Here is a 144,179-nt window from a genome sequence, read left to right on the forward strand (position 1 = left end):
TCTGTACGTAGCTTATGCCTCCTCACAGATCTATCCTTAAAACACGAATTGCTTAACCCAGAGGGTGACTTAAAGCACAACCCCGAGGCGCAGGGCTGTAGGAAGGACAACTCAGGAGCAGTTTCTTCCTCTCCGCACAGCAGCACGCACCAACCTGGCGCAGCCCAACGAGCTCCCGCCCCAGGAGCGGGACGGACATCCCCACCATGACAGGACGCGGTGCCGGCTGTCCGCCCGCGCTCCCCACACAGGTACCGCCGCCCCGAGGCGCCAGGCCCCGCTCCCGCAGCTCATCGCGCGCGCGAGAACAACCCGAATGGCCAGGCGCCTCCCGTCAGGCGGCCACCGAGGCGGGAACGGGAACGCGAGCAGACAGAAGGGCCCGCTGACCAATAACGAGTCGCGCGGCTGGGCGGCGGAGCCAATTGCAAGGGGCGGCGGGCGGCGGCGGGAGGGACATCCGGTTCGGGGCGGGGCCGCGCGTCGCGCTGCGGGGGGGCCCAGCCAGCTGGGCGAGCCGAGGGGAGCGGGAGCAGCAGCGGCGCAGATCGGTCCCCGCGGCCGCCATGCCCGGCATCGACAAGCTGCCCATCGAGGAGACGCTGGAAGACAGCCCTCAGGTAAGCGAGGCGGGGAGCAGCTCGATGAGGGGAGGGCAGATCGGGCTTGACAGCGCCAGGCCTAGCGCGGCTCCCCTCAACGTCTCGGCAGCTGGCGCACAGCGAGAGGCCCGGCCCGGCGCTCCGTCCGCCCGTGCGGCGCGGCTCGGAGCGCTGTGGGCTGTCAGTCCCGGCGCGGTGGCGGCCGCCGTGCGCGGCACATCGCCGTCTGCGGGCTGAGCGTGGGCGCGGAGCGGCGTCAGCTTCGGGCGGGGCGGAGCGGAGCGTCCCCTCGTGCCGCCGCTCCCGGGGCCGCGTCCGTGCGTACCTGGGAGCGCTCGTAGCGACAGAGCCCGACCTCGCTTCTCGAGCGGCTTTTAAGTCATCTTCGTCTTGCGCGAAATATGCCAACGTTTTAACGTGGCCTTTCTTGCCGCTGTGAGAAGTGGAAGATGCGCGGTGCCGAGATGGCTGCAGTTGCTCCGGTATCTTCGCCTCCATTCCTCCTTCTCTGTCAGAGATGCCGTGCTACTACACGGCCGTTTATTTCGCGCTGCTATCAAGCACAGCATGCTTCATTCCGCAGTACAGGTCTCCCTTGCTGCCCGCAACAACGGCGGTTACTTTGTACCGCCGCTTTTCTTTGGCATGGAAAAGTTTACGGTGTGAATATCTGTATAAATTATTCACTCTTTTGAATTAGATCCTCGTTTTGTTGCATTGTTTATGCAGATGAGCACGAGTTCCAGCGCTGTAACTGCTGTAATAGCAATGCTGCAATAGCATATTCATTGATAGTTTTGATTCCTCAGCCATAGAAACTTCCAATTGCTAAACAGAGAATTTTAATCCCTATAATGGCAGTGACAACGACTGTGACAAATCTAGATCAAGTGGAGGGACAGCTTGGAAAAGAAGGCTGTGTAGGAGGTGTGTCATTTCTTTCCAAAAGACAGTGTCCCATATAGCTCTGGTACCAGGTGTCAGACAAGATCTGGTTTGTTGCAGGTCTGTGGCCTGGAGACCAGACCTGATGTACTCTCACAGAGGAAAAAAATATGCAAGTCTCACAGTAATAGTAGTTTAACATAACTGTCCATTGAAGATCTGTTCTCAGACAGGTTAAAAGGTTACGTTCTGGAACATAATTGTCAATTCTAGAATCTTCTGTTTGGTGCTGTTTGTGATAAATGCAGACTAGCAAAACCTCACTCAGCCCTATCCTTGTCTGTTGATGTACTTAAACTATTACCTTTTCTACTAGAGCTATAAAATTCTTCTATCTTCCAGCCAACTTAAGATTTCAGTAATCACCTTAGAGGAATGCAACTATAGTTCCATAGTCTTCTACTACATCAGTTCATTTCTTGTATTTTGAAATCAATGCATTGAAAATGACAACATCTTGAAGAAAAAGGAAACTCCTCTTCCTTTAGAAGTTGTCACATCTGGGTGTTTGTGCTGTTCTGTTGTCATGTTAAAAAAGAGCACTGATCTGGACAGTTTCTCAGGGCTGAGCTGTGCACTGCAATTCGGTACCATTAGACGTGTTTGAGATGCTAACTCATATAAACTTCAGATCAAACTTACTCTGTATCTGAGGGAAGATCTCTGACATGGTGAATAAACCATTGATTTCCTTTTGGTGCAGGATGAAAATCAAACCACTCTCTTTTTAGACATAAACCAAATGACATTTTATGTTGTCTTCGATAAGCAAAGCAGCACAGTTCAGATAGTGCATATGTTGTACACATATTCAGTGTGCATATATATGTGTTCAGAGAGCTTCTGCTCTCTTATTTGCAGCCCCAAACTATTGCACCACAAAAAAATCCACAGGACTCAATAGTACAGACTCCATCTCATGTCTCTTATGATACAACACGTCTGAAGACACGAATTATTTATCAGCTAACTGACTTCCAAACAGGTGGTTTCCTTGTGCGTTTTTTTACTGGTAGCTTCTAGTACAGCTGCTGATATACATGGGATGAAAGCATCGTAGGGAGCACACAGAGCTCCTCAGTTTTTCACTAGAAATGTGAGCAAACAGTTCCTCCAGTTTTTATTAATCAGCATCTGTCATAACTTCTCAATTTCAGAGTTTTCTTTCCATCAGTATTATAGCATTGTCAGTTTGAAGTCAATAACTGATATTCTAACCATAAAACCCATAGAAATGCTTTTATTCTGCAGCGTTCTCTATTATAGAATATTAGAGAGCAAATACAACCCAGGAATCAAACAGGATAACACTTTCAAATTGCAGGGTCAGGTTGGTTAATGCTCGGTTTAAAGGTCATAAGGATATAATTCAGTGTTTATGGTACTATGTAATTTTTTCTTCTGCATTCTTTCATGTCTGGAAGACTCACAGCTATTAGGGTGACACACCATGTTGCTACACCTGGTAACCATCTGAGCTCTTCACCTCTTTCCTCCTCCACCCACCCCCAACACTTTTTCCAGTTGTTTTATAAACAAGAACCATCATTAAGGTGATTTGCTGTGTTGGTAAAGCAGTTTGTTTCTTTCCCTTAAGGTATCCTGTAGGAGTTATATGGTATGATCACATCTGTGGGACAACCACTCATCAATTTGAGTTAAATAAGAGGCTTTCATGATCAAGTGATCAAACAACACACTTGATAAATGTTAATACAAGGGGAGATGGGCTACATTCTAAGGCACATTTCAAGTTTTTATTACCATGTTTTGCATGCAGTGCAATCCAGTGCTTTCCACTGATCTCCTGTATTGCTCTCTCATTTTCTTCCCAAGCCCCCTAAGTTTCATCCATTTCGAATCAGGGAACCTACAGTTACTCAGCCTGAAGAAGAGAATTAACAAGTTCCAGTGTTTGAAACCAGCAATTTGTGAGGGATTAAAAAAATCTGTTATGTAGTCCCAATTCTCTTCATTTTCTGTCTGAACATTAATTTTTAGTATGAACCTAAAAACGAAAGCACAGTCTTCTTGCCAAGAAGTTAAAAGTTTATTTTGTGGATTTTGCAAGTGATTGGCCTCACATCCAAGCATCACAGCCAATATTTTAGTGCAGTGCTGCACAGCTGTTTCTTAGGAAGCATGGACGTAGCTCGGGCAGTTACCATTACATTCTCTGCTCTTCTCCCTTTTGCCAAGCTATCTGCTAATACTGATTCCAAATGCAAAGATGCAAGAGCACTGAGTAAGCATCTTAATTAACCTTAAGGACAAATTATCCCTAAGCAACCTGATTGCCTTCTTGTCTAGCCAGGCATTTCATCAAGAGCAGGGAATGTCATTCGTGCCAATTTACCCCAGGATTCTGATCTGTCCACAGCAACTTCCTTCCAGCCAAAGTAGGGAAGTACAGACTGCAACTGGGTGGAAAAAATAGTGCAATAGTTAGACCTAGATGGTAGTGATCAGTGTTTTGAAGACAATATGTGGGCAGCAATAGAGTGACCACTTGTGGTCTCACTTATGCAGGAGGTGCATTTGTGGGTGGCACCAGCTAAGGGCAGGCTGATGGCAGCAGACAAAAAGCCAGATCTTCTCACTGTGAAGTGACGGGGGGAAGAAGTTTACATATCAAGAAAATGTAGAGTCTGTCAGTTATTTGTCATTTGATTTGGTTACTTTCAGTTCCTCAGCTTTTTGAACACAGAATTGGCTGCTATTGCAGATGAGTTACATATCCCAGCACAGCCAGCAGCTACTCGTGCAGAAGAGAGAGTGCTACAAAGACACAGCTGTTCTTTCTGCAGAAGAAATGTGTACCTGGCACACTGCTTATTTCCAGTCAGTTTTCCTTGGGGATGTACCATAATGATATACCAGCAGTAGCTCACAATTCCAGTGCTTATAATTAATACCTATCCTCATCTCTTGGTCCTGTCTGACAACGTATTCCTTTAACCTGGAGAAGTGCCAGCAAGACTGAGCTTGGATGTCATTTTAAAATACAATTTTTTGTCGTTTTTTCTAATAATTTTCTCTAATTTTCTCTGATATGCAGCACATGCATTCCTGGAGACAGCAGTGGATGCTGTGAGAGAGGCTTCATAAACTTTTCAGAAAGGAATCTGCAGCACTGATGCTTAACATAGAAATTCTGTTGCATTTAAATACTTCTTTGCTAACTTGGCATGTTGTTTGTCTGATTGATTCTTACAGACCCGTTCCTTGCTGGGAGTATTTGAAGAAGATGCTGCTGCAATTTCCAACTACGTCAATCAGTTATTTCAAGCAATGCATAGAGTATATGATGCACAGGTACTGTCACTGAATTCCTGAATGCATTATAAAGCTTTTGAACCACATTTTGTGTATCTTGCTTTTTTGGAAAATTTATAAGCAAAGTATATATGTTTCTAAACTCTGTGAAAGTGTTTCATGTTTATAAAATAAGCATTAAATTATTGTTTTTCCATGTGCTAAGGAATGGTGAGATCTGAAGTCTGATTGTCACACAAGATTTCTTTTGCAACAGAATTTCTTATGACAAGTAAAAAGACTTTCTTATCTTCTTGTCATTTTGTTGCATTCCCCAGATATTTCTAAACTGCTTGCTATGAAGGTCTCACTATGCATAGTAGCATGGACCAAGTGGGAGATAATTTTTTATCCACAATACATTCATACTGTTTCACTCATCTGTCAGTAACTCTACTTGCATGCCAAGGCAGAAATTATTTTGTGTTTTTTTCTGAACACTTAAGTTTCTGGCTGTATTTTTACCTACTGTATACCTGTACTGTTGGACATCTTTACTGATTTGTTAGTCTTGCTTTTCTTGTTACCATCAGTCTTCCTTTACTATTGCCTTTCTATTTTAATTTTTGCATTTTCTCTCATGTGTGTACAAGTCAGAGCTGTTGGTAGCCAGGTAGTCCTGAAGCCCATTGTAATCTTTCCTTGCCTTTGCAAACATCAAGTTCTTAGGAGAACAAATTTGAAATAAATTAAAGCAAATATGTATTGTATACCATCAAAAATACAGACATCATTGTGCACAGTATAAGCTGTAAACTTGTATTTGTAAATACTGATTATGTGCAGCTCTTACCATTGCTATAGAAGAGAAAGGGGAAAATTCTTAGATTTTCTGAAAGTCTGTAATCAGGCTTCCTGCATATAAGTTCCATGTCTGCAATATGTATTAAAAAAAAAATCACATATTTTAAAAGGAAAATAATAGCTTAAAAAGTAACAAAATTCTTTCTTTTTTCTAAATTAGAATGAATTAAGTGCAGCAACTCATCTGACTTCAAAGCTTCTCAAGGAATATGAGAAACAGGTACAGTATAAATCACTGTTGGCTTGTGTGGTCAGGACTGTATTTTTGTAGTCTTTTATCTCCCAGAGCACAATACAGAATGTATTCCGGTTTGATTCAGATAAAGCAAACTCTTAAGGTTGGTGGCTTAAATCATTGCCAAAAGAATCAGCCTATCTTCATATCAGTTCTTTCAATAAAAACACAGGTGCTTTCCATTCTGTATGGAAAAAATGGTGCACAAAGAGTTTGCTGAAGAGAAATGTATCCTGTTGTAACTGTCTTCCAGAATTCAGTTCTTCTTACTCTGATGAATGTTAATAAGTTCTGGTGACTTTATTTCTGGTGTTGTTTTAGAATATTTCAGTTGGAAAAGACCTACAAAGACGAACCAGAAGTTAAAGCATATTAATGAGGGCATTATCCAAATGCTTTTTGAATGCTGACAGGCTTAGGGAATCAATCAGCCACCTCACTGGGAGCCCTGTTCCCATTCCTAATGACTCATGGCAAACAGATTTTAGCTGATATCTAATTTGAAGGCCCCCTGATGCAGCCTTGTGCCATTCTCATGCATCCTGTCATCTGATTAAGAGAAGGGGCAGAGAAGAGAGAGAGGTGTGGGGGGTGGGGGGAGTGGAGAATATATTACTGTTTTCCAAAAGCTTTTTTTTAATCTGAGACAATTAAAAGAAAAGGGGGATTCACAAAGTAGTCCCACAATGTCTGAACTGCATCATTTTAAAAATAAATACCTTGTACATTCTTAGACATGAATATTATAGTTGTGTGAGTGGCAGAAAACATGACAACCAGCATACCTCCTTTTGTTTTGTTTTGTTGTGTTTGTTTTGCAGCATTTTCCATTAGGGGGAGATGATGAAGTTATGAATTCTACTTTACAGCAATTTGCAAAAGTGATTGATGAGGCAAGCACTTGCATTTATTTCATTTACTTTACTACTTTTTGTCATGCATTCACTTTGACTTGTTATACTGTAGTCTTCAGATTGGAGGTTCAGAAATTTCATTTGATGATGTGGAACTGCTGTTGCAGTATAAGCTTAGGGTTACATAAACTACAGGTAAAGAATCCATTCAGCAAAGTGAGTTTGCTGAGGATCAAGGTAGTTTAACTACAAAACCAAAAGCATCACAGAATGTTAAGTGACCAGAATTCTAAAAAACACCTCTGTCTCATCAAGGTATTTACATCCCCTGGTTTCAGACACCTGACTGATAAAGGAGCCTTTTGCTGTCCATATGAAAGACAGGCTGAGTGACTGACTCTTCTGAAAAAATATTTTAGCATCATTAAGAATCAGGACTTTTCCTCTGATCCCTCTCCTCTGTTTAAACAGTACTTTTTGATAGAAAGAACATTTTGTTTGGATCATCTTCTGTAACCTGAGAAAGACAGACTGTGATGCAGCTGGAGTGAAGCTATAGAAATAAATTGACTGGTCAGCAGAAGGTGTGAGGACATCTTTTGACATGATTCAGCAATGTGGAGTACAGACGGAGGGAATAAGGGAAAATACTATGCCGTGAAAGTCTGCTATGTAAAGATGATGGTGAAACAAGGAACCTTAGAAGGAAGTAGCTACAGAAGTGAATTTGAAAAATTACGTTCAAGTTGTACATCAAATTTCAGTGAAACCTCTCTTGCTTCCTTACTTTCCTTAGTCTCAGCACCATTTTCCTAAAAATGTCCTTTTTTCTCTTATTTTACAGCTCAGTTCTTGCCATGCAGTACTTTCAACTCAACTTGCAGATGCAATGATGTTTCCTATTACTCAGTTTAAAGAAAGAGATCTAAAAGGTAGGGTGTCAAACAAATGCTGCTTTTTCCCATGGCATCAATAACAAAAGTCACGGTATTTTATCTCTGTAGCTCTTATTGTACACGACAGGATCTTCCACTTATTTTTCAGCTCTCAAGTGTATGCATCTCCTAACACTTTTAATAGGAGTTGTTTCTACTCAGAAGAGCATTAGAGTTGAAGAACTAAATGCTACTGCATTACAACAAAAATGCTACTTATATTATAGAATCAGCTATTCAAGTTGAAAGTTTTGGAGTTGCTACAAACCTTTTCAGATAATTTGTATGTTCAGGAAATAGTTGTGTATATACAAACATCACAACATAAACATACTGACTGAATCAAATTCAAAAGATGAAGCACCAAAACAGTAGTATTTCCTTTATTACTGTAACACTAATAATGCAATAGAAAGCACAGCAATAGCAGCAGGGTAGCAAAGTCCTAGGCTACAGCGAGTGAGGATAAGCCTAAATGCAGAAGCCATAGAAACAAAGGAAAATATTCTGCTTACCCTTGGAAGGCCTCAGGTACACAGGTATCTCCAACAAGGTGCCCTTGCCTCCCCTGCCAGTCTTTAAATGAGGTCTGGGAAGGGGTGGATCTCCACTTCACCCCTTCTGCTCACTCAATTGCACTGCCTGCACCTGAGCTCCCCTGGGTTGGCCCTGCCTTCCCACCAGGTGCTCAATCACTGTTTCAAACCTGCTAAGGTTTAAGGTGGTTCTTTTACCCTACTGGTAATAATTTCTAAGCGTAAGCAAAAGATGTAAAACTTTTAATTTTTGTTAATAGATCTGGCTTAATTTGCCTGGTCTAAAATAGTAGAACTAAGTATGATAGACTTTACTCAGTGTGCTAAATTGCAGAGGCTGGTATGGTAACTGGGTTTCAAATAAACCAAAGTTAAAAACAAAGCAACTTGGATCCACAACGGTGAATTTTTCAAGGCTAATGTTACTGCTTAGAGCCTGGGAAGGTCTCCTATCAGTATTTTCTGAAGAGGTAATAATAGCAAATGAAATTTTCTTACTGGCATTTTTTTTAAACACCAGCTAACATATCGTTAAATTATACAGTATTTCGTTATGTACTTCACAGATACTTTCTTTAAAGCTTTTGCATACTTTTTTTCTTTGTCTTTGCTCTACAGTAAACTTGATCATAGCTTTTTGCTAGTTTATGTTGTGAAGTGACACAGAAATGCAGTCAAGATTAGAGCAAGCTTTCCTGTGTGTTGTACTGTTTTCTGTTTCCTGACTGAGACTGGAAAACATGACTAATTTTAGGTAGGAGAAATTGCACATATAGCAGTAATCACAGTGCTGTGGGGTTTTCTGTTTCCTGATACTTCCCCTTCTTCTGTGCTCTCACTTCCCCAGCTAGGACCAAAGCCCTGAGCAGAACAATAGGTGCTGCTTTTGGACTGATTATCTTTTTCAAAGTCTTTGGAAATTTCTCCTTAACTTACTACACTACAGTATTATTTTTGTAAATGGTACTAAGATCCAAAGTAGGAGCAGACTTCGCCAGCTGCAGATGCCTGTACTGATGATTTATTGTGGTATGAGGTATGAACTGCACCTGTGCAGCAGAGTAATGTGGCGTGAGAAGCCGTTGTGTATCTGTATCTGTATGTATGCTAATAACTTCACTGTGATGTGTTGTTTTGTAGAGATACTAACTCTGAAAGAAGTTTTCCAAATTGCAAGCAATGGTAAGTGTACAGCAGTCAATGTTGCAGATATTGCAATTCAATGGCATTATTGTAGAATAGTTACTCAGAAAATTAGTGAAGATGGTTGGGAGGCCCGAAGTAATTACAGTGTTATTTGTTTTCAGTGATATTTAGGCAGCCAGCTATCATTGAACACCTTGTAAATTTCTGCTTTGTGGACCAAAGCATTAAGGCAAATAGACATTAGTCTTCCTCACAATACTTTACATGTGTATATAGTTATAAAATAATTTAGGATTATGCTTCTGAAATTAACGTGAAGAGTATGGTGTTAGCTTACTTTTTAAACTCAGGACTTAAAATGGACTGAAAAATACAAATCTCATTTCCCTAATACTTGTCTGATAGTCTTCTTCCTAATTGTCAGTAGTTGCTTTTGCTCTGCTACGTCCTTTTCTTCATGTAGATGGCTTCGTTGCTTCAGAAGTGCAAAAGATGAGTTAGAGGTTTTCATGGACAGTTGACACTGTTTTGAGTCAGGTTCTGAGACTGAGAGAAATTGGTAAGAATTTACCTTCAGCCCAAGTGTTGGCAGCCATGTAGTAATTATGAAGAAGCAAGAGGAATTATTAAAGGCTTTATTATGGCAGAACTTTGTATTTGAATTGCTATACAGGACATGGGGATATGAAAGTTTTTATGCTCTGTTTCATAAGTGATCAACTTATCAAAATGATCCCTTATTCTCTCTTCACTGCTTAGACCATGATGCTGCCATTATCCGATACAGCCGGTTGTCAAAAAGAAGGGAAAATGAAAAGGTTTGTAAAACAAAATGCTGATAAGAAAACTTCTAGAGAAGTTAAGAATTAATTTTTGTCTAGTGTATGTATTTGTGATGAAAGATAATGTACAGCAGCTGGCACTTGGGTAGTTGACGTTTTAGCATTGCAGACAGTTTGTTTCAGAACACAAAAACAAGCTTTTTTGAATACACTGAAAAAGTTAGAAGGTGGAGGTTGTGGTGCTGTAGTCCAGTTGTTTTGTAACGAACTGACTACTGTATGTGCTGCTGTATGTACTTTTCATGCATCCTTCTTCTGTGAATTACAGAAAGGGAATTGTAGTGCACAAGAGTTAATGCTGAGCTTAGAACATTACTGTATTGTTTTTTCTTTTTTTTCTTGCTGTTTATAAAGCTGTTGAGAAGGCATGTGATAAATACCAAGACTGAAACATTCTTTTTTCCCTCTCTCCTTGTCTGTATCTCTTCAGATCAAGGCTGAAGTTACAGAAGATGTGTATACTTCCAGGAAAAAACAGCATCAGACTATGATGCATTATTTCTGTGCATTAAATACTCTTCAGTACAAGAAGAAAATTGCCGTGTTAGAACCCTTGCTAGGATACATGCAAGCTCAGGTAATTTCACATTCTGTAAGCTGTAGGTCTGAAAGAAGATGTAAGAGTAGTTCATGAGAGTTGATCTACTGAAATTCACTGCAAGACCTCTTTTTAGAATCCAGGGAAGCAAACCCCGTCTCCATCCCTGTAGCTGTCATACTTGTTGCCAAGTGCCCTAGCACTATTCATTTTCTGTTCAAAGTTCTGTAGGACGTTTTTGGATCTCATGATGACATGCTCCCATTGAAGTATCTTTTGGGGAAATCTGGGCGCCAAATGGAAAGATTTAATTGTAATCCAAATTCTAGATGGCTAAATTTGACATCTCAGTTGCTGGTGCTGTTCTCTGTTAGCTTGTTGTTTTGTTTTGTTTTTTTCTCCACTGGCTCACAGTCAGAAATATCTGATTAAAACTTTCATGCATGCAGGTCTGCATAAAAGTGCACCTTTTTAGAAATTAACATGGAGGCAGATAAACTCTTCCTGTGGCAGCTATTCTGAGATAGTTATCAAAATCACATCTCTTCTGTTTCTAATCAAGGGTGTGAAAGAATTGGAATGCTCAAGATCATTCTGATTTGAGTTTTTTAATATAATGGGTTTATTTTAGGACAGGTGCTATAGAGAAAGCTTTTTGGAAACATTCTAGCATCTGGCTAGAGCGTAGGAATTAATTCTATACAATGTTTAAAACTTTCCCATGTCCAAGAACTCCTGCTTCCCTTGGAGAATTTGGAGCTTGTATAAAATAACTAAGCTTTCAGTGTTTTCTTTTCTTTTACAAGGTAGGTATTGCAACCTGTTGCTCAGGTGCAGCTTTTTACTGAATCTGAGAACAGAATGGTAGGACTGCCCCCTGTGGCTTCTTGTTCTGAAGTTTCATATGGCTAAATTGAACTTACATGGCAGTTTTCCTGAACCAATACAGAGTGAAATGTTTTAAGATTGTATTGTCTGCCCCCCCGGCATGATCCACAGTTAGAGGACTCACCCAGACAAGTTTCTACAGTCACATATTTCATTTCACTTGCTCTGTTCACATCCTCTCAGTGAAATTAAATTCCTTTGCAATGTCAACATCTACCTTCACTTGGAGACAAAAACTTGCATTCTGCTCCTTCTGCTGAGACTGCTGGGGATAAGGAAGAAAACCAGATTTCTTTCTGAGGCTTTAACCTCCTATCATTTATTTATTGATTGGTTTGTTTAGTTTCATTCATGATGAAATTCTCCCTTTTCCTCCTGTTTTAAGATAAGTTTTTTTAAAATGGGTTCAGAAAATCTCACTGAGCAGCTGGAAGAATTTCTCACCAACATTGGCACAAGCGTACAAAAGTAAGTTGTTCTTGTTAAATTTTGCACTTTTTTGCACAATTATTTTTCTGTTTCCACTTAGCAATATATTGTCTTTGTTAGTAACACATAACTTACCTTAGTGTTCGCAGGGAAATGGAGTGTGAAATAGAGAACATGCAGCAAACTATAGAAGACTTGGAAGTAGCCAGTGATCCACTTTATTTGCCTGATCCTGATCCTGCGAAATTTCCTGTCCATAGAAATCTGACACGGAAAGCTGGCTATCTCAATGCAAGGAAGTAAGACTAACTGGTTACTTAGATCTTAAAAAATGTTTAGCTTTGGGAAAGCTTGGAGCATATGCTGTGTTGTTTTGGAATAAGTGATGCTGATCTTAAGTATGTAGGTGAGCGTACAAAGTCACATCAGAGCTATTCTGTTTCTTTTGTTGGATTCCTTTATTTATGAGAGTGTAATTTCACTGGATTGTAATTGTAAATCAACAAGACTGCAGTGGGAAGTATTTCTGTATAAATATCCAATAAAGCTCCAGGATTAAAGAGATTAAACGCAACAAGCTTGAGTTGCACAGGGCAAACCACTACTGCCTAAAAACACCTTGAACATCCTTCCGTTTCATGAGGCAGTCTTTCCTCCATGGAGGGAGCTCTTATGCTATTAAAGTCATTTGTAGTGGTTGAAAATAATTTGTAACAGTAAGATTTTTTTCAGTAGTCTGCATAATAACCTCCAAACAGGCAGGTTGGTTTTTTTTAAAGTTAAATTAATTTTACATTATATTATACTCACTGAATGAGACCTGAATTCCTGCCGTAGAGCACAAGTGCAGCAATTAATATGGAAGAGAGTATCTGACCAACAAGGGAGGCTAAACCACAAGCATTACTGACTTTTGGTTCCTTTGTTGTTCTTCTGGAAGAAAAGGGGGAAAAGGAACTCAAACGTGCTCTAAGCAGTACTTTGATAATCTCACTGAATGATAGAAAATACTTGGAAAATTGAAGTATTTTACGTACCTTAGCTAATGCTTACCTCAAGTTTTCCAGTGAAAGTAGAGTTTGGAGATGGTATAAAATACTTTGATAACATGTATCAGCTGAAGATGCACATTTCATAAAGCAGTGCTATAAAAACTGACAATCAAATTCAAAGAACTGATGTCTTTTTAATCTCAATACAGTCTCATTAAATCTAAGAAAGCGAATATTTTTGTAAACTTTGCCCAGCAGTGCATTTGAAATAAGTATGCAACAGATACACACTAATTTAGCTGTAGAGCTAACCTAAAACATTAAATGAGGATGTTTTTAAGTGCCCATGTGGCTTGCTCGTGTAATTTTTTTTTATTATTCTAATTATAGAGCTCAGCTAAACTCCTAACCTACTAAGCAGGAATCCCTTCTCATGTTCTAGTAAAACAGGGCTGGTATCTTCCAGTTGGGAGAGACAGTTCTACTTCACTCAAGGTGGAAACCTGATGAGCCAGGCAAGAGGAGATGTGGCTGGGGGACTTGTCATGGACATAGACAATTGTTCAGTGATGGCTGTGGACTGCGAAGACAGACGGTACTGTTTTCAAATAACATCTTTTGATGGTAAAAAGTAAGTATTCTTACATTAGTTTTATCTGTAAGAGAAAGTACTTGCTACTTAAGAAAAGAAAAATGCTCTGACTCCAGACAGATTGTAGCTTGATGGGTTTGGAGTGTTTAGAACCTCAGTCTGGGATGTCTGCTATCTTTATTGTGATGCTGCTTTTGTTCCCTAGCAGCTTCTGCTGATGTAGCTGAGTGGAACTTCAGAATAAAATTGCAGTATTCATTCATTTCACAGTGGTGTCACACCTGTAGCTTTCAAGTAGAAATTCAAACTGAAGATAATTTGTGGGGAAAAGAGAAGGCTTAAAATTTGACCAGCTTTTTCTGGGCAGCTCCACAGCAGTTTTTATTTCATCTGAAACAAGTACTTTGAGAGAGTGAAATGTTATCATATGAGATTATTTGTAGTGCTGTATTAAACTCTTGATGCTAACTTCTTGTTGATTTGGGGATTTTTAAAAGTAGTTTTGGTCGTTTTATGAAATTAGTTTTGTAAATTCTAATATTTGGGAAATAATAAATAAGGCAAGTTTAATAGAATGCTTTGGATGCTTGTTAGAGAAAATCTGTCTTGGAAATTCCTGTTCTCTTTATCATGTGGATAGTTCCTGTGAAGTATTTTGAAGATTAGTAGATCAAACCTCGAGGTTCAGAGTGTCTGTCATTTTAATGAAGATGGCACTACGTGGATTCACCACTCTGCTTAACTCTTACATTAAGCCTGTATCCAACTTATAAGTGTTTATGCTGTAAAACAATGGCTTGAATGTATTTAAATGCTAATTCATTTCAAAATGACTTTTCAGTGAACTGTATGGTTAGAAATAGAACAAGACACCTGTATCTAGCATAGGTACAATACATTCCTATGCTGTCATCACTTGTTTAATTCTTAAATTCTCAGTAAGCAAAAACCATACCTATTCTGAAGTCTATATGATGACATATTTTCCATCTGATCAGAGAAAACAAGTGTGTCACAATGAATTTTTTATTGCTTAGTAAGTTATTATTTCAGATTATGTATGTATCAGAATAAGGTAGCTTCCATTCAAAAATGATGGTAACATACAGGAATTGAAAAACAGCCTGAAAAATAGTAGATACAAAATAAATGAAGTAACTCTGAAAAAATAAAATAAAACACCAACCCCCCCCCCCAGTAAGCTCAGTGCCTTCGCTTTTCACACTTTTGTCTGTTTTAAAAATGATGCTGATGCCATCAGAATGAGGCTGGCTGTTTTCTCTGATGGCCAACAAATTCTTCAGGGAACAAAAGCTATTCAGCTTCAGCTCAGGAAGTATTGCTCCAATTAACTTTAGTATGTTTTTGCATATTTTTGAAAGGCTGAAGCTTTTGATACGTACTGCATATCTTAGGAGAAGGCTCTCATTTTTCAGGTTTGAACTTAATTGAAACAATGGAAAAATATTTTTCTTAAGCAAGAAAGATGAGCTTTTTTATTGCTGTAAGTGGATGGATGTTGTAGAGGTTATAGAGAAATGGATTTTCTTTCCCCAGTTACATGTTGTCTGTGCTCAGTACACAGAATCTTCAGACTTATTTCTTTGCGCAGTATACAAACATGAAAAGGGAATTTCGAGTCCGAAAGGACAGGTGATTCATTTCTAATAGGCAAAGTTTTGGTTTTCATTCTCTTTCAGGTCTTCGATCTTACAGGCAGAGAGTAAAAAAGATTATGAGGAGGTAAGCTTCAGGAGCTTCACGTGGCATTGAGTTTTCTGTTGCATGGAAGGGAACACATCAGTAAAACTAGTTGGAGTGCACCTTTTGTATTCTTCAGGCAGTAAACAGTGAACAACTTTCAGAAAGTCTGACAAAATATTACTGTATTTAAATCCTTTTCCATAATAGAGTGGGATTAAAAAAAATGTTCTAAAAGCCCTTTAAGGTGGGTTTGGGTGAACAGCTGAGTAAGGAAATACGGAAAATGTGGTACGTTCAGCCTGAATTCGAATTTCTCTGCAATCTTTATTGTTAGATTGGGATAAAATAGTGTTTTATGCTATTTTTAAGGCTGGGCTGTGTTAGCCTGGCCCTGAAATTACAAATGAGGTGGAAAAGGTGCTGAAAGCAACTGGTGCTGGGGGTATTTAATCAAACTCCTTGGAAAGAAGCCATGACAAATCTAATGTTTTCTTTTTTCCTCTCTTTTTCAGTGGATATGCACAATAAACAACATATCTAAACAGATATATCTAAGTGAAAACCCTGAGGTAAACGTCACCAAAATGTATCACATCAGTAATACTTTCATACGTAACTACACACAAAATTAACAAGAGATTAACTGGTCCAACTGGATAGCACAGGACTGAGTGCTTCCCACATGTCTCATCTGAGGCTTCACCTTGTGTGGCTGTTCAGATCTATGAGAGCATACTCCCAATTCTTTAAGTCTTCTGAAGTGCTTCTGTAGCAAGGGTAAAAATTATGTGGCTTTTGTCTTTGATACAATGTTTTGACAGCTTCAGGATTCCTTTTTTGTATTTGATAGATGATAGTTTGTTGCAAATGAATATGACAACTATCTGGATGGATACATGGAATTTATATCAGAGCAAACTGGAATTTGGTGAATTAGATAAGCGTAATTTTGCAGGAAAGATGTTTTCACTTCATAAAAAACTTATTTGACTTTTGAAGATTTAGAAATGGGTGTACATGTACAGTTTGGTGTCATAACTTTATTTCTACACTTTGTATTTATAAACTTATACTGATATAAACTTAAGCTGTGACCATTATTCCCTAAACCAGGGGAGTTGGCCCAACAAAATCTGTTGTTTTGTAACAGAGCATGGAACTGGGTTATGTGAAAGGAAGCTTTCCAGTGCTTCCATCGTAGATAGGAGCATTGTGGTTAGAGCAGCTGAATAACACCAGGATCTGTTGCTGAAGGCACATCTCTGATGAGTTCAAAGCTGAGCTTCTGTTCAGCCCAGGTGTAGAGGAGTGCAAAGATCAGTGAGGGTGTATTTACTTACATTGTGCATGAATCCAAGAGAATAATAAGATCCGTAACTCCTGTATAACAATTAGAACTCAATATTTTAAAGCCTTTCTACAGTTCTGATGGCTTTAGGGGTTATGAATAAAACTTGTTTGAAGGGCAGAAATATCTTCTGAAAAGTACTGCTTGAAAACAGATTGCTCCCAGCTCTTATTTCCTATGATATCACTGTCTTCTCACTTCACAATGGCTTTATACTCTCATTTTCTGACTACTTGCACAAAACTTTGCTTCTTCACTGCTTTGTCTCCCATATCTTCCCTCTCCAAAATCCTCTTTATTTCAAGACTTTTTCTGTTGGCTGTACCTCGTCAAGTAAAGCCATCAATATTAAATACTGATACTTCTGAATCAGTAATTTCAATAAAAGAATAAAATTGAATTCTTAAACTTTAAAAGGTCTATTATTTGCTGAAATGACATTGTTACTTAGTGCTATTTTGATAGTCATTCCTGTCTTGGTTTTAAAGAAACATTTAAACATTCCCAGATTTCAAGTGCAGACTTTTGAGTCTTTGTTTTGTTAGTAGTTGAGAGGTACGTTTTTTTTAAGTGAGATCTTTATTTTTCTTACTGTAGCTGTTTGCTTATTTTATCAGACAGATTGCAGCATTATGAAGCAAGTGCATTCACTCAGGTGTAGAAAGTGAACAGCACAAAATGTGACAAGTTTGAAGATGCTACAAATACGTTACTGAAAGGGGACAGTATAGAACTTCTGTCAGTTGCATCTAAAGCTAAGAGCTGACACTGTATGTTGAGGAAAATGTTTTCATTTACTTGTTGCAGGAAATTGCTGCACGTGTAAACCAGTCAGCTCTCGAGGCCGTTACTCCGTCGCCTTCATTTCAGCAGAGGCACGAGAGCATGCGTCCGACTGTGTAAGCTGCTGAACTGTGGCATTGGAAGAGCACTTCTGAAAAGAATCTTGCATTAAGTTCCAGTAAAAAAAACAAACAAAAACGACCAACAACAAAAAATTCATTGAAAACCCTCTTTCTATGCTTTCTATGTTCAGAGTGAAAGCTTTGGTAGACTCAGAAGAACATTTCTCAAATCTGCCTTGCTAGTGTTGTTCAGTTACAAACAATCTGGATTTCTTGCCCATTAGAAAGTTTTGTTGCATTACATCTGGTTGGTTTGTTCTCTGTGTTCATGCTTTTATTTAATGTGTACAGCTCCTGGAAGCAGACCTTAGACTGCAATGTATTCTGTGCTATTATACATTGATGTTAATCTGATGGCATTATTAATGCCAACAGTAACTATAACTGACTTAAATTGGTCTGGAATGTATAGTCAGATAAATGGAATTATTTGACTGTATCTTATCATCTTCAGTTTTTAGATTCTGTTTTGTTTTGGAATACTGTATTCATCTTCCATTGGTTTAACTGATTGTCAACCACCCTGAAGTTCAGGTGCCTTCATTCTCATTTTTGTTCCATTTCAGACAACCCCGGCCGCCCGCAGCGCGCACCAGCAGCACGGGGTCACTGGGCTCCGAATCCGCCGCTCTGTCTGCGCTGTCCTTGGATTCCCTTGTTGCCCCTGACACTCCTATTCAATTTGACATAATATCTCCAGTTAGTGAAGATCTGCCTGGTCAAGCAAAGTCTTCAGGGCAGTCAGGCAGGTAGGAAATGTAGAAAGAAAAAATAAAGTCCTAAATTAAATGTAAATTTAAAAAAATATTTAAAAAAACACGGTTAAGCTGCAGCTCCACACACACCCACTGCCTCTGTCCCTATTCTTTCTTGTTTTAAAATAGTAATAATTTACAGATTTACAGTGAACTGTGAAGCAAAACAAGTTGTTGTTAAATATAGTTATAAAATGTGACTTACTTACATACATTAGATTCAGAATGTTGTTTTCTAATTTGCAGCAGCTCTTCTTGCTTTAACAGCTAATGCTTTTTTTTATTTATTTCAATAATTTGGTTTCACAAAGTATTTTCCTTTCCTATTGCTTGCTCACCCAGCAGCTTGGGTTATTTCCTCTTGGAAATTCAAGAGAAATTTGGTAGCCCTGCCTCCAGATGATGATGGCATACGATGACACTCTTCTTAAACTGAAAGGTGAGTGAAAATGATCTAGGCTTCTAGAGTGATCTCGCATATAGACAAGTTAAAATTGTCTACGAGCTCTTCCCAAAATAGGAAAACCTCTTCAATTTTTTCAATTTTCCCATAGACAAATGATAATAAAAAGCTGTAAATCAGCACTGCATTTCTGGAACTACTTGTACAGAATTCAGATATTAAGAAAACGTATTTGCAGTTCCAGCTCTTGTAAGAGACAAAAAGTCACAATGGTGTGTTCTGTATTCCCCTGCCCTCTAGAAAAATGACTTTAGTTGTTTAACTCCTATGTATGAGAAAATGGTACACATGCAACTTTTTTTCCCCCGCTGGACAGTTCTTTGTTGTTTGTTTTAGCAGAATAATCAGTTGGCTAACTACACCATTAAGAACATACTGCTTTAAAATCAATCTTGAACTGTACTCCAGGAAGTGGAAAGCTTAATACTTCAGCTAAATTCATGTCATCAGTTGTAACTTAATTCTGGAAAGTTGTGTTTTTCATACAGAAATGATTCACAGTTTTGCATGTTCTATCAGTAAAGAACTGCAGTGTTTGGTACAGAATGCAACGTGCTACTTTAAAACAAATTTTAATAAATATAATACATAGACTTACTCTAGTTTCTGATGCTGATGACATAATCTTTTTATTTTGTGAGATCCCATGAGATTTTGTATTTACTGTTCCCATCTAGTCTTGAGTGACAAGTCCAAGCAAAAAATCTTGCTAATAGAATTTATGTGTAGTGTTTTTACACAGGTCAGATTTCAATGGGAGGATTCTTAACAGAGTCCTCATTATTTAAGCATTGTAGCAATGCAACCTCCACCAAATAGGAGAGATTCACATAATTTTTCTCTGACTTAGTTCTGAAATTTGCTTTTAGAACACTTAAAAATAAAGAAGGTGGTGCATTCATTACTCCCCTATAAAACCTAACTCAAAGTTTATGAGCACTTGATGAGTTTAACTATTTTCCCTGTTCCCCATGTTCTTTTCAGCATTGCTTTACTGCTTTTAAAAATACAGACTTGGAAGCCTAGAGTATTTTCACTTTTCGTTGTAACTGATGGCACTTCTGAGAGCCAGAAACGGCCATATTTCTCTTGACCCTCTAGGAGTAAAACCCCAGTGGTGTTTTCAGAAAGCTGCATTTGAAATAAAACCAGTGACTTTTCTTCAGTAAGTAAATGCATCAACTTGAGACAGTGCTAAGAGCTGTGGTGTTCCTTTGGAGTAGTGAAAGGAGCAGCATTTGGCTGCATTTCCCAAAGCTGTTCTGTCACACCTCGTTCCCTTGGGCTTAATTCACGTATAAAAAATGCCATGGGAGCCAAACTCTTTGTGGCAGCAGTAGGACAGTAATACCTGCTGTGCTCCCCATCATTTGACACTTTGTCTTATTCCCAGTTAAATTTCTTGCCCTTACAAATTGCTTGCCGTTATCATGGGTCACTCCTCCAGATTACAAGTTTGTGAAGTCATGATCTTGTTCTCATTTTATGCAGCATGAGACTACATTGTTCATGAATGGTTCCTGTAAGCTGACTCCTGGTTTAATGTTTTCATTTTTTAATAGACGCACAAATCCTTTTGGTGAAACGGGAGGCTCAAAATCTGAAACTGAAGGTAATTAAAAAAAAAAACAAAAACTTCAATGCAAAATGAATTGGAGAATTTACAAACTGATTCAGTATGTTCACCTGCACCTTTTCTCCTTGTTTACCACCAGTTTTAGAGTGTTAGTTACGTTACATTAGCAATGTATTGGACAAGTTCAGTTAAATCAGACTGCTGTCTGAAAGTCCTGGTTCATGTTTCTCTGCTATATGACATAAAATTATTTTATTGCATTTTTGGAATTCTTGAAATGAAAGATATGTATCTTGCTGTGCAGTAACTGTAGCTGTAATTCATGAACACAGTCTCTTTTCAATTTATTGGAAGTCTGGTGTTTTCCTGACTGAGTACAGCTTTGGTCTTGGAAGTAGTTTTGAACAGAAGCCCCCACGTGGAGTTCACTTACTCAGTACTTTTGTTTCTCTTAGATTCAATTCTTCATCAGTTGTTCATTGTAAGGTTTCTTGGCTCTATGGAGGTGAAGTCTGATGAAAGTCCAGATGTTGTTTATGAAACAATGCGTCAAATCCTAGCAGCTCGGGCCATCCATAACATTTTCAGGATGACAGAATCCCATTTATTAGTCACTTGTGACTGCTTAAAGTAAGTTTCCTTCCTGCCTTGTACTGATGTTTATTTACAGACGAAACATTTTTCACTTTGGTAAAATTTACTTTCTGGTTTGTTTTTAAAACCAAATTTTTAGGTTAATTGATCCACAGACACAAGTTACAAGACTACGAGTAAGTAACTTTACATTTTAAGATAAATACCCAGCAAAGTAATTCTTTTACTTTTTATGCAATATTATTAAATGTTAGCAGAAATCACTGACAGCATGAGATTTCCAGACAGATCTCCACAGAAACTGGGAGGCTGATGCAAACATTGGCTTTAAGGGGAGTGAACTCAGCAGGAGAAAAAAGCTTTTTCAAACATTTTTTCCCCTGATTTGATAGGGTAGAATCTTAGGAAAATAAGAGTATTTTATTTTAACAGTCTGGCTGATACAATTGGTAGAGAAAGAGAATTAAGATTGGAACGAATTCAAAAGTCCAAAACATTTTTGTTGCTTTTTTTGTTTGTTTGTTTGCTTTTGTTTTGGGTTTTTGGTTTTCTGTAATCAACTGTACAGTGTTGCAGGGTGCTGGTTTGTTCTTTACAGTAAATGCACATGAAAAAATAGGTGGGATTTTCATGCGGAACCAAACATGGCTGACTTAATTCTTCATTAATAGCAGTCTTTATTTTTTGTATTTCAAACCTATGCCTCCCCTCTCTATGTCTCTGCATGGTTTATGGTAATTCAATTTATTTGGGTCTTATAAAGGTGCTCAATTTGTCAGGGACCCTAAGTTGTTATCATTTCTATCAAAGGAAATGCTAAGCATATGAAATATTCTTCATATGACAGTGTATAGTTTTCCTTTTTTTTTTCCTTCTTTGTGGCATTAAGTTCAGAACTGCCCCAAAGCTGTGAGCTTTTACAGGTGAGATAAAGAACTGGGTGCAAGTGGAGTGCTGTACGTGTGTTCCTCCCATGCTGTCAGTGTGTAACAACTGCAGTGGGGGCCTTCAGAATTTGAAAGCTTACTTCTGTGCTAAGACTCATTTGAAATTTCTGGTTCAACTTCTTTTAGGAATTGAGAATACAAAGCATGTTTCCTGAAATAATACAGAAATGTAATCCTTTTTTTTTCTTGCTTACATGATTCAGGAGAGCTGAACTTCTTGCAGAAAATGTTATAGACAAGAGCCTTGAGCTGGCACCAAATGCTGAGAGCTTTGCAGCTGCTCACAAATGCAGCTTGTATAGATGCCTCTTTTAAAGGAAAAATTTTTAAGTGTTCACATTTAGAAAGACGACTGAATGTCATTGCAAATGTAATCCCCTCTTTTATCTGCAGTAATTCCCTTCCAACCCACTGTTTGGCGTTTGGCAATTACATGTTCAATCAGGTTGTAACTTTCTCAGGTTGTGTGTTTTTGATATTGAAGTAACGTGCAGTGCAGTGAAAATCTGTGCAGAATGTCTGAAACCACTTTTAATGTCTCTGTATTTGATCCTTCCTGGCAGTTTCCTTTGCCCAATGTAGTCTTGTATGCAACACACCAGGAGAATAAGCGCCTCTTTGGATTTGTGCTTAGAACTTCAGGAGGGAGAGCTGACAGTCGACAAACTTCCATCTGCTATATCTTTGAATCAAATAATGAAGGGGAAAAGGTATTGGTGATGGTTATATTCGTATCCATTTTCATTTTCTGATTCCAGTCATTTTCTGACATGGATTCTAAGGTGTTAGTTCCATTCCAGCTGTCTATGGGGTTTCTGTGAGAGAGTTTATGTACTGAAAACAAGTTAACCCAGTAGGTGAAGTAACTGTAAAATGCTTTAGCACGCTATCATACCTCATTTGGGAACATGGCATGCTTTTAAAGGCATTTTTGTTAGATTCTTACAGATGATTTCAAATCTGATTTGTATTTAGATTTGTGACTCCGTTGGACTGGCGAAACAGATTGCTTTCCATGCAGAACTGGTAAGAATCTCTTTAGGGGACACTATCCTTGTGAAAGGAAGGGAGAAGGCATATTTAGTGTGTGTAATAGAATATAGTCTGCAAGATGCTTATAGACGCAGTAATGCTGTTGTAGAGAACTCAAAAGGATTTGCTTTATAGAATTTGAGCCCAAGATAAAAAGGCCAATCACCAAAGTCTGCCTCGGAACAATACTCAAGATTGGAATCTGCTTTTTACCTTTAACAAACATACCTGTCCATTAAAAGAAGCATAATCAGGTGTCCTAGCAGGTTTGAGTGAACTCAGATAAGCCCACAGCATATCAAGCCCCCTGGGCAGTTGTTTCTTTTATTGTCATTTTTGCTCTTCAGGATCGAAAAGCATCGGAAAAGCAAAAAGAAATGGAGAGGGTCAAAGAGAAACAACAAAAAGAACTGACTAAACAAAAACAAATTGAAAAGGTACACTTTCCTACTTTTCATGCTATTTTTGTTGTTTTTTTCCTGTTTAGTTTTGTAGCTCTGTAGTTCCAGTTGCAATATCACATTCTTTAGCACAGATAGAGTATTGTGGAATCAGGTTAATTGCTGAAGTATTTTCTGCGCAGATCCTGTATAATTTTGTATTGCAGTTCTTCAGAAGAGTTTTTCTGAGGAGATGAACAACCAGACATCCTCATAGGCATATTTAAGAGCAGTGCTTGAAGGAACACTTAATCACAAGCTGCCCTATATATGGCTGCAAGTAAACATCTGCATGCACTGAGACAGTTCAACTGGAGATGAAGGTTCAGCTAGAGACTGAGGCAGGGGCTGCAGGCAGCAGGCTGTAGGCCAGGCTTAGTTCTGACCTGCTGTGTTATATGGATTACCGGTACAGAGGCGTTAAACGTGACTTCCTACTGGTGTCACTTTTGAAACCCAAATGTCCAAATCTTAGTAATAGTGTTTTGTTTCTACCTTAGGGAGCTTTAACGTGAATATGATTTTTCTAATTTCCTTCTCTCCTCCCTCCTTTCTCTAATTAGGACTTAGAGGAGCAAAGCCGACTGATAGCTGCTTCCAACAGATCAAACCCTAGCAGTGGAGAAGGACAGTTTGTAGTCCTTAGCAGCAGCCAGTCAGAAGACAGCGATTTAGGAGAGGATGGAAAGAAGAAAAGGGAATCTGAAACCTAAGGTTGCCTAGTAAATGAAAATTGGAATCATGGATATAAGTTTTACAAGAAGTGAAATATAGGTGGAGGGTCTGTTGTATTATATGAAAGACTTCCCAATGTCTAGACCCTAATATGCCTTGCTGTTTCTTTCTCAATTAAGTGATTTCCACTTTCACGTCAGTTCCTCTTTTGTATGCCAGATAGACATGGTAGCATCACCATTCTTTTTTTCAAAAATTGTTTTCTCAAAGAATTCTCTGCAGGAAGGGAAAAAGATGGATTTTTCTTTTTTCCATTTACTCATCTGTGCAATTGACTGCTTTGGAAATGAAACTTAAGCTCTCACTGAACTTGAGCAGTACTGAAATTTGTTCTTTACACTGCAGTTTGCAGAACACCTTGCTGGAAACAAAAGTGGGGGTCCAGATAAGACAGTGTTAAGCTTTATAGAACTTGTTGCACATAACTGTTCTTACAGTTAAAGAAAAATCCTTATTAACATCAATGGGATGTGCAATAGTTGTAGAAGGATCATAGTGTTTGTTTAATATTGCACTGTATGGTGCTGTCTTTCTTTTGTGATTTAAAGGCTTCTTTGAACAGGAGATTAAAAGAAAATACTTGTCAGACATAGGTAAGTGCTGAAGAGATGCAATTGCACTTTGCTGCATGAGGAATGCATTAAAAATTCCTTATCAGATAGTAAATATAATGTCTAAGTGCCATGTTCCTGGTTTTTCCCCAGTGTGTAAAGAAAAGCAGTAAGCTGCTGAGTTCATTTTCAATAAAAACATGCAGAGTTGCAGAAACATTGAATTCCACCACTTGAAAAAAATCTGAATCCATAAAGGCCTTGCTACCAGTAACTGCATTTGCTGAAAATGAGTTAAAGCTTTTTAAGTCTTTCTATGGAACTGTCTTTTGCAAAGAGAAGTAAAAGACGATGCTAGTCTACATCCTGAAGTTGGTCTCTTAACGCATTTTTCAAAGCAGTCTCTGTTTATACCTCATAAGCCTGAACTCCATGGTCCATACCCTGTGTAATATTTATTTTGTATAATACTAAATGTGCATTCATCTTTTGATCCAGAAGAGAAAACGTGTTTGAAGTAAGAAGAAATATTTATTTTTGCACTAATTACTATAAATACTAAACTCCAATGGAACAGATGTCTCTCTAATAGTGGCCTGAGCATAACAGAAAATGTAGAAAGAGAAGAATATATTCTAAGATGTTTTATAATGATTAAGAGTGTTTTACAGTTCATTGCAGAGCATTTTTAGTCTTTGGCTTTCAGCCCAGCCCTTCATAGCTAGAATTGCATGGTGCTGAGTAAGTGAGGAATTTCAGGACCTCTGTGCTAGATGGCTGTGCAAAAAAGGAACACTGTCCTTAATTGCTCAGAAGTTGTTTTGCATAGGCTGACAAAGGCAATCTCTTGCTTTTTATGCTGGAGATAGACAGGCATTTCTATGCAGCAACCAACTGCATCTGCCTCCTGTCACAGCAAAGAGAAGGGAGCATTGCTCTCATGGTGCCACTGGCACCACAGCGTACAGCAGGGACTGAGCAGCTGTGGAAGCGTTCACAGTATTTTAAAGAGGAGGTGGAGTGGGAGACTGAGCAAGAGAGAGGCTCCAGGGTCTCTTCCTTCTGTTTCAGCATGTTCGTCCTCAGAGTAGCTCGCAGAAGTACCTGCTTTTGCTGTTATCCAGTCAGACCTTGTGGCATCAGCCCACGGACAGATGTTGCCTTCATAGTGTCTCATGGACCGTGCACATCTAAGGCTTTCAAAACAAACAACAACAACAAACAAAAACTTAAGTGGCATTTACTTCCTATCTAGTCTTGCATTCTCATCTAGAAGAGGCTACTTCTATTTTCAACAAAAACATGCAGAAAGGCAGCAAATGCTTTTTTTTCTTTTCTTTTCCTGCCTATATCTATTTGCATGGCAGCCGGTTTATCTCTACAAGTTGCTTCAGTTTGTCTTTCTTTCTCTTGGATTTTTTTTTTTTTTTGTATGTAATGATTTCTATTTTCTATGAAATAACATGCCAGCACAGCTCAAATTAATAAAGTCAATAAGGTTGAGAAGATGACTAATATCATCTAGTCCAACCTTTAACCACCAAATTTACTGTGTCTTCCTCGATTACATGCTAAAGGTAAATTAATTCAGCAACAGCACAGAGTCTGTTCCACAAATCTGGTCACCAAGCTGTCAGAGTGAGATGAGCTGCAGTGGCCACAGCACCAGGAGGAAGACAGCTAACAGATCAGCAACCTCATCAAAAGGTACTGCTGACAGGGTGCCTTACTGGAGAGAGGGCAGAGAGCTGAGTTATCTTTTCTTGAACCCACCCATTATGTTTTGGACATAAATATATAACTATGAGGAGGCAATCAAGAGAAAAATCTGGTTTTATAACATTGCTGTTATAAAATTTTTCAGATTAAATGATATCTAATGGGAATTACTCCAGTTTTAGTTCATGTTTTACCATCTATACCATTAAACGCAGTTTTCTTAATCAGACAGCATAGGATTGAGTTGCGTTTCACTTGCAGTGAATGATTCTTTTCTCCTCACCCTCTGAAAAGAAGGGAAATAAATGAGGAGAGCAGCACTTCAAAAAAAGTGACATGCATGAATGAAATGAGGTGGCTTTGTTTTGCTGTTTAGAAGAGTTTTGCTGGTGTAAAATGAGCAAAAAGACAGAGTTAGAAGCTTCTGGAAAAGTGATGAAAGCTGTAGGAGCAAAGGGCAAGTTGTGGGAGATCAGGATGCTAAAATGGAACATTACAATGAATTAGCAGTGGGATGAGAATTACTCAGTGCCACTTAAAGGGAGGAGCACCTGGGTCCATGGATAGAACTACCACAAGGCAAAGAATAGCTGCTGAGCTTTTATCCATGTCCTCCTCCCCTCAGAAAATCTTTCTGATACCTTTTGAACTATGAATTGCAGAACTACTTCATCAGAAAACATGTTTCTTAATTAAAAAAATTAGAGTACTTAATATTTACTTTGAGAGTACAACTTGTAATATGAACACCTCATGTTCTCCTGGGAATGACTGTGGTAAGGTTTCACCTCCTATTATTTCAATAAATTACTGGCTGGTTTCCTTTCTCGTAATTTATTTTTGCCTGTTTCATATTTCCTGTTGCCTTTACTTAAGGACTGGTCTTCTGAGCACTTCCAGCTGAAGCTGTAATTTGCTTCATGTGAACACAGTATTATTTCAGAAACTACTTGCATAATGGGATGTTAAGTTTATTACATGATGTAGGCAATGCACCTCTTGCTCGCAGTTGTTCTGCTCTACATACATTCTGTATGAATGTAGCAGTGTGAATATCAAAATACATAAGAAGTGTGGGCAAACTACAGGCATGCATTTCATTGCATTGTAACTAATACCAAGTACTTAATTATGGCCATGAATAGATTTCTAGAAGTCCAAACCAGAGGACAAGCTGATAGTCATATGCAGCTTAGTCACACAGACCTGGTAACGTGTGTGTTGTGTGAGCAAGTGTGGATTTGATCGTCTGTTATTTCTGTAATTCTGTAATTTCTGTAATGATATCGAGACAGCTTACCAACTAACAGACAAGTAATATTTAAGAGCTCAGAGACATGCAGACAAATGACATCTTTGTATGGATGCAAAACCACAGCTGACAAACCTGATGCAGCTGAGCCTTTTTATAAAGATATAATTTATTTCCACTGCAGAAAAATATTGGCTGGTCATATGTTCAAGGTGAAGTCTGATGAATTAAAGAAGGTGCACAGAATTTAGGAGAAGCCAGTACAGAAAGCTGTGTTGTTGCACAGTCCCTTATTATCTCCAGAGCTGACACACTCAAAGAAAGAAATCCTGCCTCTGCTTAGTGAGTTCAGTTGAGATATTTAGTCCAACAGCAAGAACTGGTATCTTACTTTCTCTCCTTTGCTCTGTTTTACAGAATTTCTTGCAAGTCTATCAATCTCCAAGGTTTTTCTTTCTACCCAAGCAGTAAGCTGTGTTTTTGTCATGCCGTAGTGGTATCTAAGTTATCATGACAAGAATAAGTTGGTGTGTGTCATTGTGATTGCATTTGTATTCCTAATGAAGTTTATATTGCAAGCCAAGGATTTTGTACAATCTTTCAGGTCACTTTTATAATGCAGTGGAGTGGTCAAATTCTTATGATGATGTTCTGGATTGGTCCTGGTCTAGTGAAGTGTAAGTGATTTTTGCAATGTTTGAGACTTACACGTTTGTCCCTGAATAGCTGTATTACAGACCTCCAGTAGCATACCTACTTAATTCAGCTTTGATTGTTGTGTCTTAATCTTGGAAGCACCAATAGTACGTATTATACCAAAACTTCAGTCAGCATTTTGTAGGTTACGTAAAAGCTTAAGCATAGTAACTTTCTGAGTGGAATTTGTCCTGATACAAGAACTGCTTCTTCCCTAGTAGTGACATTCTGGGTGTGCCGTTACTGGTGACAGGATGCATTCCTTTCCATTAAACCAAGCCCTAACATGCAGCTGAATCTCTCTCTTGGAAAGTGCATCTCAATTCTCTTAATTTTAATCATATCAGCCAGCTCTCCTCAGAGGAAGTCTCTCTACTTGGGAATGCTGGTAATTTCTGCAACAATCAAAGACTGAACGTTAGAAGAAAAAACCCTTTCTATCTCTGCTGGCTGTTTCAGTGCACATGTTGCTCTGTTAGATGACAGCGTGTAGCACGTTGTACGGAGCTGCAGTTATGGTCACCATCAGGATTCATTTGTACAGAAGCTATACCAGCACAACTATTAATGGGAGTACCTCCACCTGTTTTCACTGGCTTCATTAGTTTTCTTAATTACATGACAGACACCATGTGAAAAGCAATGGGTCATACTACATTACGGTTAAATTTGTATTTTATAAGATTTGTAGATTTTTCTGGAGAAAAGCAGACTTTTGAACTATGTAACTCTAAGTGAATACAAATGCATGTATAACTAGAAAATCTATGCTTAACTGATAATGAAGGAATAAATACTATTAATACCAAATGTATTCTGTTGGTTTTTTTTTTTTTTTTTTTTTTTTTTTAAGACAGACTAGCATAGGTAGCATTTTTTGAAGGATCGGGCATGTGCACAGTGAGACAAGTGTGACTGCTTTCAGGTAAATGCTCCATAAGCTGTAGCTGCACCTACTGGAGGTGAAGTTGGAAAACTGCTCTCTCCAGAACTTGGCTTTCTTTTAGGTGCTGTCCAAAGACGCACTCATCATCAACTATACAGTGAATGAGACGTATTGGTGCTTGGTAATGAGATACAGAATTAACATTTCAGAAACGCTGTCATCCCGTTTACTTGAAGGCCCTGAATGTAACACTGCAATTGAAAGTAGGGTTACATGTTATGCCAGGCTTTCTCCTCACACACAGACGCAAGGCTCAGAGCTGTACCAGTGATTGTAATGGTTCTTTACATCTTCACTCAAAGCATTTTAAGTAGTATGGCCATAGCCATCCACGTAACCTTCACTTTATAGTGTATATGTAGCATGGGATCACCACTATTTATATTTTGGGCTTCTACCCATTTATTTCAGGGAATGACGGGGAGAACACTGAGACTCAGTATATATATATATATATATATTTGTCTCAGTATACGTGAGATAAAATCCCAAAGGAGAAAATACTTTTGTCTTACCCACCTCAACGTTCCCTTCAAAATACAGAATAATTATGTGCAGTTGACACTGGAGGTTCCCAAGAAACTTTCCGGTCCATAGAGGTCATATTCCTTGTACAGAATGTAGTCCTTCAAGCAATTTGGCAGTGGGAGGAAGGTCATGAAGACAGGACAACGCAGACGCAGCCGGCCCATGCATTCCCGTATCTTCAGGCGACAAAGATGCTTCAGGGAGCGAGGATTTGCTGGGAACCAGGAGATTGACATTAATGAGTGCCTTGATCATTTGGTGCAATGCTCACTGCCCTACACCTGTCAAAGACCGCTCCACATTTTACTGCCTGTCCTTGGGTGCCTGTCCCTGTCAGATCTGGGCCCTGGACCTCAGCCCATGCCTTTATCAGCTATGTGGACAATCGGCTAGCTCAACAAATTATGCTTATTTTATGGAGTGTAAGTAGTAAAGTTTGGGGAAAGTAACCCCAAATAACTGGTGCCAGCTCTTTGCCAGCCTCAAGAAGCTACTAAAAATCAGAATTTTGATGTCCTTGTTTTTAATCTGTGTTCTAATAAAAAGGACACAGAATTAAGCTAGGCTAGAATTCAAATCTCTCACTTCTAGATAGTTACTTTATTAGAGTTGTCCATCAACTTGAGGTGAGGGAAAAGCTTTTCTCCTACTGAAGAGGATTTTATTGCCTACGTTACACTGGAAATTCTCAGCTGCTCCACATAACCTGTGCTGTTACAGTCTGTCACAGCTATCAGACAGAGTTATCTGACATTAAACACTACATAGACTGATTTTCTTTTCAGAAATACCTTCTCCTCAAAACATAACTTTTGGCTTAACCAACCGTCAGGGGACAAAAACAAATCTAAAATAGCACCAACAAAAAGGTCCCAATCCCAGAGCAGTTAGTCTGCTGTTTCAAATCTATCAGATACTTACTTAAAATCGAATTGATGTCTGGCCAGAGCTCCTGTTCTTTGAGAGCTGCTTCCAGCTTCCAGCAGATGTTAACATGATCAACGTAATCTAACATTACTCGCACTACTTTCCCACAAAGATGCTTCAGCCATGACAAGGTTATCACTTCACAGAACTGATGGAAACAAAACATTTTAATTGGAAAACATCCAATACTTCTGTAGATTACTTCCTTCTCTGCAGGACAAGAGCAATTTTATAACTGCAGAACAGCAGAACAGCAGGAAGGAGTGCCTGTTAGAGGAGCTCTAGGGCTGCCACAGCTTGTATCAAGCCTGCAGTGCAATCTGAAAATCTAAGAGACGTTATTTTTGTACTAGGCTAGAACCAAAAATGAGCTTTAACAGCTTTAATGCTTAAAAATGGAATGCTATCATTCCTGACGAGGAATTATTAAACCTCAATAGGAGATTTAAACTTCCTGGACATTGCTGGGAGAGATCTGTGTCCCAGCCTGCCAAACAGGACCCACCAGCCCAGTGCACCACATGCCTGTGTCAGTGGAATTGAGTGCATCCTCAGCAAGTTTGCTGATGACACCAAGCTGAGTGGTGCAGCTAACAACAAAAGGGAAGGACACCATCCAGACAGACCTGGACACACTTGAAAAGCAGGCACCCAATTTAATGAGGTTTAATGAAGCCAAGTGCAAGGTTGAGGCAATCTGAGGCATGAGAACATACTGGGAGAACTCATAGAGAGCAGCCCTGCAAATGTCTTGGGGGTCCTGGTGGACAAAAAGCTGGACATGAGCCAGTACTGAGCTCCTGCAGCCTGGAAAGCCAACAGTATCCTGGGTGGCACCAACAGAGGGGTGGCAGCAGGGAGAGGGAGGTGATTGTTCCCCTCTGCTCTGCCCTTGTGAGGCCCCATCTGGAGTACTGCACCCAGGCCTGGGGCACTCAGCACAGGAAGGACGTGCAGCTGGTGGAGCAGGTCCAGAGGAGGGTCACTAAGATGATCAGAGGGCTGGAGCACCTCTCCTGTGGGACAGGGGCTGAGGGAACTGGGCTTGTTTAGCTTGGAGAAAAGATGAGTCTGGAGAGACAATGTAGCCTTCCAGTACTTGATGGGAACAGGTAAACAGGAAGGTGACTGACTTGTTACACAGTCAGGCAGTCACAGGACAAGGGGAAATGGCTTTAAGCTACAAGAGGGAGATGTAGGTTAGATGCTAGGAAGAAATTCTGTACCGGGGCAGTGAGGCACTGGCACGGCTGCCCAGAGCTGTGGGTACCCCATCCCTGCAGGTGCTCAAGGACATGAATGGGGCCCTGGGCAGCCTGAGCTGGTGGGGGGGGCAACCAGCCCACGGCAGGAGGTTGGAACTGGATGAGATTCCTTCCAACCTAAGTCATTCGATGATCTTCAAATTAAATAAAGGCTTCTTACATTCAAATGGACTTTAAAATCTGCATAACAGTGGGTCTGAGAGGTGTATCTAGGAACTTGCTTAGGTCACTCCAGGTTTATCAGGTGGGTCCCTACATCAAACTTCCAGTATTAGTGACATGATACAGTACAGCTCGCAAGCCAGTCTTTAAGTTCCTGCTTTCGCAGCATGGACAAGCAAGCAAATTCTGTGCTAGTCATTAGCTGTATTTTCACAATTGTAAAATACAGACTATGATAATTTATTGCCATGAACTAGGTCTCGTGGCAATGTTAATTTAATTTGAAAGCGCTGTCTATTCCTAATTTTATGAGTAAAGCGTTTAAAACTTTTGTTTCTGACAGATCAACTTAAGTACATTTCCATTTAGCTTTACGAATGACACCACCAGTAAAACGAAACATACGAAGCCATGCAATGTACTCACCTTCGTATCTTTGATAACAGTAGAAGTCCATCCATCAGTCACGTACTGGGAATGGGACACATCTCCCCGCGGGCAATCGAAGCAGCGGTGCACATCATAGCCATAGTTCATCAGCATTCTTAACATGACTTCATCTTTCAGAGCATACTGCAGAGCCGATGGGAAATGCGTTGTGTTCACTCTGCAGAAGTAGTTAACATTGGCCCCGTGCCGGAGCAGTAAATTCATTAACTCATAGTTGCCCATTCTCAAGGCTATTTGGAGGCAGTTGATGGGATCCTGGTTTGGCAGGGCTCCAGCATTCAACAGCAGCTGTGCTGAACTGATATCCCCATTGGAAACAGCAAAGTACAGGGCTGATTTCCGGCGGTCGTCGTAGCCTTTGCGAATTCTTTGATCCAGCATAAAATTGGCATCAAACCCAGACTTGAGGAGAAACTCGAGGCACTGAGGATGTGCTCCTGCTGCTGCTGAGTGAATTGGACTTATTCCGCTTTCTTTAATGGCATCAAAATTAGTAACTGGAACTAAATTCTTCAAGGCACTGAAGGAGAGAAATAAAGACAATAAGGGAATCTGGTCACACAGCTCAATCTTCATGTTGCTGGGCTTTACAGTTCATTCTGACTATATTCCATAGTCCTAATCTGCCAAATCAGTACCACGGCATGCTGTACCTCTGCATTAATTGCTAAGGATAAAGCAGCCAGCAATGGATACTATGATTTTACATTTACTAGTCATAAATTTTAATACTGCTCTTCACGAACACTGCATTCTATGCTAGCAGAATAATCATTCCTTCTCAATGAGAGCTCTCTGGGGACGTCAAGAGCACTGTGCTGTTGCACAGCCCCTAGGAATTAGGGAATTAACACAACATAGTATTAATTCCTACAACACACAACTAACATAACACAGCATCCTACTGACATTCAAACAATACATTCAAATTAACACAACATTTAAATGCAATTTAAATATATGTATTAATAGGGGAATATAACATTCTTAGATTTTTAAGCACAACAGAACAATCCCGGAGTTGAAGAGCTGTTTCTTACTCATTAGTTACAAATTTAACATTAGTAAAATTAATATCTTTGGTCTCAGTATTACTTGGTTTACATTAACTCACAGAAAGTGTCCTCTATACGCAGCTCTGTGGATTGGTAAATGACCCGAGTGCTTTGGCACATTAGCATCAGCCCCATATTCTAGCAAAAGATTCAGAGAGTCTGGATTTCCTCCTCCTGCTGCTTCAAATAATACAGAAGAATAATCCATTGCCTGTGAAAGAACATCAGCACCTGGAAAGAAGCATTGAGGATTTTCACAGTGGTCACCGTAAATATCCAGCAAAAATCACTGCCCCCTCCAGAGACAAGATACTGTCCCAGGCTCAGCTCTTGTAGGCTGTTGAGGATTTCCAAGCACAGAGACTCCACTACTTCTCTGGGCAACCTATTCCAATGTTCAACACCCTTCACAGAAAAAAAAAAGTGTTTTGCTGTGTTCAGACGGAATTTCCTAGGTTTCAACTTGTGTCCATTGCCACTTGCAAGGAGAAGAATCTGGGTCTGCCTTCCTAACACCCTCCCATCAGATACTGCTAACATTGGCAGATCCCCCTGCCCTAAGCCTCCTCTTCCTACATAATAACGTCTCACCTTTTTGCAATAAGAGCTCCATAATTTCTGTATGTCCAGCTTGTGCAGCCAGCGCTAGAGGTGTGAGCCCATATCCACTGCGAGGATCAGGATCTGCCCCAGAACGAAGCAGAAGCATCACCAGATCCTTTCTGCCAAGCCTGGCAGCCTCGTGTAAAGCAGTCCTCTTGTGGATACACGGCAAATTCACCTTTGCTCCAAAATTTATCAACAAGGAGGCAACCTCATATGAATTGTGCTTAATTGCTGTAAGAAAATAATGAAAGCATTAACCAGAATGTCAGACTGTTGCCTAGTTTCTGTTGGGTGGCAGCCCAGGAAAGCTCAAGCTGTTCCCAGCACTGCTATTTATACACCAAGAAACATCGCGCTGAAAGGTTTAACTTCTCACCAAGTCTGTTCCTTCTCTACAGGGTATGATAAATTAGGAATAATTTTATGATAATCTCCTTTTCTGCTGGTTCCTGTTGCAGCCTTCCCTGCCACTAGATGGAGATCACATACTGGGGCACTAACTGCAGTCAGGAGCTGGCCTGCTCTGTTAATCATCACAGGCAATTACCATAAGCATGAAACAAAGACTAAAGTGACTGTGCCACATACAAAATGACTGTGTCCTTATCTTAGTAAGCCTGATCTGTCAAGACAGTGAGGGAAAGGACAGTACTTCAATTAACAAATAATGCTCAGAACTTTGTAGTGACACTCCCTAACGTGGAATGTCAGCTCAATTAAAGCCCTGATATCTTTTAAGAAAGACAGACAATACATTCAATGCTGAAATTAACATTTTTTGCTCCTCATAACAAAAAATTTTAAACTCTGTACAAGTCAAATACGTAAAATTGCAACCTACTGCATGTAACTACAAACTCACCTCATTCTCTCACCTCCTTCCCCCAAATAAGACACTCACCTACAACTAAAGGAGAATCTCCATCTTCATTCTTAATATTGGGATTGCAACCATTGAGCAGTAGAAAGTGGACGTTTTCCAAAAAGCAGTTTCTGACTGCCACCATGAGAGGTGTTTCCCCTCTTAGTGTGGTCTGTTCCCATGTAACGGAACGGGAGGCTGGAATTCAGAAAAGCAGTACACATCTGAAGCTGAAGTTATTCATCAAATCTAGCTTTGTAAAACATCCTACTGGAAAACCAGAAAGCACCCCATACCTTTTAAAGTTATTTCAAGGATGTTCTTATTTAGCTGAGCTGCAGCCTCATGCATAGGAAGCCAGCCTTGCTGATCTGCTTCCTCAAAAGCAGAACTGTGCCTCACCAACTTCTTCAAGGCCTCTTCTTGGCCTGTGATATTTTGGAACAGATGTGTATTTCATTACTCATCATAAAACAAAATTAAAACAAATAACATATTGAGTGATATTTATCCCAGCAGCATATCAAGAATAAAAAAAACCCCATACCTTATCAAAGCAATTTTTTATCAAAGGGTGGTTTACGTGAATGGAATAATCAGTGGTTCACACTGACTCAAAGCATTTTGAAGGATACACTTGCTTATAATTAATACAGCTAAAATACTTAAATTACAATCCTCTCATGTATAACAGCGCAGAGGATTTTAGTGTATTAAGCAAACAGGTGTCCTAGTGAAATTGTATGGAAAATATTCAGGTTGGCAAAAGTAAAATTAAGCTGACAACTGAGATGAAACTCATTCCTGCTTCTACTAAAACCCTTACTGGAATTCTAATTAACAGAAGTGATTATGTTTTCAATTTGATATCTCGTGGAGAAGCAATGAAACTTCAGCTGACGAGAATGCCTGTAAGTAGAGGTCCTGACTGTACTGTTTGTTTTATCCCACCATTCCTGGAAGAAGGCAGTCTGCTCTCCTATTAGCTACAACTATAAGGTACTGCGATAGACTGCTTTCAAAGAATTGTATATTCATTAGACTAGACACAAAGTTTAACTAGAGTCTCGGCACATTCTGCATTGTGTGCTACAGTTATTGCATCTGCTTTTCCAAAGGAGCCTTGAGGTCGTGATTCTTACTCCACTAAATATTTCTGTAACTACTTGCTATGTGTATACGGACTGGACAGAAGGCTTCCCACTGTCACACCACTGTCTAACAGCCGTCCTTCTTACGCTCCTTTTTTAGCTATCTCTGTGACTCAATATGTAAAGTGATTCTATCAAAAAAAGCAAGTTTCAAGAGAACAGACAAACAGCCTCCCACATAAGAATAATTCTGGCACACTTCAGGTAGAGATGGGATTTCAATCTGGTTATCTCACAAAGTGGCAAACATTGGTTAATGAGGCTAATATTACTAATATAACTAATATAACTAATAGTGACGTTGCTATCCTGTTAGTTAATTTTATAAGAAAGGACTGGCATTCATCCTTGATTCTAGGAGACCAAGTACCTCAATCTGAGAGGAGTGACATCTGAACCCACTCCATTACTGTGTTCCTATTTAATAAAACTAGCTGTTGTGTGCCCTGTTTTCAGTTGCCTAACTCTCTCCAAAACTACATAAAGAAAAACTGCACTTAAAATAGCTGATCAAACACAGAATGTGGGCATTGTGATTCCTAGACAGAGGGTTGTGGTGTGATGTATTTGTACTTAACTGTCCGGATTGCAGCAATTATCTCTTCACGTTCTTTGCTTGCAACGCACAGGAAACTGCATAAACACAACATTACAGTGCTATAATTAATGAGACATTCAGTTCATAATTACACATTAGTTTAAGCCATTCAAGTCTAAACAACATTAGATTTCTTTAACTTGTGTGAGTTTTGTCAGTGTAACACATTAAAATGCATTTTTGTAGGTCTTCTTGTGCCACTATAAATTTTGGCTTTCCAGCAAAGGACAACAGTTAAATACTGAAACGAGGAAAAGCTGCCACACCAACCTGTTGGTTTTTTTAATATTTGCTTTTCTTCAACAAACCCTTGCATTCATTAAGATATTAGGCTGTTAGTTATTAGACAAGCTGTCACCAGAAAGCTTCATATATTCCAAATTTTAGACAAGATAGACAAGATAGGCATGCTTTTCTAGGGAGAACTCCGAACAGACAAGCTACAAGTGGCCTGTGGTATCCACAAGACGGGGTCAGACATGTAATAATGCCAAGAAACCACCAAAAATAGAAGTAGTAACTCATTACCTTTCATCTATTGCATTGGCACTTCTTTCCATTTTATGAATATCTTGTAAGCTTTCCTGAATAGCTTGCTGGGTGGGGATTTCATCGTCAGAATGATCATCAAATATGTAAACAGAATTATGCATAGCCAATCGGCACAACCTGGATCACCTCTTTGTAGGAAAACACTGCTTTTTAGTTGGAAGCAGATGTTAAATCTTCAGGTTATGTCTGGAGTAACAGAAACTGCAATCACTGTTTAAGTATCAAGAGAAACAAAGCACAGCCTAAATTAACTTAATCAGAACTTCTCCAACTCAAGCTCCAGCATTCTGCCAAGCATTCAGTTTGGACCAGTGCAGAGAGAACTGTCTTGTTTAGAACATAATAAAGGTTTCTAGTCCAACAGCACACACTAGCTTTTATCTCTATTCTACAGAATGAACATACAGAACAGCTACTTTTTCTGGTATTACTTACTGGAAAGCAGCAAAAATAAGTAAAATATAATTTTGAGGTAGTTTAAGTAGCCTTTCCCTCTTAAATCTATACACTCAAACATCACAGTCCTGCTCTGATTGTTCCTTAGCAGGAAAACAGATCTGAAACAAAATTTGGGATGTTTCTTTTGTTTGTTCACAGGGGCCAGGTGGTGAACAGTAGGTGAAGGACACAAACGTTTTTGGTAATATGTTTCCTCAATCTTTTCCACAAAGTTATCACTAGAGCCATATCCTGCAGTAAAAAACAATACTGCAGGTTAGTGCTAACAGTCCGTTCTAACACTATGTGCTAAATTTATCTTCTGATTGAAACAGCATCAAATTGTTTGATTGAAAAAAGACCAGACATATATATCATCTCATATACATCATCTACAGCCATGGGGAACAGATATACCACAACTGTTCATTCCTTGTTAACACATACCTGCACATCTACTCATAGATGTAAACATTTTATAGATTATCTGACACACTATTCTTTTGCATATTCATTCTGGCATTAGAGATTAAAATCAAAGGAGTTCTATTAGACTCAAGCCTTTCACCTCATCGAAACTTCCACTTCTGTTTTTCAAGAGAGCTGGCCTGAAAACAAATAAACAAATAGTAACAAACAAACAAAGCCAAAAACACAGAACGGGATAATAAAATAAAATAAAATATAATAAAAAGTAAGGATAAATAAATGAACAAGCACAGCAAAATAAAGGAAGTTGTCAACACAGCTCTTAGAAAATTTGCAATACTTATAGAAACATCTTAAAGTCAAGCAGCAGCAATTCACAGCAAGCTTGCATCATTTACCTGATCCAGCAACATGTGACTGTGAGGTCTTGCTCTGTAATTGCACATGCATCAAGAAAGAGCAACGCGTTAAGAATAAACACACACAAGGAATGGCTAGAATTTGACTACATGTACAACACAATATGTGTACATACACTTGTTTCTTTTCAGTACTAATTCTCCTAATAATCAAGAAAATGCAGTTTTTTCCTCACCTTCTGAAAGAGAGAAAGCTTCACACTTTGAAGAAGTGATTAAGTTGAAAGCGATATTTTCAGGACTGAAAATGATCTCTGTAGAGTCTGCGTCCACGAATAGCTCTCTATAAATAACTGATCATAAGATACTCTGGGACTTTCTCCATGTTACTTTCATACAGGTTAGTCACATTTGATAATCTAATCTGACAAATGGTGTCAGCAAGAGAAGAAATTAGAAATCCACTTTATTGACAAAAATACTCTAGTTTACAATTCATGGAATGAGAATTTGAGAGCTACAGAGAGTAACTGTTCAGTTATAGAAAGGAAATTGTTAGTGATTTCCTAAGAGGGAAAACTACAGACACTGTCAGCAGCTTCTTTAAGAAAAATATAGGGCAGTATATAAAGAAAACTATATAAAAATAAAAGTAAGTATAAATAAGCAAAAATCAAGAGAGTACCCTATGAAAATTACTATGAGCTTCTGGTTGCCAAATCACAATTTACATTCTATTATAAACAGAAAAGCAAACAAGAGATAATACAGTCTTTAAAGGGAAAAGCAAAGTTTCAGAAATGAACACCCCAAACTGCTTATAACTGTAATACACAGTAAGCAAAGCAATGGTGGATGAAGCTGCCTAGATATAATGGGAAAGATGGGTTTTCTGTGCTTAATTCACTCCTAGAACTAGTTCTGTAGTAGAGGAGATCTAAGGAAAAATGTTTGAGTAATTATTATTATTACTATTTTTTTAAGAAAACTAAATTGCAAAATCCTTGAAGGATCTGAAATTGGAGCGCCTCATGGGAGCAACAAAAAAAGAAGAAATAACATTTCAGGCAAGTGGTAATAAGGGAGATTTCGATCATTTCTCTGTAATGGAAACAATTTAGAAAAGAAAAAAAAAAACAGTAAATCAAAAAATCTGAACTATATCTTGAAAACATGGATTTGTTGAGCAAGGAAGGGACTTGGAAGTGCCTATTACAGACAGTTCAACAATTTATTGTATTGCAATTTTCACTGTTGTGACAGAGCACAGGCTGTGCGAAAAACAGCACAAAAATCCCCACACTTCCTGTGTGCCGGGTTTCCGCTCACAGGACTCAGCGCTCTTCATGCATTCCAACCAATGAACTTTCGTGGTATCGCAAAGAAAGCGCAGACCATTTTTTGTTTCTCATTAAGATATATTTTGTAGTATTTGTGCAATGCATAAAATTGTTGTTTACACATTAAGACTGTTACCAGAGGCTAAAATCCTACCTGCATCTTTTGCAGTTTGTAAAGGTGCTAATAATAACACACACTTATTTAAGGCAAAATACTGGGGATCAGAAACACACCCCCTTTTAAGATTACAAAAAAAAAAAAAAAAGCAAACAAACCCCACAACTACAGAAGTTGCCTGCAAAAAGCATGCTGCACTTCTGTGAGCAAATAAAAAGGAAAGTATCCTGTGACATTTGTATCTTATCTGAACCACGCGGGGTCAGTCATCCAGCTGGCAGAGCAACGCAACACCTCGCTTGATCCAGTGCTGGACTGGCTGATCCGTATTGAGTGTCAAAGCAATGACGAAGTTAGTGGAATGCCCAGTGGTAGACAGGACTCCTTTACGCTCGCTCGTCTTGTACAGCGGGCAAACATACACGTTACGTTTCTTGACATCTGATTTTGCAGCTTCAAAGAAAAAAAAAAACAGCAATATGTTGTGTAAAGCAGATACACTGATGGGGACATAACCTACATATAATTGTTAAGTACTTACAGCAACATTCCTAATGCTAAATAAAGATTGCGAAATTGTTTTGTGTGCCCCATAATATTTAGTTTTTTCTGTTGCTTTCTTTTGTGATTTCTTCATTTTTAAGAACAAACGAAAAGTAATTTAATTACAATTTGATTTCAAGAATCGATGTTCTTCTGTGATTCTACCAACTTTGTAATTATTCAAAACCACATACAGATCAGAAGGTCTGCACGAATAAAGCATTCTGCTTTCATCTTGGGATTAGTGAGACACAATATCTTGAAATTAATATTTCAATAAGAATTCTGGTCCTGCAGCCACAGAACATAACTGCAATACAAATCCCTGGAGATTCAATGATTCTTGTATACCTAGACTGCTTACATGCAGCTTGCAAAAAAATCTGGTTTAAAATCATGCACTTCTGAGAACAGATTCATTCAATGGAATGTACAGGCAGAAAAGGTGGAAGATTTGTATAACTGCCAATTACCTACTCACAGCTAAGTTGCAACAGCTGCAATATAAAGTCTTGCTTAAGCATCTCCTCAACTTGAGAAGAGGCAGAAATTCAAAGACCATTTAGTTTTCCTACCAAGGTTGTATCTTTGTTGAGAACCAGACTGGGCAGCAACTACACATATTTATAATAGTTAACCTAAGTAGGCAGTTGGTCAATTGCATAACTACAAACACCTGTGAAGAGATGGACAGGCCGACTGCTTGAGTGAGAGGAGACTGAATGAGTCAACACAGCAAATACAATTTTTTATATTAGAGCCAAGGGTCAGGTGCACATGAATTCTGTGTACATCTGGGTACTTTGGTGAGGATGGGAGCATTGGTCTTCAGTACTTACTTGGCTTTATCCAGATGATTGGCATCATATCAAAGAGTAATTTGGGATACTGCTCAGCTAATATTCCCCTGGTGACAGAAAGCAACCAAATAGTTACTTGTGGCTGAATGTTGCTTTTCTGCGTGCTTTACATTTTCCACACATAAACCGCCTTCCATCCAACAGTGAACTTTAAATTGTGTTTCCAGCTTATGAGTAACCACAGTCACAGGAGTACAATTGTTCTGAGGGAAGTCCAGCTTTCTGTAAAACTACTGCAATCAAATAAGTCATCAAGAATGGCACTTATTCAGCAGGTGGAGCACTCATGTAGGGAAGAAAAGAAGAATAGGAAAGGATCAAAGATGACCCAGGACAGCCACCAAACAATCCAAAACAAACAAACAAAAAAACCAAATAGAGTCTGTGCGTGAAATACACCTGCAGCTGAGGCTGCCAGACCACTGTATGAAATACTTGGATTTGACTGCAGATCAGCACATCACAACATTTCCAGCAGAACAGTAATTTAAAAAGCCACTTTTATTTTCTTATCTTGAGGCCAAAAGAAGAATGAAAATGTTTTCAAGCGTGCTACTAACACAGTATGTAAAGTAACACTTAAAAAACTTAAATTTTATCTGAGCAGCTAAGAAAGCTTACTAAAACTGTACTTAATATATTTTGTTACTGACTTGGTTCTGTCCCAGCGAGCTCCATCTAAAAATAATCCATGGATATAAACACCATCTTCTGGTGCAGTATCAACAGTATCCTGAGGAATAACCTATAAAAAAATAAGTGCTATGTATGAAGAAGCTTCCACAGCTATTTGTTTTTGTGAGTATTAAACTAATTGCCAGTTTTCAAAAAATCAATCCATAATGAAAACAACGTAGTAAAACCTTCCTTTGGGCGCTGCTTTTACAGAAAACCATAAAGACAGCAGCTTTCTGTGGTTTGTTAGTTACCTTTACTGCAGGTTACAAAGGCTTTAATCACACACATAAATGTTTACCTTGTAGGCTGTTTTTGTTTCAAGTGGAGGTCCAGGTCCAACAGATAGAACCAGTTTCTCTCTCTCTTTTACAGATACTATTTACCTTACCAAATAATTAAATGTCTGTCTTCCAGTGCATGACATGCAAAATGAACCTCCTAGGAAGGGTTCACTTACTGATTCCTATGGCATTACCAGGTCCCAGAATAATAAAATATATAATTATAATTTATCTGTACCTGAAATTCATATCCCAGAAGGTCAATGGGGATTCTGTACTTCCTAGCATAGTTTTGCATGGCTCCAGTTAAAAATGCTTGAGTAAAATAGAATCCTGACAGCCAAAAAACTGTGGGCTTCCCTAATTCATACCAATCCTAAAAAGAGGAAAACGATGCATTCAATAAACAAAAACAGACAAATCAAATGTTCTTGGATAACTTTCTACATAACTGTATTTTAAAAATCTAGCAATATCTATTATTTCTTTGTCAATACTGCTTTAAAATAAAGGCAAATTATTTGGAAATGTAGATTAAATAAGTAGTAATTCTGCTTCTTGTACAATTACCTGTAAAAATTTCAGCCTCTGCAGGAAATCAAGAATATAGCTCCCTAATGGTTTTAGACTAGGGTAGGACTGTTTAGCCCAATTCTCAGGAACTTTTCCAATAAGCAGACTGCCACACAGAGCCTCCAGTTCAGCATCCATAACAACCAAACCTTTAATGGCTTTCTTCAAGTTAGTTAGTGTAATACGAATAGTTCGGAGCAAACTAGAATAGTAAAACAGAATTATCATTAAGAAATTCATGATCTGCAAGATACCACATAATCACTGAAAGAGAAGAAATTAAAAAATATGGACAATGGAAGACAATGGAATGTCTACAGAACTTCTGTAACTGTTATGTACCTGTAATTAGCCACACATTTAAAGTTACAGAGTTCTGCTGGTTTGTGGCTTTTTGTTTGTTTGGTTTTTTACAAGTAGGAACAGTTTAATACAATTTTAATTTTAACATCTGACAAACTCTCTATTGTGTGGTAAGAACTGCAAACGTACAACACACTGTTTACTACACGAAGGAAAAACTCTTGATCTGAAACAAAAGAAAACTTTGAGCATTAAGGCACAGATTACAATTTTGAGAGAAAATTTGGTGGGAGAGATGAACAGAAAAATAGAGACAAGGAGGAGAAAGAAAAATAAGGAAGAAAGAAAGGAGGAACAGGTAAAGGTAAGAATAAATACATGGAAACAAGAGGAAGGAGACTCGCAGCTACCTCCTCTTCTTATTCCATCGTGCATTTCTCCTTAAACATACTCTACATTCCTAATTTCCACAGAGGTGAATTGTGCTTGGAATACAGATACCACTGCAGACAATTAGAAGGGAACAAAATAAATGAAAAAAATAAAAGAAAGATTACGCTCTTACTTGTTAAATCTTTCCATTTCTTGCACCAACACAGTGTTCATACTTTCTTCATATTTCACAGGATATTTAGCTAGGCAACCTTCAATGTCAAAATCATTTGGAAGCTGCAAATATCAACATGTTTAGAAGTCATTCCACATATCATTATAGATTGGAGTTACATTAAAAGCACGCAGATGTGAAAAACTATGGAGTAACAGCATCCTGATGAGTTTCTCATCACTACAGTATTTAGTAGCTTAATCCACGTAGAAAAAGAAAAAAATTAAGTGATGCTTATCTTCTGAAAATTACCAAGAATTTTTCTGATCATGAAAAAAGTATACATTTCCATTTTTTAATTTATTTTAAACTTGTTCAGATGAATGAATCAACTATTTCTCCAAGTTGAGTTTGCTGTGCTTTCTCCTATCACTTATCTATATACTAAAATTAATTTCAAATGAAATTCAGCTGCAGCCCTTTCAGCCAAAGAAGTTCACATGCTCATAAATTCCCTCCAGTAGAATTTCTCCTCCAATCTTAAGTCAGTTTCACGGTGAAGATTTTGGTTAAAGAACTTTTTTTGGTAAAAAGATGAATTGGAGCCATTAGTATAACTACAATACCTTGCTGAGAATGTCATCTGCAATTTCATACAGAGTGCTGTCACCACCTCCAGAAGAAGTTCCCTGAATGTCTCCCCCTTGAGTTAAAAGCAGAGATTCAAAGAGGACCTTGATTTGCTGAAGATCTTTTGAAATATCCACATTTTCATGCAAACCAAATACCTCTGGGTGCTGACTGAAGGGAAGACTCTAGGGCAAAATACAGCAAACATCTGCATGAGACAAAGCAACAGACTGAGAATCAAACCCAAAGCTTATTTAAGAATCTGGGTGAAAAACTACTATGGACTTCAACTGAAGGTGGATAAGAACTTCAGTGATGGCTATTTGCACATAGTACTACTGGTGATAGCAATCATCTCACATGTAGAAAGCCATTCCCAAGCATTTCCCAAATACACTCACTGCGTTTTTCTGCTTATTGATTACTTGCTCCTAACAGAAACACATACTTGACCATGGTAAGAATCATACAAGTATGTCAGGCAAGAATCCAAGCACACAGTTAAAACATGCTGCAAAACTGCTTTCTTAATGCAGAGAAGCTTTTAAGGGTTGCATTCTTGCCGATCATTGTTATGTCAGTTTTGGCTTTTTTTTGCTAATTTTTACCTTAATAAATTCAATGTAGTCCTCGTATGTGCCTTTTGGCGGAGCATAATAGTTTCCACTGGGAGAGAAAGTGTAACGGGGGTTTTCAATTATTTCAGGATTATAAAAGTCATCCAGCATTGTCAGCAGTAAACGTCTGTCCCAGTCATCTGTCACTCGACCTCCATAATTGCACTCACCAGTCAGGTAAGATACTGCTTCAAATGGAACATGCTGATACTCATTTATGAATAACTGAAACAGAAGAGAGACTTGAAATATCTTTAGAACACCAGTATGACCTACAGAGTGAAGGCTTGAAAGCTGCAGTGCAGGCAAAACTGCCATTTACAGAGGCTCTGTTAATTAGCAGTATACACATAAAAACAAAATTCCTATTACTAACCACAAAAGCCACCATAACAGATGTCTGACAGTGACTCAGTGTCACTTACAGGACAATGAGCTCTCATATATGACAATTCAAACGTTACTGCACTCATATACACTTCCTACAATCCGTAAGACTTTGGTTCACAGAGACTGGTGAAGAACAAACGTTTATTTTATCTCACTTGCCAATGAAGATATTGAAAATATTTATATGATTGACATTCCTTGCCTTTGTAAATTCATGGAAGTCTGAAATTCTGTGAACATTTGATACAACATGAGTGTACACGTACAGACTGATATGACTATCAATCTCATTCCTACGGTCCATAAACATCAGAGATTATTAAATAAAGACAACAGTATTTTACCTGCAGTTGTCTGATACTAATTCGCAAGTCTGATTCATTAAACCCATAGGGTATATTCCAACCAAGGGGCCCAAATTTTCTTCTCTCCTGAACAAGAGCATGAAAAAAGCAGACTCCAAAGAGTAGTTTCTCCCATACCTTTGAGAAAAACAAAACAGAAAAGTATCATTATCTGACTTATGTGCTCATGCTGTTGAGTAATTTCTACCAAGAACAAACCATCTGATTTCCACTCTCCATATCCGTTACCCTTTTCCTGTCACTACAAACCCTGGTAAAGAATCTTTCATCTTTCCTCTATGTACTGGAAGGTTTCCACACAGCCCTCTCTCTTTAGGCTAAGCAACCCCAATTCTCTCTGCCTTTCTTCACAGCAGAACTGTTTCAGCCCTCTGGTCATTTCTGCGGCCCTCTTCAGCTCCTGCTCTGATTGACATGCCCACATCTCTCTGCTGAGGACACCAGGGCTGGACACAGTACTTAGGTGACATCTTAGTAAAGGGTAGAACAGAGCAGGAGAACCACCTTGCTTGACTTGTTGGTCTTTCTTCTTTTGATGCAGACCAGAATACAATTGGTTTGCTGGGCTGCAACTTCACATCGATGGTTCACGTTTCAACAACTAGAACACCAAAGTCTTTCTCTGCAGGACTGTTCTCAATCTATTCATCACTGAGACTGCAACTCAGGTGCAAGTGCAACGCCTTGCATCTTGCCTTGTTGAACTGCATGGTGTTTGCATGAATCCATCTTTCAAGCCTGTCAACGGCCCCCTGGATGGCATCCTTTCCCTCTGTGCATCAACTGCACCAATTGCAGAGAGTGTGCTCAGTCCATGTCACCAATGAAAATATTAAACTGTTGTTTTATATACTGTTTTTTTCTTCTATGTGAAAGGAGGCTGACTTCATCACAATACAAACATATTTATTTTTAAACCTAACTAGACAAATACATAAAATAGCTGTACTGTTTAATGTAAGTCCTTAAATGAATCCACTTATGATTACAATGATTACAATACTCATCCCTAAGTAATCCCACTGTTTTTTCACTTCTTTCACAGGTAAGGACTACCTAAGTGGTTCCTCACTTATCAGTAAGAGACATGGGAACTGCAGCACTGATCCCTGATAGCAAGAAAAGGATCTGAGTGCTTAGCATCTCAACAATGATAATGCTTCTCCTTATATTTATCCTAATTTTGCACTTTTACAAGGAAGCTTTGGCTTCAGACGTGCTTCTATTTAAAACAGTATCATGGTATCATTCCAAAACCTAAACTCACAATCACTATAGATTATGATATTCACTGGAGAGAAATTGTTTTGTTTTGTTTTTTCAATGGATACAACCAAATCATAAACAAATAAAAAAGCACAACACACACACACACAAACAGTCAAGAGATCAAGAGAAAAGTACCAGCTCCTTTTCAGGGCACCCAGAGAAGAATGCTGGATCAGAAATAGGATCAGAAAGAAATGACTGAAGAAGATTTAGTCGGAGGCCAGTAGGAGGTTCATTTGTCATCTTTACTCCATTTTGTAGAATGGTAACTGGAAACTAGAAATTAAAATATAGCAAGATTACATTCAGAAAGTATGGAGTAGATGTTCTATTGTTATGAAAATATATTATTATGTTGTGTTTGCTGTATTAACAACTGTGAGAAGTCACATTCTAAACACCATATTAAAGCTTAAGAAAATACTTAGACAGAAATTTAACACCTTATCTTTAACTATTATTTAAACCTTTATTTTAAAGTGTTTTCATGGTATTCTGCACCTTCCTGTATGTATGCTGCAAAATTAAATTTTAGAATTTATGTGAAACAAAATCTTATAGACAACATCAAAAATTCTTAATTATACATGCTGGCAAAATGCAGTTCCATTCACCACTATGCAAAGCATCATACATCACAATATCAAAATATTACAAAGCAAGATTGATACTGTAATGGTTAGAAATAATTTTAAATGGTTAAATTATCACTTCAACAGGCTCTAGTTATTTTAGAGAAGCTCCACATTATCAGTTCATTCTGCAATATGAAAGTGTAGGTTAAAACTTCACCAACTTTTCCATAAAGAATGTTTGTCAACACATGTACCTTTGGTGAAGGGTAACTTGTAAGCCATAGTCTGAAGAATGGATGACATTTTTCACTGCTAAACTCTTCACATATTTTCTCCAGCACTGGCATCCAAGAAACAGCTAAATGACAGTTTTGTAAACAAACCCAGGCTCCTTCCTCCATTCCTTCCTGAATCATTTTTGTAGCAATAGGTCCTTGTCCTTGTCCTAATGAGATGGACTGAAATTTACTTCCAACCATCTCTTTGTCATTTGCAAATTTCAGAAGGCCTTGAACAGAAAGCACAAGATTTTAGTATTTCTTCATCAAAAAGAAGTATGTCTTGGAAAAAGAAGTTAATAAATATTTATTTAAATGAACATACAGCATGAAGGTATGACTTTGAAGTAAAACATAAGTACTTAATCATTTAAAATAGCATTCCCATTTTTAAGAAGAATAGAATTCTATCAGCAAGACTTCATGCACTCAAATCTACTTGCACAAAGAACAGAATAATCACTATCTGTTGAAGAACAAATCTGCAAGGTTGTACTCAGCTTCTGTTCTCACCTTCCGTGTATACTTACTGGACATGGGATCTGCTCCTGGAGACAGCACAAATATGAGAGGGATTGTGGAATTTGAATCTGAGTAACTTTTTGTTAGATCAAAAGGTGGCGGCTCTACAAATTTCTTCCCCAGTTTCTCAGTTACAAATGTTGTTATAGCTGGACCGATCTGGTAAAGGGTTAAATAGAGACCATCAACTCTTTAATGTGCACTGCACTCTAAAAATTAGAGTTAACTGCACTCAGCTAAATTTCTGAAAAAATGCCTAGAAAGACTCATCTCTACTTGGCAGTTTTGCTGAATGTTTCACAAGTGAAGGTTTCAGCTCATTTTGACACCTCTGCCATCTCTTTCCTCCCAGAGATAATAAAAAAGCTTTTGGCACATAAAAAGTAAAATACCTCATATGAATAAAAGTGAATTATAATTCAGACTTTAATTCATGCTTTACCTAATGAGGAAGATGAGCATGTTTCCCCCTAGAATTAATTACAAACAATTACATTAATGTTTACTAATAAGCAAGTGCAATATGTACTTTAATTCCTAACACTGACTGTTCCTAAATTACATACAATTGTAAGTGAAATAAGGCAGAAAGTGTTAACAGTCTTATTTAACTGTTGAACATATTTCATCCCTCTTCACCTTGCAACCCCTGGTATAAAAGCACACGGCTCTGGATACTCTGTATTTCTTCTTGCTAACATATTGCACAGGTGCACCAAAGAATAGACAAAACACTAATGAGAATTTGAAGGAAACTAGAATGATGTGTACACTCTGAAAACTGCAAAAGCACACCACACAGAAGATCTCAGATGATGCTTCTGATGTGTGAACTGCTCAACTGAAAAAATAAGAATAGCATTTATTTTCCTGATAAAATACAGTGAAAAACAGATTGGTTATTTTAACAAGTATTGCAAACTGTGCTACAAGATCTACAACGGTCTACAAACTCACAATGACATTTGATTTTACCTTGTCTGGCCTTAAGCACCGGAGAATTATCATCTTCTGTAATTCATTTAATGCTTTATTCAATGGTTCTGGTAATGGAAAGTTTTGTGGCTCTTTGCTATCATAAATTTTTTGCCATTCACCAATATTTTCAGTGATATTACTCCTACAGGAGAAAGCATTTACAATTACTGTAAATACCTGGAGTTTGGTTTATCAAAAAGCAGTTCTATAGGTTGGATTATGATAGACAAAACAAGCTGTAACTCACAATCCTCATCTACACCAGAAACCAATCCTACAGCTGAATGAAGATCTTTTGCAATCATGCTGTTGCAAACACACGAGACTTAACCTGAGAGCTTTTAACTTGACAGTAAGCTCTGCTTCCTCCTGCATTTAGCATTGCTTCACTTCTGGAAGACTATGGGATGACTGCATCAATTTTTGGCTTTTCTTGTTTCAGGAAAAACTCCACTCATCAATATTTCTTCTCAGCATATTAAATGTAACTTGATCAAAATCAATTAAGTATAGTTAATGTCACTTTACTGTACCTCAGTCCTTTCAAAGCTGGGATTTCACTGGCACGACATAACTCATCCCAGCTCTTGTCTGGTAGCCAAGATGGATCTGGATTCTTGTATTTATTCTTGAGACCCACACCAGCAGTTAATAAGAACATAAACTCTTGACGTTCTATTTCATGTTTAGCCCTGTATTCCAGGGAGAAAAAAAGACAAAAAGAAAAAAGAAACAATTGGAATTCAGTTATTGGATATAATTTTATATCACAAAACATTGTGTGTTTTTTTTTATTGGACATCCTTTTATATAACAAAAAGTTGTTGTTTTTTTTTTTTTGTTTTTTTTTGTTTTTAATTGAATGTAGTTTTATATAACAAAAAGTGTTTTTTTTTAATTGGATATAATTTTATATAACACAAAAGTTTCTTTTTTTTTCCCAAGTCACACCTTATTGCCACTTAGCAATACCTTCCTGCAGCAATAGCTACTATCCATACAATCAAGAAATTGAGTGGGAAAAAACAACTGATTAAGACTGCAGTAAGGATTTCAAGAAGAAAACGATATCTATCTGCGTATTTGCTTTTAAAAAGTGCTACAATTCCTGACTTTTAAAACTTTCTATAAATAAATGGGTAGTGGGAACACAGTGGAGCAACAGATCAGGCCAGGAAAAACGGTTCATACACAGGTATGGACATTATGTACACACTGCAATTTAAGTATGCACACTAAGTTACCATCATGCGATTCTGAACTTATCTTTCCTTTCACAGTTTATTCACACAAAATTAAAACCCCCCAAAATGACCCAGAAAGACAACTAGAATTAGAAGAGAGAAAATTACAACTGAAATCTCATGATGTATGTAGAACAGTATGAAAGGAAGATAAGGGAAAATGGAAAACAGTTGAAAGCCTAGAAGTTGCAGTAATGACATGTTAATTTCTTTGGTTTGTAAGCTTGGCCTCAAATAATAGCAATGGCTTTTGAAATAATGATGCTATGTGGCATTATCCAATTTCTTCAAAACGATTAAAAGATGTAGCAGTGATAAAGCCACTGCTTTAAATAAGCACAGGATCATTGTTTTCCTAACATACCCGAAGGCTACAGAAGGCTACATGCACCCCACAGCCACTCACTTCTTTCACTTGTGAGTATTGAGGATCCAAAGCATTCATGGCATTACTCCAAAGGCTGTTATCAATATGCACAGGAATGTTCTCTTATCAATACTTTCCACAGTAAGAAAATAATTGATTTCTGCTATTAAAAGGTGTTAGAAAAATGAGCTTACATGAGAAGATTACAGCATAGCAAAAAGGAAAAGAGCAGCTTGTCCTTTTCAAACAGCGAGCGGCAGACGTTGCAGTACAAGCTGTATGTGAAGTGGTCAGTCAGGTATCGAAGTCGCTTCTCCAAAATTTTTGATTTGTTACTAAAAAGAGAACAATGAAGAAAATGGAGACTTCACATTTAATAACTAAAGCAAATGAATGAAGAAATCTAAATGTTCTTAAGGCCATGAAGGAGTTGCAATGTGCCCACACGCTCCACAAGGGACTTTGGCGCTGATTTCCCAAATTTCGAGTAGCCATGATGTTTTACAGCTCTCTTGAAAGTTTCAGGTAACCTCATTTGCTGCAGTTAGGTGGCAGCACCCTTGCAGCATTCATAGTGAACAACTTTCCTAAAAGGAACATTCTTAAAAATACTGGAGTTCTCCAGTGCACACCTACAGCTCATTATTTGCTCAAACAGTAACTAAAAAGAGCGTTTATTTTATTAACACATCACATTTACTTTCAAAATCCCACATTCAAGGAGGGCCAAGAGGTAAATGGTTTAAAAACAGTGGAAGTTGTTCGTAAGAGAAAGAAAATTTCATTTTACACAAGAAATACTGTATTTACCTATCATGAATAGAGTTGATGAAGAGATTAACAAACCAGCTCAGGGAGTACTGGTACATGGGGTCAATGTTTGCCAAGTCTGCAATGCTGAAGAACAGCACTGAGGAATGCTCTGCAATAGGTCGGTAGCCTTCTCGAGACTGAGCTATTTTCAGTTCTGTTTTCTCTGCAATCTGAACATCAACAGCAGTTTCAAGATGTGCATTTCAAAGAAAAGCTCTCCATATTTTCTTTAGAACAAAAATTCTACTACTTCATAACATTATTGAAATACTTTTACGTATCAGTTTATAATATAACTTTTATGTTTCAAAATGTACAACCACAGTAAAATTAGCAAACTACACCAGTAAAATGCTCAACTTTCAATGTAGTTCTGCCTGATCTGCTTACCTACAGGGCAGGATGCAACAGTCAAAACTAAGGACAAACTAGAAAAATCAGCCTTGATGCATCACTTAGTCTCTAATACATCAATTTTCATCTCTGTAATACTAAGAAATATGGGCAATCAGACTGTTTGTATATTTAAGCTCTATTTACTCTTCTACAAATCAGCTTTACACAAAAGAACTTTGAATACAAAAATGTTTTTCCAAGTGTTCACATTAGACATATCCTGAGATTACTTCTAATTGGCATTAACAAGTAGAAAGGACAATTTCCATTTAAAGAAATTCTGACTTCTGCAAAGTCTACAGAAATTTCGAAGGCACGTGTATTTGCTTATTATTCAGCACTTACAGACATCAGATGATATTTTGTGCACTAAGTATAACAAAAGAATCTAGGTTTCGATATTATTAATTATTAATACAAAACACTAATTAATATATCATTTTTTGTTGCTGTTCTTAAAATTAGTACCTTCCTTCACCTTGACATTTTACCTTAACTTCAGAATTTGCTACTTTTTATTGGAGACTGAATAAACCATTGCTGGAGGTTCTTGGATGGTCCAAATTTTACTGCTCTTCACATTTCAAAAGCTCAGAATTTTTCCCACATGCTTTGTATCTAACTCACAGTTCTTCTGCTAGATGCAAATTTTATATTTCAGCTCTACATATTTTTAAGGAAATAACATTAACATTCTTTACCTGCTGCTTTTTTGTGATTTCATTAGCCATTATTTTAGCAGAATCCAAGACTGTGATTGCTGTCTCATCTTCCAGAATATTCCCTTCAGATGACTGTAGGGTTTCTAGAATTTTCTTCTCAATTTCTTTTAGACTTTTTTTATTGGCTGCAGACTGGAGGATGAGAGCATTTCTTTCCTCTTCCAATTCTGGTCTTAGAAAGAAAAACACACACAACAAAAACTGTCAGTGCTTTTCTTCTGCTGACTATAAAAGCAGCCCATGAAGACAAAACAAAGGCCCTGTTCCCCATCCTAAATATTACTGAATGTTCTCTGTAGTTCCAATGGGTTTCTACTGTTGAACACATATTTATAAATGAGTACAGAACTGTTTGCATGATTTCAGTTCGTTATTTGGAAATGACTGACTGAGCTTCAGCATCTTAGCATTCCACAAATTTCAGCACACCCAAGTTTTCTTTTATTCTAATTCTGGTGTCTGAAAGAACAGTGAGTGATACCTGCAATAAATTTACTCCTTGAAATACATTTTTTGGAAATAGAATTTGTCCCACTCGCACAGACAGCTCCGTACAACCCAGGAACTACTACTCCATATTTCAGTGATGGTTGACACATAACCTGTGATAAATTTCAGAGGTGCTCTCTACATAATTCATGCAAAATTAAGATTAATTCTTCATCTATGTTTGGCAGCTCAGTCAAACTGTGAATTGACAGTAATGACTTAAACATAGAAAACGACGTGAATATTACTTAAATAATTCAAGGAATATTTCAGGAGTGAATTGAAACAAGAAAAAAAAAACTGCAGCGATTTTAATTTAAATGTAAAAGTTTTAATTATCCTGCTGACACATCCCACAGTAAATGTGACGTTATCTGTTTGCCTTCCAGAAGTCCTAGCAAACTTTCTATAGGACTACTTAGAAAATGGACATGGAACAACACTTACAACATGCAACATCCCTTTTGCTTGGCAATAAATTCACCTTGCATTTCTTCGGAATTATGCTACTGAATACTTGAAATGACTATTTGCATTTAGAGACACATACCTCTCTTTTGCTACAACAATACCTAGCAATTGGTCTTCAAGTCCCTCTGGTGTTATCATAAAATTGAGTAAAGAAACTTTCGTAGCGAGTTCAGGCATATAATGTGGATTTCTCAGTTTCGTGGTAATAAAAAACTTGAAGTCACTGGAATACTCAATAATTGTCTCACCAAGCCTGATACAATCCATGCCTCCTAAAGTTAAGATGAGAAACACTGAGAAATCCTTCACGTCAATTGCTTACAGCAAACAGACATTACTTTTGTGATTAAAAACAAGCAAATTTCTTGTCTATGACAGATTTGCTGAAAAACAAATTATTTTAAAAAAAACAAATATGACATCTTTGAAGTTTTCAGAGACTTCGTGGAAGTTATTTTTTATCTTCATAGACGAAACTGAGTCAGTTCAATTTCTACTGTACTCTTAGGGTGCACAACCCTATACCAGATTATGCTGAGAACAATGGAATTACTCTCAAATGCTATAATCTGACTGCCCTTTCTATCAATTCTCTCTCTGAAATAAATAAGTTCCCAAAAAAACCATTTCTGAGCTCTAGTCTTTTTCATTTTTGTGTAAATGTGAAAACTAGAAAACCATGTAAAGACAGGAGAACATACTGGTCAAAATCAAATTCAGAGCTACTCAGTGAGTTTCAGAGAAGCACAGGAAAAATGTGCAGGCAGTGGTAAACCAGAAAGAAAGAAGAAAAGTACACGACAATATTATAGACTGTAAAATAACAGTAATGTAATTCACTTCAGAGTTCAAAATTTATATTTACGTACCTTGTTTAAAAGTCTGCTTAAGCAGAAGAGGTTCAAGTGATGGGTCTAATTCTTCTCCAACATTTTCCAGCAGAAGAGGATTTCCAAATTGAATGCAGTTCTCCAGGGTTCTCATATAATCTGTGTCACTCATCTTAATAACATTCAGGTGGTTTTCTTTCTCGAAATTTTTGATCCATTTGTTTGCTTGACCTTGAGGATCAATCATTAATGGCCTGAAACATACAAGGCAGTTTTCTCAATTCTTGCAAAAGTTTTTTAAAATTATAAACTATCTTAAAATGTGTCTGTGTCAGGCTGTCAAGGAAAAAGTGACACAATTTTGATTTAGTTCTATTAAAACACCACTGAAAAAAAGATAAGGGCTTTAGCACATCTTGAAAAGCAACATCAAAATACTTCCAAGAGTTGCAAAAAATGTTCCCAATTTTTTTCATAAAACACCTGATTGCAAATCTCTTGCAAGATTTTGTTCTGCCTTTCTGCTAGAATTAGGAGAATTGTTTATTTTTAAATTCATTTCATAGAAATAAACTGCGGTAATTTTGAGTTCCTTGTCTTTGCACTTTACGAAAGAGTCAACAATTAGTTACAGTTTGAATCTGAGAGGTCAGTATGTCAGTTGGCACAAGGCTGGAGCTGTAGGAGCAGCAGGGCAAGATGACTGCTTTAATTTTGTTAACAAAATTTGTAGCCTTTTGCTCTTGCTGATTTCACCCTTATGTAGGTACTTGCATACAAGTCAGGCAAGAGCAACATCACAACCTACTTTTACTGCACCTCTCAGAGAATTCAGTAAGACTCAAAAAATGGATTTATACACAGTAATCTAAATAAAATGTGACCCTACATTAAGACTCTTAAGGGAATACAGATCACAGGAACATTACTAAAAGGTTTTATAATCTTGTATTCCTGCAGAGTGCAGACATTTGCAGACAGCGAATTCAAGCTTCCACATCATCTAATTTCAAAGATGATGTCGATTACACTGCAGTTGGAATAAAATAATTCTTAAAGGTCCTGTAACAACCTTTTGTATAGACATGTGAGATACACAGTAATATCTTTAAATGATAAAAATATAAAATCTGACAACTTCATAATTGGCAGAACCTGAACGGACAGCAGTATCTGGGCCCTGAAATTTGCATAACGCAAATCATAAACCTTTAAAGCACGAGCATTTCTTTGCCACATAAAACTGATTATCACAAATGCCAGTAATAGGACATCCAGGTACAAAACAGAAGAAAAACAACCAAAAATTGTTTCCAAGAGCAATTCACATTTTAAAAGCTTCTAGTAACTACATACACATATCCATCTAGTCTTAAACTTCTTAAATTTCTTACATTTCACAGGACTGGAATATAAGATATCCTGATGTACTTTCTGATACCCTGTATCCACAGAAGCTACATTGTCTCTAGACATTTAGTTTTGTTTAAGTGAAATCTAGTTTGGATTGGAAAATTGAAACTTTGTCACTCACCAACGTCTTGAATTCTCAACAATGACCCCATTGTCTACAGAAAATACATCAGTTGGTAAACCAGCAATATTCCAGGATCTTATTTTTATTGGATCACCCAGAGTATTACTCAAAGAGAAATTCTCAGAACAACGGATATTTCTCTCCTGTAGGGAAAAAAAAAAAAAAAAAAAAAAGAAAAAAATTTGCAAAAACCCATGAACCTTTATTCCGTGTTTTATTACATCTGTTATTAAAGGACACTGATTCAAACTGACAGAGCGCATCTCCTTCTAGCAATCTGAGTGAGGATCAAGTATAACAGAACTCTGAAAAATCTGAAATCACATTTTGAATATTGAAGTGTTTCCTCGCTGAGTATTTTCTTTGTCTCCCTCCGTCTCTCCCCTATCTTTATGAGAGTCATGTCTAGTTTTCTGTATGTTCTAAATATATTTCCTTTAATACATAAAGTTATTTCAACATAACACCTTGAAGAACTCAGAGCAAGATGGAAAATCATCTAATGACCATATCTTCCACTGATTTAGTGCAGATTTCCAATTTGTTACAGTTCAATATAAAAGTCAAAAATCAGTGACATGATTCACAAGTCAGTGATTTATAAATTACAGCATTAGTATACATATGTTGGAGCTGTCTGCAAAGCCAACAATGAAATTACTGCAGAAATACATGTCAAACTACATAGAACTGCACTTTAAAGTTAATTCTTCCATTCAAAGGTAAAATAGAGAAAATTCTGAGATTATACTGAAGTAATAATCAAGCCTCACAAAGTCAATGATGTGCTCTCAATTCTGTGTACTTTACAACAAACCTGAAGTAAACTCACCTATTTAATGAAGTCCAAATTTGCACAGTATTGGCCCAGTACAATTTACCTCACTAATCTTAATGAGTTTTATTAAACTAGTAACAAATAAACGAGAAGTGATTTTAAGCTTTGGCCCACATTATGAAGCTTTTTGCAATAGCCAGAAAGAAAAACACAAACACTTAAGATCAAAGATAACATTGTAACCTTGCATATCCTGCTCCAATCTTTGGTACATTCCTGGCGAAATCCTGCAGTAAAAGCTCCTAGATAAGCTATTACTCCTGCTGATATCAGAACGTCTCCTGTCAGGTTATCATACATGTCTTGGAGATCATTTGCAGCATCATTCCACCTACAAGAAACAGAAGCTGCAAATTATCATGGCACCACGTTTATGACACTGATGATCAAACCAACATTTTTGTTGCTGTTATATTGTATACATCTCTCTCTCTATGTACATACACTGATAAGTTGGCTTATATGTTAACCTGTTGTTTCATCTCACTTTTAGACTTTCTCTACAACTCTCCCAAATGTTGCTGCCCATATTCATACATTATAGACAAGTCTCAGATAACTGAAGTTCTAATTCTGTCTCTACAACAGAGATTATATCTTTAATGTCTTTAATCTGACCTTGACTTCTCTCCACCAAGGCCTCCAATCAATTTCTCTGCTCGTTCAAGCTTTTTAGCACACAGCTCAACCTGGAATTCTAAACGAGCCTTTTCTTCAGTTTTCTCACTAAAAGTTTTTTCCAAAGCAGTCAAACGACCTTCAACTGCTGCAAGTTCATCTCTCTTCTGATTCAAGAGCGCCAACGTCTCAGCTAAGGACTGCTGTGCCTCTCTTAAACGATCTTTCTTGGGTGCAACCACCTACTCAATTACAAAAAATACACAAGTGTTTAAGGCATATTTTTGCATATTTGTTATTAAATAACAATGTTAAAGGTGAACACACCAATCAAGGGAAAGCTCTCACAGCACCATGGGAGTAGGATCAAAAACATACCTTTGCAACCCTGTCGTACACCTCCATTGCCATAATCCATTTACATAAACCCTCTGCTGCTGAGGAAGCTTTCGCCACTTTTGGCGGATCAAACTCTGGATTAGTCAGGTATTCAGCCCGAATCTTCTGCATGACAGCTGCCTGGATGACAAGTGCATCATAGGCCATTAACGTTTTCACATGGCAAAGGTTAGCTGCTGACACTTCAAATTACACTGATTGTCACTTCTCCATACTCTGATATAGTCAAGAACGACTTAGCATGAATTGTCGTAGAAAACACATTTGTTTGTGTTGATTTTCATGTTACTCTCTGTGGTCTTTCACGTTCTCATCCTGATCCTTTCCTTATCCTTTATAATTGCACAATTGCTATGTCATCCATGCTGTAGTTACCTAAGTACTAAAAGCATTACAATCATAAGCCTTTAAATTACATTGTTCCTTGATGCAAAACCTGCTGATTTCATTATTTACTATCATTTCTCAACACAACTGTTGGGGTTCAGCATAAAAACATATTTCTACTGACTTATGGCAAGATCTGAATGAACTACATTGCTTGTGCCTACTTTTTGGAACAAGTTTTATGAAGGACAAAGCATAGTCAATTTCTACTCAATTTGGCAAACTGCAAGAATCTTGCCCTCTTTCTTTGGGGCAGCAGGTCAGATTTTAAAGTTTTGTATCTTCTGGGTTTATTGTGTATTTTCCATTATACTTAGAAAATATCGCCATTTTTTCAGCCTGCATTCAATCAAAAATAACACAATTAGAAAAAAAAACATTATGAAGAGAGTCAGTGTGGACAGTTATTTAAAGTGAAAATATTGGCAATGCTGGAGTAACTGACTCAGAAAAACTAACACAAAAAAGGCATGGAAAGGTTGGACATAGAGCAAACGTTCACTGCCTCCCCCAAAACAAGCAAAAACTAAACCCAAAGCAATGTATTTCTAATGAGGCTAAGAGGATCATGTTTTATCAACAAAAGGAGATAGCTCTCACACCACTTAAAAGAGATTTCTGGAGTGCTCTTGAAAAGAACTGGTGGCAACAAGAATTTATATAGTCTTAAAAGGAACAAGAGAATTCATGAACAAATGATCAAAAAGCTACTGAACACACAAAAACTATACCTAACTAAGGATATCCCTCCTTTGAAGTGCGTGAGAATAACATCTGCAGAAAATATCATACGCAATGTTCCTATTCTTTCCAAGGCAGCTGCTTCTGGCCATTTTTGGGCACAGGTTAATGGGTAAGACCATATTTACTTCGACAGTCTTTACTTTTAGTTTTTCTTGAGATAATACTTACAAATTGTGAAAATAGAAACATTTGCACATAGAGGCATATTTAATTCAAGTAGAAAACAAGCAATACAGAAGCCTTAGAAAATCCTAAAGGGGATTTAAAACACTTTTGTCCCTACCTACAAGGGACAACCAAAAGAAGTCTGACTCATTTGTTATGACCATATTCATCTCATGGCGATATCCCATAATCTTAAACGGATCCTGGTCATGTCTCATGCTTAGTTGACAAACCTGAGGCAAATGTGGCCTCTTATGTAATATTTTCTAATTTTTTTTTTTTTTTTTTTTTTTTTTTTTTTCCCCAGAAGGAGATATCTGCATTCTAACAACTACTGAAAAACAAGACAAAAGCCTTACTGGAATATTGTCCTTGTCATACTCTTTCAAATCCTTTAAGAAATTCATGTCACCGAGGAGTTTCTTGCTTGGACCCCAGTAATCTAAAATCTACAAAACACAGTAGGAAATAACTATAACTTTTTAAACAAACACAAAAACAAAATTTATAAACCTCTTCAAATTAACTCATACACATTTAAAACTGACGATAATGTATCTCAATGACACAGCAATGAAAAAGGGAAAAAGTCTGTCAGGTCAAATATTTCCCTTCAAACCATATTTAAAACCAACCAGTGACTAGGGAGGAATTATTTATTTTTTATGTGTCAAGCAAATTAAATGAGTTCTCTTTGCAGGTTCCAGAATCCCAAATTGTGTGCGTTAGTCACCGGAAATGTCTGAGGTGGAGTTTTCAATGAAACAATGTATGTAGTCAGTATTTAACTACTGGTCTTCGGGTTACCTTACTTATTGAGAAAGTGCTCTGTGTTGTGAAGAACATCAATTATGGTTTTACTCAAAACTCATCTGTCACATTACCTTGCCTCCAGTCCCTGAAGGATTTGGAATCTTTTCAGGTTTTATGTCTTTCATGACACAGACAGCAGCCATGACAAGTTTGACACCAGATGGGGGATTCTTCATTGATTTAACAATTGATATATCAGAAGGCTGAAATAAAAACCACAATTTAAAAAAATATGATACTTATTGTGATTCTTACCACTAAGATAAATGACCTAATAGAAAAAAAAAAAAAGAAAATTATAATATCATTGTCAAATAATATAATTATAGAGAACTTTTAGAAGGGATTATACAGCATTAGCAAGACAAGTAAAAAATATCCATGAATTTATCCCACACAGCTGTAATAAAAATGAAATAAATGCCAGCAACTGCAAAGTAACAGTTAAATATTTTTCAAAGTCCAGGTTAGAATATTTTTAATACACTTTCATAAATGTCACCTTAAGCATCTCATATACTTCACAAATCCTACAAAGTAATTCCTCCATGACCTTCCAAAAAAATACTGCTTTCAGATCACGTTTAAGTCATGATAAGCAGAAAATATTTACTTAAAGATCCAAATAATTTCTAGCCGTATGCATATGCCCTCTTACACATTACTGGTCAAAAATAACTGAGCTGAAAGAGAAAATCCAGCTGATAATACTGCCGGTAACTTCAGGTTTTGGGAACCTACATTCCAGGTGCACTTTCTTGCAAATGAAAAAAATAAATTTATAAATGTCCAATCTCCCACTTTGTATTATGAGTACGTGAAATAGAAATCTACTCAACTACGGCTGTTGCAGATAATGTATTTCCTTTGCCAAAGCCTAGGAAATGCAGTACATTTCAAATCCTTTTATGTCAGTGTATTCTTTCCCAAACAAATATAATAGCTTCATTATAACAAATAACTTCCAAATGCTGAAGTCTAGGTTAACTTGCCTTTAAAGTGTCAAGAGCTTCAAGCGCAGCCTCCAGGGCTGGGATTGCTTCTGCCAGATCACTCTCACATTCATTTTTCAAAGCCTGAGCTTCTTCAGCCTTTTTTGTTGCAATTTCTTCATCTACTTTTACAATTTTTCTTTTTTGTTCCACTTCTGCAGATTCTATTTCTATAGTCTAAAGAAAAAGACATGGGATGAACCTCCTATTGAACAGTGAATGATGACACAAACTGAGATTACCTAGTACAGTAGTTACTGAATACTTTGATATTCTCTGTTTTTCAGTATTTCAGTATTTTCATATATTTTCAATTTATGTTGAGGGAACAATTTGTTTCTTAGTATAATGCAGCATTGTTCTAGAACTTTAACAGTAAGTACACTGCATAGAATCAGACTGCTGTCAATAAAAGCTAAAGTACATTTGATGTTCAGGAAACAAAAAAAGTTTGTGCATTAGTTTGTAATTCAAAACCAGGGTTTTTTGGTGAGTTTTCATAGCTTTGGTCTGTAATACTGTAACACTGACTACAGAAATCTATTCTATTTTCAGCTACTAGTCAACTCTTCATCCAAGTACTCTCTCTTTAGTTCTTCTCAAGAGGCATCTAGTTTTCTTAGAGGCCACTGCTGCATATGCATATTCTTACAATAAAAAGACAATGTTATATAGAACTACCTTCATCATATTTGCATTATCCACTTTAGCCTCTTCCAATTTGGGCTGCAACTGAACTAGTTCTTGCTTCATCTCACCAACCTAAACACATGCAAAAGAATCAGGCAGGATTCTGAATTTCAAGGCATAATTTCCAACAATTTATATAAGATACAGTTTTTATGTTATGACTATTAATATAAGGAAATAACATTTTCAAAACACAATACTTCAGAGTATTACTGTGCTGTCGTTTTGTATTGTTGTTTTTATCTCATGTGTATAATCTCTAATTTTAAGAGTTGCATTCACTTATAGCCAACTATTTAGGAAAGGGAAGCTACGACCATATACTGCTATGCTTAGAGGCCTTTGGACAGCTACATCTGTAGAAACACAAAAACAGAAGAAATTTCTTGTATCAGTATCTTTCAATATCAGTATCTTACTGATTGTGCAGAATTTTCAAACAACTTGCTTGGAATTAAATCACGCAAGTTATTCGGTGTAATAGAAAAGAAATGCAAAACAAAACTGTATGGATCACTTCTCTCTTTGCAGAAATACAGGATTGTGCATCATTAGAATAATTACTAGAAAACAATAAAAACTAGAAACATATTTTGCTCACAAGGACACAAACAAGAATGCGAATATTTTTTTAATTTTAACCAGATTTGGAGCTAGAACACTAAGGCTGCTCTTTATTTTAAGACTTTCAATCTATTTCTAAGCCAGTATATTTAAAGATCTGAAGGAAGGTTTTTGACTTATCTCTAACAAGACCTTTTTCTACCAACCATTCTGTATTTTCAGTTCCAATTCTGCCCATCTCACCTGTGATTCAGCAAAAGCTAGTTGATCTAGGCCATTCACATATTTCCTCTTGGCTCTCATTACAGAGTCTTGTTTCTGAGTCAGAAGTTTCCGAAAGGCAGCAATAAGTTCAAGATAAGAAGTAGGAGTAACGTAGTTATGGCGTTTCAGACTTTGAAAGAACCTATTACAAGAAAAAAACACTTTTAATCTTTTTATTTTTATTTTCACCTTAACTATTGGTAGAAAAAATGTGTAAATGTTTGACAAATAAGAGGATTAAACAGTTTTTACATTTGTATACAATATTTTTTAGCTGGACAGCTTATACATTAATTTATAAGACAGAAACGAGTAGCAGTGAAACTCAGCCACCTAATAGCTGGCTGTTTCTTATTCTTAGTAAAACAATTTTGAGTTCTGTTGTTCACTTTACTCTTTTCAACAGCATAATCTTGTGCCTTTCAATATTTCTAAAAATTAACATGTTGGTTTTAGAAGAAACAGACTGACCTCGAAGAAAGTGACAAAACTGAAGTATGAAAGTATTTACAGATGGCCACAACCTCCTGACGCTCGCTGTCTGTGAGTTGCAGTGTTTCTAAGAACTTATTAGCCACACGTTCAAGGGCATCTTCAGGCCATGGCTGAGAGAGAAATGAGAGAAGAACATGTCAGACTTAGCTGCTAGCAGTCTTCAAAGTTTAAAAAAGATTTCTTCTTTATTTGATACACCAGCGTGAGACACACTAGTCGCAGCTACGTCTCAAGAGCAATGAACTGACATAAGGAATGCATCAGGCTACAAGGTCACTGCCCACACAGTTTGTCCTAATGAAGCCTGGATGATGTTCTAGTTAAAACTGTATATTACCATTTTACCCAAAGATTTTTGCATCTGTCATCCTCTGGCAGATAAATTAATTGACTTCAGCACCAGGCCAACCCATAAAGCTAATTGTATTCAAATTGAGAATAACATTGCCTTTACATCAAGGACTATTAGTTACAATAGTTTTCTAACTTCTATTCTTATAATCTTCCAACAGAACACGAATTTGCTAGTCACTGCCATGATGCTTTTTAGCAGACCGGAGTAATTACGACCATTTTACAATCTAGCCTTTCACAATATACACCTTATGCAATCAAATGACAAATTACTACCACCATGCTGAGATTAATCACCACTTGGAAACATAGAATCTGTACAGCAAAGTCTGAATTTGACTCGCTGAAGAAATGCTAAGATTTTATATTGAAGAGCTTCCAAAATATGGCCAAAAATGTCCATGCTATTTCAAAATTTTGAAAAAACAGAGTAATACTACACTGAATACAAAAGGAAATACATCATGCAAATATAGAGATTATTAAAAAACAGACATAGTTTGTTGGGGAAAAAAACAAATACTTTTACATACCTGGAACCAATCAATGGTACAGCAGTTGATAAGTGAGGGAAACTGTCTCAGACGATTGCGGAAAGCATCTCCAATTGGGCTGAATGCTACTACAATATGGAGATTTTCTTTGCAGCAGTTCACAAAAGATGCAAATAAGGCCAAGGGACTGAGTTCTTCATGCTTACTTCCAGCTTGAGCTACTGCACGAATACCCTTGAGAATAATATATACAAATATACTTTGTACATGTAATTACTCATTAAGTATTTCTGTATTTAACAATATTGTTATTCACAGCATCACCACTAAACAAAAACCTTTTATTAATAAATGAAAAGTAAAATAAACAACACAAACAGAACGACGAGTTAAGAATAATGAGCGAATATTAATATTTAAGAATATGTAAATATGAGTAAATAGTACATTATTTGTTTGTGACCCTGACAAATCATTCTAGAAAGGATCACTTGCCTGAGAACAAAAATTAAAAATACAACGTGAGTTCCAGAAGGATAAGACATATTTGATTGAGGCAGATGGTTCAGATGTATTTGGAAAATCAAAATTTAAAATCTGCTCCCTCATGAAATGATGAGCCAAAGCCTTCCACTGATAAATACATAAAAACAACCTTACTTACAATCAATCTTTCATCACTCAAAGACATTTAGGACATACGAACAGATGAGGCAAATTACTACTCTCGTTACAGAAAAGCTACTACCACAAAAGCAAATGTCTACATTCTTCTCCTGCACAGTGTAATGTAAACACTAACTACGGCCTCAGCATATCTGTGAATAAACAAAGTTTCCTATGTGCACAACTTAATGCCTCTGTACGCAGTGTGAGGTTCAGAATTAAAGCTTGCAGTAGGCATAAGCTACTCCAGTTTACTAATAACTGGCTGATTCTGCTAAAAGACTCAAAAAACTTCAAGTTTAAGTGCATGTGTCCAGAAGCCATTTTGATTTAAGGCATACTTCACACTGAACTGACAAAATGGAGATGTCATTTAAGAGAATTAAATGATACCTCAATGATCTCTTGCTTTTCATCTGCTGCAAAAAGATTGGGTACCTCCCCAGTGTTGAGGAGACTATCAATGTCTTCTAAAAAACTTTCTTCTTTAATTTGGGCATCTGTGATTATAAACACAGTTTTCAGGCCCTTTACACCTGCATTCTTCAGGAGGTTCTGAAAACGCACGACAGTTAAAATTATTGTAAACTCCAAAACATTCTTCGTCAAAATTAAATCAAGATGCAAAGAGGTTATTAATACTAACTTTCAGATCTTCTCTCCATTCATTTGTGCCATAGGTTTTGGAAATCTCTGGTTGAAAAACGCACATTTTTGCCATGAATGCTGCTAGACGAGTCAAAGACTGACGTCCACTTCCTCCCATGCCAATCAACAAAGCATTACCTCCTGACTGCTTCAGAATTCGGCTTATACGAGACAAATGTTCCAACACATACCTAAATTTGAGACATATTAATTACCAAAATGGTAGAAACACACATACACTTGTGCACCAGTGAATCTGTTAAACATATACAGAATTACCATCTCCAAATTAAATTTGGCAGAAAGGTAGTAGCATGCACCACAGAACAGTAAAATAAAAATGTCTGTTATGTGAAGTAGAGAAAGGAACAGCATATTCAGAAAGCAGGAGCTGCACATTACTTAGAGTCCTATCTACTGTGAAAACGTAAGCATAACTTATTTTGGAATTATGCAGCAAAATCTATCGGAGACTTTGCACAAGGCACAGGGCACTTAAGTTGAAGTGTAATAAAATTTAAACAGGTTGAAGTCTTTCAAAGCAGACAAACTCTTATTTGTCTAAACAACCAAAATACTCCAGAGTCAAATCAGGATGCTATCCATGAGAATGGCCTTTAAGGTCACAGTCAAACACGTTCTCATGGCTGCCCCTCCAAGACATAACATGGATATTGCTTCTACACTCAGGAAGAAGCCTTTCCTCAGGCTGCCAGCCCTTCGCACTACCAGTACATTTGTATAAACAAGTTTGTCAAAATGACCTAAATTACATAAACTAACTGTAATCATCTTCACAAATCATCTATTACAGTGCCAAGAGGCAGTAAACTCTAGAAAAAGGAGGAAGATGGAGTTCCGTCCTCCTAATCTGTCTCAGTTGTAGCTCAGCCTGATCGTAAGCTAAGGAAATCACAGCAGCCTGCAGAGCCTAAAATGTCACGAGGTGAGCCCAGCGCCAAGCTGTGCACATGCCCCAAGTGGAGAGCATTTGTGCTGCATAATAACACAGCGCTGTCACAGCCTGTCTGCTCTATCTCACTTTGTACCTCAACCCTAGAACCTTTGTCTTTCATTGAATGAAAGTCCAATGAAAGCACGAGTGGGTAAACTGCCATCCATCTTCACTGGTAACAGAGGCTCAGCAGAAGTCCAGAACCAAACATTTGTTGCTTCTGTATCAACTGAAGAATACACTCAAAGAGGCCCTCTGGAGAAAAACTTATTATTTACATTCTGATATAAAGAAGCAAATGGCTAAGAGAAAGAAAATGGTTCGTTTCCATCAAAAAAAGTACACCACCTGGAACACTTGTGTGGACATGTGAAGGGGATGATATATACATAAAAAACAAGCCTGCAAAATTAGATAAAGTGAATGATCAACTGCTGCATAGAGCTCTTTGAACTATAGTACATATTGTAGGCACCTGAAAACCACAAGGTTCATTCTTGTTTTGTGGATTTGATTATATTCATCCAGACACTGCTCCACAACATCACCAAACAGCTGAATACTTGGAATTTCAACATAAAGTCTTTCATCTTCCTCAAGTTCTGGATTAACATAGTCACCAAAAAACAAACTTCTCATGTTCTCTTCTGTTACCTATGGTGAATACACGACAGATTATAAGCTCATGTTTAATGTCAATATTTATCAGCCGGAAAAAAAGAGTGTCTAGACAAATACTCACAGCAGCAAAGCAGGCATTCCAATATTTTAACTCACTAAAGACTCCCTCAAAATTCTCTATTTTTATATATATACATATATTTATTTATTTTCCTACACAGACGTCACTACAATTAAAGAAAGCAGTCTACCACAGTAATTAGTCACAGGCTGGATTTAAAAAGGGAATGTCTCTTTACCCAGTAAGCTCTGGAAGTCTAGTCATAACATTTCTACTTGTAAGTACTGTACCATGCACATATCCCAGCTACATCTGTGGTAGGGATTGTTTACAACTCATATGTTGTTGTTTTCCTGTAATCTGCCATTGCCCAATGATTCAGTATGTGCTACTGCATCTCCAAGAAAATATGTCACAGATTTATTATTATTTTTTTAAAAGTTGTTCTGCTTACTTACCAATTAATTAGATGCTTTATTTCTTAGCTCTGAATAAAAGACTACACTTGGTAGAAGAATTCTCCTAATACATAAATACTTCAGCTTTTTTGGGATAAGCTCAAAACAAGTTGCATTCAATTTTTACTTGAATTTCTGATACACAAATTGTTTAAGGGAAAACTAAGCTCACCCACATTTTAAATGAAATATGATTCTGAAAAAAGTTTACATACAACAGTCAAACTCTCTCAAACATTTTAACTCTTTTTCCTGAAGAATTCATTTCCAAACTCAATTCCAATTTTCAAGCATATTTAAACTAAATTTCACTTGCAATTGAGAAACTTCCAAGTTTATAACAAAGCAATGATTTTGCAGCAGATTAATGAGATACTCACAGGTGTGTTTCCTTGTCTCAGATGTGCAAAAACTGAATCAAATGCTTCTTTGAAATGCTCTTTCACAATATCTTTCATTACATTGAACAACCATGCTCTGTCACTGTCTTCCACCAGACGGTCGTAGAAGACACGAAATACCTCATGTACAAACAGACGAATCATTGTCTGTTTGCTTTCAACAGAACTCCTCTTAATGAGCAAGCAGCCATGGATAACACGTGAGAAGTCACGCAGGTTGAACGTATAATGAGACTTGGCTGGTGTGGGCAGTAGATTTTTGATGGCTTTCTTATACATCTAAAGACAATAAACACACAATCAACAATTTGGCTATATGGCTATATAATAACATCTTTTAAAAGATCTTCCAAAATTATATTTTTCCAAGGAAAACAGCTCGCAACTTTAAGAAATGCTAATAATGTCTGAAGATCTCAGAGTCTTGTGAGTATATCAGGTTCTTCTCACATACATACACTATTAGTCAAAATTCGCAAGTGGTGTAAGTAATTGGAACTTGTGCAAATAAATCTATTATAGGACCAGGAATACTATTCAGACGTCCTGACTTTAAGTGAAGGAATGAAGGATACATAATGCTATTTTCCTTGGTTTTCAATTTGAGTTTGTTTGTATACCTAGAAATTATTCAAAAAAATTATAATTCCATAAGAATGCTTAAGGAACAGTAAGAGACACAAGACACTCCTCTTAATATGTTATACTGTAATTCACATCAGCTGTCACTAACTTACTGTATGATGGAAATACTGTCATTTGTCATTACATGGAACATCAGCAGAGCACTGTTCCCAAATCAAGTTTTACAGTCTTACTATATCCACACTACTGAGCACACATTTGTTTTGCCTGTTGTCCTGCATCCAAAGCTCAATTCTTCCACTATACTTTAAACCTAGGAGCCAGAATTATTGCTTACTGGGATGCAAAATCATGCTGAAATAGATTCTCTATCTAGCAGACATATATATAAGAGTCTGACAGTATAAACACATTTTGATGCAGTCTGATGAGAAAAAGCTGCACAACAGCATTAAAAGACAATGCTCTAAAATCAGTCTAAGTTGCTTAAGTGAATATTTTAAATAGCATATGTAGTTAAATGCATTTAAACTGCAGCATATAGCAGCTGTATTGAGCTGCTACCATTTTCTTCTTAAAGAAGTAGAAGTTTTTTGCAAATCCCTTCCTTTTTTACAAGAACAAACAGAACCTATGAAGAGATTTCTAGTGGCAGCAGTTAGTCAGCTTCATCATTCACATGTTAATATATTCATCTGAAATAGATTCTTAAATACCAACTCTGCAACTCCTTAGAATGAGGTGGATTCAGACTTGAAAACATACTTGGGTACAGGCAGTACTGAAAAAGTGTGACAAGCGCCTCAGTTCTGCAGCAGAAGAAAAAGCCACCTGCTAATAATCCCCAACTCATGACTCCTGTGCAAGTTCAGCCATTTTAATTTATGGAAATTACTGAATTTTCTTCAGAATTCCTCAGTGGTCAAATATGAGCATCCTAAATGCATCTCTTCAATGATGAATACTTATGTTAGGCTAACCCTTGCTACTGATTTCTGATATGTAAAATGCCATCAAAGGTACATTTTGATGTTATGCCTGTAGCTCAAAGCTTCTTTGCAAAGATGTCACAAATTGCCATTCCTTTTCTTGCACGTGTGGTACATTGCAAATATGATATTTGCAAAAATCTGCAACAAGAAATTTCACAAAACACATAGAAATTGCATACAATTGTGTCAGAGGACTTCAGTTTCACAAGTTTTTGTGATGTCTTCTGTCATACTAGAGACAGATTCTATAAAGCTGCATGTCCACATTAGCTTCCTAATTCTGCTGTGAGGTGTCTGTAATTAGCATAAGAACTGGGAGAAGAAAGAGAGTGGAGAGGTGATTTCTTCTATCTTAGTCTTTCAAAGAAGGAATTTTCTCAGTATTGCAACTGATGTTTTCATTTTGTCTTTGCATGAGAAAACTTCCTGTGCCTGCCTGATCTCCAAAGACACTGCAGTCTGATCCACCTGCGAACAGGTACCATGAAGCTCACGCTGACATACAAAAAAAAAAAATACACTCAAAGACAGTTTTCCCAGAAAAAGAGGATTACTGCAGCCAGAAAGCTGGATAATTTTATCAAGACATATGAACCAGTATGTTAAAAAGAAACACAATATCTGAAAGCGCTGTTTCACCAATTGCTGTAGAGGAATTTTACTGGACAAAGCAAACTTCCATAAAGACATTTGCCTCTTACCTCTAAAGTGGCAGTGACAATTTGATTTCCAACTGAGAAGAACTCAGGAGGAAATTCCTGAGACCGCAGGTAAAAAGCCACTACGGTAGAGAAGATGCGGAGCATTGTTTCATCACTAAAAGAATTGATAGCGCAAACATTGAAGTGTCGCAGAAATCGAGGAGAAACAGGATTCCTCCCACCGCCTGGAGGCCCCATAGCAGCAAGCAACTGTATATCAATGAGGGTAATTTTAGATGTGTCCTTTAAATCATACCTTAAAAAAAAAAAAGTTACAATGCAATATTCAGATAGACAAAGATATTAGCCATGCATCTATGCTACAAAACCCTTTCTGCTTGCATAACATACAGATATATATAAAAACATTATTAAGAAAAAATAACAAGAAAAAACCCTAGCCTTGTAACTGATTACGCCTTGGTTAATTTTAACAAACCATGCTGGTCTGAAGGATTACTTGTTCAACAAGACTTCAATGAAACCTGACACAAACTCCTGAAACAGATACGAAACTTTAATGTTTTCCATATAAACCAAAGCTATCATAAAATCTACAAAGCTTTTTAAGAAGTATTTTAAAATAAAATTCAAGTGAATAATCTATCACCATATTGAGCAACTTGAACGTTTCCGTTTTATTTCAAATAATTACCAAATTCCGTGGTCAAAGAACTGTCTTAAAAGTTCTATAGGGGGTTGTGCACCATACTTCTCCAAAGCAGGCATATTCATGTCATCTACAAAAATGATGCATTTTTTTCCCATTGGAGGACCAAAGACTCCTTTGCGCCTCTTGTCCAGCCTGGCCATAATAATGTTCTAAAACGCAGACAGGAATATTTAAAATGAAGATTAAATATTCATATAGGTCACAATTTTAAAAGACAAATTGGCTGTTCTACTAACCTGAGTCTGGTTGGCACTGGTTCGAGCTGAAAAATTAATGAAAAAGGGAAAGTAGCGCTCCTCATCCAAGTTGTTCATCAACTTATCCTTGACATATACAGATTTCCCAGTACCTGTAGGTCCCACTAAAAGGAGTGGTCTTCATCAAGAACAAAAGAAAACAAAAGAAAGCATAGTCTGCAGAAATCTGAACTACAAATTAACTGCCACTAGAAGAAGCTTTTTGAGTTTTTCTACCTCTAGAAACAAAATGTCTTCAAAAGAGAAGACACTGTGATGTTTTGAAATACGTAACCATATAGCTTCCTCATAATTTTAGTTTGCTCCCAATGACAAGACAAAGAGGTCAAGGAGGAAGAAACTTTCCTCATTCCCTCACTCTTTTGTTTTTGAGCATGTATGCGCACGCAGAGGTTACACTGCTCCCATAAGTCTTCAGCGACTTCATACAACCTTCACACTTGAAATTATGCCAGAATTTATTATCTTTTGTTCCCTTACATGATAAATACAAATGTATATACACACACACATATATATGGTTATAAATGACTAGTACAACTGATTCTAACTTATGATTAATAATAAAAAAGAATAATATATACTTCAGTATCAAAGAAGAAAGAGGGAACAAAAATTCCTCAGTCTCTTGTAACAGCATCAGCAGAAAAACACAAAATCAGCATAATAAAGCAAGATTACAAGAGAACTTCATTTAAAAAGACAAACAAACAAAAAAACCAAATCAAACCCAGAATTGAGACAATAAAATGCATTCTTTCTAATAATTTCCTATTTTTAATAAGCCAAATAAAGTTTACATGAAATCAATGGAAAGAGTAAGAGATGTTTCTACCTATGACAAGTAATTCAGAAATTTGTATTGAAATAACTTACTTTCCATGGGTAATAAACAGTTCCATCAAATAGGTATACCGGACTGTATCCATAGTTGGGACTATGATATCTTGAATCTTCACATTTTTACCACTGTAATCAGTATTTTTAATAAACCCATTCCAATGAACCCAACGTCCTCTGCCTTTCATCTTGGAAAAAAGATGCAAAAACAAAAAAGCAACAGCAAAAATAAAATCCAATCAAGCAACCATACAGAAGAACATAAGCTTAACTTCAGAAGAGCAAGTACTTGCTCTCCTAGTATTTTCAAAGGATACAAAACAAAACTGTAGTAAATCACCTATAGGCTCAATATCCTTCTTCCCTTCTAGGAAGTTTTTTGGTTTGTAGAAAACCAAACTTGAGTCTATCAGCTTAGCTTTAGTTAGAAAAGAATCATAACTGGTATGCACAGCTTGGTATTTTCTAAAAAACTGGTCAGAACATTTGTATTATAGAAAGAATAATAAATGAAGTATGCACTGTGGGATTTGGTTCAACATTAATACTTTATAACATTCAACAAACTCTATGAAGTTGAAATATCCACCCAGCTCTATTTTCATTCCACTCAGACTGTACAAATTTTCTTCTATCAGTGTAGAAGCAAGAAATCATACCTCATACACATAGTCATACACCAAACCCTTCTCTTCAAAGGGACACTCCCATTTTCCCACGGCCTTTGGTACTGGATTTGTTTCAGATTTCCCAGCCAAAGTTTCCCTCAAGAAAGTATCAAAAATGATTCTGCTGTCACTATCACAAGTGCCACCAATGGACCAGACTGTGGCAAAAGCAAAGGAACCCTGCAAGGGCGAAACAACAAGAAAGAGTCTGAAAAACTGATGCATAATCTGAGCTTTCTATAGTCCGATTATCAGGTAATTCAGAAAAAATGTTTACAGGTTGCCCTAGAATAAAACCTGGTCGAGAGGGATCTAGAAATCTGATTAATGACAAACTAAAACCTCATTCAAGGAAATACATGAAAAAAAAAAGCGCACAGACTGAAGCATTCTGTCACATGTCAAACTCTGAGAAGAGATCAGCCACACTTATCTCGGGGATTTTCTAATTACAGACCAGGATCTAGGAATTTTCAAGTTAAGTTTTAAATAGAAGCATCTATATTTTATTTTTTTGTTTGTGTTTTTTTTGTTTGTTTTTGTTTTTGTTTTGTTTTCAAATCTTACAGAGCCGTAACAGTCAGACACAGAGTCTATCTTTCTATCTTTCACAGAAAACTCTCCTCCCAAGGAAGTTTTGCTCACACAAGTCAATGAGTATTACACAGACACATGTAATGCATCTTTTTGTCTAAGTATTACGTTCCATAAGGGAAACCAGATCCTCTGCTTTAGCTAATTACTCAGTTAGTTGGAAAGCACACCTAATAAAAACAGTAGTTATGCCAGTTAATTGGAAACACAGTAAAATCCCAACTAATTGGAAATAGAGTAAAATATTTAATTGTATTCGTTACTTGTTACACTACCACATCCTGGCAACTCCGAAGTTTGTTGGGGGGAAGGGGAACAACAAAGAAGCAAAGCTGTTTCTCATTTCTCTTAATCCCAAACTAAGTTGGCTTTGTTAGTTAAATTAATTTTGAAGACAAGTATATGCAGAAACAGATACGCATCTTACAACAGGTTTGAAAAAGCAACCAACCATAATCCACACACGGATATTTTTGTTGGTGGGATCCTCTTGTGCCATTTGACAAATCAACATTTCAAAAAGCCGTGTAAGAGCTACTACAGCATTGCTATTGCTTGTAGGTACCAGCTCCTGAGAGACACAAAGGAAAGGGCATTATGCTACATAAGTTAAGGTAGCTTATCTCTTGGAGTTAAAATTCTAAAGTAATTAAATAATTAGCTAATACATAAATATTTGAAGGCAAGGTTTACACTGATTTTCATTCTAAAAATCATTTATCTGTACTTGGAATGTCAAAACACAGAGGTTGCTAAGCACGTTCACTGCCACTAAATGACTATGAATAGTCATACATCTGGAAGCAAAAGGAATACATACAAAAACAACAATGAACAAAAAGCAGAAGCCTATGTGCTATAATGCAGTTTGCAAAAAAAAAAAAAAAGACACGTTTCCTTAAAGCTTAAAACGTGTGTTCCTTATTTGACACAACATCTTTAAAAGAAAAAAGCCACAGAACACACATAAAATCTAATCACCACTAAAAACATAAAATAGGAAAGACTTTCCACTCAGTAATTTGAGTAATTGATTTTTTTTTTTTTAAAGAACAGGGTGAAAACTGTGACCAGCTTACAATGCAAGTCACACCTAGTATTCTTGTTCTGACTTTTCAGACCAGACACAAGAGTTGCCCTTCCCTAACACCAACAGGGGGCTGCTGCATATGCACTATAATTGCTCCTGTCAGGAGAGAACAGCTTCTCCCTACCCAAATTTAACTGAATCTAAGTAGACAACTATTGCAGCAAAAAATAAATCAAAAAATACCTTGCACTTTTTCTGACGGAGCTGTAATGCTGGTGGTATTAACCAATCAAAAAGACCTTGTAGGAGATCCTGATGCTCCTTCAAGTTAAGAGGTTCAGGCAGTTTATTCAACCAAGAGGTAACAAGTGGTGTCCAGCCCAGTTGTGAAGGTTCCAAATAAATCATGCCACAGCGACTGACCGTAGCAGGCTAAGGAAGAATTGCAAACTCATTCTATTATAAGTTTAATATATTGAACCTTGTTTTACCTTTCCATTAAATAAAAAACTTACTGATGCCTGGGAAAGGTCCATTGTTTCAAAAATCAGACTCATCTGAGGAGACATCTGAATGATTTCCCCACTCATCAGACAAAGCTTTGATTAAGAAAAGAAAATCACAAAGATTAAAAAAAAAAAACCACTTACTTGCTAATTACTCTTCCTGCCTCACTAGAAATTGTACATGAAAATCAGCAAAGCCAAGTATATGCAAAGGAGAGGCCAACCACATCAGTGTTAAATCATTTGGAGCAGTAATTAGTGCCATACTAGATTTAGCTAAATTCTTTACTTCTATCATAGTATTCCACATTATCCTACCAGTAGCTTAATTACCAGTAACTACTCCTGCATATGACAGGATAAAGAAAAGGCCTCAAGCAAAAAGGAGAAAGATTTGCTGCTATTGTTGCTGCTAATGAAGCATTCCAGTTGGAGAGCCATTTTTCCTGCTTAGAAAAATAACAGTCCAAATTGAATATTTTCAAAAATTTAAACATAAAACATAGTCTGTAATTTTTACACACACTTTTTCAGAAGTGCTGTGCAGTTACAGCTTTGATTTCAGAAGTTCATCTTGAAAATGCAAACGCTTTCTTTTTTCAGTTGAGATCGCAAAAACATACAATTAAAGACAAGCTTTGAAAACAGGGCCTTCATAGTAATTGTAATTGAATGTCACTTTTTTTTTTAAATTGATTTAATTGAATTATTAAAATTGATTTAAAATTGAATTATTAATTTTTGTTAGAAGTTACAAATATTAAGGGGATACTACACACTAAATATGTTACAAGTTGACTATCATTCAAAAAAAACCCAAAAGGAACAAAAAGAAACAACTTCACAAATCTTACAGTTTGTTCCCAAAGCCACCTTGCACTTACACTTTTCAAATGCCAAGCATTGCTGTGTGCTTTTGTGCTTTTATTCCTTGAAGATTATTTTCAAAACGTCTTATCAATTTACTTAGGCATTTATTTGCACTGACTGATACCTTTTTGTTGTCATCCAGAACTGTGTTCATGCTTTCTATCCACAGGGTATCAATTGGGCCATCAAAGATAACCCACTTGCGCTCAGGAGTCTCCGATAACGCAAATTCTCTGAAAGTATTAGCAATGATACCATCTGTCCACTAGAGGGGGAGAATGTAGGAATGAGAAGAAAGACGACGGCAATACATCTCAGTTTAAAAAGACAGTAAGTAATCCCATCGGTAAGTATTTGTCAAAGACAGCTTTAATTGAACAGAAAAATGTAACACCTTCATTTCCTTTTCATTATTCTTTAACTATTCTTCTCTTGCTTGGAAAAGAGTAGAACACAGATTTGCAGTTTCACAAAGGACCATGCCAGCAAATGGAAATTAAACAGTGGTATTTTGCCTGTAAAACTGTATTTTTTTTTAAGAAACAAAGGAAAGGCACTTAGATGTGCTTCTGCTCTGTTTTGCATTTGCTTCTTCCCAGAGTCACCCTAAGTTTCACTATTTCACATTCCTTTTTTTATATTGTTCCTTCTCCAAACCAAAGTTTTACACGTGGAGACAAATCAGGTTTTAAGCTTTTCTAAATAGTTTTTGAAGTCAGAATATAGTTAAACCAGTGCAGTCACACAAGTCCCATGAAATCCATGAAGATAAACTAGAAACTGAACAGGAACAAAAAAAAATAAACTGGCCACTGCTACGTGCTATTTTAAAACCATACGTTACCTCATGTGATATCATATCAAACTGCCCAAAAAGCTGACCCATAGTGATCGATTTGGGGTTCACAGTTCTAAAGACCACTTTCTCTTCTTCACCATAACCACGTTCTTTCATAAGAGACAGCGTATCTGCCAACACGTGTAGAACTTTGGTCTTCCCAGAAAAGGATTCCCCTACCAGCATAAAGCTGTTAGGTGGAAAGAAAAAAAAAATGCCATTAATAGATCTGTCTTGCATTTTAACTTTTGCAGACCACATGAAGGACAACAATATTACTTATATGCTATTTATCTTTAAACACTGTGGTAGATCTGGCCCTCCTTTCTAGAAAAAGCATACTTGCATTCTAAAGGAGTTGCTTTCAAAGCCATACACCAACTCACATGCTTACATTGCATATACATCTAAGTTCTTCAACTCAGTCATTTTAGCTTTAGATTTACAAAACATCATTTAGGCAGAAAACAGTTTATTTGCACATGTAAACTTAACTGCACAGCCACTGTACACAAGCTGTCCTCTAAAACTTAGATTCACCCCTTAATTTCACTTATTTATAGAATCAAGTATTATTTTCTGGTTTATTTTCCATCCTGGACAGCTTGTAGCAAAGTTCTGGAAGAAGACAAACAGAAGAAATGCATACTTCACAGACACACACACACACGCACACACAGATACACAAACTACCTTCAGCCACATTTAAAAAAACTCTACTGGTCATCCAGCAGAGGGATGTGACTGTAGCAGTGTCACCCTGGAAGGATTAATTAATGAGCTGAATAGCAGTATTCATAAGGGCAATATATTGTTCACATTCCTTCAGTCAGCTTACTGCTCAGTAATAAGAGCTAGGAATAAAATGGCAAAGCCCTGACTAACACAGCTGCTCACTACCAGCTAACTGAAGCCCAGTCAGCCTCCAAGCAGTGGCAGCTTCCCCCCCCAGTGAACTCCCCCCACTTCCATTGTACAGCATGAGTTATACAGTATGGAATATCCTTGTGGCCAGTCTGGGCCAGCTGTTCTGGTTCCATCCTGACAACGGTTTAAGGGCTGGTCCGGCCCGGTTCCGTGATGAGCGGGGCAGAGGGATCCGTAGATCCGTGCCTCCGGAAAAAAAGGAAACAGGGGACCCCAAAATAATTAAAACAGCGGCACCGATCTGAGGAGAAACAAACTAATTTACTAAGCATATTATCGGAATGCAAGATAACACACTATAATACAATATAATCAGAATTGAAGCTAATAAATCAAATATAATGAGAATGAGAGAGAATGTCCGAAAGGTGGATAGGCCTCACCACAACGCTGAGGTGAGATGCGCAGTCCAGTTGAGCAGCAGGGAGACGGGAGCAGCGCCCACGACGAAGGGCAGGCGAGAAAAAAAAATCAGGTGACCTTGCCAGGAGTTAAACCTCCTCTCCCTGACCGCAAGGTCCCCTGGGGAATGTAGTTCTTCTCTTCAGGGCAGGTACCCAGGACTTGAGCATTGACAATTAAAGTCCCAGTGCCCCACATGATGTTATGATGTGGAATACCGAAAGCCAAAAATCACAAAACCATGACACATCCCTTTGTGCAGCCCAGCCTTTTCATTGGGAGGTCAGTATGAGAAGCTGAAAGATTCCTCACTTGGCAAAAGCACTACTCAACAAATATTATTTTTTCCTTCAATCCAAAACATGGCACCATATCAGAAAAAAAATCTACCTCAACAGTAACCATTTCAACACAAACTGAACCATTCTGCCACTCATACTATCTTTTAACCTTGATATAGATAACTACCATGACACAAACCAAAACGACAACACATACAGCTTGTGAAATAGTACAGAGAACTTACCCATGCCTAACAATCATCATTTCATACGTCTGTATCATTTTCTCTACAAAAGCTTTCACAGGTTGGACGTTATGTCGAATACAACACTCAACTGCACATTCCAGAAAATCCTAAAATCAAACCAAATCACAACCTTATCATTTGCTACAAGCATTTTTTTCTTTTCCTTGTTTTCCTTTTCAAAAACCAATTCTCATGTTTACAATTTAGACGTATAAATCTAGATTAAGTATTTTTATTACATATGATTCATTGTGAAATTACAAGTAAATATTCATTGCACCCTATTCCTTAAATTATCATCTTGGACTACAATAGTTTATGATCATTAATAAGGGTTTCATGTTAAATAATACATGTCATATATCTAACACTGTTAATCAGAATACAGCAAACACCCCTGGAAAACAAAACAAAACAAAACAAAACAAAACAAAAAAAACCAGAACACTTTCGTACTTTTAATGCTACAGCAGGAGTTAACTACAGATTTGATCCTGAGGGGATGTTATATCCTCATCAGGAACTAACAGTGTGCTTGAGCATAATATGGTTTTGTTAGGAGTTTAGCATTCACTGGAGAAATTTAACAAGTCCATTTTGTCTTTTCCTACACGTTCATCTGCTCCCCAGTGATCCTCCTACAAAGGAGCTGTGCTTTATTTGTTGCTATAAGCAAGAAAAAAATACAAGTGCAAGGCTTAATTTCACTAAAATATATCAAAAAATTAGGGATCAATTGTATCCAAAAATTAAAATCAGACAGACTCTTATATTTAGTAAATTTCCAGATCAGTTTCTGATTTCTTACACTGTCATTCTGGATGTAATGGATCTTGGATGTGAATTATACTCAGATGCAAGAATTTTCTGTGGTACAAATTTCAGTGCAAGCATTCTACAATCTTTCTTACTTTTCAGTAACTCATAAATTACTGTATTATTTACACCTGGTTACAAAAGAAACAAAACCAATACTGTTTAGGAAGGAGAGGTTACAAGTTTACTTACTTTGTAGTCTGCATCAGGAAGTTTGATTCCAGGAAATAAATCACTTGTTATACCCATGAAGAGAGGTATATCACATGACAAAAATTTGGGCTCATTCACATCCTTGATTGATCTAAGAAGCTAGAGAATACAATTACACGTTCTATTAGTAATGGAGAATATGCTGTTCAGAAACTAAAACAATCTAATATGCAATTAAGATTCTTAATTATACGGTGCCTTCGATAATGATGCCAGTTAAGCAGAATCAGCAGCACAGCACTGGAAAGTGTAGCATGCACTTAAAAGATAATAAAAGACAATTATCTTTGTTTCATCAATAGGGAAACTAAGTAAGGATGATCAGTGACGTGTCAATAAAGATGTGGTGGAACTGCCCTAACAACTCTGAGCTGCTTGCATCAGTGAAGTTCCTTAAGAATTATTCCCTGAACTTACCAATACATCCTCATCTTCCTCTGGAAATTTCAGTTTTAAATTCCCAGCAGCCACCAACACAGCTTTAACTGCTCGCATGCCATAGTCATAGTGATACTGAGAAGAAAGCTGCTCTGAACAAAGCCTGTAGGTCATTACTATCTTCACTGATAGTGACTTTGCATTCAGAAATCCATACGAGTAGAGAGAAATTTCTGCTATCAAAGCATAGTTAGGAACCATCATGGCTACTGTTCGGAATAGAACCTGAAAGACACACCCCCAAAGAAATATGACAATTTTGTGAGGAATGGATTCATCCCACCACAGCATTTCTAATGGTAAACATTATCAGCTTTTGAAATGAAGTACTGCTTAATGAGATCAGGTAGATAAGCTATGGATGATTTGCAACAGTCACAGAATTGTAGAACTGGAAAGCAGGACTGTTAGAACACTGGGAGCCCACAGAATAGATAAAATCACCAATATTTGGAGATACAGTTTACAACTCACTAGAAATAAATGCATACCATCAAGATCCACCACGAGGTACGATCGAACACAGAAAAGACATCCTACCAGCTCTTATCCCTCAGCACTGTCTCAGCACTGCAGTTTGCCCCCACACTGACACATCCCACAGAGCAGTGCATGATGTAGACAGCATGAGCAAACGTACTTCCATTCCTGAAGTAATCTGAAGCTGACATACTTTTCATGCTGCACTAAGTCTGCTTTAAGTTAACATTCACAGCTCCTGCTCAGTCCCACATTGAGTCTAAAGGGACAGATGCCAGGCAGCACTGCTTCAAAAAACCTCCAGATTACTTGGTTAAAGCCAAACGTCCCACTGAAACCACTAATATAGACAAAACAATAATCTTTAAGATTTTATTTCATCATGTAGCATAAGGAAACTCATTACCTGGACAAGGTTTAGTTCACTAACATTTATTCTATCAGATAAGACCACAATAAAATGCTATGCAAAAATTACTTCCTTAAAGCATTTTTTCTAACACATTCCTCCAATTTTTTCAAATTCTTTCAAAATACCAGTAATTAGGAAAAAGAGAGGCTTAGTATGTCAATAATTAATAAATACATAAGCAGTACAATCTGAATTAAACCTGAATTAATACCAGCAATATGTGCCTTTTAAAAATCATTTTAAAGCAGAAACATCTTTTATTGTTTTACCTTCAGATTATCTGGAAGTTCAGAACGTCCTGCATAACCTGGATTCATAGTAATAGCTACAAAACAGTTGGGGTTAAGTTTCAGCTCAGTTCCTTCAAAAACAAACTTTTCTAGTTTTGCCTGTATGGCTCTCTGGATGCAAAGGATCTGCTGGGCCACAACAGACAACACTTCCAGTTCAATGCGATTGAATTCATCAAAACATGCCCATGCACCTGATGAAGCCAAACCCTTGAAAAACTGTAAAATGAAAAAAGACAACAATAGCATCCCTAATTTTTAAGAGTCCGAAAGAAAATAAGAGTATCAGCAGTCATTTCTTTTTGTGTTCTAATTAGTGACTTGATAGGATTTCACGGCACAGAAAACATTAACATGTTGAGACCAGTGTATTACATCCAAGAGCAGCAAACCTCAGGTGACACTCATTCACAAGTGCTTCTGCAAAGTGGGCATTCTACAGTTCCCATCCTAATAAATAAAACGGGAGTTCTAACACTTCTATTTACCTTTCCCATTGCCACATAATCGAGGCCATCAGAGCAGTTGAAGACAACACACTGCACAGCAAGAGCTTTAGCTAAGTCTTTTGTGGTCTCTGTTTTACCTGTCCCTGCAGGACCCTCTGGGGCTCCACCAAGGTTTAAATAAAAAGCTCCAATCTAAGAAACAGAAATAGTTTATGAAAATTATTAGTGCGTCATTATGAGATTATTTTGAATGAAAATGTGAATTTAAATTGCACTGACAGATACAACGACTGTATGAAACAAACAAAAGAGCATTTACAGATTGTACCAATTTATAAATCTGAAAATTATTTACAGTCTAGAAATAGAGACAACTGAATTTTCCATAAAAGAAAGTTTAGTCTTATACACCATCATGACAACGATTACTCAAACTTTATTAGATCCAACCTTTATTTTTTTTTAGATACAACTTTAAATTCAAATTTGAAGCCATTACTCAGTTGCTATTCTTTTCTATATCTGCTTCTCGTTTAATATACTTTTTCCATTTTTCACTTTCCACACTCCCTTTTGTAGCATTTCTATTCCATTCTCCATTCCTTATGGAATTCCTTCCTTCCAAGATTAAAAGTCTGTGAGCCAAAAAACGGACTGTGACGAGTAGCCACATCACCTTCTTCTGTTGTAACTATGGACAGAACCCTTAATGTTTCAACAAATATGTACCAAACGTCAGCTAGAACCATACCACAAAGAGTAAATCTACAAAGAGAGCAAAATATCTTCATATGCACCAGTCAGGCCTTCTGAGAGTAATTATGAACCTACAGAGGTGGTGATTTGGTCTCCACAACGTCTAGAAAAATTTGAAACCATATTCCAGCCAAATAAATTGCATGTTATAGAATGTTACCTATGAAGTGATAAAACGTAGATAGGGAGGTTTTCCTTTAGTATTTCAAAAAATAGAACAGTCCACTACTGTTTAAGCCACGCTGGTGGGCCAGATTCATTGCTATAGATCCACTTAATGTTCAACGAGCCACAGAAATTGTGATCTTTGAAAGCTCCTTTTTAACAGAAATAGCTCTCACAGCAACTGAAAGCCCTATGAGTACGATTGCAATGAACAGTGTAAAAAATAACATATCACAGTAAACATGGTCTTTAGTAATATTAGCAAAGATCATACCAAGGTGCGATAACACCTGTCTGTCAGAGGAGTAATGACCAGGCGTGGTGAGTTCCCAAGGTATTCATAAGCATATTTCACATTGCAGTTAATGATGCAGACTCGAACGTTCTCTGATTCCCAGTAATACCGGAGTTGGGCAAGCCACTGAAAGTCTGTTTCATTCTGTACACCTGATAGACACGTAATTAAAAGCAGCAATAAAGGAAATTTTAGATAACTGGATTTTCTTTAAATAAAAATTTAAAGCTTTGAAATTATTATTATGCTCACATCTAAGTAATCACACAGACTTGATACTCACATCTTAAAACTGTTGTGTTTTATTAAGCAAAATGAGATTGGGTAGCCAAATTTAATTAACACAGTATTAAGGAATTACAGAAACACAGGAATAAAAATATCTTAAAATGATAGGTACCACTCTCAATCATTTCCATGAGGACATCTCTAGCATGAACATCAATAGTAACCAAGGCACCCAGTGTAGTCCTTGTTTGCTTTGACAGTTTTCCTCTTACCAGCTCTACGATATCATTAAGTTGAAGCTGAAGTGTATCATAATAGTTCTTCAAGCCCTGGGAGAAACAGTGGTAGCTGTGAAACTGAATATTTGACAGTTTCAAGTGTTTCAGACTTCTTTACAATAATTAAATACCATAATGGGGATTGCTTATTAAGCCATTCTTAATTTTCAATTCAATTCAATCATTCTCAATCATCATATTTTTGCATGAACTTCTCTCTTAATCAGCTTTGCATTTAAGACTTTAATATACGCTTGCTCTAAACAAGAGCATTCAAATATCTGAATCAAAGTTAGAAATTGCTTTATAGAAATTCCATACCAAACTCATATACTGATGCTTTATCAAATTTTATTTTCACTGTAGAAAGGTAAGATTTAATTAGGCAAAATACATTATCTCAAAATAAATAAGTAAATAAATAAATAAAATTTAAAGATTATGTATCACATAGGTACCTCTGGCTGACTGCAAAGAACTTCATGGACCTCACTTGTCCAGAACATTTGGGATACACACAATACTACTTGTCCAGGCCACTCCAGAACCCAACTTTTTCTCTCAGTCTCTAGATATGCCTGAAAGAGATTAATACAGTACACAAATACAGGGTCAGTGCATACACACCATAACAGGGGATTCCGGTGGATGAAAAGCTCAACAAGAGCCAGCACCATACACTTGCCACCCAAAAAGCCACCTGTATCTTGGGTTACATCAAAAGAAGTCTTGTTAGCAGGTGAAAGAGGTGACTGTCCCCGTCTGCTCCTGTGGGACTCCACTCACAATACTGTGTTCTACTCAGAGGCACCCAACATCAGAAGGCACAGACTTGTTTGAGTGAATGTAGAGGAGGGCTGTGAAGATGATCTGAGGGCTGGAGCACCTCTTCTACAAAAGACAGGCTAAGAAAGTTGAGGTTATACAGCCTAGAAAGGAAAAGACTCTGGAGACGCCTTAGAGCAGACTTTTCAGTACTTAAAGAGAACCTACAAGAAAGCTTTATCAGGGAGAGTAGATTAGACAAGGAATAACCATTTGAACTATTTAAGGGTAGATTTGAATGAGATAAAGAATAAATTCTTTACTATGAGATTATTAAACCTCTAAAACAGGCAGGCCAGAGAAGCTGAGGATGTTCCATCCCTGGAATAGTTCAAGGCCAGGCTGGATAGGACTTTGGCCAGCATGATCTAATAGAAGGTGTCCCTGCCCATGGCAGGGTTGTTAAAACTGGGTGATCTTTAAGGTCCTTTCCAACCCTATGATTCTACAATGTAATAAAAAGTACATATTGTGAATCTATTGATATTCTTTTATGGAAGTACTCCTTTTTTATTTTCAAAATGTAAGTGAACTTTTAAATGGCTTTTTATCCACAGATTTGCAATTTGATCTTAAATGTTAAGATACATTTATTTATATTTCCATATTATGTAAACATTCTCAGTGTGCAAACTTCACACAAGAAAGCTTTTCTGGCTCGTGATCTTTGTTGAGGAGGGAGGAAATGTTAATTAATTAAATTCAAATGATATATCCTTGAAACACAGTAATGCTGCAAATCATTTAAAACAAATTTAAATCCAGTATTACAACTTCAATCTTACTCAAACTAAACTCTTATCTCTCTCAGTGGCCTATAAATATAAGACATGCTAACTTCTTCCTGGTGCCATAACTTCACCTATTTCAACTCCTGTGATCAGAAAGAATTTTAGCAAGCATACATTAAGGGAAGGTCTCTTCCACTGTGTGCTACTGTTACTAAATTATTACAAAACCTACACTACAAAATCCTTACCATTCTTGATTTAGCAATAACACTGCGTATGCTCTTCAGCATGACATCTTCTACTTGAATTAACCACTTCTCCACTGCTCCTCGAGCTTCAGATGTAGAAATTGTTGAAATCAATTCAACACGCTCGCCTTCAGAACTGTACATTGCTTTTATATCCAGATTGGGAAGGAAATGTAGCTTTGCAATGCCTTCAAAACACTTCTTCAGATGAGGCTGAACTCTGAGAGGATCTTTGGTCTCTGACAGGATCTCCAACATTTCATCATTAGACAAGAAAAAGAAGCTAGAAAAAGATTTAGAAAAAAAGCAAAAGTTTAAAAAAAAAAAAAAAAAAGGAATAAAAATCTAACTGAATGAGCAGCTACTTTAAGGGCTGGACTTATTAAAGAACAAAATAAATGTTTGGAATCTTTGTTCTTGAAATAGCCTAAGCACATCATACCGGGGGAAGAAGAGACGCTTTTTCTCAAGATAAGCATTAAGCCCTTTCATGATTTTGTCAAGACACTCATTACAGTTCTGAAGCTTCTCCAACATCCCTTCCAAGGAAGTAGCAGCAAGAACCTGGAATAATAACCACATGCCAACTATTAGTTATGACTAAGATGTCTCAAACAGCAGAAATTACTCAAATTATGTACAACATAATTTTGTTCCTAGAAAGCCTAGGCAGCTGATGTAGTCAGACTTTATATATTCTAAAAACAAAAACACTGCCGGAAACAGAGGATCTACTGTTTCTTTTCAAGTGCAGTCTATTTTCTTTACCTGTGAGTCTTTGGCACAGTGCTTCATAATATCCTTCCATTGTCTATCCACTGTTTGAAAGAGACGCCCCTCTTCTGGCATCTGCTGCATAATATCCTCAGAAGAAAAAATGGGTTCCAGATAAAGCCACTGCGCTTGCACTTTCAGCCATTCATCAATTATGTCCTGAATTTCAAGTAGGCGACTCTCCCATTCCTTAATGAATATTTGAAGAATGTTATCTGAATATTTTTTTACACAAGTAGTATTAAAGAAAATAATTATGAAAAAAAGCAGATACTGCAACACTCCACTTCTCTAGAAGAAAACAGGTCTAGCAGTCAGCAAAACAAAAAAATGTAGCCATAGTTAGGTTCTTTCACATACACAGATGGCCAAAGGAATTTAGAAAATAAAATGCATCTGGAAATTAGTTTTCCCAAATGCAGTTACTGCTTTAGTGTGATGATCTTTTAATAATAATGGTTAAGTAATGTCCTATAGGTTACCAGTAACAATTTTTGTTCCATCTCCCACAGCAAGCAGTTTTTGGTTTGCCCCCAGAATAAAGCAGGAACACAAGAGTACTAGAAAGACCACAAGATCAGAAGAGAGATCCAGCCACCCCAGTATCCTGTCTTTAAGACAGACAGAAGCAGGTGCCTCTAAAAGATGTTGGAGAAGCTCTAAGTACCTTTTTATGATGTTATTACAAGTTACCCGAACCTGCTTGAATTAGGATTTGCTAATAAATTGAAAGAATTGGGGGGGGTAACTGCAAACAAATTCACCAGCTTCTCTCCTGGCCACAGACAAGGTATGTGTACCACTAAGACTACTCTAGCCCTGCAAAAAGATAAGCAGGTGTAAATTGATCCATCCCTCTTCTGAAGCCTAATTAAAAAAAGAACAAACACTCACAAAAAAAAAACCACAAAAAAGCCCAACCACTTCTTCCAGCCCTCAAAAAACTTCCTTGCCTAGAAGTAATCATTAGAGTTCAAAATTTGATTCCCAAACTGAAGAACTAAATCACAACATATTAATCATTTGAGCATAATGAAATACTAATTTCAAGATATTGAGAAGCAAGGTTAAAGTCCCTAACTAAAATATTGACTTTCAGAGTACGTGAACCAAAGTTCTTTTGGTTGCATCTGAACAGCAAAGGAGAGAAGAGTCAAAACATGAAACATAGATGGAGTTGTAACACAGAAATAATGCAAGGAGGACTTAAATGAACAAGATCGACGAAATGCATTTCACTAATATCAAACAAAACACTACAATACAATTGGCTTACTTTTGCACGTTATCATGAAAAACAAACAAAAAAAATTGCTTTTTCTCATCATACCCTGATTTCTTTGTCAAATGGTTTAATGAAAGGTGATCCCCTCATTGTCTGAGTTTTCACAATCTGATCTTCAAGAACAGCTTGAATCTCATCCACTGCAGACAGAATATGAACACCAGTCTCACGATAAACAGATGTATTAAAGGAAATTGAATCCCAAGTTTCCATCATTGCATTCATTGCTCTCTCTAAGGAAAATTCCTAACATGTAGAAAGAAAATAATTTACCTTAGCTATTGTATTGGGTTCTTTTTTCCAGTTGATTAATTCTATATATAAACTTACCCATCTGAACAAGCTATTTTAATCTAACTACATAAATTGTTTATCATTTTTTTCTTAGTAATTACCTTTCTAGTATACTGAAAAGAGTACACTCGGGAAATACTAAGGATATAACATGGGATACAAATGTATACACACTCACTGTTGTCATCTAACAAGCCAGTGACTCATCAAATCTCTTTAGTAAAAGCATAAAGAAAAATATTCCAGCAGGTCACAGAAGCTCTCCCAGTGAGATCATATCTTCAAGCTTACCTTACTTGCACCCACACTTATGGCTTCAAATTCTTCCAAATAAGGGGCTAGATTCTGCTTCAAAATTTTTCTCAGAGTAGTTCCAGAGTCTGGTGTTAAATCATACCCTATTGTGTTTGACATCTGCTGCCAATGACGAGCTCGCAAGCCAGGGTTACAGAAGACATTCACAGTGGGAATATTCTCCTAGTTGAGGAAAAACATTTATACCATAAAAATGACAACATGCATTATTTCTCAACTTCTTTTCCCTCATCCTTGATGTGCATTCAAAATGCTGCTGCAGTAGGCAACGGCATGAAAATGCTTTCTGAAAAGCGCACATGGATCCATTCAGCTATTCATCCAACTCCTAAGTAATGACAGTAAATTACTGAAGAAGAAATATGAAATTATGAAGCAAAATCTTGTCAAGAATGTGAAAAGGCACAATTTTTCAACTGTTTTATGTGAGATTAGACTGCCGTTTAATGTAACATAGTCTCATGTCAAAATTCTCAGCTACATTCATAAATGTTTCCCTGAATCCCAAAAGCACTTTTCCCTGTTTGCATTCACTCCTTAACAAATCCAAATCCCTGTAACTGCTATAAAATCTGTAATCTTTTAAAATAAATAGGACAGTACAGTGTGGGAATGGTGATTTGGGTCTCTCTCTCTCTCCCCAATGATAAGAAGAAAAAGAAACAAATTCCAGAAGTTACTTCACGGTGCTTTTGTTTGCTAACTTACAGCATGAGCACTTTTCAGGATTCAGATATCCATGAACACCCTGAATCCAAACAGTAAATCTTGGTACAACAGTTATTTGTACGTATGGTCTCACCAACGCAAGCTCAACAGACATTCTAAACAATGGCAGGGTCATAATTATCACTCAAACAAGCAGTGGCCTCCTGCTACCTGGTCTTCTTTTGGAGGCCCTCCTGGACAGAAAGAAAGAGGAAAGATTTCACCCAGGACATCTGTGTGAGATTAGAAGCAATTTGGCCCAGAGAGTTGATTCAACTTCCTACAGAAATCAGTAGTTCCAAGTGAATGTGGAGTGAAGCACACTGCTTACATAAAACACTAATTTCCAAACCTAACAGAAAAGCAGGTCTCAAACACCATTATTTATTTATCCATTATTTATCCATATTATTATTTATCCATACTGAGTACTGAATTTAGCATTTATCTCTCAGCAGTAATTTGTAATAACTCTCATCTTTTTATTTTCTTTTTTCTTCTCTTTTACCTTAAAGTCTTTCATCTGCTCCAGAACTGAAGAACACATTGTAAGAGTTGGATTTGTCTTTATTTCTTCTTCTCTCTTCTCTTCTGCAGTTCTGTGCGATGTCTTTTTCAACTCCTGCTGAATTTTCTTCTGTTTTTGTTGGAAGAGCTTTGACATTTTGTATATCTCTCGCGAAAACTCATCAAGCTCAGCCTCCATGATTTCTCCATTGAGTTCCAAAAAAGCACCATCCATCCATCTGAGAAAAATAAATAAACAGAAATCAGAATAGCAAAAGCAGTGCACCAACATGACATCTTTGGTTTGCAATATGAATGGGTCAAATTAACGGTTATTTAAGTAAAAGTGAAGTTCTTATTCCCAGCTCTTCTCATTCTTCACAAAATAGTGATGTACAACTGACAGGTGGACTGACCATGCTCTTCTGCGTATTGGTGTAAAGCTTTCAAATCATTCACGTGCTGATATCAGGTAACTGCACAGACTGAGAAATATTTAGTTTAGCTCTTTGATGAGATCAATAAGTGACACCAAAACATATAAGGCATTTGGATTTTCACTCAGAAAAAAATCCTACTATCCAGCCATACCTTATTTTATAACTTCCAAATGCAGTCATTTGAGCACACCCTCACAGCACTTTGTACATATATTAGATTAAAGATGGCTTTCATTCCATACAGGCTGTAACCTTCCCAATTACACTTCTTTCTCTTTTGGCACAGCAAATGGCTCATTCCTAGCCTGGCCTTTTTTGTTTTTCCTTCTCCCCAGAACATTTCTTTCTGCAGAGCTTGTCTTATTCACAGACTTCATCAGAACAACCAGTACAGTTAGAAAAAACACATATCTTTAGTGCAATGCAAACGAGTAAACAGACATTTAGTAACTGAATTAATTAAAATCAACAACCCTAATGCACAAATTATAGCATTTAAACTCGCAAATTATCAATATTTAGAAGAAAACAACAGTATATTCTATACCTGATGTGAACAAAAATAGCATGAGTATTTTGTCATTTCTCCCTCACTTAGCCTCAAGAATACGTAGTACTGAATTACCTTTTTTCAGTTCGCTGCCATTTCAGTATGAGATGAAAGAGTTTCTGATATGGTTCAACCTCAATTTTTAAGCTGCTGAGAAGTGGGAAGTCACTTAACTTCCATTTCAACAGAGCCTCTTCTTTATGAATAAAAGCTACTGTATCATCAGCTTCTTGGATGCGTTTCTGTAAGGCTCTCAGGTCAGCTACATACTGAAATTAAATAATTGTATGCCTTGAATAATAACCAAATAAATAAATTATGCTATCAAAAAATCAGATATCAATAATAATAATAAGCCATTTTATTTTTGTCTTAACTCCTCTGAGAGCAGAGATACCTTACAGAGAGATCTTGATAGTGATGAGCATTCAGCAACAGTAAGAAATGTAACAAGAACAACTGGATTCTGCACCTGGGATGGCAACCCTGGATATACATACACAGATTATGGGAAGAGAGGCTGGAGACAGGCCCTGCAGAAAGAGGTCTAGGGATTTTGGCTGATGGTCAGGTGGACAAGTCAACAGTCAACAACTTCTGGCCCCAGCAGCCAAAAGGGCTGAGCAGATACTAGAGTGCACAAAGCACAGCATTGGTAGTGGGCAAGGGAAGCAACTGTCACACTTTGCTCTCTGCTGGTGCAATCTCATCTCAAGCACTGTGTGCAGTTTTTGGTGCAGTATAAGAACATGAGAAGGACATAAAAATATGAGAGAGCATCAAAAGGAAGGCTACAAAGATGGTGAAAGGTCTGGAGGGAAAGATGTCTGACAAGCAGCTGTGGCACAACCTCACAGTAAACTCTCCTTTGAGTCAGATGTTACTGCTGGTATATTCCAACAAAAGAGCGAGGTGCTAGGATGGCTTTTAATGAGTTTTGGCAGTGTGATGAGGATAACACACTTTTCAGTTCACATTTGTAAACAGAATTACTCTAAATTCTTTCCACAATCTCTGTGCATTAAAGACACAAAATATTTCTACCCATTTTACACTGGATATTAACCAGACCTGCTGCATGCAATCCAGATCTGAGTATTCTTCAAGTTCTGTCACAGACTGTGTTAGCTTCTCTAATTCCACTGTCAGTTTCTCAGATTTATTAATTAGTTCTTGTTCTCCTTTACATTTGGAGTCTTCAATCAGCTACAAAACAGTTGATTGTTTTCATATTAAAAAGCAATGAAGGGGTTGTCAGTGTTGTCAATAATTAACATTCATAGGCCTGTCTAAATTAAATATTTAGCACAACAGAAAATAAACAATACAAGTTATTATCCTTACAGAAAATACATTTCAGGAGAGGTTGCTCTCCATATGTTCCATTTAACTACATCCAGCCCCTAATGCTAGCATGGAACCCTTGCCTCCTTCAGCAAAATCCAGGGAAGTTCCAATTGCTACAGCAAACACTAACACCAGAAAGACTGGATGTAATACAGGAAAGAATAAAGAGATTCTCATCTCTAGGAGAGAAAGAATGCTGGGAAGACAAACACAGACGAGAGGAGGAAAAGAAAGTAATCTACAATCACAAAAGGAACATAAGACGTTAGGTCTTTGCTAGTAGTGATTGCTACCTAAGTAACCCTGTTCCCAGCATTCAGAACAAAACGTTGTTTTAATTAAATGTTTCTCAGCCCAGAGCTGAGTGTGTGTGAAACACACTGAGGCCTGGCAGATATATTTTCATCACCAGTCAGCTGCACTGCAGTGAATGCTTCCGTTCCTACACATTACCTAGCACTGACCAGAAACAAATTAAGAGATTAGGACTTGCTGAGGGCTTTAAGTTGCAGTGACAATTTTCTGCATTTTCACATTCCTCCGAAGGAATCCTCCTTTGGTACAAAAATCTGGGAATACATGACTTAAGCATCTCCGAATTCATAAGGTTCATGCTATATGTTTAGATACAGGTATATGCTGACAAAATAAATAGCCCAAAAGAAGTGAAGAATCTAACAAGATTCAAAATATACCACAAAATAAAAATAAAAAAAAAAATTCCTTACATCATCATGCTCATCAAAAATGGGGTTAATCTTCTGTGGCCACTGAAGAACTGTTGCATTCAGTGCAATTTCCTCAGGAGAAAATAAATGAACATCTAAGAAGTATTCCATTTGCCAAGAGCACTCCTACAATAGGGATTTCACAAAACATTAGGAATCATAGTCACTGTAAGATATGGGGTAGGATAGAAGCATCTAAAATGATGCAATATGAATCTTGCTTCCTGACTTTTCAGAATTACTACTTCAGGCAACTGAATACCAACATTCAAAATACACAGAAGTTATTCAGATCTCTGCCTCATTTGTGAACTTCTTTAGCATGACTTCTACAGCTGGCCCATCTACATGAGAATCTCCAGGTATCATTCTATACCGTTTTGCAGCATAGATGTTTTACACTAAAAACCACACTACCAAACACCAAACCTTATGCACATCATCCTAACAGCAAAACAAACAGGTTCTTATCCAAATATGCTGGCACACATTTTACACAATTTTCCAATTTTGCTCTCCAAGCACACATGAAGGACCAGCACTAATGTATCATCTCTATTCTGCTTAAACAGTGAGTTGTTTTTGTGTGTTCAAAGCCATGACTCTTTGTATATGAAGTTCACTTTCGACTTATGTTAGCTTTTACGAAAAGAGCTTGTACAAGCAGCCCTGAAATAAGGCTTATAATCAGAATGTTTCACAATCTGCATTTCGTCAACGACATGCAGAACACAGGGGAATGGGGAGTAAGGAGTGCAGCCTGCTGCTTGAGAAAGGCACGTGACAAAGAATGAGCAGCACCTCTCACTTGTGTATGAACCAGCACTGTGGGTACAGTATATTCATACAGGCAGAATGATCAGCTGAAAGTCTCCGCACTCCAGAATGAGTTCTGTCTTTGTACAGGCCAGTGAAAGATAAAGAATGAAGTAACTACCATTTACCTTGATCCTTAACAAGAGGTCTTGAATACCTTTGGCTTTTACCTCCTTTATGTAAGCTATTGCTTCCACCATCTCTTCTGTGCTCTCTGGAACTTTTAATGCACGTTCTTTGATTGCTTCAAATTCCCTACATATCCTATAAAATTATTTCGTACATGAAATTACCAAATTTTAAGATCTTGACTGGTTTCAAGTTTAGGTTTCATGGAATTAAAGTTCAAATTACCCCCGTACAGCTGCATAACTTTATGAAATAAATAGAGAATGTGAACAAGTAAGCCTAGGAAAATACTGTTCATTAACTTAAGAAAAGGCTTATTTAGATTTAGGGGTGTACTTTCACAACCAAATGCCTCAATTATTTTTAATAACTACATACTATTAAAAATAAACACAGTATCGTTAGCATATATACAAACACATCCATAGTAAATATTCTTCCATTTTGATAACATGGAAGCGCTGCAAAACAGGGTTATAAATTCTCCATTTTAACTCAACAATTGAATAACACTTAATTAATGATCTGACCTATGCTTGCAAGTTAACTGTTAGAATCCATTAGTAATAATATCTATCATTACCTATGCAAACCTAGAGGTATCGACCACACACATAAGAGAATCCAGCCAGTCTTTCCTTCCACAGCCCCTACTAATAGTTCCCTCCATCAGCTTTTGAGCAGAGGAGAAAAGGGCATCATGTGGTGCAATTGCCATGCAATTTTTAGGTCGCCAGGAGCCCTCATTACACAAGAGTACAGTACATTTGCACTTCTGCTATGGATTTAACACACATAAGATTAACAAGAAGGACATTCTACTTACTTTTCATTTTCCTCTCTGTAATTTGCAACTATTCTGTCCATTAACATTTTTGCAAAGGCCTTTGCATTACTAGCCAAACCTTGCTTTAAATCCTCACAGTCCAAACAGATCATAGGGAAATGAATCACTTCTGGTAAATTCATTATTTCCTTCTTCAGAGCGAAGAATTCATCTATGAACTTCAAGAGAACACTACATTTCACACATCAGGGCCGTTATTTAAATACCTGGCTAAATGAGTAAGTATTATATATAAAAGAAAATAAATAGTCAACTTTTTCCCATTTATCACATACACTTTTAGGAAAAGAAGCTCATGTTATAGGTTTGTAGGCAGTCAACATAATTTGTAGCTAATGCTGAGTACCTGTTATCCTTCGTTCCCCTTTTATTATTGCTACATACAGCAGATAGGAAGAATTAGTAAATGTTACATATAAGATGTGAAATTAAAACTTACAGCAGTATATTCACCAAAACTGTGTTGCTCTGCTTCAAATCTCTCTACTCGTGCCTGTGCTGTCCCATCCACAAGCCAGCCATACCTTCCAACTACAATTCAAGAACCGCGCGGTTATATAACACGTTACTGTACAGCAAGGTATTCATTGCAGGCAGTCGTTGCTTAAACACACTTCTGTCACTCACCACAGCTTTCAAAATATTCCTTTGCACCTTCTAAGTTGTCTCTGATAACTTTTTTCAGTGTAGATGCAGCCCATGCTCTGATGTGGGCGGGAAGCTCAGTGTGCAGAGCTGTAGCATCTCCTGCTAGCCAACAATGTACAGCCTGGACATTCTAGAAGTGCAATTTCCAATTATGAGATTCAAATATAAAAGCAATAAATAAATATATTTTAAAGGCAATAAAACACTGTATCAGAAAAGTATGAGGCCCTTATCCCAATCAAAGCCAGGCAATTCATAGGCACCTATAAAGATTCCAGATACAAAAAGTCCATCAAGGAAGATGTAGGATGGATAAAAATAATCTAAATCATCCGATCCTACGTAGGTTTGAGTTCTGTCTAACATGCCAAAATCACAACTAAACCCAAAACGCTCCTCTGAAAGTAGCAGGAGCTGTGATTGAGGGCCAGTATTTGCAGGGGCACCCCTGGAATCCCAGAAAGGCAGCTGCCTTCCCCACAGTCACACGCAGGTTCCCATGATGCACATCTCTCTGTATTGCATATATTTGTTATTTGGGGCTTTTCTTTTTTCTTTTTGGTAAGAAAGAAAAGGTGTGTGAACTGATTTTATTTATTGAGGATCTTAATTATTAACACAGATTTATGGCAAATCATCACACAAAGTGTTAATTAGAAAGGTATGATAATATAGAAAGGTATATGCAAAATGTTAGTTCAGAGTACCTGCTAAAAAACTACTCAATTCACAATGTTAAAAACAAATACATTACAAAGACATAAATAAATCAGAAAGCACTCCTGGGATTTCTGAAAAACCTAAGGAAAAAACTGGATGAAGTTACCTTCTACCTGGTTTGCTTTTGTGGGTAGGTTTTCAGGCTGACTTCTACTCAGTGAACAAGCAAACAATTGTGGACAGACACAGTTTTGAGGCTTAAAACAGCAGACTAAAACAATCTGTAGCACATGAGTCTATTTTTCATGAACAGTGAACGACAAAGTGAGTTTCAGAGCCTGAATTTGTGCTGGGCATTCTTAAGAAAAACTGCAGAATCCTCATAGAAAATAAATATCTCAAGATGGATTTTGCTTCCCATTATCATGATAGCAGGGTCCTAAATCACTAATGTTCACATGCTGAGCCACTTATCATTTACACATTTAAATAAAGAAAAAAGCACACCTGGAGAGTCTGTCCTATACGATTCACTACAGACAGAATTGCTTCTTCCAGCTCTTGGAAGCTTGGATAAAACTCCACATGTTTTTCAGCAATAATGAATTCCATCTTAAATAAAGGTAGACAACTTCTGTCTTCAGGATCAAACAGTTTCACAAATGCTTCAACATTTCTTATAAGCAGATCTCTCAGCTAAGTAATAAAATATATCTGCTATTAGTTGAAGGCGCAGCAAGTCCCATCCCACTTCTCCTTCATTCAGTAAATCCCATTTTCCATTCATTTTAGCAGCTTTGGACCAGTTAAAGGATGGCTGTGACCTTTCCAATGACTTCTGAGTGTCTCAGTCCTGGCTCTTAAAGAATGCAAGCTAGTAAACACGCCCACAAACATTCTGCTTTGGTCAAGTCCATGCATCTATTCCTACTACAACAGTAAGTTTATTACCAGTAGTGCCTTAAATACACCAGAAATATCTTGATTGCATTTTCCTCCAAACTTGGTGAGGCTGGTTTTTTTTTTTGGATTTGCTATGGTTTGGTTTTGATGGGTACAGGTGTTTTGTTGTTGTTTTGAATGACAATTTGATTAGAAGATTATTTTTCTACAAACTAAATAAAATTATTATCCTTTAAGTGTCTCGAAAAGTTGAACACACACATTCCCACTGATTATTATATTTATGGATAGAACTATGTAAACGTCAGATTTTTAAGCTAATTGTTAATTAAAGGATTATTAATTTTCAGTAAACTCAGAAGTTTCAAAAACAATTCTCTCAGTCTGAATTCAGTGGTATCATGAGAACATTCTCATCTTATTGCTAGGAAACAACACTACTGGAGATTCCCAAAACAAATAAGTGACCAGTACTTGAAATAACTGTCATCCCAATATGAATAACTGGGGAGAACAGAAGATCCACTCACAAAGCACTGTGCTGTCACCTTCCACAAGAATAAGCTGTGTTTGGAATTTTGCAGAACTGCATACATGAACACCTGCATACATCTCAGCTAAGCTAGGCACTGAGTCTGTTTGTACAGATGTGTTTCAAATAGTCCAGATTTTATTCATTTTGCTTACAATTATGCACGACATAGCTGTAGTACTAAGAACAGTGATGGGAAAAGTTCTGAGAATACTGAAATATTCCCTTCCTTAAGTTAATTACATTCTAGTTGGTAGAATTCATACATTTTCTGCATCCAAGAATCAGAAGGAAAACAATTATACATAACCATGAAGGATATTTTATATAAGGGAAGTTAAAAATATACAGCTTTCTGAATACTTTGCCAGATTACATGCAATACATAGTAAGGAATTATTGCTTAAACAAGCCCCACATCATACAAAAGCGCAGACTCATTTATATGGAGTTTTACCTCAGGGAGGAAAGATCACTACCTGATTAGTCATCAGCGTAGCCACACAGCTGTAAAAAGAGTCAAGCTGATCCAAATTTACACCATTCAATGCTGCATCCTGGGTGAAGAGACTGATAACTCTTTGATACCATGTATTCAGTATCTTCTCTTCTGCTTTGGAACAGCTTAAAGAGATATCAGTCTTCAAAGATTCACAGTCAATTGGCCCTTTTAACCTGGAAAAGAAAGTTTCAGCCTACTGTATAAACAGATTTTTTAATGAAGTAATATTAATGTTACTCTGTATTGGAAACCCACATTGTACTTAGCAGAAAGCAGACTGAGAACCTAAGCATCACTTACGCAGCCTTAAAATAAAATGAAAATTACCCCAAGCCCCAGAAAATAAAAAGTTACCAGAAAAAAAATGAATAAACGAGGTAAAGACAATAAAGATCCAAGATTGAAAATAAAACTCAATAACTGATGAAAAATAGCCTGAATAAAAAATTCAATCCAGTCCAATTGGACCTTTAATGGACATCATGGCATAGAGACTGACCAAACCATGAGAAGACCTTAGAAGAATTACAGGAAAATCACGAACTATACAGAAAATGGCTGATATTACCAGAAACGTAAGGGAAAATAAAATACTTCCACTCAGGAGACAGAAGAAAATGAAAAGTGTCACAACATGAAGAAACTTGTCCAAATAACACTAAACGACAGAAAAAAAGCACCCCCACAACAGATTAAACAATAAATTCCATCAACTCTCCCATTTATCAGCTTCAAAACTCTGCATTGGTTAATAACTCACCCAAACTGACTTTACCTGAAACTTAAAAAATCCGCTAAAAGAAAGGTAGAGAATTCGGCATAACCAACATCCAGCAAGGTTTTCATCGTGGGGTGAAGAATGTGCAAGTTAGAGAGGATCCGTTTTTTTGCTTGGATAAAACGTTTATGCCATGGACTGGAAAAATCCAGGCCTCTGAGTAAATAAATACACAGACAAAGAAATAAAGGCAAGTGAAGTGCTCAATAGAATTGAATAAAACATCCTACAGATAAACAGTAGGCATTTTATTTAAGTGCCATAAGCATATCTCCACTATGAAGCAGCAGGCGATAATCTGTGTTATCTCTATATCAAATCATCCGCTTCTCCTGAACCTTTATCTATGTAAACTTCTCACTTCAACAACTGCAAACATGAAGTATTTATCATCAATATCTGGATGGCAGACATTCTAATGTCCCAGAAATTGTGCAACTGTATTCTGTCTACCTGATTTCCGTTTTGCAGAGAACAGTATTTTTCCATTTGATGTCAAAGGTTTCACAACAGAACACCACAGTCAGAGGAAACCTCAGCACAGGGTGCAGTTTCAGTGTGTTCAATTACTGCACAGCGTTGCTGCCTGACAGTGAAGAGGCCCACACAGATTCACTTCAGGGCAAAGACAGCTCAATAGCACTCAAGTGCCCAGGGCATCCAGAGCTAAAAGTCTCCTCTGTAATCATTGGTGCTACCCTAGGTAACTGTAGGAAAAGTAACAGAACATAATCAGTGCTAAAACTCTGTAATTCAGACTTCCAGATAGAAGATTCTCTATAAATGGAAAAACTGTTTCATTAAGGGCCTCTGGACGTAATATTACACTGCAACTCTGCTCTCAGGTGCCACTGAGTGTGCTTTGCCTGTGGGTTATGAGCTAATTTAATCCACTCACAATGGTGATAAAGGCAGAGGTGCCTCCTCTTCATCTTCAAGTCCTTTCACGTCGGGCTTAATAAGAACACTTCGCACTAGGAAAAGCCAAACCAAAATGCATGAGTATGTTCAATAGGCACTGTTCTGCCTAAGTTGTTCTCCAAGATGGATCACACACACAGTGAGATGGAAAGGGAACTGCATCATCTAAGCCTTCAAACACAATAAACAAATAACAACAGGGAAAAAAAAAAAACATACACAGAAAAATAAACCACCCCCAAAAAAACACATTTCCCCAACGGCAACTTGAAATCACAGCTTTTGCTAAATACCCACAGAGAATCAGGTCTTAATTCCAATCACTTTGCCCCTAATCACAAAGGTAGTATTTAAACGAGTAAGAGAATTAGTGGCAATTTTGTTCAGTATAAATACAGTGGTGTACTACAACTATACTGCTAATGATATTACAAACTTAGTCACCGTGTAAATTGATGATTTGCTTTAACATGTGTTCTTAACAAGATCAGCTTTCACTTACATACTATCCAAGTGGCTAACCACTAGTTTTCAGACACAACAAATGTAAATAAGTTAGGATAGCACAGGATTTCAAAGTACACTTGAAAATTGGAACTTACTGATCTTTTCTGAAAGTTTAAAATTTCAAGTGAGTCGTACAAGTGATATCTGAAAATGGTTAATTATCTCTGCAGGTTTGTCCTGGGACCTCACCCAATAGAGAAAGCATCAATAAAACTATGGATACGCTTGTAAATGAACAGCTCAATAAAGCTGCTTTCCAGAAGCTGAAAAATATATTATTACACATTATGCTACACATTACATTATTTATAAATGTTGTTACATGTATAACGTAATGCAGTACATCATATTACAGCTTATACCTATTACACATATGCAGGCACATGTAACTCGTTACATCTTAAATGATTTAACTAATGACAGTACTGTGTAGTTTGCAGTACTCACCCATGCATCTTTTCATACTCTTTTCAAAATCCCTTATTATCTCCCCTAGAAGCTTTTCAATTAACAGCTCTCTGTCTTTGCCTTCCACGAGAGACTGTGGCACCAGGCTGAGCATGGACATCAGCCACTGCTGCTGAATGGGAACCACTGGATTACTTTGCACACACTTCTTCATAAAGAGATAGTTGGTCTGAAAGGACAGTCTTATCAGAGCTCTAATAACAAACTGCATAAGTACTTCTTTCATTAAGTTTCACAGTGAAGTCTCTTTTTATTTACCATTTTTTATAAGTAAGGGCAGGGAATACAATCATATGTTAGGTATTCACTGACTAGCACACTAACTGCTACTCTAAAGTTGACAGAATGGTCTCAGTGCTGAAACACAAAGCACTGAACTTTCCCATCATTTCACTTGTTTCTCTGATAAAACCCACAATTAACAATAAATCATTTATACCACTGTTCACACCATTGCTTTTCTCACAAACCATCTAGCAAAGGTTAAGCACAAACAGATGGAATTGTTTTATTTATGCCTCCAAGTGATGCATTTGTTACAAAGCAGAAAAGAGAGCTGGATCACTGCAGTCTTCAGAATGCGTTTACCTAGTGTCAGCAACCAGTCTGCTTAACACAAGCATTTCAGTGCTGATTTAGGTTGAAGGTGGCTTTCACAGATAAATTATTTTAAAAACCATACACAGTACAATTTTAAAATTGAACCAGTATTTGTAGACTACAGCTCCCTGTTGAAATCAGGTGAATAATGTTAAAAACTATTTCTGTAGAGGCTACAGCATGATCTACGTCCTCAACTGAAAAAAAATCTGAAGCCTCTTAGAATATTTGCTAAGTAATGATCCTTGAGGAAGATTTTGATTAAAAATTCAGATACCAATGGACATACACATGCCTTCTCTAACAGAATACGTTCCTTCTACTGGACCACCAGACAGAATTACCACTTTTGCTTCCTATCCCATTTTCCCCATCCGAGACTATTGCAAAAGTTTTTCCTGTTTAGCAGGTACAAATTCCACATGACATACTCAGCTCCTCTGAACAGAGATATCATTCACTATTCTACCCTCAAAATGCAGAACAAAGAATTTAACTCACTCGTCGTTGCTTTTGTTCACTGTTCATCTGTGTAAAGAAAAGAAAGAACTCCTAATGAATCAGTACATTAAGAAAACAGACTTGTATCAGTATATATATTAGCACCAAATTCAGTGGGCCTACTTGAGAATATAAATCCATTTATGAATTATTAAGAACGGACACAAGTATCTTTAAGGGAATATTAAGAATAAAAGAATAGATGTCCCAGTAATAAAGCATAAAATAAGCAGTAGTGACAATATTAAAGAAATACACACTTACAGTGGCAGGTAATTCTGGGACTGGAGGTGCAGAACCTCTGTGATGTTTTTCCTCCATGGACTCAGAATAGACTTCTAAAGCTCGATCAACTCTAAAGTAAAATGTGCAGTTAGAAGTGCAGCAAAAATAAAAATATTACATTAAAAATAATGTGATGATCTTAACTGAAGTAACCTATTTTTTCATGTTTGATCACTAAAAAGTGAAGCACTCTGCAGATTCTGTCTTCCGTGATAAAAAGAACAATATTTGTCCTAACCACAATCAGAACATACATATATATGTATCTTAATTGATCCCACCAGCTGCCCTGTGTTCCTGTTGGGATTATATGTACTTTTCCTCAAACTACTACAACAGATGTTGTCCAACTGTATTGTGAAAAATAAATATGTAAAGTACAGAGTGGAACTCCTAAAACCGTGGGAATAAATGGGAGGCATTACTTTTGGAGCAACCTACGTATTTATCAACCTGGCAGCTGTGATCCTCAGGCAGCAACACAGACCACCAAGTTCATGTGCAAATGTATTAAGATTAGTGACAAAGAGACCTTTTAGAAGTAGATCCATGTTTGGATTGCTCATACGAAAGAAAGTAAGAGATCCAGACGTTGGTGCTTTTTGAATATCTCAACAAATACTCTTCTACTATTAACAGTTTTAGACGGAAAATATTCAGCATTACAATAATGACAAAAATACCTCTGAAATGAACAAACATCGGTGTTATTTCTCAGTTGTGAAAAGTACAACATTTCTTTCGTTTGAATTTCAACATTACTTGAACTTCACCACTCCACATTTTACTCACAGTAACTGATTAAGCATTCTTTGCTGTTCTTTGCATCTTCGGTATGTCAGCAGCTTATTCTGTAATGGTGATGTATCTGATGCAATCGCTGAAGGCAAAACAATGGGAAGAAACCAACTTCTCAAAGTCTTTTGATTGGAAGGCGCTCCGTCTGAGCGGGGCATCTGGCTGCTCCATAACTCGGATCTCAGTTCCTGCTCTGATAGAGCCTGAGACAGCATTACTGTTCCTGTGGCTTCACTGCAGGATGCAGAGTCCTGATGGGAAAGAAGCAAATGGAAGCACGAAGCTGACCTAGAGGTATACAGAGGGAGGTCTGAAACTGCTGAAAGGGTTGGTTTTTGGTTTTTTCAAGAAATTGCTGAAAGGTTGATGGGCAGAGCGTATTTTTCCCTTCATATTTCTCAGGGAAGGAAAGGATTAAAGCTATCGTCTATCTGCAAAGTACCTCAAAAGTTATGCAGCACACATGGAAAGATTAACGAACAGCGAACTTTCGTTTCCTTTTGTTCGCTTTACAAACAGCGAACACGGCGTAAAAAGCAACACAACGCCGCGGGTTCTGCAGAAATAACTGCGTGGCGCTGGGGAGCCCAGCAGGGCTCAGCCGGGCGCGGCTGCCCGAGCTGCGGGGCCGTTCCCTTGGAAACGCCGCACACAAACTCGAACTGCATTTCAACGGCTTCTAGAAGGGGAAACGCAGAGCTGCATCCCGCCTCAGCGCTGAGGGACGCGGCGACAGAGTGCGAGCTGAGCCCAGCAGCAATTCCCGCCAGGTTTCCCGCCTGCCTGCCTGCCGCGCTCGGCGAGGACTTCACGTCCTGCTTGCGGACCTGAGGGGGCTGAGGCTGTAAGGACAGCGGGAGAGCTTCAGGCCGCTTTACAAACACCGGGACGGTTTTGTAATGCGATTCAGCAGACTGGGGCGGTTTTGAACGAGCAGAAAACGAGCACGAAGCCCAGGTACCCGGGGCAGAAGGGCGCACAGGCAGCTCGCCCCTCCCTGTACCTGATGTGCAGAACCGACACCCTTTCCAGACATTACGGGGACGTGAAGAGTTCTCCTGAGGGTTTCAGTCCCGAAAAGAAGGCAGCTTCGCGCTGAAGGCACAGAACTCAGCGAGAGACGCGCAGCGGCTAACGGAACGGCTGCAGCGCCCACGCGCGCAACGGCGCACCTGAGAGGCGGTGCGTTCCCGCCCCGGGGCGGGCACGAGCTGCGGCCATTGGCAGCACCGCCCCTTGGCGCGAGGCTGTGCCGGCCGCTCACTTCCGGCCGCTCCTGCCGGAAGCGCCGCGCGCCGGCTCCATGTGGCGCGGGCTGCGCGCCGCCCTCGGCTGGCTGAGCCGCCTGGGCGGCGGCGGGGCTCCTCCCGCCGCTATGGAGCCCGCGGAGCGCGCCGTCGTGCGCTGCGTGCCGTCCGAACCCAAGCTGAGCCTGCAGCTCGTGCTCCCCGACGGCAGCGCGCGGTTCATGCAGAGGGACCAGGCGGAGCCGCTGGGCCGGGCGCTGGCCCGCATCGCCACCAACGCCGCGAAGGGCCGCTCCAAGGCGGGCAAGAAGAGCAAGAAGCCGCGGGCGGAGGACGGCGAGGCGGGCGAGGCCGAGCTGCCGGAGGTGCGGCTCTTCTCCAGAGACGGGCGGGCGGTGTCCGAGGAGGTGCCGAACGCGGCGGCCTGGCAGGACGGCGCCGTGCTGCAGGTTGGGGCCGCGCGGTACCGCGTGGAGCGCAACCCGCCCGCGCTCACCGAGCTGCGGCTGCCGCGCTCGCTGCTGGCCGGCTTCCCCGTGTGCCCCAAGATGAGCGCCGAGTTCGCCGCCCCGCAGCACTGCCTGTTCCGCTGGTACCGCGAGCGGCGGCCGGAGGGCGGCGGGGAGGGCCCGGCCTGGGAAGAGGAACGGGAGCCGGAGGGCGGCGAGCGCGTCTTCACGCCGTCCAACGCGCTGGTGGGGCTGCGGCTGAAGCTGCGCTGCACGCCCGGGGACGGCGCCGGGCGCTTCGGGCCGCCCCGCGAGGTGGAGAGCAGCGGCCCCGTGGAGGCCGGGCCGGGCGCGTGCACGTTCGACGCGCGGCACCTCTACACGCGCAAGGCGTGCGGCCGCGGCTCCGTGCGCGCCGTCTCATACAACATCCTGGCCGACACATACGCCCAGACCGAGTTCTCCCGCACCGTGCTGTACCCGTACTGCGCCCCGTACGCGCTGGAGGTCGACTACCGGCAGAACCTGCTGAAGAAGGAGCTGGCCGGCTACAACGCCGACCTCATCTGCCTGCAGGAGGTGGACAAATCCGTCTTCGCAGACAGCCTGGCCCCGGCTCTGGACGCTTTCGGGCTCGAGGGGCTCTTCAAGATGAAGGAGAAGCAGCACGAGGGCCTGGCGACCTTCTACCGCAGGGACAAGTTCAGCCTCCTGAGCCAGCACGATGTCGCTTTCAGTGAGGCACTGCTGTCGGAGCCGCCGCACGCGGAGCTGCGCGACAGGCTGAGCCGGTACCCCGTGGTGCGGGACAAGGTGCTGCAGAGATCCTCCGTGCTGCAGGTATCTGTGGCCGCCCTGTCCAGCAGCCATAGCCCAGTGTTGTGGGCACAGTGTAGGGACGTGCCCCTGTTAGCTGGGTGCTGGCCGTGCATGGGGCAGGGCAGTGCAGACACAGTGCTGCCAGTAACCTTATGTAGGCAATAACATAAAACTTTTAAAAAAGGCAGCTTACTTTCTTTGCCATAAGTGAAGTCAGCTGGTAGAAGTGCTGGGCCAGGTGGGGCATTAGCTGCCCGTTTTTTCACTACTCAATCCTGTATTGTGGTAGGTGTGTCACTAAACTTAATCTTGCCAGTTGTGACATTAACCTAAGTTAGCCTGCTTTAATAATGCCACCAAACACAGGCGTGTAGAAATAAGAGTGGACAGATCTATGAGCTTGTGGATGCTGGTAAGGCAGCCTGCAGAGCTAATAGAAGTCTGTCAGGAATTTCAGAAATGCTCCTACAGGTTTCTAATGGTATGAGTAAGAGTAGCAAACTTTCCTCAATAACTGGAGTCACCTCCAAATTTAATTTCACAAGGATACAGCACTACAGTTTGCTTGCTGAAGCCAGAGAGTCTTCTGTCTCTGTTTCTGACCCCAAATTAAGGAAAGAGCTGGAGGGGGGTGGGAGGGCAATGACTGCATTTTCAAACTACTGAATGGATTGAAGGAAAATGTGGTCAAACCAGAAAGCTACAGACAGAGCACTTATCAAATATCCAGATGTTGGTGGAGTTCTGTGGTGGTAACACTAGCACTGTAAGTGGCTGAAATTTATACCTTATAAAGAGGATAAATAGACTCAATTTAGAAGTTGTGCCATTCATTAGTTTTAAGCATCAGATTCTTTGGACTGGGTTGCTGTGAAAGCAGAAGCTAACTAATGCATTTGATTTAAATATATAACCTTTATTTAAAACTGATTAAAGGCTTTTTTTTCTTAAAGGTTTCAGTTCTTCAGTCTGAAACTGATCCTTCTAGGAAGCTTTGTGTAGCTAACACCCATCTCTACTGGCATCCAAAAGGTAATTTTCCTGCATTCTTCCTTATTCTTTTGCAGCTGTTCCCTTTACTTGTGGGACTGAGGATTTTTCTGCCCCATTCCCTACCTCAGTGATCCAAGCCTGGCTACTAGATTTGTTTATCTTCCTTACAGTAAGATTGCTGTGATCTGCTAGGACAGCAGTAAAATCCAAACAAACACAAGACAGTCACATTAAACACAATTTGCCTGAAACGTAGACCATGAAGTACAGCTCTGTGTGTGCTCATGGTTTCCCCCATCCTGTTGTACCCAAAAGAGCAATGTTGTGGTGCTTTTATCACAGGAAACAAGTTGGGCTACTGAAGCTTTCAAAAAGAGACTCTCCTCCATTAAATTAGTTCTGTTTTAGTTCTGTGGCACTCACAAACACTGTAAGGTTAGTTTCCAAGAATTAGAAGGCTGCTGCAATATGGGTGTTTAAGGTACATAATTTTTTAAATTCATGGGAAGAAAAATTAAACGTCCTCTGCTGTACAGTTTTGATGGTCACGTATCGAAGACATCTTTATTTATGGAAACTATTCTGAAATACAGACAATGGGGAATTTAAAGCAAGAGTGCTGTTTCAGAGCTGTATGTGACGTGTGTCTAAATGAACAACTTAAAAACTCTTCCAGTGCCTTCACAAAGTATTTTAAGTAACATATTTTTACATCTTTAGGTGGGAACATTCGTCTCATCCAAATTGCTGTAGCTTTGTCTCACATCAAGTATGTAGCACGTGACTTGTACCCTAATATACCACTCATATTCTGTGGAGACTTTAATAGCACACCATCATCTGGAACTTACGGTTTTATTAACACTGGTGGCATTGCTGAAGATCACGAAGATTGGGCCTCTAATGGAGAAGAGGAAAGGTGCAATATGCCTCTAAGCCATCCCTTCCAACTACAGAGTGCTTGTGGAGAACCTGCATATACAAACTATGTTGGTGGGTTTTATGGATGTCTGGACTACATTTTCATTGACAGAACTGCTCTGGAAGTTGAACAGGTCATTCCATTGCCAAGTCATGAAGAAGTAACAACCCATCAGGCTTTGCCAAGTGTTTCACATCCTTCAGATCATATAGCACTCGTATGTGACTTAAAGTGGAAATAGATTGGCTTTTGCATAACGCTTTTTGGAGTTTTTGTACAAATTGATGTGCTGTTGAGGAACTGAGGTTCAACCCTGGCTTGTATGCTACTAAAATGAGAGCAATTTAAGAAAAGTGACTGTGTTTAATGGTGCTATTGAAGGTTATCTCACCGCTGGTGTGAACTTGTACAACAATTGCTCCTTTCCCTTTTTATATGCCAATAGAAAAAAATATTTCAGCTGTAAAGTTTTGAAAGTTGGGTTATATATCCTTTTACAGGTTTTTAAAGGACTAAAATCATTGAAGATATGAATTAAATCTTATAAACAAGTGTACAAACTGAACCCTGATCAGAACCAGATGCAGAATCTGAAAAGAAATAACCATGGTTTGGATTCATTCAGCTCGTTGTGATTACTGTCATAAGACAGAGCTTTTAAAATAAACTCAGAAGCTGAGTTTATCAGGCAGTTTTTTAGCAAGAGGCATGATCACTGTACCTGCTGCCTTCTGAAAAAACATTAATTAGCCATGAATGGTCTTGTTCAATCACCAGCCATGTTAAATTTAAGATGATAATCAACATGGAAGCACTTTGCTTGCCCACTTAGCACCGGGGTAGTGAGGGTCACTTAAACACTTACTAAACTGGATTCTAGATATAGGTTGCATTACTGTTCCATCTGTTGTCTATGGTCAGTAGTATTTGAGGTTAGGACGGCCAGCTGGGGATGGGAGGGAACTCTGACAACATAATTTGATAATCTCTTTTCAGGTGTGGGGAGGTACAAAATAAATGATGTGGTGTATCCATTTCTGCCTGCGTTTTTAAAGAAAGAAACAAGTTACTTAAAACTTTCTATAAAGTACTTATACTGCAAAACACAAATACTGGTTTTGTACATTGTTCCATGTGGACCCAGTCTAGTCTAGGTAGTTTGGATGTTGGGAAACTCGCTTTGTTATCTTCATTGAATTTGTTGGAAAGGATATGAATCATTAACTTCCCCTGCATAATTAGTCCATATGAAACAGTCAGCACTTAAAGGTATTTCACCACATCATCTTTCACCTATTAAGCTTCCTTTTCTGCCAGTTCTCACTTGATTTCTCTCCAGTCACAGTTGCCTAGCATGGCAAAACAAGTCCTACTGTGATAGTGCAAAAAAAAAAAAAAAAAAAAAAAACCAACAAAAATAAACAACAGCTTGATCTCAAATGGTAGAAGACTTAAAAGGCTGTTTAAACAAAAAAAAAATTGTAATTCAGAACTTCTTCCAGTTAGCTGGTAACTCTCCAGAAGATTAAGCTAAAATCCAATGCTGTGTTTACAGTTACTTATAAAACAACACTTGAAACTCTGCTGTCTATGCTAATATTGAAATGGCCATGCAGTTCTTAACTAACTTGGTCATGCTCAGATAATAATGTTGAGAAGCAATATCACCCAATAAGGGCTTGTGATAGAATGCCCTACTGTAAGGGAAGCTAAAAAAGTACTTAAAGGAAGATGTTAAAAAACTGCAAGCAAAGAGGACGGCTGAGCCACTTGTTAGTTCACAGATGAATTAAAAGTAAGGATGACTTTAAAAGAAACAGGTGCCACAACTCACACCCCTGTCATTGTAAAGGAAGCTGGTAGCTGGCTCCAATTGCTGAGAGGTAAGTTTTTCTTCTTCTTACTTGTATACTATGTTGACAGTCCCTACTGTGCTGGAACTGCCTCTGAAGAGGCAGTTCCCCTTAATCCCTACAACGGTGTTTGGGCTGCTGCTTTGCCTCCTTGTAGATAAAGGAGAGAGCATAGGACAGCTTGGCTGGTGCAGGAACCAAGTGATAAGGCAAAAACAGGGTACTGTTATAGGCCCAATCAGACGGCCCCTGCACATGGCAGATAATCCTTTAATATTTTTGGAAGGAATTTCAGCTGCACAAGTTAATGCTGGAGAATCTCCAGGCCAAGCATCTCTGGTTTAATTAGTAAAATGCAAGAGCACAGGCTGACTGCCAGTAGCAGCACTGTGTCAGGAGTAAGGCAGGCACGCCTGGAAGTGTCAGTACTGGGATCTAGGTTAGGAAAAAGACAATTCAAAAGAACTTGTGATTTTTGGGGAAGTGCAAAAAACAATCCTTCAATATTCCATATGTTCCCCAGATGTATTTACATCTGTGAGGTTATACATGTTTACTTCCTACTCGACACAAGGTGATTTTAGCTTCTTTGTTCCCCCTACATATTTGTCTATATTTTGCCCAATTAATTCTTCCCTAAACCACTTCTAGATCCCGAATTCATAGAACCCTATCAAATTTGTCTCCATTTTACCTCATAATTCTAAGCTTGCGTGTGTTTCAGCAGCTGGAATTCTCCATATCCTCCACATAAGAACCTCCCAGCCACCTCCTAAAAAACAAGCAATATTCTCTGCATTTTTGAAGTATGCTTATTTGTTGTGCTACCTGCTCAGCTGGCATTAAGAGAGCCACAAGCATGTCGCTTTCCCTTCTCTAACCCATGGTACAGAAAAGGGAAGAGCACTGTTTCAGATGCTCTGACTAGCTTTTTAGGAAGGAGATTTTTTTCTTTACACTGACTCCCACCTTACTTACAAGCTGTAGCCTTCACCCACATCCCTCATTTTAAAATGAGGCTGAAGATCTTTACTACTTTGATTTAGTAAATCGCTCGTTTTATAGCAGCATTACAGCCTGCAGACAAAGCCAGACACAGTGACCCTTTGTAGTATCAACTGTTATTAACATGCTGTAACTCAGCAGTGGCCAAACACAGCTCACCTAAACCAGGTTAGGTATTTAAAAAGAATTTTAAAGAATTAAACCAGTAAAAAGTCTTCATCTCTCTGTATCAAAAAGAACGTTGCCTTCAAGGTAACAGTCCTCTTTCATCCATGCTTCTTGCATTTAATGTCACAATTGTTTCACTTAAGCTCACTGTAACTACCAGTACAGCCCACCTAACAGACCAGCCAGCATTTCTGAGCAAGGCATTCCTTCTAAGGCTTATTTCAAGAAGCTGCTTAATCAGAAACACACTTATTAGCAAGCGCTGATCCAATGCATGGATGTATCTACTTCTGTGAGTGTGTACTCAGCAACTCATTAAAGCTACAAGCAGAACATTGCCTTAACTATCTCTTGGGCTTCTGTTACACACCAAGGAAAGTCACTGACTCATTTCAAGAGCTCTGGAATTTCCTCCAGTTATTGGTGCTCACAGTAACTGTTTCCTAGAAACTTCAGTCTCATGGGTACCGGAACCTGCTTGGAAGTTGCTCTTCATCTGAACCTGCTTGACCTTAGCAAACCTTGGCACTGGGATTTCTTGGAGGAAGGACAGCAAGATCTGAACTTGGCAGATTTGACCTCAGCTCATATCCTACATGAAATCATACTTCAGCTACCCGAAGACAATTAGGACACAAGATTGAGCTGTTCAAATCTGTTCAACAGACAGAAAAATAGAAAAATATTGAAAGAGTTAATTTAAGCATTTTGAAACCATGTCAGGGAAGGAAGGGACACAGTAGAAACTACATAGACCTTATTTCTGGGGGGTGTCCATCACCATTAAAACAATGTTGATTAAAGCCTGTTCAAGTGTTTCACTTTTCAGCTAACCAACCACCACCTCCTGCTAAAAACCACCTTGTTTTTAAGTGCAGAAACAACTACAAGACAGACATGCATGCTTCTCAGACAGTTTGTACTTGTTTTATTACTGTTTTTGTAACTGTTAGTATTTTCATATCTGGACAACTTAAAAGGAATTTTAGATTTACAACTTCAAAAGACACAGTTATAGGTCTTGATGACAACTACTCTACTGCACTGTATACAACTCTGCCCACCTTGTGCCCCACTCTGTACAGCCCCAAACAAGTGAAAATGAGAATTACATTCACATTCAAGCTGCAATGAAGCTCAGTTTATGGAAAATGAGTATGTGATAAGTCACAGTTCAACTACTTAAGAATCAAGAAGAGCATACGCAGAACAATACATTTTATCATTTTATTAGGAATAATTCCAAGTGGGTTATGAAGAAACTAATCCATTGAGTTTGATGAATTTTCCAAAATCTCATTATGAAGATATGTCCACCAACAAACAGTAAAACTTCAGCAGAACTATTATACACTGGGCAAAAATAGTCAGGCTGATACCAAAAAGCAACATGCAACATAAAAAAAAAGATACAATATAAAGGAAGACAATCTGCTGAATATTAAAAACAACCTCAACATGAGCTCTTCGCAGCCAGCACAGAACTATTCTACCCATCCAATCCAATTCTCACAAAGGCAAGTTGGGCCGATGGAACCCAAGGATTAATAAAACGTTCCTCAGTGCAGCAGATCTGAATAGTGTTTTAGAGCATTTTCTCGGCGGGGACAAGCAGTATTAGGAATTCTTTTTGGCAAGGGAGAGAAATAAATATACGGAATGCTACATTTTTAAATCAGCAGACTGTCTGAGGAATGAAACAGGGCATCAGTAAACTAAAAGTAGCAGGGAGAAAAAATTAAAACATTAATTTATTGGGGCTCAAAAAAAAGTATTCAGAACAGATCTTGAAGATGTCACGATAACTATATTCAGGCATTTAGACTAACAAGGGAAGTAGAATCAGAAGATACACTTTTTTCCAAGTTAAGGAGATTTTTACCCAAGCATATTGCTACCTTTGCAACATGTAGCTCGGTAAACAATAATTGGCAACAAAATAAGTTGAAATGCTGTAATATCCTGCCCAAAGATCAGTTCCAGATATTGTAATAACCAAGATGCAAACTAATTTTGTTGTAACAAGCCTAGACCACTTATATCAAACATGTCCCTGGTGAAAGAGTCATCCAGTTTGAGTTAGCGTTTTGAGAGTTCGTTTGAGAGCCAGTCAAGTCCCTCATACAGACCAGTTCCTTGCGTAGCACAGGTGGCTTGGACATACCACTGTTAACACAGAACACAGACAGAAAGAAGTTTACATACTGACAAAACGCAAACTAAGTTATCACAGTATGTGACACTCAGATACAGACTCAAATAGTGCTCTTTAAACATTGTTTTGCACCCCACAGGCAATACTGAACAGGGTATTTTCTGAGCTTTGAAAAGTATAGGCAAAGTAGGTAGGGTTTACACATCATCCAGAAGCTCCGTGTGCCAAAATACATTTTAGTGCATCGAGAAGAAAAAAAACAAACTGGCGCTTGTTTTATATGTGAAAAACTAGCTTCTCTGTTTTGCAAGATTGCTCTCCTGGAAACAGGCATGCAATTATCAGATTTAAGGGACCTCTAGGGCATCTGACTACATATAAACTTAGTGTGTCAAACAACATGAGCACTACACAAGGACAGATAGTTTATGTGAAGCAACCTTGTATCTCAGAGGGCTGTACAGATGAGATGTAATTAGTCAAGAAGTATTTCATTTCCTCACATCTTTGTTGGGATGAGAATACACAAAGCATTTTGTCCCTGAGAAGTGAGCACTTGGACATGAGGCAAGCCTGCCACACTCCTCAAACACTGATGTGTTTGGGGTGAGGGAAAAGGTGAGGGAAAACACCTGCAACATGCTGCTGTACACACTGAGTTATACTTCTAGATCACCCATTTTAAAGGAGGATCTTCAACTTTGTCCTAGAGTTTAATAGCAGGTACATGCATCTCTCTACAGAAAGAGGTGAAAGCTTCCTTTGCTTTAAAGGGAGATTAATATTATGACATCTAATAAAGCAAGCCAGAGTTAGCAACCAGACAAGTTTAGCACTTACAGTTCTGTTACGCAGGGACTGCAGGCCTAGTTTATCGGTCATCTCGCTGATTGCCATGGCATTCGGCAGATCTTGCTTGTTTGCAAACAGCAGCAGCACGGCATCTCGCAGCTCATCCTCCTGAAGCTGAGAGAAAAACAAACAGCCATGTTACTACATTAGCTCAGTTCAGTACTTCAACAAGCACTAAAGAAACCTAAGTACTGTTCTAAGCATGATCTGCTTTTTCATTATTGCGCGAGTCACTGGATAGTAAAATTCATCCAGTATCCAGCAGAATTTCTAGAAGAAATATTCTTTCAATAAGCAGTTTAAGTTCATCAGGACATTGCTGATCAAATTCTCAAGTATTTATTAAAATTCTTCCCTCACCTCCTGCATTTTTCTTAACACTTTATGAAAGATTCTCACATGAGTAGTTCTTGAGGGAAAGCTTTCTACAGAGTTGCAGCTACTACACAGTGCACTAAAGCTAGAACTCCCTGGTGCAGACAATACGCACTGCAAAAACTTCCTAAACACGCTCAAGAATCTCATTCATCCTAACAAAAAACAAAGATCACCCCAAACCTCAAAAAAGATATTTTCTTCCAGAAAGCATCAACACTTACCATTTTCTGCAGCTCATCTGCTGCTTCCTCGATTCTCTCTCTGTCATTGCTATCCACCACAAAGATGAGGCCCTGCAAGAAATTAGTGTGGCTTGAGGAAAGTGAATTTCTCAGAAAGTTCTGTTTATCCTGCTCAAGCGTCACAAGATGTCTGTCTGAACAACTACACAGTGAGTATCAACAGCAAAACTAAGCTAGAACTTTTAAGTTTAAAAAAAAAAAAAACAAACAAAAACAAACAAACAAAAAAAAACAGCAACCCACAACATTAATTGGAAATGTCAGTTAACATATTGGTGTAGGAATCATTAATTTCAAAACAGACAAAACAAAAAGCACAAAGAACCCAACAAGGTTTCCTAAACTAACACTTTCCCTTCCCTGCACCTCCCTTTTCTCTCAGCATTACATTAAATGCAGCGCAGGAATTGTAAGTTCTTCACCAAATGTTTGCACCAAATATTATTTCTAGCAGTATCTGTGTTACCCAAGTGCACTCCTCACATAAGCACTGCTTTCTCTGACCATTTTTATTATTCTCTTGAAGACAGCAGAAGCAACTTTTAAGAATATTTTCAGTCCAATCCTATTATAAATAATTATTACTGAAATAACAATAGTGTTAGCTGCTTTTTGTCTGCCTAGAGCTCGGTTTTCTGCACCCAACTATCACACTTACATTGCACAGACATGTCTTGGAAACAATTCTAGATCCAACAGAACAAAACCCCAAACCTCACCACTTAAGTTCCTCAGTATTAGTAAGCGATTTATCTCAGTGCCTGTGAGCCAAAGGAAAGAATTACATTTACACCACCAAGAATGTCAGTAATCATGCCAGCATGAAACTGTCACTTTCTAAGCAATGAGTAGCAAGATATTGAAGACACTTTTAGATACTCTGCATGTGTTTTAGATACTCTGATATATAAAGAAAAAAAAGCTGTACACTTGATGCTCAGTGCAGGACTTTAGACAATAACACTTTTTGCATAAATCCATACCAGTTCAGATAGATCAAAACCCAGCTAAATTGTTCCTTACAAATTAACAGCTGCTCTGGCTTATTACAGAATGCTAAAAGATTCCTAGGACTTTGCCCTCATTAAGCTGTGCTCACCACTAAGCCCTGAAACCTTCAGGGTAAAAAAAATAAATTTAAATGGCTTTAACGAGAATAAAGCCTGGGCATCCCACAGAACTTGAGAAAGACAGCAAGGAACCCTTCTGAAAGAAGAGACAGGACAACTTTCGATAGACACTACAGCACATAACAAGCCTTTACAAAATAGGTTAGTAACCACTGCTATTTTAGAACTCTTACCTGTGTATTTTGGAAATAATGCCTCCAAAGAGGTCTGATTTTATCTTGACCACCAACATCCCAAACTGTGAAACAAATGTTTTTGTATTCTACCGTTTCCACATTAAAACCTAGAATAAAAGAGTCCATTAGAAAAAGTTAATGGTAACGTTAGAACATAATTCCAATCCTGTCGAAGATAACTTCTCAAAGTTTTAATTCTGACAAGTGAATTCTGACAAGACCTTTTATATTTTGGGAGATCAAAAAGAAAAGGCAGTTAGACTCAAAACACCACCTTCAGTTGAAAGAGCCTCTCAACCACAAACTGGCAAAGACTCTTGGTGTTAAGGCAGAGCACTGCTACCTAAATGGCTCCTGTACTCCTGAGCATCAGCTGCTGGCTGCTGTCAGACAGGTCTCGTGCCCGGGTGTATCTTCTGGGTGACACAGAACGAGAATTACTGTCATGGCAGTACCAGGTTATGTAAGGCACCCTGAAGCTGCTCTGTTTGCCTCCATCCCTACGCTAACAGCAAGGACAGCAAACTCCTACACTCTTCAGAAGCCCATGCCTACAACACACATTTTGAGCAACAGGAACAAAGATGAGAACTGGTTATGAAGAATTACTTACCAATAGTGGGAATTGTGGTGACAATTTCTCCTAGTTTCAGCTTATAAAGGATAGTCGTCTTACCAGCAGCATCCAAACCAACTAGGAAAAAACAGAAAATTTTATTTAGTTCACAATATGAACTCAACCACATCATTTCAGAGATGCCATTTTAGATGTATTAGCTTTGGTTTTGGTTTCTCTAAGGGAAAAAAAAAGATCTTATTATATTCTCTTAAGTCATTGTTGATATACTACTACATATTTTGCCTCATCTCCTCTACCCAGTTCTGAGAGAGAACTCAGGCAATAAAGCTCAATAGCACATCTTCATCCACAACCTACAGATTCAGAATCTTCTAGCCATCTTCCTTCAGATTTGTGTTACTTGAGTTTTCTCGTTCTTTCTTAAAGTTATTTTTTCCAGAGAGTCAGGATGGTTTCAATGCCTCACAACAATCTACCAACAGAACATCACTTCTAACTAATCACACAGCTGCTGTTCAGCACTCAAGCAGGGGAACATCCAACTTGATGTCCGGCTAAGGTCGGTTCCATGCACACCTGAAGCAGTGTGAACAGCACTGGAAGACACTTCCATCTCCCTCATTGCACTCCCTTTGATTTATCAAAAGCACAAGCTCTGTGAGGCAACTCTTATCCTTCCCCTCCACATATATTCCAAGAGTTGTGAGCTCTCGCCATGACATCACTTCTACACACTGAGACCCACCAGGATGCTTTCCTTAGCCAGGTCTGGCCATCCTTACTGAAAGCCTGCTGCACTGCCATTTGCTCTTCACTGCTACAGCCAAAGTCAGCTGTTTTTAAAGGCAAGCTGCAGGATAGATATGCATTCCTTACCAAAACTGGATGCCCAGAGGCATTTTTTGAGAAGCATCACTAACACTGAGGCACACACGGTAGTTTTATAACATTGTTCTTGCAAATACCTATTGACACTTCAGAACACACAAGAGCAAGTTCAAGTACTGTTCTTTATGGTATTGCCCTACGTTGAGTGCAAGCACCTAAAGAAACAGCAGGTACTAAGCACTTACCACAGCATCAGCTTCAATAAATGCCCATTTGTGGCAGTAAAAGTTCTGCCCAAGCAAAATAAAATAAAATAAAATAAAAAAATCAAACCTTCACTGAAGAAATAAATAATACTCATACAAGAAGCCAAATGGTATCCTTGCTTGGTAACACAGTTAGGTGTCCCATGGAAGTTTCCCACTCAGTGAGCCCATGCATAAGTTCTGAGTGGCTGCTCAGTCGGCTGCAACGGCTCCCTTAGCGCTGCAGTAACATGAAAGCAAAAGTCACCTCTTAACTCAAAATGAAACCAAACTCATAAGGCACTGCCTCCTTCTCAGGGCACCGACTGCTCTTACAGGAAACAACTACAGAACCTTGGTGCTCTGTAGCTCAGTGCTGTGAACACAGTTTAATATGCAACTGCAGTCGTCTTTTTTTTTTTTTTTTTTTTTTTTTCCCCTTTTTCACTATCATTGTGAATAAGAAGTAAAAAAAAAAAATAAAAATAAAAATAAAAAATCAGACGTTGTTCTAATTACCAACATCACAGAGCAAGAGGAAAACACAGCCGCCAAAAAACAAAGCTCCCTGAGAAGGAATGAACTTCCCAAATGCTCAAACTAAATTAAGATTTTTAAGCTCCCCGCTGTCTAAGCGTGGGTCTCTGCTGGAGCCAAACATGCTCAACAAAAGCTGAGAACCCTGAGCACAGCTTCAGAGGAACTTGTGGATCTGGAAACCTCCAAGCATTGGCATTTTCCCTGCAACAACCAAGTGCCAAAACTCTTTAAGGAAACTCTGAAACCCCCAGGTACTCCATCTGAGCTGAAAAACTATGTTTTAAATAGCGCAACACTTGAAACCCAGCTTTCTTCTTACGTAGCAGATCAGCCTCAGGCGAACATCTCCAGGATGCCTAGATATTCACGAGCAAGCAAGCCACAGATGTGCATCGTATGTGGCAGATCTCCAGTGTACAGATATGAAATAAATAACCAAATTACAGCTAAACATACTCTCAATTCTTCCTTCCCCTCACCCCCAGCCCCAAAACCACAACAGTTACCAGCTGAACAACACAAGACCCATGAAAACTGCCAACAAGAGAAAAATGCATTATCTACAGAAATAGTTCAGTGTTTGATGTGTTACAGCAGAGATGCTGCAGATAAATCTGTAGAGATACAGATAAACCCGTCCTGCTCCTGCACCAGAACCTCCTGCTGCCCCAGCAGTGTTGCAGAAGGATACATGAGCTACATGAGCACAATGCCCAGAGATGCTGCTGAGACCCAGGCTCATCCACAACTGTAGTGAAGCTGCTGGACTTTGCAGTGAGGCAAGCTGAGTTACGGATGGGTGTTTTCCTGTAACTCCACCACTGAGACAGCAGCCTTTAGCAGAAGAAAGTAACATCTGCGTGATGCAAGTCATCAGAAACTAACACTTATAGTCAAGTAAAAACTCTTAACTCTAAATAAACAATAGTTATCAACAGCAGAGCATCTGTTCACACTTATTTCAGTTTATTGATGCCCTTCATGGACAAACAAGTCACAGCACCAAATTTAAGTTTTGAGCCTCTAGGAAACATTTCTTTCGTGGTCCAGCAGCTTACAAGATCGCTGCCTCATTTGTTTTCAAGAATAAATACATTTACATTTGTACTGGAACATGATGTCAATCTATGAGTTACGTCATGTTAATTTCATGATAGAGAAGTTACTACCAAGACTAAAACCTGAAGCCTTAAATCTCCAAACAATGTGAACTTCCAATCCTAGATCTTCCCTCTGGCCCACCACATCAGCCTAACAACCTCCACGTGGGCATCACAGCAGTTGTACCACCAAGCGTTATACACAGACGGGAAGCACAGACTTGCACTTGTTACAATTTAAGTCAAACATCCTCTTCCTCTAGAATGAGAATTTACATCTGCAGCACTTCCAGCTGCTGTGAAAACAAATGCAGTTCTAAGGCCTTCATTCCTTAGAATGCTTCATTTACAGCCCGTCAACCACACTTCTAAACATTAAACTTGTCATTCTCGCTGTCCCTGGGAATACCACCCCTGTGATCACATCAGCTCCTCAGTTACCAGCTTCCTGCCTTGGTGACTGAGTACCAAGCCGCTGCAGGCACCCTAACACAAACATCCATACACTAAATTTAAAAAAATAAAACCAAAAAGAATTGAGGACTGACTTCCTAAATGGAAACCCCATCAAGACCAATACGCTCTGGCAGTCACAGATTCCAGATAGTACAGAACACAGCACGTTGCTGCTTCCAACATCAATGTTTCCCATGACCAGAGGAGAAGAGGGGTGGGGGAGGGAAGCTCCTACCATCTTTAATTGATTCACAAAGCTCACAATACATCAAGTACTGCTTAACAACAAACAAAGTTGATGAGTCCCAATTTAACAGAGATGGTTATTCTTTCACTTTTTCACTTTTCTTCTACCTTGACACCAGATCTGTCAAATCTTATCTTCATCCTTTAAGTACTACTATTCCTCTTTCAGGCTTGGCTTCAAGTGGATAACTCTTTGGGGCCCACGAAGGGCTGATTCTCAACACAGTTTCAAGAACATACACACAAAGAATGCAAGTCTACCCTGGTAGAAGAAGAACAGAAGATTGTTAAGTTGTTGTGAGCTGTACAAGAACATGCTTTCCAAAGAATCTGGCCCTCCCTCACTACTCAGTATTCAATAATTACCTCTGCATTTGAAGCTTCTGAGTAGCTATTATCTCAGTTACCACTCACACAGCTACAGCAAAAGATAGCTGGCACAGTACTGCAGAGGGCACAGTGAGTATCATTCCTTTTTTAGCACATGAAGCCAGGAGTGAAGACTTCTGCAGACATACACATGTAAGAGTAGGACTGAGGAAAGGTCTAAGTCAGTTCTAGTGTTCAGACATCTCCAAGCGCTAATATGCGATGCAGAATGTTATCCTGAGGTTCTTTTCTATGTTACAGGTGAATTACACATTCTACGATACAACACTCTGCTTCTCAACAGCCAATTTAGGTCCTGCACTACAGCCTCCTCACAACACAGCAGACGTGTTTCCTCTCACACTCACCAAAAGGCAGGAGCAGTCTCATGCTCTGATCCTTGCATGTGAATACAGTAAAAGCCTTGAAAACAAAGATGGGGGAAAAACAACAACGACAAAGGTGCAGCTGAACCGGCTAGAAGAAACACTACTCTGTAAGTCACAGCTAAGCTGGATCTGAACTAATTACAAGCCAGTGAGGAAACGCAAGCCCTCGCAGGCCGTTTTGGTGTGCCTGCTCTCATTATTCTGTGGCACGCAGTTACCAAGACAGCACCTCCCGTCGCAGCCGGGCTCACCTGAAGGTCTCACACCTTTCGGAGCCACAAGGAGAGCCGGACTGCCGGGCAGACCCAGCACCGCAAGCCGGCAAGTTCAGCCAGCTCCCCGCTCGGGGCGCAGCGCCGGCCCGCAGAGCGGCCGAGGAACGCTTGAGGCGCGGGGCCGCGCAGCTGCGGACACACGCAGGCCGGCAAAGCGGAGAAGGAAAGGAGGAGTGGAGGAGGAAGTGCGGAACGCGGCGCTGCCGCCCGTGACCTTTTGAACCGCGATCCCCCGGTGGGAATCTTCGGCCGCCGCCGCTTCGTCTGTCGGGTGGCGCCGGGAACCGCCGCCCAGCAGCGGGTCGCTCGAGCCGAGCTCCGAGAGAAGCGCCGCGCGGCCCGGCGCACGAGGCACGGCGGGGGCGGGCGGCAGAACAGAAGGCGCCCGAGTTCCGCGCCGCAGAGCCCGCGCTTCCCGAGCGCCGCCGCCGCCGGCCGCCCCGACCCAGTGTCCGGATCCGCCGCAGGCTCGGCCCAGAGCGGCACGGCGCGGCCCCCCCGCCTCCGCTCGACTGTCCGCTCCGGGCCGTGGCGGTAGCGCGGTGCCGAGGAAGGGGCTGCCGCCTCCATCCCCATCGCCGCCTCCCTCTCCTCCCGCGGCCCCTAAATGAAGGGCACGGCACAGCACGGCACAGTACAACAGCCCCCCCCTCCCCCCCACGCCGCTCCGCTCCCTGCCCCCCGCCGGGCCCGGCCGCAGCGCAGTACGGCACAGCAGGCCGGTGCGGGGCCCGGCAGCGGCAGGCCCGGCCGCTCGGCCCTTACCCATGAGGATGCGCATCTGCTTCTTGCCGAAGAGGCGCGAGAAGAGCGAGGAGATGGTGAGGCCCATGGCGGCGGAGGAAGGGCGGGCGCGGCGTCGGGTTCCGCTGGCGGACGGCTGTGCGGAGCGGGCAGCGCGCTGAGCGTGGCGGGGCTCGGCGGCGCCCACTTATAAAGGCGCAAACGGCGGCGGCGGCTGTGTGACCGAGATCCGCGCTCGCTCGCTCTCTGCCACGTCACGCTCGCCACGGCCGCCCCGGCTCCAACGCGGACAGAATCGCGTCACGCTCAGCCACATCCCCTCGCCGCGGCGCCGCCCTCCGCCGCGCGGCCCAAAGGCGGCGAGGACTGCATTTCCCGGCGGACCCCGCGCCGCCTCCCGCCTCGCTCTCCTCTCCGCACCGCCGCGGTGCATTATGGGAGTCGTAGTGAAGACCTCCCTTCCATCGCTGCGCGGCGCGGCGGAGCGCGGCCTGCCGGGAAACGCGATCTGCGCCGCGCCGGAGCGCTGTGGCGGCCGCTGCCGGGCGGGGCTGCGGTCGCTGCCGGGCAGGCGGTGCGGCCGCGCTGGGCCGCGGGAAGCGCGATACAGAAGTTGGGGGTTTGGGGCAGAACGGCCCCGGAGAGCCCTCCCCTCCCGTGGCGCCCGGCAGCACGCGGGGCAGGCGGTAACAGCGGCGTCCCTCGGTGCCGTAAACGTGGCTGACAGCAGCGTTTTTTCTTGTGTGTGCGTTCCGCAGCTCGCACCGCGGTGATGCTGGCACCGCAGACGCGTCCCGGCTGACGGCAGGCAGCGAAACCAAAACCCCGACAGGTGCAGTGCTGTTAGAAACGCGTTCAATTAGAAAGGTACGGCCCTCCGCTTTCCTTACCAATCGCAGAACCGCGTTTCTTTGCAGGGCTTCCCGAGGTCTGGCCCAGCAGGGCAGGCAGTGTCCCTCAATGCTCGGCCGCGTCTGCACGCTGACCCATTCCGGCCTTTACACAGCTCCTTCCAAAGGAGCGGACAGGGTGCAGACACAGCCCGGGACAGAATCACCCACGGTCGGTTTGCCTGAAACGACATTAAGTGCACTGACATTGTTAGCTCTTCTATTTCTGTGGAGCAGTCACCATTAGCATCCTTTTAGTAACAGCTCTCCAACGCAAACTGCTGAAGGTTGACTCTAAAAACTGAGCGGATTCTGTGATGGGTATCAGAGCAATAAATTGTATCTGTTAGCCTGGGACATCCCAGAGCCTGTAGGCCTTGAGGAGGACATCATTCAGGAGGGTCTGAAGATGTGGGCCCACTTGGCAAGAAAAACTCAGCACTCATGTATCTTTAGCTGAACTACCTTCACTATAGTACTAAAATCACACCTGCAGGTCAAAAAAACCCCTGCCCAGGTGAGACCCTTCCCCTGAGCAACATAGTGCTGGAAGGACAGTCAGCAATACTGTAATTGTAAATTGCCAACCAAGGAGGATGGACTGGAGAAATTGCTAAGTCTGTAGCACAGATAGTTTCGTTTGGGGTGCTTGACTTGTGGGAAACCACCAAGCACCAGGCTGTGCAAACCCAAAATAAATAAGCAGTCTCTTCTGAGTGTGTGATTATTGACTTATTGCACACTGGGCAACAAATTCACTTTTCAGACAACACAACTATAGAAATCTCTTCTCTTACCAGCCAAAAAGAGACAGTGAGACTGTATCTCTTCTCCCCATCATCCAGCTGAGGTTTTTATTTTGTTTTTTAAGTCACATGAAAAAAGGTAAAATTACTGAAACTAGAAGTTCCTGCACAGTCATTTAGCCTTCAAGCCCCAGATGAATGAGGATTACCACAGGCTCTTTTACCTATATTTTAAGTACACTGAACTGAAAAAACACGGATGGAAAAATTCCAGTCCAAACTGGCAACTGCTTTCTACAGCTGATTCAGTTCCTTGGCTGTAACACTACTAATGGCTGAAGCATCGCAGGCTAAAACATGCATGCCCAGCGTCAAAGGACTGCAGAGAGACAAGATCAGATGTCTGTAACACAGAAAGACCAGTTCTAGCATTGTGCCTACATTTTGCCTAGGCCTGCAGCTCTAACTGAAGATCCTTTTGAACTACCAGCACTAAAAGCATTACAGGTCACTGACAAAGATGGCAAACAACCCCATACAACTTTTCCTTTTGCCTTTCTTTTGAACAAGATTCTAATAATTACAGCTGGTTCAGGGATTTGAGCTAGTATCAGCTCCTAAAGGTCACCCGAAGGAGAAGGCTTCACCAGGTCCCACAAGGCAGCAGTCTCTACAAGCTGCTGAGCAGCCTTGCTTACATCAAGGAGAAAAGTCACACCCATGATCCAAGTCACGTAACTTCCAAAAACTGAAACTCTTTATTTTCTTTTACAAAAATAAGTATTGCAGTCATGTGATAATATTGATCGTGGTTGTTACCAGGTTACATTGTTCCAAGGAACTACACAGTGCTCCAGGTTAGCTTTATGTTAAGAATGGCCACTTAGTAATTTCTGAATTAGAAATTATATTCATCAGGATGTGCAAACAAAATTCCAAGTTAGAAGTTAATGCTGAAGTGGTGCAGTTTAAGTAACATGATACATACATACAACTTTTTGTCATAACTGTATACAAACCATAACAGTATTAAAATACACATTTTCATAAAAATAGTCACGACACTTTGTATCGAAATAAGACATTTTTAGAAAGACGGTATGAAATACTTATTATACAAAAGCATTTTCTTATAGCGGGATTACAAGGTCATGTGTTTTTAAAAATTCCATCCAAGCACTTAAAAGTAGATTTTTTTGATAACTGATCCACTCGTCATGTAAGCGTATGCTGTGCGTCCATTATAGCATCAAGTTTATTCTACATGAAACTGGTGAAGGTATAACCCTGCATGTAGAGCAGCTGAGTCCGAATATGCCACTGAATCTTGCTCAAGAAGATAAACATCACAATTGTTGCTTAGTACAGAACACTACTTTTTCATGCACATCTGCTATGCGCATATACCGTAAATAATGTCCCTCTACAATCTTCCCTTGCCACAGTTTGACCTCTCCATAGGCTTTTGTCAGCTAAAGTCAGCATCCTCTTCTCCCCTCCCCATTAGCTCCTCACTGACCCTATTGCTGTAAGTAAAAATTAAAACCTAAAAAATAAAAAATACATATTTATAAAAATTTCTGACAGAGGCTGACTATGGTCTCCAGCTGAAACAGTCTGTGTACTGGCTAACTACTGAAATCACTGATGTTAAATTCTGTATTAGAATGACAATCTGTTCACTGTGATGAATACATTTACACTAGTGAGCCACTTTAAATCCTGAACATCAGCAGTTTAAAATCACAAACTGGTATACAGCTACTTGATATTTGTTTAAGGCATTTGAGCAAAAGCACCCTAATTAACCAACATCAAATGGAAGCAATTTCTCTTCGGGAAATGTTTGTCAGCTGCCTTCTCTTCTTTAAAGATGCTAAATTAATTTGGTCTTTGGAAAGAGGATCAGAAGGTGAAAGGAAGATACAGTTAAGAACCATTCTGATTATTTCAGCTGTCCCTGAAACAGTTTCATAAGCTGTTGATGGTTTACCAGTAAAATACCCCAGTATAACTTGGTGTACTGACCAAGTCACATATTATGCCAGTTTGTTTTTTGTTTTTTTTTTTAAAGGAAAGCAATCAGATACTACATCAACAGGACAGTACAGGATCAATATTGCTTACCCCTGAGTTAACAGCATTGGGTATAGCAGCACCAATTAGAAAACATTCTGCAGTGCCAGCACTGCACTGTGGTCCTACACCGTGGAATAGCTTCAGATGCCACGGATTTGTCTTTAAGAGCACTTATTTCAAACATTATTAGACACAGGAATTCCTTTAGTTGCACTGGTACTTAAGTGGGAAAAACAGTGAGAATGTTACAGTGGACCATAGCAGTCGTAAAGTCCATTTGTAGTGTTACTGTACTGGTTAGATCTTCATCCTGAACTTTGTAAGCCACTGTCTTCTGTGATACTACATTCACCTGTTTCCTGCACACACACACAGACACACACCAGCAGGAATCACGTTGTGCCAGTTTTGAGCAAGATGTCCTGCAAGTCATCTGGAAGTGCGAGTATAATATCACGGATGTGTGCCTGCAGCTTCTTCAGTGTATCAGTTTTCACAGGAAGATGTTCTCTGTCAGCCTGCAACTGCAAAAGGTACAACAAAACATGACCTGCCAAAAATGCCAGTTTACCTCAAAACACACCAAAACGACGTATTAGCAAATGCAGAAAATGAATTCCTCATTTTTTAACAAAGTAAAATGTGACCCGCTGATCTGGTCAGGTGTTCTCACCATCCACCTGAACTAACGCTCAGTTGGACTGTCAGCAATCGCAGTAAAGTTTGGTTCTCTGCTTCCCTGAGTATTCAGCCTTGCCCCCTCGCAAAGCAATCACAAAGCTCCAAGAGGTTTTAACAAATCAAGATCTGTGTAATGCTAACACAAATGGCTGAATGGAGAAGCTGGCTGACTTCTCAGGTAGAAGTGTTTTGTGCTTTGTTTTAAAATAATCAAGATGACTGATTTATGGAACCTAAATATCAAAAATCATTTTCGTTAAGTACCTGTAAGCTCAACTATTTAATACCTCTACCTTGTTTAGCAAGACATCTATTAGCCATATTGAATTCACTTACCAGTTTATTCTTTAACTTCAAGACCAGATCAACTGTTTCTACTTCAGAATGCTTCTGACTCCAGAAAACCAAGTTCTAACAAAAATAAAAATTAAGCACTGATGTATTTATGACAATACATACAATTTTCAAAAATAGTATTAATGTGCACCTACTGTTCAGAGTGGGTCTCCTTTCCCTTGTTCTTATGCCATTTACTTAATTCATTTTACCCACATACTGTCTCTGAACTACAGAATCGGTTTTATTTGCATATTTGCTCAGCCCTTAGCATAAAAGGATAGCAGGATCCAACCACAATACAAACAAATATAAAAAGTTTCATGCCAAACAGGCTTAGATTAAATAGCATCTAAAACACTAAATGGCAGTGAATATTTACCAAATCACATTAGCCAGCATGATGAAAGATTGAAATAGTGTCAGGACATTAGGGGTTCCTACCACGTAGTGGATAAGGATGGATCTTACAACAGAAGTTCACATATGTAGCATTCTATTGTTTATCAACAACAAATTTCACTTCTCAGGTTCTAGTTTTGGATCAGTTAAAGGCTTATTTCCTATCCATAACTAAGTAATTGTCTATTTGCTGTGATACCTTAAACACTGTAACCCACTTTGAGCTGTACCACAGTTTATGAGAAATAAAACATCAAGGATGGAAATTGAATGAGATAACATCATCAAATATGATGAAAAAACTAAAATAGAAACTATTACTTACAACCAAAAAACTACTGGAGATGTTTTACATGTGATTAGTCATTATACAAAAGTAAAATTCATTTCATATTGCCCTTTTTTAAATGTTAGTCCTGGTCTGTACCTGGTTAGCTAACTCATGCTTTGCTAGAATGTACTTGACAAAATTCTTGACATTTTTATGTCTAACCAATGGATGCAGCAGGAATCAATAACCACAACCACCCATTTTTCTAACCTCATTGCAGAGTGCTTCTAAATGAAGTGCCTCCAGCTTCTGCGTCATTTCTTTCTGCCGGCTTCTGAACCAGCCATCAAAGTTCGGTGATTTCAAAAAATGCCTGGAAAAACACAGAAGAAAAATAAATTTTATATTATAATTAAAATTCTGATGTTTCCTATGTCTTCAACAGTACTACAGTTACATTTGAGTTGGAGAAGGTATTAGGACCCTTCCTTTGTTCACTGTCTGAAGAATGTAGCATTCTGAAGTAGAGTTTAACAGTAGCTTCTGTTAACCCAGAAAAGGATTGAGAAAAAAAAAAAAACAAGTAAAGAAAAGATGTTTGAAAGACAATAAACTTCAGGAATTTTGTCAGGAACAAAACAAGGCTGAGTTTTAAATGTTCCCATTTTAGCGTTTGATTGAAAGGGAAATACCAAGTTAGAACTAGACCTTCCCTCCACACAGCCATGCCAATACTTGCACACAGATGCCCACAGTGTTAGCAGCATCTCGTGGTAACGATTAATGGGTTAGAGAAGCCGATTTAAGTAAGTAAACTACAGCAACCATCTTCAATTTCTATTGAATCATAGATTCAAAAAGTCAGTCTTATAAAGTCTTACTTAAACCAATACTGATAATAAGCTTGCTCAGTGATAGTGATATATAGTGATATAACTGATGTTTTTTGTTTGTTTGTTTGTTTGTTTTTTTAATGTTGATGAAATAAATGACCTGTAAAGTCCTATCCAGTCTCCTTTTAAACCAGAGGTGAGCTGTGGTCCTGCTTTTTCCAGCGTCTTCATGAAATCATCCTGGCTAAAATGCCTCAGCTGTGGTGGACTCTATAAAAAGAGAAAAGAGATCATTAGCATACAGTAACTGTCTTCTCTATCAATCTCCATCTCATTCCAACTGTATTTCCCATACCTTCCACGGTGATATACATTTTTGCAAAGGCATTAGGCTTGCCACGTAACGTTCCTAGAGAAAGGAAGAAGAAAGGTTGTTTGCATAAGCAGTATTTAAGATACACAATCCACGTGTATATTTGCTTATCACTTGTGACCACAGTTTTCTAAGTACTGGTACAGGGTGGGGTCAATGCATATTTACCATATAAGAATATAAGGAGAAGCTTATCTAATTCCATTTATATTCCTCAGCTACAGAAGCTGACATTTGCTCAGTTCTATAACAACACAGGGAAAAGGCAAAGCAGGAAAGGAAGGAAACATACAGAACATATACTGAACTGCAGCCACTAGCTAACAGGTTTTTTTGGTAGTCCACAAGTACCTTCATATCAGGGGTGATTCCAAACAAAAACCTCTTGTATCAAGTATTTGGAAATGTGTCTTAAGTGTCCAGCTGCTGCACCAGCTGTGGGCTGCTCTGCAGTAACAATGCTTGGCAATGGCACTGGCAGCCAGTGGGAGAGCCAAGCTTAAGCTCTGACTACAGAAGGCAGCTCCTCCTTGCCAGATCACACAAACAGGTTGACACAACCTGTTATTCATCTTTAAAATCTGTAGGCAAACAGTCACATGTTTTGATCCATGAACATGACCAGCTCTGATAATGCTATGAAAAGCCTGGTTCCATCTTTAGAGAAAACAAAGCTCCCCCTGTACTTTTCTTGATGCAAAGAACATTGAGGGTGATCTCAACCTGTGAATTTAAGACTTGTAACTAATTAATTCATTTTCTTTCTTGAAGTGCAAGTTTGAACACAACAGTGGATATGCCAGAGAAAGGATTTAGGTTCACCCTATATGCCCATCCTATCTCAAAAAGATAAAAGACATAATAAGGAAAAACTCCTCTAATTGTTAACATCCAAGGGCAAACAGAAATTCAATCTGATCACGGCATGCTCTAAAACACTGAAAAGTTCAGGTGATCCACAAAGTGATTAGAGAGCACTTGAAGGAAATAGCAGGTATATAAAATCTAATGCTTGAGGTGTCGCTTCCCAGTGTTAAGCACTTGTCCAGAGAAATGCCTTAACTTTGCACAGAAGTGTTTGGGACTTTGTAACTCCAAATGCCAAGTAAGAGCACGTTAAAACACATCTATCATTATCCAATTTGGTTATAAAAGAGATGGCAGATTTCAATTCCAGTACTAGTCAAAGCCCCCCAGACTGTTAGTCTGCATGGGTTCAACAACCTCAACTCAATATTTGTTTGTCAGCATAAAGCTGTGCCGTTAGCTTGTAGCCAGTAGAGCAAGATTTCCAATTACAGGGCTGGTAAGCTTTTACTATTACAGTAAATAAGAAATCCCATATTTAAGTTTATTTCAGCCAACTCTCTTTTCAGTGAAGAATTAAAAACAACATAGTGAACATTTAGCATTCCAACAAATCTCATGTCCTGGTTAGATATTAGGCAAAATTTGTCTCCTCAACTTAGCTGAGGAGACCTGAACAGGTGAAGAACACCATGTTTAAAGAGCCAAACAACAGATACCTGCCATTTGCCAAAGAGCAAGATGCTGTAAACTAAATTATTCTGATTCAGCAAATTATTTTTTTAAAATGTGTGACACCCTGATAGACAGCGAGTAGAGCATCTGTCTTTAATTCAAGTCAGTCTCTCCTTTGTAAGAATTTAAATAGCATCTTCTAGAGCGAACTGATCTTGCAGAGGTTGCTGGAGATCTGCTCTGTGTTAGGAAAAAAATTACTTGTATTATCCCCCCAGCTACCTTAAGAAATCACGGTAAGAACAAAGTCTGACAACTTACTAAAGGAATAATGAAACTTTCTGTCAATTCCAAAAAATACCGCCGAAGAATCGCGCTTTGTGCTTCTGTAGGACGTTTCTGCTGTACACCCTTAAAAAGAAAATCACAAAAAGGCTGTTATTACTGATATGTAAATAGGGGTATTTTTTTTAAATAATATTTATTCCAGTAGTTGTGTGCACATTTGTCATAAGCTCACTTATTGCACTCCCTATGCTGAAACATGGAAACAATGCAACAGGATCAGCCCTTCAGTGGCTGATTTTCAGTTACAAGTTTGGAAGCTCTGGTTCTTGAACATGCATGAAATTTCTGGACCAAAGAGATCGGGGGGGGGGAGGGGGCAGCAAGGTGAAGAGGTCAAAACAGATGAACTGATCTGTCACTTAAATTACCTAAATTATAAAGCTTCTTGAATTTTACAGTTCACTTAGTTATGCAAACAGCTAACAAGAAGCCCTTTCTCCTACAATGAGAATATCTAAGCATCTATTCAGTCATGAATTGGGGCAAAGGAATCAGAATGCAGTTTCATTGTGATTATGCAGACACAGCTCAGCTCTAACTGAGAACAGGGTAGGGCAGCATGCAATACAGTTGCCATTAAGAGACTTACAGTATTACCTTTTGTAACTGTTTAACAATTTCTTCGTCTTTGTTCAAGTATGGCTTATAAGAGGTATAAACACCTAAAGAAAAAAGGCAGCAGCATATAGCCAAAGGAAACTGTGTTTCTTTTGAACTAAAAATACTGGTGATTTAACTCTTAGGTAACTTTATTACCAGGTTTGGAGTCCAAAGTTTTTAAGTTCTTCAGTTTTTTCACTTTCACCTGCTTTGGAACATCACCTGCCAAAACATTCAAAGCCACCTGTTAACAATCCTGGAACCTCAGCAGCCAGAACTTCCCTTTTATCTGGTTGGATGTTTGACTTTAGAAAAAATAATGGTATGAAATCCTGCAGGAACTGCAGAGTGGGATGAAAAGGAGGAAAAAAAAACACAAAAGGAAGACTGCAGTTTATAGATCCTAACCACAGAACAGCCAGCATTTTGTTTTTCTCCGCCCTTCTCTCCGTCTGAAAGAGGTATTCTGAAGCTTGGACAGAAATGATGCATTTTGAAGTAAAGCAAAAACTTCCTTACTAACACTGAGCACAGCACCTATCCTTAATTACTGTGTAAATGCAACATAGCTCATTGTCACAGATTTTATGATGCATGACCCTAACCAGGTATTTATACGCCTCCTACTTGCAGCACTGAACCAGCCACACAAACAGCTGCATGCAGGAATCCCATAACTACAGATCTGCAGGATTTTATTACAGACTTGCAATCTGCAATACCAAGTATTACATTGAAACTCCACTCAATTATGCAACTAAAATGCCTACCATAACCAATCAATAACTACTGGAATATTACTTTATTAATTAATTTATTAATACAGCTTTTTTAATGGGTCCTACGTTTCTCTGCACTTGCTGTGACTGATTTATTAAATCCTAAACAGAAACAATGTTTCTCAACACAGATACAGAACTTGGTATGAATGAAAACTTGCACATGGTTAAACATAAACTAGATTCATCAAACCAAATGACATGTTTCTTCATAAACAAGCACACATATCTTGTCAGACAGGATTGCAGAAGACATTTATGCCTTACCTGGAAGCTTAATATCTCCAATCCTGATGATGTGGGGCCAGTGCTGGAGAGTTTTTGCAAAAAAAGGATTTGTCACCCCTAGAATAACAGATGGTCTAGAAGAACAACAACAATGTTTAAAACAGGACAGCAAGAACGTGTGTCTCAGTGAACACAAAAGGCTTTAACTTGAAGTTATTTCATTGTTGTATTGATTTTCAAAAGTTAAAATTTAAGTTACAGGTAAAGGTGAGCTTACCTAAGTTTCCAAGGCTTAGAAAATGGCTAAGCAGATGTGTGAAAGTCAGCAATAGAAGTGCCGTATGGAATCACAGAACTGTAGGGGTTGGAAAGGACCTCCAGAGATCAGTCCAACCCCCATCCTTCTACTGAGACTCTCAGCTCTATGCTGCCTACTTAAAATAATGAGAACAGGGTATTATCTGAATTATTACTGTGGATTTTGTTTGTTTTAAATGATCAGGAATCTGACCCTACATTAGAAAGGGTAATTGCTATGTTTCAGGGTTTGATTATGACAAACCTTGGAATAATTTTGTATGCATGTCAATACAAGACTTTTCAGTTGAGTTACCACTCAGATGACAACGCGAGGCAAAGAGACACTTGCTGCTCTGCTTCCTTTCCAACACTTCAGTGTCCTTCATTAGAAAGCAATTATCAGGTGGAGAAGTACAAGAATACTAATAGCATTGCTCTCAAGCCTGCAACCTGTCAGGTTTTCCCATCTACTCATTACAATCTGGCTTTGAGGATGCATACAGACAGCCAGAGAACAAGAGGCAGTAAGACCACAGGGCTGCCATTACAACAAAGGGCTGCAGAATTTGGGATTTATATTTTGATTACATCATTTTAGTGCTGTATTTTTCCATATAGTGTCTGCCAACTATTTTATAACCACACTCTAGCTAAGGAGAGTACAGCTGCAACCTCATTGGAACTACTGCAATAAAATAGATTATTGTCACTTCCTCAGATTGGTCCTAAAAGTCTCAGATTTTGTTACACCATGAATGCTGTTCTTAGTAAGTTTCCAATTTCTTAGGGAAAGGTGGGGAGAAAAAGGAAAGTATGTTCATACTACGATGACAAGCAGTCATAAACTTCTGTGCTACTCTTCACCTATTTTTGACTTGCGTTCCTCCCTCCACTTGCTGATTGTAGCAATGTGTGTTCTTTAAACTCATTAGGTATTCAGAGGCAGGAAAAAAAATCTGAACACACAGCTCTGTAGCTTAGTATCATGTCTGGGCTATGAAAATAGCAATTTTCACCTCTCAGCCTCATTGCAGCATAGAACAGGCGGTACCAAATTGCATCAGTTTCTCTGAAGTCTTCTCTTGTTTATCACTGACTCAGCCTACACTATCAGACCTCTTCTGAAACTTACTGCTGTTCAACCACATCCATCTGGATCCATTCAGTTCCATTATTTTTGATGTTTATACAATCCCACTTAACTCATTAGCACTATTCACTTAAATTCACTGGGATCTCCAAATATCGTTCACAATTTCTCCATGTTATCACACATGGTTTATATTCTCTTTTCCAAAACAACAATGAAGACCATTATCCATAAAAACACCTCAACACTTTATTCTGCTGTACTCGATTTGTGATGGCTAATCTTATGTTCTTATCACTGTCACAAGAAAAGACAATCAACATAAGAAACAAATTGATTCTCAAGAGGCACAACCTTAGGGGTGTTAAGCATAGCCTAAGCACACAGAATTAGCACATCTCATGCCTATTTTGTGCATGGCCAAAAGCACCCTTCTTTGAGCCACTGCCTATTTCCAATCCTTTCGTGTTTTTATTTTTCATGAGAAAGCAAGAGAAATTCCAGCTCTGTTTCACATACTAAGCTTCCTAATATCTTTCTATTTGCTACACATGTATTGATACAATATGGGTGGCTGAAGTTTAGCTAATTCTTCTTGAAATTATTTTTAGAAATTAAATTACATACTGCATAACTATCCCCATGGAATACAACTGTAAGCTCAATGCCTACATTTAGATGTTTTTCCACTGCTGCATCTCTGGCAATGGTTTTTGTTTGGGTTTGGTCTGTTGTTGTTTTGTTTTAAATTGAGAGGGAAAATACAGAAAAAACAACCAACCAAAAAAGCTAACACAACAACCACTGTCTGTTCAGGAAAAAAAAAAAAGTTTAAAAAAAGATCAGTAAATCTAACACACACAGCCTATACCACATCAAGCTGCATTTAAATAACGTAAGAAATATTGAAGGTGTATGCTGTCAAAATGAAAGTAGGACATCAATAAGTTACAAGGAGTCCTTAAAGGAGATGTGAGATTCATGCTTTTTTTTTTTTTTTTTTATAAAAGGTAATTTCTCAAGTGTTTACAATGCTTTTCTGACAAATTGAGTGCAAGTAATTCATTTTTGGATGCACTGCCTCAACTAGTGACGACATCAGTAGCTAACTGCTGTATACTTTTAAGAATTATCTTACAGTAAGCAGTCTCAACTCCCTAATAACAAAAATTCAGAATAGTTTAAAGCAGATTTGTGGTTACAAGCAGCTTTGAAAGACACCTTCAGAACAGAGTTTGGTTTACTTACGGAGCTTGTGTGCGGGTTGTGTATTCTTTGAATTCACTGTCGTGTATGGTAAAGTATGGCCTGAAATCACTGCAGTACTTTAATGGTGAAATACAACTGCAGAGTAGAAAGATAAGAAGATTTTGTATCTGTGCAATGGAAAGTTCACTACAGAAAAATCGAAATTAACATGTATAAGGCTTTGCTATATTCAGATACACCCAAGCGGCACTCAGCTGCCGCTGACAGTGACTCACTTGGTCATCTGTTCTGCAGCTCCACCACACTTACCTCACAAGTGCCAACACGGTTTCTGAAGATTCTGCTGGCGATGGTGCCATGACAACAAGCGGCTCCCCCAGCAGTACCAGTTCCCACAGCATCTGAATGTGAAAGAACACTGGACAGAAACACCTAAAATGAGATTGAGGGGTTTTAGTACGTTCAACATAACCAGAAGGAGTACATATTTGATTGAGTACAAACAAGGTTTCCAAGAGAATCTGAATTGGTTGAAAAATATAAAATAACATTGCAAAAGGTAACGTTCAACAGACTTGCTTATTTATTTCAGTTTCATGCTGTATGTTACCTGAATTCTTTTTTTAGGTAGCTTTAGAGAAAAAGAGTATTAAAAATAACACTGATAAGCATTAGCTTGTGACCTATGAGCTACGTATTATGGAATCCTCATTAATATTTAACTGGTGGAAATTCACAGTTAGGAATAAATTAATTCACATTCCTACCTGAAAAGATCTACTTCATGAACAGTTGGTAAGGTCATAGAGATCTGAGCATCTGCCTAAAAGACATCACAGTACTAGCTTTTTAGTCATGACAGCTATTAGTTAAAACTTTTCCTTTAATGCTTACAGACAGTAGACAGCACATACCCTATATCCCACTACTGTACTTAATAACTACTGCAGTGTGTAGTACATTACGTCCACAAGTAACTTTTTATTAATCTAAAAGTTTCTCCTAACACCACCTCCCCACACAGGCATGCAGCTTTCAGTGCTGAAGTGATACAACACACTGATGCTGTTTCAAACAAGAGCTGCACAGCATATGAAGGAAGACACAGACAGATTTGTTCTACAACCATCTTCCATGGAAAAAGAATTTGAATGTGTTTTTTGTCCTCCAAAAATAGTTCAGTGCAGTTTTACCCATTAAAAGGATGTTTAAGTTGTTAATTTTGTTAGCCAGCTATCCCTACCCAAAAGCAGACAACTCGTCATCTCCTGAAGAGCCTGGTGTAATTGGCTTTAAACATCTCTCATACGAAGAATCCAACACTAGGCTGTTCTATTTGAAGTTTCAAAGACACTGAATTTCATTATCACCAAAATATGTGGGGATTTGCTACCAAGCTTTTAGGAACAAGTAACCAAAAAAATAAAAGCACAACAAAACCAACAAAGACAACTGTTCAGCTTTGTCTTAGAGCTATATACAACAGCAGCATCTGATCTCTACCTGGTGCATATTCTGTACTATCGGGGTCGTTCCAGGCTTGTCACGATATGTTGGAACTCGCAGCTTTGAAAGAAAGAGAGAAAATAATTCATTTTCCTTGTATTGAAACCAGGAGTGACCTAAAATAAATGCTTACAGACAAGCTGCAACATTTAAAGACAGTGTCACACAGTACAATTTTTAACTTGCTCTACAGAACATCCACAGGGCAGGAAGGTTCTACAGAAGGATCTGGATAGGCTGGACTGATAGGTGGAGACAAACCGTATTAGATTCAACAGGGCTAAGGGGGGACCCTTCACTTGGGTCACAACAACCCTGTATGGTGCCACAGCCTGACGGAAGAGTGGCTGGAAAGCTCCCTGGCAGAAAAGGACCTGTGGGTGTTGGTCAACAGCCAGCTGAATATGAACCAGCAGTGTGCTCAGGTGGCCTAACAGGCTGACAACATCCTGGCTGCTATCAGAAATAGTGTGGCCAGCAGTACTAGGGAAGTGATTGCCCCCCTGTACTCAACTCCTGGTGAGGCAGCACCACAAATACTGTGTTCACTTTTGGGCCCCTCACTGTAAGATACTGAGGTGTTGGAGTCTCTTCAAAAAAGGGCATCAAAGCTGGTAAAATGTCTATAAAACAAGTCTTAGGAGAAGCAGCTAGGGAAGTTACTTAGCCCAGAGAAAAGGAGGCTCGGGGGAGACTCTATCAGGCTCTACAATTACTTCAAAGGAGACTGCAGTCAGGTGGGGGTTGGTCTCTTCTGCCAAGCAATAATGTGACCAGACAAGAGGAAAGGGACTCAAATTGCATCAGGAGAGGTTTAGGTTGGATATTACGAAAGATTTCCTCAGAGAGGGTTGTGAAGCACTGGAACAGTCTGACCAAGGAAGCAGTTGAGTTACTATCCCCAAAATTATTTAAAAGATTTGTAGGCGTGGCTCTTGGGAGCATGATTTAATAGAAGACTTGGCAGCTCTGGGTTAACAGTTGGACTTGATGACCTTAAAGGTTTTTTCCAACCCAAATGATCCTATGCTTTTTTTTCTTTTACTTGACCAGAATTGAATTCTCAGTATTTTCAAGTGATACTTAATATTTTATTTGGCAAATATAACTAGCAAATCCAGCTAATCTGCAAATACCAGAAGATTAATACAGACACTGCACTAGTAGTGATCTGGAAACATCTCTCTAATGTCCACAAGAACTAAAAAAGATTACTCCCTAATCAAGGAACCTAATCAAGAGTGGAGTGTAAGTCTGTTCCTATTCTCAAGTATGAGACACTGAAAACAAGGCAGAGTACAGTGAGTACATACACAGTAAGTGGGGAGGAAAACATCATCAGAGAAAAGTTGTGCTGAAGTTCTTACCTTCATTACGACACCCATAATAGGCAAGTGTAGGACTTCCCCTGGAATTGGTGGTGGCCAACGATCAACATCGCTGCAGACTTAAAGAAAAATAAAAACGGACTAAGAACAATTTATAACTGGTTTGAATGCACAGTAACTCATGGTATTGCAGTCATCTTAGTGCACTCTGAAATCGTAAGTTAGTTCTAATACCTCAACAGTGTTATTTATATTTTCTTCACTCCATACTCTAGAGAAGTCTTACAGCGCAGATGACATTCTTCACGTATTCATTAGAACTGTGAAGGTTTTCATTTCAAGAAAACAGTATTGTCTTGTCTTCCTTTTATAGCAACCTGGTTCACAATTCATTGAAAGACCATTACAGAAACCCTTAAAAAGTACATATTAAGAAACTGGACAACACACATACAGAAATAGCTATCATAGGAAAGAGAGATGCAAGTAGTTAGGGGGAATTTAAAAAAGTCTTTGGAGGTAATAATAATAAAGTTTGCTTAGCAAGCTTTCTAGCATTTTCTTGAAAACAATTTTAAGTATCACTGCTAATTCTAGTAGTTTTTTTTTTTTCTAGAACTTACTCTTTGTAATACTGTCAAAAAACTCTGTTTATCTACAGGTGATTACAAGCAATTCTTTTGTCAAGAATGGTTTCCACCAATTTCTGTTCAGTATAAGTACAAAGACAGGAATTTTGTATGGGGCAGACCGAGGGAACATTTAGCAGCACTGCCCTGTTGCTGCTCCTGCTTGGGTAAAACAAACACACACACTCCCTGCCAGCCCAAGAAGACAACACACGTACAGCTGCTTAAGAACATTTGTCAGAATGCCTAAAAGGATTCAACTTGTGGTGAGTACAAATTAAGGACTGATGTCAGCTGCTTGTACTGCTAGCCCCCACAGGGATCTTGCACCCCCCCCCCCCCCAAAAAGGATCCAGAATCAGATCAGTTCTGTTCAATTATCTAGACAGAAATCAAACCAGTTTGCTGAAGTTTCAGCCCTCTACCCTGCAGAAAGACAAAAATGCACAAACTCAGATGTGACAGTTTGCTATTTCCCCAAAGCAGTTAGGAGATATTACAGGAGTGTTTCTGGAACAACGTAACAGCAGCACTACCTGCTTCCAGGAAAGCCTCACTTTTTTCAAAATATTCCGGTGCTATTTGCTTAAGCACGGTGCGAAAGAGATGGACATATGGCAGCTTGCTGATGAGGACCAGTGACTGCAATAAAGAATAACAGCACAAGGATGTCACTCTAAGTTAACGCCTTCTATCGCAGCTCTAACTGTTATCCTCAGAGAACATAAAACGTGGCTTTTCCTCACACATACAAGCCAACCACACATGACCACAATCAACTGCAAAGAAAAATCTCCCGAGTTTCCAACTTTTTGTTCTGATGTAATGTTTTCTTCTAACAGTGGAGCTGGAACATACTCACACTCATGGGGAACTCAGACCAGGTTACTACAAACCACCACAGCATTTAGCTACAAGAGCAAGATATCCTTTCTGCTTCCCTGATGTCTCTGAAAAGCAATTATCTTCAGAATACATATTTTCCTATGAAAATCAAAATTACCTTCTGAAAATAGCCCCTTTTTAATGATTTATCTCGAACTTGTCTGAAATACACATAGCCATAGTAATACGCTGGATCTTTCTGCAAAAGAACCAAAAGAATTCAATGTATCACACTGATACTTCTGTCTTTTCAAAGGATTCTATAGGGCTATTTACACGCAAACTCAAACTGATTAGATACAGTTAAGAAGGATTATTCTGTTTACTGACATTAGAATCTTTAGGAGCACTTCAAAGACAAAGTACCACTGTGTGGAAAGAGTTGTCCTTTGTAGCTTTGCTATTTTTCTATCTACGTTCTCTTGAAATACCACTGAAAGCAAAACTAGAATAAATTGCCAGAGGAATAGGTCAACACTTACATTTTGCAAAGTTGCACTAAAAAGATGTTAGCAGCTACAAACCTTAAAGAAATGGGAAACTTGAAAAGACAAGAACTGGCATGTAATATGTCAGCGTTACAAAAGATTGCTGGAGTAGTAGCAAGCTCTCACGTTTCAGTGATAAAACATCAGCTTCATGCTTCTTACATGCAGGAATTCAAATATTGGTCACATAAACAGAACTGAGAATCAGACTCCCACTAGCATAATTAAAGGCCTCGGTATTTCAGTGTTCCATAAGAAAACGCTGGTAACTTTTTGCCTACGAACTCTTGATAATGCCTCCATCTTAAAAAATAAAAATAAAAAAGCAAAGAAAAGAAAAAAAAAAGAAGGAGGGCTGAGGGGGAACAAAAAACGGAGAGAGACCTCTCAGCATTGTGCATTTGTTTGTTTCTGTTCTGTATTCTGTTTTTAAAAAGTTATGAAGTGTTTCAGATACAAGGGATTTGACAATCTGATCTCCAGGCCTCCGGACACTAACAGAACAGCTCTGGTCACTGATTTGATTTGTTACAGTCCAAAATCCAGAAAACTCGAGGAATAGTCAGAGGAACTGATTATTAGTTAATTGTTACAGTAACAACATACTACCAAAATAAATAAATAAATGAATGAATCTGCTCAGCTTCCTCCCTCAGAACACCCAGTTTTTGTTCTTCATGCACGAATTTCAGAATTAGCCTAGTAGCTGACATCATTCAGAAGATCTTTTATATATATATACATACACACAGAAGTATTACTTTTATTGTTTTATTACCAACCTTTAAGTAAACTGGTAGATCTCTATCCAAGTGGTCCAGGAAACAACACACAGAAGCTTTCCTTCCAGAAGACCGTCGAAATCTAAAGCAAAACTGCGTGTCGCCAAGACAACCTAATGGGAGAAGAGAGAGGGAACAGCAAACGACAGCATTCAGCATTTCAACTTCACCACAGAAAAAGGGAAATGCACTCCAATTGTGCCTGTTTATAGATACATATTCATATATGTTTTAAGTAAACAATTAGATGGTTTTGGCAACAATAGCTTTCTTTAAACAAGACGAAGAAACATAAACTCTACTTTGCGAGTTTGTTAGCTTTGAAGATTCAGATTACATCCCTGAACAGCTCTACTGACAGCTGCCCAACTGCTCTTACACATTTTCTTGGTCTGGCTGTACAGTTCTGCTCATCTTGACCGAACTTCATTCCTCTCTTCAATGAAAGCACTTAACCTTTGTTTCTTGTATACCAAGCTGGGGCAAGCTAATGCAGAAGTTGACCTGTAAGCTGTTCTCTTGTGGTTCTCTGTGCAAGCCTAGGACTCCATTAATAATTTTACTTACCACTCTTGTAAGGGCAAAATAAATAAATAAAGCAGCCTTAGATCCTAATGCATTATTTTGTACCTTCGGTACCTTTCAAAGGTTGGACAAATTTCTAACTATTACCCATGAGAGTCAGAAGGAAACTCATTTTCAGTAACAGAAGCTTTTCCTCTGTTTACCCACTGGATATCAAGAAAAGAGAAAATACCTTAATTTTAATGACATAAAAACAAAGGGGAAAACAGCTGAGGCATTTTTTTTTTTTAATATTACGTATACCAGAAAGCTCTTACATATTGAAAGCATACATCTGCATCATTCCATAGCAGAGGTGTTATGCTGCAGAGGAATCAAAAGCAAAAAGTACATACAGTTATGGGGACAAATGTGTTACTACAGGTTTTGACTGTGATAAAGAACTAAATGTGAAAAGACATGTCTGTACTTCTGCCATCTCTTTCTGCAGGTGGTCCAAGCCTTCAGCCACATGCCTCTAATTCCTCTTTGGCAGCAGAACAGGAAAATTTAGATGAAAGAATTCAGCAAGCAGGACCACACAAGGCAAAAAAGGAAAGAATAGAAAATTTAAATTACATGTATTTTTCCTTCAGGACTGTTCTCCCTAAATGCTTTTGATTTTTAAAAGTCCGTTTCACTGTGAGGAATTTAGGAAATACACACTTAGATCTACATATTTACTAGAAGAATGTCCCAGACCCTTCCATCTGCTTCCAAACTCTGGGCTTACACTTTTCTCCTCAATTACAAAAATATTACTTTGTTTATAAGAGATATGTATCTCTTCTATATACTTGCAAAGTACCTTAGAACTTCTGCATGCACATCACCAGGAAGGTCTTGCATACATTCCTGATATTTCACCCATAGTAAATAAAGAATTCTCAGGCCTTACTGCAATACAAACAACCATAGTTTTATACTTAACTGCAACTTTTCTGTACTGCAATATTAAGGTTTCCAGAGAAAGGATTTAATCCCAAACCCTGGATTTATACTTGTTGAACAGCTTAGTCCAACAGCAGATGACTACAGAACAGAAAAAGCACTTACCTGAGTTGGAATCTGGAAAAGACAAGTAGCAAATATTGGTTTTCTAAAGAGTAGGGAAAAGAAAAAGGACAGTTACATTTCCTGGTATTTCTAAACTAAAACCAAACGACGTATTTACACAGCAACCATTACTTACCTCTTTATCTGTGAGCTTTGAATGTGGAGGATATATTACCTACAGAAAAAAGAAAAAAGGTAGTATTTCATTAAAAAATACACCAAGTATAGGTAAAAAGCTTCTCTTAAGTGTTTCTACAATACAACCCTCAAATACTTGTCAGCTTTAGGCAACTGACTATGATAAATTATTAATGCTGTGCATCTCTTCTTACTCACATGGTTTTTAAGCTAATGATCTTTGAGAGTAGATTAAAGAACACCTCTACAGGGTGTTCCGGGTGCGAGTTGAAAATGATAAAGGTACACTCAAAAACTCAGGCTATTTGACATTTGGCACAGCTGGTCCTAAGGAAGAGCAGTTTGTGTTTAACTTGTACCTAGAAGATGCAGTTACTGTCTGAAATCTGTTGCACTGGGTAGTTAGATTGGGATAACCAAAATTCAATCATAGAGCACCTACTGTATTAATATTAACTGGTGAAGATGGAACATTTGCCACAGATGAGAGTCAGGAGTGTGAAAGAGCAAGAATTACACCCACAAAGCCACTTACACTGACAAAAAAAAGGTTATTTGGCATTGCTTACAATGCATAAATCACAAACAATGTGACAACCAAAGGCACAACAACAGTAACTACACCAGTAAGTAAGAAAAGAGCAAAGAATGAAACAGAACCTCAAAGCATTCTGCTATGCCAAGGCGATGTTGTAATCAACTTAAGTAATGCACTCCATCAGAAGTCGCTCAGCAGCTGCACGATGCCGCGCTCGCCTGCATCCAGTCAGAGCTTTAAGCCTACAGTGAGGCTACGATGAACGGGGCTGCCAGCAGGCTGGAATTCATACCCCTGTTGCTCAGCAGCTACTGTACCTTGGCGGAAGTCAAATGAAGATGAAACCAAAGGAAGTAAAACCAGCAGCAAGCGTTATCATCCATCCCATCGCATCTCAGCCTTTCTGAGCTGCATGGGTGGCCACCTCAGAGTGATGAAGTGATAATGAAAGCAAGCAGAGCCCAGGTGAAGGTGGTTTTTTGTACAAACAAAATACAATGTTTTGAATGACCTTAAAGAAATCCAAACAGAAAAGAATGAGAATACCATTTCTGTAAGTTGCTGCTAGGCCAGAAGGTGCAGAAAATGAATCTGCCTATCAAAAGCACAAAAGAAAATGCAAAATAAAAAAGAAAAGTGCAAGTTAATACACAAAGAAGCAGAATGATGAGAGACCATAGCTCCCTGCTTTCCAAATGCTTCCCTTTGTAACTTCAGTGTTCTTACACACACCGTCTTCCTGCCTGAACTGGTCATCTAACATGCTGGGCAGGAAAGAAAGGACACGGCCTGAAAGGCAGCATCATAGCAGAGCCCATGCCAGAAATTCCAACTTCCCTATAGATGTAAGTGCACACTGTTATAAGTGAAAGGAAAGTAAGTGGAAAGCTGTGACTAGTTGGAGGAAATATAACAGCTACTTCAGAATCCTCCCCTGCAATGCAACTGTAAGGAAAAGGCCCTACAGCTGCAGATTTTGGAAAAGCACTGCTTCTGTCTAAGCAGTTTCCAGAGAAGAAATAAAACAACTTCTTTTGTGTAGTTTGAAACTACGCTGCATTTGCTTTGCATTTGTGCATCTCTTAACACGCTGTAATGTTAAGTAACCTCATTCTTAGGACTCCAACTGAAACTAAAAATGTAACTAAAAAAACTCAGGCCGTAATTCCACACACATGTTAAGTTTCATTTTAGGTGTGCTTTCAGCTACAGTGAACCGGACTGCTACCAGAGCTGCCTGCTGACCACGCAGAGCCTTGAACGTCCCTCACCCACACACAACGCCCCTGCCTCAGTCCTTGGCTACACAGCACTGTCATCCTCCTTGCCGCCAGCATTCGGTGAGAACAACGCAGATGCTGCCATAGGACGCTGGTTTATTACTTGTATTTCCCCTGAGCCATTGACACACATCAACTCTGCTTTAAGGATTCTAACAGCAACACTAAGCCAGTCAACGCGCACCCCTGCTGAAGCACCGTCCCAGCCACAACAAAACAGCGAGGAAGCTTTTCCTTACGCCCCAACCGGTTTCTGCACGGGCACGAGATGAGCACGAGATCGGGACGTGGAAACGCCGAACGGAGGCATTTCTGCAGTTTATTTCCCAGCCCCATCGGCTGCTTCGCGCAGCTCCCCGCGCAGCGCGGCAAAGCGCAGCGGCACGGAGCTACCGGACCGCCCGTCAAGGGCACAGCGGCGGAGCAGCGGCCGGCTGGGATTTCGCACTTGGCAGCACCGCAGTTCCCTCCCGGACGCGGCCGCGCTTCCCCCGCGGCTGTGCAACACCGCCCCAGAGGAAGTGCCCGATTCCGGCGGGACGAAGGGCCGCGCCGCAGAGCCGGGCGTTCCGGAGGGGGGGGGGGGGGGGGGCTTGGGGGAGCAGCGATGCGGCCCCGTGCCCGAGCCACGGCGCCCGCGGGCCCTTACGTACCTCCACCGCCTGGCCCAGCTCCAGGTCGAAGCCCACCACGCACACGCAGTGCAGCCAGGCCGAGAAGCGGTCCCAGGGCAGCAGCGGCAGGCCCCGCTCCGGCCCCTCCGCCGCATCCTCCCCGGCCTCCGCGGCGCCGCCCGCGCCCCGCTCCCGTAGCGCCATGGCGCTGCCCACGCCCCGCGGCACCGCCGCCTCGGCCCGGCCCCGCCGCCGGGAGCCACGTGACCGCGCACCGCCTCCGCCGGGAGAGACCACGGGGCGCCGGAGGGGAGGGGGCGAGCGGCGCCGAGAGCCGAACCACCGCCGGGGGTGTGCGGAGCTCCGGGGCTGGCGCTGGGAGCGGGGAGGCACCGAGCGAGCGGCTGGCAGCGCCGGGACGGCAGCACGTCGCGCGCAGCGCCGAGCACCGCATGGAGCGGGCAACAAACAGCGAGCCTCTCCTGGCCTGTAAGCCTTAGCTTCCCCCCGGACTTCAGACTGGCTGCTACTTGCAAAGCTTGCCTGCAGCAGAAGCGGCCCGGCTGCCCTTTCTTCCACGCAGGAGCCGCAGATATTAACGCCGAGCTAACGCGGCTGTACGTCCTTAATGGGAGACGCAGGAGTATTGGAACGTGCTTCTCCATTAAAGACTCATTAGCAACATTTGGTTAACTATCAGAATAAAACCGTAAGAAACTAAAGGATGCTTTCATCTTTATCGCAATTTCCTAGACAAAGAGGAACAAACGTGTAACTCAGGCAAAATCACGTTATCATTGTAATGGCTTAAGACACAGCAGCCTGCAGTTACCATAAGCCATTAGTGGCAAAGCGAACTGCAGATCCACAGTAAGATACGGCAGCGTTAGTGGCTGTGCAGGAAGGCTCTGCAGCTGCTTCAGCTCTTATTCCTTCCTGCCATTTCAAACTCAGTAACTGTTACAGGTTTGCTCACTCCCACGTTCTGTAAAAGGCTGCTATGCAGAATAACACAAGACTAAGGCTTGGGTTCATCAAGTCAAAATTCTGGCAGTGATTCTATTCAGTACTTAATGTGCTGGTCCCATGTAGGAGCTGAAACAGGGCCTGGCTAAGAGCTCTTAGTATCTTTTCTTAAACTAAGTGACGTGTCATGGCTTCCTACACACCTTCCCTGGCTTGTATTCTTGCTATCATTGCTGCAACAAAATAACAGCAGTTATTATTTTATATATATGTTATTATTTAGTCTCCTCTATTTTTATGTTTCCACATGTGGGGGGGAAAAAAAAAAGTATTCCCTTAGATATATGTAATTGTAGACACACAAACCGAAGAGAATAAAGCATTTCTCTGACTGACGTTCCCTGCTCATTTTGTTCAACGTCAGTCAGCAACTTACCTGCACTGGATGCTTACCAGGAGTAACCTGTACAGATCATTGAGAGGGGTCATTCTTGCTCCATTTACTTCTCATGCAATGACAGAAATACACTGCTAGAGGAAACATTTGTAGAATGCACACATACGCATTCAGCAGCTCCTACAAACAACACATAGCTGAAAATTCCAATAGGATTATTGCTGTACTGATGTGCCTGAAACAACGCTATTTAGTCGGCA

General features: G+C 38.9%; 6 protein-coding genes across 6 annotated transcripts; 2 read left to right on the forward strand and 4 right to left on the reverse strand.

The window, feature by feature from the left end:
- Positions 1–560: 560 nt before the first annotated feature.
- On the forward strand, positions 561–24,130 carry APPL1 (adaptor protein, phosphotyrosine interacting with PH domain and leucine zipper 1; the record flags this gene model as incomplete). Its single annotated transcript, XM_079540407.1, has 22 exons — positions 561–620; positions 4,764–4,862; positions 5,827–5,886; positions 6,723–6,794; positions 7,600–7,687; positions 9,367–9,408; positions 10,132–10,190; positions 10,645–10,791; positions 12,026–12,108; positions 12,210–12,368; positions 13,504–13,692; positions 15,354–15,396; positions 15,870–15,926; positions 17,513–17,604; positions 18,177–18,359; positions 20,391–20,440; positions 20,860–21,034; positions 21,138–21,174; positions 22,509–22,655; positions 22,921–22,971; positions 23,325–23,414; positions 23,981–24,130. Exons 1-22 carry the CDS (start codon positions 567–569, stop codon positions 24,128–24,130), a joined length of 2,127 nt encoding a protein of 708 aa, XP_079396533.1. The 5' UTR covers positions 561–566.
- A 5,734-nt stretch (positions 24,131–29,864) lies between these two features.
- On the reverse strand, positions 29,865–37,573 carry ASB14 (ankyrin repeat and SOCS box containing 14; the record flags this gene model as incomplete). Its single annotated transcript, XM_079540321.1, has 9 exons — positions 29,865–30,058; positions 30,766–30,919; positions 32,625–33,168; positions 33,763–33,934; positions 34,295–34,540; positions 35,211–35,369; positions 35,468–35,599; positions 36,900–36,955; positions 37,449–37,573. 9 exons carry the CDS (start codon positions 37,571–37,573, stop codon positions 29,865–29,867), a joined length of 1,782 nt encoding a protein of 593 aa, XP_079396447.1.
- Positions 37,574–40,418: 2,845 nt separating this feature from the next.
- On the reverse strand, positions 40,419–102,976 carry DNAH12 (dynein axonemal heavy chain 12; the record flags this gene model as incomplete). Its single annotated transcript, XM_079540503.1, has 74 exons — positions 40,419–40,609; positions 41,539–41,606; positions 42,213–42,304; positions 42,757–42,894; positions 43,089–43,293; positions 43,960–44,063; positions 44,568–44,756; positions 45,180–45,413; positions 45,923–46,060; positions 47,348–47,488; positions 48,042–48,295; positions 48,596–48,746; positions 49,563–49,707; positions 50,099–50,257; positions 51,371–51,511; positions 51,987–52,159; positions 53,087–53,279; positions 54,147–54,339; positions 54,937–55,151; positions 56,432–56,577; positions 57,456–57,603; positions 57,891–58,132; positions 58,269–58,409; positions 59,945–60,034; positions 60,470–60,601; positions 61,391–61,567; positions 62,072–62,152; positions 62,888–63,050; positions 63,380–63,513; positions 64,291–64,485; positions 65,311–65,472; positions 65,564–65,756; positions 66,996–67,174; positions 68,041–68,340; positions 70,340–70,595; positions 70,995–71,161; positions 71,249–71,387; positions 72,146–72,297; positions 72,769–72,957; positions 73,823–73,942; positions 74,645–74,833; positions 74,917–75,000; positions 75,902–76,042; positions 76,622–76,805; positions 78,471–78,580; positions 79,482–79,601; positions 79,920–80,165; positions 81,102–81,341; positions 81,611–81,763; positions 82,767–82,939; positions 83,188–83,344; positions 83,752–83,871; positions 85,098–85,380; positions 85,540–85,661; positions 85,866–86,060; positions 87,202–87,402; positions 87,742–87,927; positions 88,982–89,219; positions 90,046–90,239; positions 91,042–91,176; positions 92,046–92,171; positions 92,990–93,125; positions 93,817–93,995; positions 94,277–94,368; positions 94,465–94,615; positions 95,653–95,841; positions 97,060–97,255; positions 97,858–98,016; positions 98,759–98,834; positions 99,736–99,925; positions 100,858–100,884; positions 101,122–101,212; positions 101,935–102,098; positions 102,944–102,976. The coding sequence occupies 74 exons, from the start codon at positions 102,974–102,976 to the stop codon at positions 40,419–40,421; spliced, it is 11,910 nt and encodes a 3,969-aa protein (XP_079396629.1).
- Positions 102,977–103,243: 267 nt separating this feature from the next.
- Positions 103,244–106,611, forward strand: PDE12 (phosphodiesterase 12; the record flags this gene model as incomplete). Its single annotated transcript, XM_079540257.1, has 3 exons — positions 103,244–104,476; positions 105,409–105,487; positions 106,169–106,611. The coding sequence occupies 3 exons, from the start codon at positions 103,244–103,246 to the stop codon at positions 106,609–106,611; spliced, it is 1,755 nt and encodes a 584-aa protein (XP_079396383.1).
- Positions 106,612–111,475: 4,864 nt separating this feature from the next.
- Positions 111,476–120,189, reverse strand: ARF4 (ARF GTPase 4; the record flags this gene model as incomplete). Its single annotated transcript, XM_079540316.1, has 6 exons — positions 111,476–111,562; positions 112,392–112,517; positions 113,003–113,074; positions 114,327–114,436; positions 114,943–115,023; positions 120,123–120,189. The coding sequence occupies 6 exons, from the start codon at positions 120,187–120,189 to the stop codon at positions 111,476–111,478; spliced, it is 543 nt and encodes a 180-aa protein (XP_079396442.1).
- A 4,019-nt stretch (positions 120,190–124,208) lies between these two features.
- On the reverse strand, positions 124,209–142,760 carry DENND6A (DENN domain containing 6A; the record flags this gene model as incomplete). Its single annotated transcript, XM_079540253.1, has 20 exons — positions 124,209–124,340; positions 124,834–124,908; positions 125,777–125,879; positions 126,500–126,609; positions 126,695–126,748; positions 128,516–128,605; positions 129,140–129,204; positions 129,299–129,364; positions 130,189–130,283; positions 132,788–132,883; positions 133,058–133,180; positions 133,516–133,571; positions 134,252–134,314; positions 135,622–135,701; positions 136,748–136,853; positions 137,215–137,295; positions 138,367–138,479; positions 139,987–140,029; positions 140,123–140,161; positions 142,596–142,760. 20 exons carry the CDS (start codon positions 142,758–142,760, stop codon positions 124,209–124,211), a joined length of 1,755 nt encoding a protein of 584 aa, XP_079396379.1.
- Positions 142,761–144,179: the final 1,419 nt, after the last annotated feature.

The sequence above is a fragment of the Tetrao urogallus genome, assembly GCF_951394365.1.
Source record: "Tetrao urogallus genome assembly, chromosome: 10".
NCBI lineage: Eukaryota > Metazoa > Chordata > Aves > Galliformes > Phasianidae > Tetrao > Tetrao urogallus.